Here is a 106,897-nt window from a genome sequence, read left to right as displayed (position 1 = left end):
AGTCATTCCACATTTTGGTATTGAGACTGCGCAAGAGGACGAGTATCAAAAATGCAACAGTGTCAGTCTTTGATCTGCCTTTGTGGGACTGGGAGATGAGGTTTCTGGCTGGTCACCACCTGCCAGGTGTTTGACTCAGTGACACCCCCACGGCACCTGCAGATGATTGACAGCTCTGCGGGTCGGAGTTCAACACAGGAATGACAGGGGTCAGGGGTCAGAGGGAGGGGGTCAAGGGGAGTAGGGACACATATTGGCACCTGAAAGGACCAACAGCAATACCTTTCTAGAGCTCCGCAGTTTTTAAAGCAAGAGAGGGGCTACATATTCGTAAATTTTTTTTCCTCTTTCTCTTTTTCTTTTCAGAGGTTTTGGTCCTGTCTTTGCGGAAAAAAAGTCCTTCTGAGGTATCAATACATAATGAAGAAACTTTTTAGTTTGTTTTCCATATGTTGTTTTTTTTTCTTTCCTTAAAAATGCATAAATGCAGTACAGAGACAAAAAAGTATCAAAATAGACCTAGCTAAGATAAATATACAAACAGGTGTTACCTAAACCACTGATCTAACTTTAGTTCTTTTCATTTTTTTCTTTTTTTTAAAGAGATAATACATTTTTTAAAAAAAATCAGCGTCCCAGACGTTTTATGAAGAACCGAAAACAAACAAACCTAAAAAACATTGGAAAAAACCCCAAACTATTAAACCAAGATACCTGCAGCACTTAATATGATAAATACATATACTTCTGCATTAGCAGTACAGTATAGGAATCAGAGCTGAAAGCTTTACAATAGCTAAACAGGTTCAGGAAAAGAAAAAGAAAAGAGAAAGAAATCCCAACAGAGAAAAATCAAAGGACAAAATGGGAAAGAATGCCCTGGAGAGATAAGCCAAGCATCAATATACAAGAATACATCATGTTATGCCAAGGTGGAGAAAGAACAGAAGTGTTACATGGTGACCTGTGAACAATCTACATCTTTATAAAACAGCTTTGTTTACAGGTGTACCTTAAAGCACAAGTCAGAGATCATCTATGTACTGTATGCAGCAGTTCCTCTTAGTTTGGATATTACTAGTAGTGATGTGTTAGTCCTCTCAGTGTCTCTGTGAGTGTTTTGGTGAAAGGGGGTGCTGCAGTGTTGTGGGTCTTTGGATATCTGGATGGTCAGAGCCTCCGTTTGCACTAACCCCTAGCCCTGTTTCTACACTTCTATTATACCCCTCTGTGTGTGCATGTGTGTGTCTATTTGTGTGTGTGGCACTAATATATTCAGCCCATCACTACATCTGACAGCCAGCTCCCTGCAACAACACGCAGCCATTAATGACCAGCTTCTCATTGGCCGAGAGCTGCGCCTGATGATGAATATGCACACGTACAGTCAAAGCACACAGTTGAGAGGCTGTTCACATAGCTCGATGCTAATCGGGTACAGGAGTATGGTCAGTTTGAAACAGCTGATAGAAAACTGTTCATAGATAATGAGCACTTTACAGCACAGAGTGCTTCAGATGTGGTTTAAGGAGAGGTAGTCATTTTTAAATCTATGGAAAGTGAAACGCCTCTATGTTTTATTTTGTTTTTTTGGGCTCAAGCAGATGTATTAGGGAGTCCAGATCACCAAATACTTTTTTTGTTGCCACTTTTAAAGTAAGCGTTAAAACAATTTTGGCTTTTTTTTTAAATCATCATTGAGGATGAATGGAGAAAACAATGTTTAAGAGATTTCAGTCTCCCGTTGGCTATGTGTTGAACTGTTTTGAAAAGGAGGTAGTGTTATTTTTGGTTTTTAATCTCACTTCAAGATTTCTGTCTGCCACTTTGTACTTTGTAATAAATCAGTCTCTAATGTGACAGGAAACAGTCCTGTGTGAATGCAAACTCGTCGGAAATGTGATTTTTTTTTTCGTTAAATAACAAAACCCATCTGAAGTGCAAGAGATAGTTTGACATAATAATAATAATAAAAAAAACAAAACATTAAAATAGGAACCAATCTTTAAAATTACTTAACGTCCCTTGGTTGTTTTCCTCTTACATTGGTATATTTTTGCTGTTTTCCATTGTTCCCTCTTTATTGTATAATCAATAGATATTTGGAATAACTCCTCCCTGCCCAAAGATATCACTTTTTTTTTAAAGCAGATTACAGTACACAACTTCTTCCTGTGAATGCTGAACATTTATGTGTAAAGAGCTTTCTCTTATGGATTTAAAACTTCAACAGTATCAATATAAAGTACCTATATAACAGCAGCTGTTTCAAAGATTTTTTTTCCATTTCACCTTTTGTTTTAAATCTCAGACAGAAAGGTAATTGTTGTGTTCAAATGCCTTGTGAGTGTTTATATTATTTTTTATTTTTAGGCCTGCTCACACTGTAGTCGGGCCACTCCCAGGATTGTGTTTGGAACACAGCTGAGCCTGAGTATGAGAGAGAGAGAGAGAGAGAGACGGGGCTTCATCTCTAAGTGCTTTTCTCTTTCTTCTGTGTTTCTGAGGAACTGTGCGAGGTTTGTTAATACTAGTTTTTGGCCTCATAAGTAATGTGGGTCATTCCTAACTGTCTCCAAATTGTAGTTTGCTTTACACACTTTGGTTTTTGGAATGGTCAGCACTGTAAGTCAGGTATAATTTTTCAACACAATAGTTATATGAATACAACAATAAGAATTCAAACTCCTGGTTTGTTGACTTTTGGACAGTTCTTAAAAAAATTAAATAAAAGAATTAAAAAAAAAACAAAGGGAAAAATGAACTACAGGGTTTTTGGTTTTCTACATATTTCTTTGGTTACCTGTAACAAAAATAAAAACGGGAATAGGCAGATAATAGATTCAAAATAAATGTTAAATTTGGTATGGCACTGTAGAGAACAGTAATGCTTTTCTGCTAATGGAAACAAAGAAATCTCACGTGCTATTCCTTTAACATAAACTCACACAGTGAATTGCAGCTAGCTTCTACACAGTAACTATTACAACCACAGAGCTTTGAATCGAAGCTGAGCAGAGTTGCCACATTTGGTGTCCCACAGAAAGAATCCCCCCTTATTTCTTTAACGATTTGGACACAGTTCCAGGCAGAACCTCTGTGGGATGAGGTATTCTCTGACTGCAATAATAATATATCTATATATAGTTTTAAAGCATCATGGATATTTCCCAACTAAATACACAACCAAAAACAAGTGAGTGAGAGATAATTAGAAGAAGAAAAAAAAAGATTCAGCTGTTAAATAATCTGTCTGGACAACGGCAACTTTAAGTGCTATCTCCCAATTTCTTGCCTGCTACGCTGGGGACAGAAAGGGAAAGGGGCGGGATTAAAGGATCAGGTAAATTGGGACAATACTGAGCTTTTTTTTGTGTTTTTTGTTTTTTGCCAATACTCATTTGGAATGGTGTGAACAACCAGAGTAAACTAAACAACTTACAATACAAAAAACATAAACAGCATCCATAGAAAAGGTACGTCAAAACGCCACCTTGGAAATATTGATCCTCAAAAATAAACAATGATAACAACAACAAATTAAAAAAAAAAGGAAATGACAAAAAGCTACCACACATTTTTTTTTCTTGTTATATTCCATAATCATGAACAGTTTCATTTTTTTTTTTAGTCACAATATTCTGGTAGACACTTTCTCCATCGTTTCTTACAGATTCCCCTCTTTTTTCTTCTCTTTCTCAAACGTGTTCCGTGCTCATCACTCCATCTGCAGATGGACGAGAGAAGAAGAACAGCACCAAACGGTCCTATTCCTGCAGTCTTCTGGGGGTGGGGATGTGGAATGGGAGAGGATGCAGGAGGGGCAGGGATGTGTGTTCTTTTTTTCCCCACATAGAATCAAAGAGTTTTAAAGAAGTCCCTCACTAAGTGTCTTGCTGCTGGCAGAAGTTTGGGCAGGGACCAGGGCCGGTCACACGCAGATGTGGATGCGGGTGCCTGCTCTGCAGAAGTGTTAAAGTACTGTTGGAGGTAATCTTTGTAAGTATTCTTCCTTCCTCCTCATCGAGAAGCCCAACAGTTTTAGTCTAATCGGATCAAAGGAAATGGAAAAAGCAAGTGACTGGACTAGGGCGAAGAAGGAGAGGTATACTGCACAGCCCCTGATGACCGCTCCCATCTATATACACATGATCCTCTGCGTGTGTGTGTGTGTGTACGTGTGTGTTCTTTCTAACACACACATCTAGGTGTCCTCTCAACTGACGTAGAGATAAAATGGCTAGCCAGGCAGCCCGAGACAACAGAGAGGAGTGTGTATGCAGGGTGGTAGGCCGAGGAGGAGAGAGTGTGTGTGCGCGCGCGTGTTTGTGTCTATGTCCACTCCTCTAGAGGTTCTCTACATAGAGGGCAATTTTTCCAGGGAGAATGACAAGACATGGTGTGACAAGTGAATGAGTGTGTGTGCGTGTTTGTGTGAGTGTGTATGCATTAAGTGGTGTCATACCTTTGAGCCAAGTGTTGAGAAAGCAACACATGGAGGTAAAGCAGTGCTCCACAGTCTTATTTTTGTGTCTGAAAGTAACGAAGGTCATCTAACCCTGTTGTTTTTTTTTGTTGTTTTTTTGAAGTTACTCAATGTCATCCTTAGTTGCTTGAATTTTCTTAAAAACAAAAGAACATTCTCTTATTTTTCTCTCTTATCTGTTTTCTCATAAGTGTACTGTTGGTAATTTTTTTCCTCTTCACACGGGCGAGAAGGGCTCGGGGATTGGTCTCAAAAAGTCCCGTCCCTCCGGCTTGTCTGAGATCTGTCCTACTCCAGCTCCTCTGTGGGAAGATCCTCCTCCAGGTCACGCTCATCGCTTGGCAATGGCAGGCTGTGTGTGACACCAGCCAGGAGCGATACTGACCGGCTGTCCTCCTCCACCACTTCAGTGGGCTCTTCCTTCACATGCACTGGGTGGCTGGAAGAGAGAGCGGAAGAACAAATCATCAGATGCTGTCTTTCAGACTTTTTAAGTTTTTGAAATGCTGAAAAGAAGAAAAAATAATCTTTAAATATGCCACAAGGATTTCCTGTTTCCAGAAGTCTTGCCATGGTTTACGATAGCTTCTGGTTGCATTTATACAATTTTATTTAATGAGCTGCAATATTCCTGATACAACAACTTGCACACATTAGCACTGGGAAATGGGATATTTTGTTGCTGCTGGCTGATGTATCCTGTAAAATGTAACCAGTAGATTAGTTACTTCTGTGATTGAGGTCTCGGGAAATTTGCTTAGGTTATAATAGAACTTAAACTCTTCAGTGACACCTGTTCATTTACTTAAAGTCTACTTTTTACTTAAACCCAGGGGACAAGGTTCTCTTTAATATTGCCACTTTAAAAAAATTTTTTTTTATAATTTTAAAATTTAGGCATCTACATAAAGCTCTCCCACACTAAACCAAAAATATATCTGTGTCGATACGCTTAGCATATGGACATAATATTATGGGCATCCTGTTTTTCCTGGCAGCACCTGTATGTTCTGCATGTGGGAGTTTACACGTGCGCCTTTATGTACCACATACCTGTACTGTTGAGGGCTGAGCGTGGGGCTGCAACTGCCATTGCTGTTGACCTGCTCCACAGTGGAGCTGACATCATCGTGGCCCACATGCAGCATGTTGAGGCTGTGCGCAGACTGAGGGGTCACCAGGGATGGGCTGTTCAGCAGGGACAGACTGCTTTCTGCCAGAGCCGCCTGGAAACAAGCGAGCCGTGTGGTCACTTTAAATATACAAGTTATCATGTTTGGAGAAAAAATATGTGGAGTTATAAAAGAAATGTGACAAATAGAAACATCTCTACTGATATATTTAATCTTTAATGATATTAGAGTGTTTTTATAAACCGAGCTGACATGGAGGTCTGCCTAAAATATGTAATTGGATGATAAGGAAGATTTTCCTTTCTGTACCTCTTAAAGCTCTTCTATACAGAGTGCCAGTGAGCACGACAAACCACTAGGGGGCACTTACATACAGTGCTTTCCATATCAAGGTCTGTGCTTTTACATTTAAGTCCCTGTCATAAGTGCGTGTGTGTGTTGACACAAAAGTCTCAGCAGTGTTGTTAAGAGAGACTGAGCTACAACCTCAATCTAAACACACACCGCGCAGCTTCCGCATCTGCAGGAGAGAGAATAGAACTAAAGAGAGCTGCCTCGGCCGCTATTCTAAATCCAGATGTTTGAAGACACAGGTTGGGGCCCTGCTTGGTATACTTACCCCACCTTCCCCTCTCACCAGAAGAAGGGGGGAAAAAAGACAAAAGGAATTCTCAGTGGCTCAGAGGTGAGTTTTCTAGGGCAGGCGATAATTTTATGCAGTAACCTTAATTGACAACTACTTGCTGCTATAAATCATCTCGGTCTCCAAAACTGCACATGCGCATATGTGTGTGTGTCTGTGTGTGTGTGCATTTTTGATTTGTACATCTGCACTAAAACAAGGAGAAGAGGTGGGTCCGGTGTGTGTTTGCATACTTGTGGCGCGCACGCGGTGATGAAGGTGGCGCGTGTGTGAAAAAGCGAGGTGGGAGGTGAGACTGTGTGTTAATGTGGGAGGAAGAAGAGGGGAGGTGGTGTGAACGTCGTTAGGGAATTGGCTAATTATAAGAGGGAATTGATATTAGTGTCCTTGATTATGACTGGCTACTAGGTGTGTGTGTGTGTGTGTGTGAGTGTGTGTGAAAGAGAGAGTGAAAGGTGGAGACAGAAAAAGAGATTGAGAGAAGTGGGGTGGTAGGGGGAAGGAGCCTTACCTGGTAGCTGGCATTTAGGGATCCAAAGCCGAGTCCTGAAATCATGTTTTTCACCAGAGTGGGACTTCTACAAATAAAGCGCGCGCACGCACGCACACACACACACACACACACACACACACACACACACACACACACACACACACACACACACACACACACACACACACACACACACACAAGCACAAACAAGGAGAAAAAGGAGGTTGAGGATCACAGATTGCATACACATGTGAGAAAGATGTCACATCACCAAAAGCGTTGCAACAAATTCCACAAATATGTTTGTTACTGAAATATCCACAGACTGTAAACAGACGCTAAAAGCATGCACATGAAAGTCTCTGATATCTGGTGTGCAGGTGTGTGTGCATAATTATCCCTGGATTCTCTGGTGGTTGGAAAGAACATCTGTTTACACGCGCTAACAAGGTTTTTTCCTGTCTTGCATCTCACACAGCTGCTTACTAATGGAGTCGACAAACAGGGAAAAACGCACACACACACACACAGTATGTACATTAATGGCCAGCAGCCCCTACTTTGTTTTTACTTGATTCCCGAGTTGGCCTCTCGGTAATAATAGTGGGTCCATTTAAGCAATCATAGTGCCAGCACCGATAAGCTCACACTCACATCAGCCTCAACCGTGCATCAAGAAAGCAAACGTGCGTGCGCATGTGACAGCGTGTTCACTTGACTCTGTGTATGTGTGTGGTGCTTACCCGGTCATCTTTGGTGGTCTCCTCTTTTGGTATTCAACTTCATCCACAGTCCACACGGCCCCCTTCACATTCTCAACACGAACAAAACACTTGTGCAGACTCAGGTTGTGGCGCACGGCATTCTGAGGAGACGAAGAGTGAAAAGAGGCAAAAAGAGTCACCGAGGATCAATCAGCTACTATTGCATTTTCATTGTTTAATATTTAACTTGACGCTGAGATTTCAGGTTTTATTTTGCTTTAACTTTCCTTGGACTCTCTTTGCAGAAACGATTATTCATTTTTTTTTAAATTTAGCATTAAAATTAGTCGGCCTCCTTTCTTGCCTCATAAATGTTCCAAAAGGGATGAAGAACCTCATTTTGCATTAATGCACAGGCTTATTGAAATAACTGTAAAACACTTTCTCAACTTATCCCGCAAAGTGATGAATTTAATAAGTACTACTACTGGTTTAGTAGTACTAATGTTTCCTGATGACTGCTGTTAATTTCATAAGATTTCATCCGTGGTCTTCGGTTTTACCTAAAGTGTAATGCAAAAGTTGTAACAGGAAGTGAAAAGCTTAACCACACTTTTCTACCCTTGCACTAAGTCTGTCACCCAGTTGGAGGCAAGAATACGAGCTTTCCATCAAAAGTTAATAAGTAATGCGACTTTAAGGATAGGAGCCGCAACTTCTTCAGCCATCGCTTTGCACCTCAATGTAGCTCCCTGTGCAGCGCTAACACAAGGCAGCGGTTCTCTAGTACTGTTATTTTATCACAGAATGCTTCTAATCAGTCATCATCAGCACACACACTCTCACAGAAACACACACATCCACAAGCTCTCAGACAGCCAAGCAGGCGGGCACACCGCTATCTTCGTCTCAACCCCCCAGGGACAGGCCTCCCTTTTCATCTGCTATTTGTAGTTTGTTCATGCCCAATTTCATTACCAATTTTAATTCGTCTATAATTAAATCCTGCATATTCTCTCTGACACGCTGTTCTAAGCCGAGAGGGAGGGACAGGCCAGGCATGCATCACTCCTTGCCGTAATTACACACGCAGATACACACATGCGCGCGCACACTCACACACATACAAACACACAGACACGTAATTACACAAGCCATAATCAGTGGAGGAACCCTTTCTCTCCCCCGCATCCCCTCAACCCCCGAGCCGTGATGCTAAGTTTTGTAAATGAGTCTGACCCCAATCTCTGCCCGCCACCCTGACAGCGCAAACACACACACAAGCACACAGACACACTCCAGACGCCAGTGCTATTGCAGTGCGATTTGCATTCGTCTCCGTGATGAAAGCCTAATTCTCCCAGTTAAAACATTAGCAGTCATTTACAGTGGGTCACAGCACATGTGCCACTCATCTCCACTCCCTTCGGCTGGGAGAAGTGTGTGCGTGTGTGTGTGTGTGTGTGTGTGTGTGTGGGGGGGGGGGGGGGGGGGGGGGGGTTGAAATTTTGGAAGAAAGATCCAATTGTGTACCTCACAAATGAGAGAAAATAAGCATTGAAGGTTCACAGATGTTAATCCGAGTCCTATTGCTATCATATTGCTAATATTTGAACACGTTGATGTTTCTGACTTGATGCATTCAGGGCCAGGCTACCTGCATGTGATGCTACATAAAGTAGATGTAGTGAACAAACAAGCAAGTGCCAGTACAGCCTCTAATTTGGCCCTGATTGCATTTCTTCAACATAAATTTCATTTTTTAAATTTAATAATAAAAGAAAAACACCTACAAAAAAAAAGATTATTACTATGAGAATCTACATTAAAAAATAACAGACCCCAGCCCATCGTGCAGCACCTTGAAAAAACACTTAGCACTCATTTCCTCTCTTCTCTCAATCATCTTTTTCTTTCTCTCTCCCATCTCTTCTTCATTTTCTGCCCCTCTCTTTCTCTGATCAATGACTTCCACTCCCTGACACCGCTGCTCTGCTCATGAAATATAACGGCTTATTAAAGGACATATATCTCTACGGCCCCATTTGACTCACTGGGCTGCTATATAAATACATAAGGCCATGCAGAGCTATATTTAAAGGTCTTCTAGGCCAGCGGCACAGGAAGCAGACGCCAGACATTAATAGTTAAAATTCATAAAAGTCAGATGAGGAGGTAAAGATATTCCTGGCTAGCCTGTGTTAACCATTTGCACAACTCTCCCTCTGTCTTCATCTCATTCTTCCCTCCTTGGTTTGGGCTATTAGAAGAAGCCCGTGGTCGTCCCCTTCTCACTCCTTCGCTCCTTTCCTCACATTCCCTCTTTCTGACACCCAAATTAGTGTGAGGTTTCAGTAAAAATGGGTCACCTACAATGGTGAGATCAGGCCAGGTGTGTGTCTGTGTGTGTGTATTAGAGAGAAGGATGAAGAGGGAGAAATGGGCAATATAGTGTGCGATCATGAGCAGTGTGTGTTAGCTCTGTATGTGTTTCTCTGTAATGAGGCTGCATAACAGCTAGAAGTGTCTTTGCTTGACTAAGTGGGGTCGACAATCCATGTGCCGCGTTGCAGGTGAGAAAATTGTTTAGTCCTAAGAAGGAGAGAGAGGGAGCGATAAAGAAAGAGGAATGGAAAGCGTGAAAGAAAGAGAGCAGAGGAAAACTGTCTCATAAAGGACAGAAACAGCCAATAACTGTCAAATCAGTCATATTGGTGGGTGCTGAGCAAAGTCAGCCTAAGAATCTGCGTATGCAGGGGTGTTCAGACCGTGACTGTTATTGTACTCGTATCACTACGTAAGTGTTCAGGTTAGGCCTTTAAACTGACACAGTTGACTGCAAAGTACAGTCATTTTTTTCAGTGTTTCAAATACATCTAATAAGTTTGCATCTTCTTGGGTTAGGGGCTTCAGCAGAGAGCACAGACGAAATTTACATGTGCAATAATCAGCTTTAAACCCAGCCCAGTTGTTGTTTTAGCCAAAATATTATGCTGAATTCCAGACTTTCATTTACTAGATATGGCCCAGCTTGTTTTGCTCTATCATCTAAACAGCTCTAAACTAGTTTGTTAATTGGCTCGTTTTACTTCTGCTCTCGTTTATTTTAGATTCACTGAATACCGTGTTGTACCAAAACCAGAGATTAGTATAACTGCAATACGGAGGGGATTCAAAAGCCATACAAATGGGAAAGTGCAAAGGCGCATGCGGTGTGCCTTTACCTTCCACGTGGCTGTGTTTCTCCTGAAATAGGCAAACTTCCGTGTAAACCAATTGTAAATCTCGTTGAGAGTCAACTGTCTGTCTGGGGACTCCAAAATGGCCTAAAAGAAAGGAGAAATGGAACAAAAAGGTTAGAGGAGGACACAGACGGAGAGATGCTGATAAGAATCATTAGAGAGACTCACATGACGTATAAGAGAGGCGTAGGTAAAGGGAGGCCTGACATCAGCATTCTTGTAGAACTCACAGTTCTGGGCGAGCTCTGAAAGACAGAAGACATTTCAAATGAGCTCATGTGAGCTTATGCAGAGTTTCTGAACTAATAAAACTAACACTATAATATTTTTCAGGTACATGAAATCACTGAGATGCGAGGAAATGCCCTCTTTTTTGGCTTTGGCAAAATAAAATGCAAAAATATATAAATGTAAAGCAGCAGTCAACACCTCAGGTCTTTCTGGAGTCCAGAAAGACTATGTTGCATCACTAACAAGTAATGGTATTCTCAGTAAAGTACTGTGAGCATCAGGCGATGGTGAAGATGGATATTTCAGTCTACCTGAGGCGATCGGGGTGCAGTACTTGTCGGAGTTGCGCCTGCGTATGGGCCCAACAGCGTGCGTGTGTGAGTGGGAGTGTGTGTGCAGGCTGGAGGAGCTGATGACTGAAGGCCCCTGGCGCAGTGGGGTGATGGGGGTGGCAGCTGAGGTGGGGGGGGGGGGAAGACCCTCTGGGTAGGCCTCGCTATCCCGCTTTAAGAGAGAGCCGCTGGAAGCCAGGTTCAGCTAGAAAACGATACACACAGAATGGGCAAATTGTTTCAAAGCACAAAAAAAGAGAAAAAGATCCTTTTCATGGTCCTTTCCATGAAGACTGTTATTTAGGTTGGGCTTATAAAACTTCATTGTCTAACTTTATTGTTTATGTACTTAGTGTGTTGAACTTTTTAGTTCTGGAACGTCAAATAGGTTTTCTATTTAATTAAGGCGGACCTTATGTTTACCTTAACCCTTTGTCATCTGTCAAGGTCTGGAGCTGGTTACAAAGAAAGATTATCTTTCTTTCTTTAAAATCATGGCAAGGAGGAGGTGAAAAGACGCCTCACCTCAGGCATTTCACCCAGAAAATTCATAATGTTTCAGCTCAGAAGCGGAATACTATTATTAAGTTCCAGAGGTGGGACCAAGTCATTGTTTTGCAAGTCTCAAGTAAGTCTCAAGTCTTTATCCTCAAGTCTCAAGTCAAGTCTCAAGTAATGTCAGGCAAGTCAGAGTCGAGTCTCAAGTCACTGGTGTAAAAGTCCGAGTCAAGTCACAAGTCTGAAACTTTGAATTTCAAGTCCTTTCGAGTCTTTAAAAAAAAAAAAAACGAAAAAATAATGTTGCAGTTATGCTAAATGTAAATATTAGACCATGTAATTTTTTAATCTGTGTTTTTCTCAACACATGACAAAATAGTGAACTTAGAAAATATACACAAATTGTGAAATTGCACCTCTTTAAAATGCAGCTCAATTAAACCTAGCTCCAAGAATAATTTTCACCGACAGTTCTGAGATAAGCTGCATGTTATTCTTGGATGCGGTTGTAGGACCGGCTTTAAAATCGCATGACAAAAATATCATACATATTAAAAAAAACTGAATCACCAACGTAGCCTGGACAACATTTGCTAGTTAGATGAAGTCAGCTATCTCATTGTAGCATATTTATATGCATATTTATAATTATACGGTTCTTGGAGTGAGTGCATACACTCGTGAAGTTTAGTAACTTACGGTCACTGCAACAAGCCCAGGTACAGTTTACCGACGGATGGGTGCAGGACCTTGAAATGCACCGTGTAGAATGAAAGACCATCGTACGTATCATAAGTTTACCGGTCTCACAAATCGTCGTCATAAATACACATTCGTTAACCGTTTATTAATAGGACCTTTGAGCTCAACGGTAATTAATTAGTAGTGGAAATAATTTCTGGTACCCATCACAGAAATGTAGCAGTGACAACAATATTGTATGCTGTAATCGTACTGGGCAATTAGTGATACAAAAAACCTGTTTTATCCTGTGAATAAAAGTATATGTTTTTGTCAATGTACCATAATAACAGAAGCGAAACGCAATATTGTGTCAGGACAATTCACTATTTATGCACAATAAATAAAGGAGCATAGCGCGACAATTTCTGTTCAGCGCCAGACTTGCTTGTAACCTATATCACCAATTATGTTAACTACAACAGCAGACTGACCTTTGTGTAAATGCTTGGAGCAGACTAACCTGTGAGCTGGAGGGTTCTGGGATGTTATATTTGATCTTTGAATGGCTGCAATCCAGGCCATCCGTCGCGTCTTTGTTACTTCGGAAACACATGGCTCGAACAATTTCTCTTCAACGATGTAATCCGATAACAACCGATCTCTTTACCCGTCGGCTTCCCGTGGCTGTCATGCGACCGGCTATTGCAGTTAATAATACAACAGCTTCTTGACATTTTTGTGTTTCTTTTTATCGCTGTGTGACTGATTTCAATTGAAAGCCTGCGTGCGCTAGTACCGCTTGCCACGAGTTCCCAGAATCCTTTGCGGTTCTACCCGTGAATGACGTCACATTTTCAATCTCTATATAATATGCATGTTAAATTTTATATTTGGGGTAAAATATCAAGTCTTTTCAAGTAAACCGGTTCAAGTCCAATTCAAGTCCCAAGTCATTGGTGTAAAAGTCCAAGTCAAGTCACAAGTCTTACAACATTTTTTCAAGTCAAGTCTAAAGTCATAAAATTAATGACTCGAGTCTGACTCGAGTCCAAGTCATGTGACTCGAGTCCACACCTCTGTTAAGTTCCCCTGCTATGCTGTACATAGAGGACAGAAATGCAAACACACACACCGGCAGGCCCACTTCCTTCCTGATGACTGAAAATTATACCAACCATTAATTTGACATTATTTAACCTATCATAATAGGCTGCTTTATTCAGGGGCCACTACTAATGTTAACTCATAAGAAAAGAAAGGCCTTCAACACTCCCTGTGAAAATGTGGTCCTATCATTTGTGCAGAACCGCACACACTCATACACACTTGAGCGCTTGAACACACATGTATACTTATACACACACTGCACTGGCTGCAATTAACCCTGAGCTTACAAAAACAAAACCACACGACAGCATGTTTTTAAGAAGGGAACACACACATGCGCTTTGCGGTGGCGAAGTCTTCACGGACCAATTCGGCCCAATTAGGCAGAGCCTTGCACAGATACACACTTGAACGCACACGCGCACACACACACACACACACACACACACACACACACACACACACACACACACACACACACACACAGAACCACTACATCCAGTCTCTCTGGGAGAGCTGTTGTAAGGCTGCTAGTTTAGGACTAATTAAAACCACTAAGTGTGTGTGCATGTGTGTGTTGTCTAGATGTATGCAAAATGTGTTGAATCGCCTCCTCTTTACTCTGCCCCCTCTCTGTACCATTTAAGCTGACTGGAGAGGGCGGGGCTGTTTAACAGGTACTTCATTAAAGCTGCAACCCTGCCCCATCACCACGGCAACAGTCGAACACTGTTAATTGAGGCCAAGCTTTGTTTCCATTCCTGATGCTCCTCCTCTGCCCCTCCTTCTCCAATCCCTGACCCTGAGGCTCTTCTCCAGTGGTGACAGAACACGCCTCTTCCTGATTTCCCATTAGATGAAAATGGCAGCTGATCCCCTTGCGATCAACACATCATCCAGGCAGGCGCACAAGTACGCGCGAGCACACGCGCACACACATTGCCACTCGGCTGCACCCATTTATATCCTCAAATTAAGACACTCTACCTCTAATTGACAATTAATTTCAACATCTTCATATTTTAATAAGACTCCTCGTCAATCTGAATAATGAAATATTCATTAGATACCTAATAACAACCTCGCCAACCAGTGTGGACACACACAGACGCACGCGCCATGTCAAATTTCTATCCTATGTTGTTGGCACACACTGACAATATTGTGAGAGGCTGTTTTAACTGCTCTCTCTCATAGACAGGCTGGGAAATCTTAATTCTCAAATGCAGGATTTGTTTAGAAAAATGAAAGGAAACTCTGACACAGTTTGAATGTGGGGATTTGTTGCAATCTCTAACTTTGCATGTGGAATTAAAACATTGTGAAAGCCTACTCTTCTGGGAAATTCGATGCACTGTATCATTGCAAGTTAAAGACAGAGAAAAGGAGAGTGAGGAAAGAGATGAAAAAAGTGTGGAAATGTGTAGCAAAGTATAAGGAAAATTAAAAAGTAGGCCTTTATGATTCATGAAAAACACATTAACTCTCATTGGTCAATAGGGGGCGTCGATACCAAACTGAACAGTAACAGAGGAAGGTTACTGTACCCAGAAGGGTAGAAATAAAGAAAGTGAGCTATTAAAAGAAGATTGTGGGTGAATAAGAAGGAAGAGCGTTAGGTTTGGGGTCACATGTCATGTGACTGGACTTTGGGTGTGTACTCACAGGTTGGTTAAAAGGCTTTGGCTCTGAGGGGCGCATATGCAGGTGGGTCATCATGGCCTGGAGTCGCTCGCTCTCTTTCGCCAGCTGAAAGACACGAGCGTGGACAGGATTACTTTGATATACATTTAATTTCACAACCCTTTCATTTATAGTGTGGTATTGGCACATCCTACAATTCCAAAACCGGTCAAGCACCACGAAGAACATGAGCGTGAGCCACCTCAGCACCAGGCACCCTCTCGGACGCTCACACGAGTCTGCAGACACAACTGTCCTCATTTGACTTTGATAACCGCTGTTTAAAGGGTGATGTTACAGTCTGAGCTGAATCCCGTGTGTGTGTGTTTGTGCTGGAGTAGCAGCGTACACAAGTGTCGCCTCTAGAAAAACAAAAAAACGGATCCACGCCAAGGCGAACGCGGCGATGTGTGTCCGAGTGCAAATATGAGAAATTTAAAACACGCTTCACGCATGTGTGTGTGCGCCGTGTGCGTGTTCGTGCACGCGAGGGGCAGAGCGGTGGGATGCCGATGAAGTGACATGTCGAAGGAGAGAGAGACGGCTGTCCTGATGTGATGTGACACCAGCTGCCTCTCTGTCACTTTGTGTTCCCTGGTGGTGGCTTCAGGGGCTGAGCTAAACGCTGTTTACCACTACTGCCAAACACAAAAGCTAACCCTAATTCTGGACCCCCCCCCCCCCCACCAGACACACACAAACACACACAGGGACGTGGCCGCTGTGTTCAGTAAACCGAATGTCCCAATGCGCGCCAAAAGACTCGTCTTTGTATTTGAACTTTGTTTGGAACTTTCTCACATTCGGCGCCGTTTAAGAACAGCATTTCACTTCTCGTTATTTTGCTTCTGCGGGACCATTCAGATGTTTCAAGAGGGTTTGCGTGCATGAACCACTCTGAGAACAAGAGACTCCTTGCAGCCTGGCCCTCCACTCTCTAGCTTCTGTCTCACTCTCTCTTTTCTTTTCCTTTTTCTTTTCTCTTCCCTCCCTCCTCCCCTCCTCTCAGCCTCACTCTCTCTTGCTGGTGACCAGAGAAGCTTTATAATTGGAGCAGCAATGGCAGCTTCCCTGCTGACTGCTCCTTTTAAATTACAAGCTCCACTGCTCTCCATAAACTCTGCCCTGCCTCAGACGAGTTGCGGCCATTGACAGGCTGAAACAGTCTTCATGACTTTGTTTGTGAGCAAACGAAAATGAGGTGTTCTTGCTCACCTGTATCTCCAGCTGCTGAACCACCTGCATCTGGACTCGGCACTGAGCAGTGCTGCGGTCATCTAGGGCATGCTCGTTGTTCAAGTGCCTAGAGGGGATGAGAGAGTATCAGTAATTTACTCATTTTCTGGGAAGTGATTTGATATCTGCTTGCAAATTAAAAAAAATTTTTTAAAGCGCCAAGATCAAAGAGCTGCTAGTCCCCACTCAATTAAGATTTTTAAGTCAATAGGATTATTGTTGAATCAGCTTGCAGGTCCTGGATGATGAAGTAACAAAACTCGGCTCTTTTACATTTATTTAAACTGAGATCTAAGCTGCTTCAGTGCTAGAAAAATAAATCACAATCTTGGAAGTTTATTTTGTCTACTGAAGGACGCGGCAGCTGTATTTTGTGTGTGTGTGTGTGTGTGTGTGTGTGTGTGTGTGTGTGTGTGTGTGTGTGTGTGTGTGTGTGTGTGTGTGTGTGCGTGTATACTTCATTGGTGCTTAGTGAACCATGATCCAAGACAACCACCTGGATATGAGCTCATGTGTTATTGCACAAAGCCTTATCTTAAGTCTTTCTGTTAAACTCCTCTCCACATATTAACGCTGGTGTGCATCTGTGTGGTGTGTGTATGTGTATGTGTATCGGAATGGTGGCGCTATTTGTTTCCTCAAATGTGGGAGGACCTGGGACCTTCTGATCTTTCCCAGATCACCCCTCCCTGTCTCCCTTCCACCTTCCCTTTCTCTCTCTCTCTCTCTCTCTGCACTGTCATCGCCAAGGTTATTCCCAGGTTGCTGCTGTCTGTGCATGAGATTGCGCGGTCATATATATGTCGTTGTGTGAGGGTAGTTAAGCCAGGCTGACTCATTAGATGTCCTGCTGTGTTAACTTTTAATGTTCATAAAGTCACTTGCTTGTTGTGAAAGTGCGGAAAAGTGCGGAAATGCACGTTTGCACGGCACGTACGGCATTGCGCGTCTAGCAGAAAGTAGAAAGTTGGGCAACATCAGGCGAAGACTAGAAATGAAAGAAAAACAATGATGTCATGGCGGGGCTAATCTAGGCAGATAGATGGCTCAACACAAGTGCACGATAATAATAACAAAAACATGATCTCACCCCTCTCACTCGCTCTCTCTCTCCCTGTCCGTCACTTATACTTTTGTCGACTCTCCCCTTCCCACTCCTCTTCCCCCGCAACTCCCCAAATGCCTATGATTCACACTCATTCCAACTGAATCTGCCCCCCAAACCCTCCCCTCTCTCTATAGCTGGGCCATAAACAGTAGCGGGTTTTTTTTTTCTTTCTCGATGTGTCCTGACAATGAGGCTCTGTTTACTCCTCTGAGTGCAGGCAGACAAGGCTTTAACCCACATTACACCCAGCTCCACCAGCCACAGCCAGAGTATTATACCAGAGGACAGGGAGGAGGAGGGAGGGAGGGAAGGTGGGCAGAGACAAGAGGAGAGAAGAAAGACTTGAAATAGTGAAGTGTCTCCTTCCTCTGTTCTTTTGCTCTACCCTTTTCCCTCCTGGGGCGATGACTAAGGCTCGCTGGAAGGGAGCGCACGGTTAGACTGATGGCACTGTGTGTCGCTGCCTCTATTTTTTCATCTTCCTCCCTCTCTCGCTCTCTCTCTTACATACACACACAAACACACTCTTTCACTCTCCTTCCATCTGCCCTGGGGCTACATGAAATGAGACACCAAACAACAGCTTTCCTCTCCAAACTTTCCCAGCCTGCCTGCTAGCTTTGATCTGACTGTCCGATGCCATCACAATCACTATTCACAGTTCTGTGATGGTGTGTGTGCGTGTGTGTGTGTACGAATACGTATTTCATCACCCAGGCTTATTAATATCTCCACTGTCCAAATAGCTAAGAGTTTCACATAGATAATGAGTGTGAGTTTGTTTAAGGCTTCATTAGAGGCTTGTGAAGCCTTCATTATCAGCCACGGTGCCATGGGGAAGTCCACAGTGCTACGTGTGACAGGAGGTGGTAGGAGAATGTCAAGGCCGAATACTGCATCAGCATCGCACAGTGTATCCAAACTGGTAAATAACAGAGGGAGGAGTGAAAGTTAAGTAGAAGGACGCAGAGCGAAAAGAAGTGAGAGAGGGGTTTCTTGCTCTCACAGAGACCAAAAATCATAAAAGCCTACCAAATTAAAGAATGGCTTACAGACCAATATTTTTAAAGCACATCAGTGATAATTCTACATAGCTAGACCAGTTGTCTGCCTCTACTCAAGCAACAATGTGATGTATAAAAATGCACGTGCAAACATGGAATTATGGAGATGGAGGATTCTGTTCTTCAAGGAAGACAAAGACTCAGAGAAAAACGAAGTGAATCTGTGTACCAACGTGTGTTTGTACATGTATGCATGCATGTGCCTGGGAGCTAATGTGATGTAACATATTGCAACAAATGAATTAGCCAGGAAACGCAGCAGTGATGTGTACGATTGACATGTACATTATTAGCATTATTAGCTTTTCTTTGTTTTGCCTCACCTTTAGTTCATACAGGTAATCTAAATCAGACATTGTGAGTTTTATTGGCTTAAATTTTAAAAAAATGGTTGTTTTGTACTGGTGGTAAAAAAAAAAAAAGAAGAAAGAACTTTTAATGTTTGAATCAAACCTGAACTTTGGTCGAGGATTGCAGAAATATTTAACGTTTACAGTTTTACAGTTTCATTGCCATTTGAAACTGTAAATAATGCCAACTAATTACTGAACAGACTTTGATTATCTTTAACTGTGTGATTTCTTTTTAACAGAGAATTTGAACGCATCTAGAAATATTACTATTATGACCTCTCCAAGGGAAATATATGCATGTCCCTATAACAAACTCTTTAACAACAACAACAACAACAATCTTTATTTATAGAGCACATTTAAAAGCCTTGGGCATACCAAAGTGCTTTACATAAAACAATAAAAAATAAAACAGTTCACACATAACAGCTGTAAAGGGGATGGAAATGGAAAATGGACAATAACAGAAGTGGGGTCAAAACAGAATCCTTTCCACTTTGACTTTTCTTCTACTTGCACTATTAAATATATACTAGGCATGTGATGTAAGTGGCAATCATAGTACAGCTCAGATTAACAGATATGTCAATCAAATGTAGTGTAGGGTTGTCTGATTTTACGCTGTGGGCCACAATTTGATCTTAAATTCGCCAGACTCCACTTTCTGTCAGTTTAAAGAAGTTAAAGTAAACATTTAATCCCTGAGATACCTTAATAAAAAATTTATACTTTTAAAAGTGTGTCTCGGAAAGAAATTTTATATTTTTCTATTGTACTCTTAGTGGAAAAACCCCCACCCCCGCCCCATATATTTCTTTAGTAGTTTTCTGTCATTTAATCTTTTGTCAGTCACGTATTTGCTTTGGTGTAGTTTGACTGGCCATGGGGGAGGTCATAATAAGTAAGAAAATCTTTAAAACTTATGAAGACACAGTTAAAATTCCAAATTTCCTGCCCTCCTTCACTTGTTCTAACGTCATTCATTGAGCCCAATTTGAGTCTTTGCTGAGCCAATTCTGGCCCCCAGGCCTTCTGTTTGAAACCCCCAGTGCAGTGCAAATATCTTTATTGATTTTTCTGAGTGCTTATTTTTTCAGTGGCTGGTGACTTACTTGATGAACTGTCCTATGTCCTCACACAGTGCTTCACAGCCAGGCCACTTACACTCTCCATGGCCATAGAGGGGATGGGAGCCAGTGTGCTCCTCATGACTGTGGAGAGAAAGACACACACAAACAGAGACAACAGTGACATTATATATTTGTTATCCTCATGAAACAGTAGATAAAGTCAAAGTAAGTGCTTAGAATATTAAGAAGAAAAGCATTAACATGTCACACTTTCACATACATACACATGCAAAAACAAAGAAAACAAAAACCGTGTAGCAGCAATAGCAGCAGCAGCAGCATCAATACAGCCATCTGAGTTTGGTTAGCAGTCATTAGTACAGTTCACGAAGCCAAGTGCAGAGACAGGAGGAACAGAACAGAGTGGGGTCAGTCACAGAAGCCAGGCAAACAGGGGAATTGGTCCAGCAACCTCACATTCTGGAGTCCATGACCTGTGTTTCTGTTCCTGGCGTGTGCTTTGCATGTGTGTGTTGGTTTTGGTGTATGTTCTAATGTTTCAGGAGCTGACACAGAGCCGGCACGGGACCAACCAGCCATGACTGATTGGTGGCGGTTGCCGTCATGTGCTGGTTGTTCTTTTGTGGTGAGCTTATGTGTGTGTTTTTTGAGTGCGTATCTCTTCATATTTATGACAGTGTGTGTATTTATATGTGTGTCTGATGATGAAAGACTAGGCCAGGTTTGGTTTGGACCCAGGGTAAAATAACTGTATCCGTGCATGTGTGTGTGGCAGGTCCAGTAGCAGATGTGGTTCAGACTTGGACCTCTGCCGGCGACTGCTGTCTCCACATATATTTACATGACTGTGTATGTGCGTGTTTGTATGAGTGTGTGCGTGTGCATGTGCGCGTGCGTGCGTGCGAGTGTGTACATATGTGTGTGCGTGGACTGGAATGGGGATTCTCCCAAATCAACATCATAAGGTTGTCTAACAAAAACCATTTGTCTTGCAGATGGAAACATGTCTCTCTCCCTCTCTTTGCTTTTCACCTCTTCCTGATCATATGTGGAGGCTGAGGTTGGAGTGTATGTTGTGTGTATGTGTGTTGGCTGTGGTTGAGTCAACTCAGAAGCAGCTCAGACAGCAGACATGACAAACTGCTGGCAACCGCATTCTCCTCCACATCAGCCATGCATTAGCTTAGCAGGCTAATGCTATCCCCTTTGTGATCTTCTAAGCCAACTCTGTCGGAGTACTTCCAGCACACTGTAGCTTCAGCATGACCATGTGTGATATATTTGATTAACTAATAGAACCTCTCTTAATTAACACTTGTCCAGCCACCCTTACCCCCCTCTGAAATGAAGTCAGGAGTCAGGATCAACAATGCCACTGGTACAAGCAGTAAATCAGTGCTGAAGGACACTTCAAACCACCCACCTCTAGTGTATCTTCTTGTCTTAGACTTGCCCACTTGTGACTGTGTGTGTACGTGCATGTGCTACTCACTGGCTGCTGGGGGGTTGGCTGCCTTTGGAGTAAAGAGGGATATGGTCATCTCCGCTGTCTGCCTTGGTGAAGGAGGATATCCACTCAAACAGTCTGGCTCTTAAAGACGGAGACAAGCCCATGAGCAGCCAACACAGCCATGGGACAACACAGCCCTTACACAGTGTGTGTTAGTGCATCCCCCAGCACATGCATCCCTGGAAATGATCACGCTCGACTGCGGAATTTATCTACTTGAGTAGAATTTATCTACTTCCTGCTACTACCCCTCTCCCGAATCCACTATCGTCTTGTCTTCTTTCCTAACTTTGTGTCCACACCATACTGACATGTGGCTGACACACCGCCTATCAAATGAGCTGAGCGAAGTTTACGCCACACTGATGTGTGATATGCTGAATGTGCATGTTTTATATCTGTTTTTTTCTGTGTGTCCAAAAGAAGGTTCAAATTTAAGAAAAAAATGACACAGTGAGAATGACTAAATAAGAGAGACCGGAAGAGAGTCACACAGAGAACAGACTGTGATAGCCACATTACCTGTGGCTATCATCAGGAAGTCATACTTGTTTCCACACATCACTATACCTGTCTCTCTTTGGGGTGTGGCTCTGTCCATTGGGCAGGCTGTGCAGTGGAAGGTGAGCACTGGCAGCTTTGGGGAAGGCTGAGGTAGAATTGGAGCTGTTGGTGCTCAAGTCAAGGCCCTCGGCCTGTTTCAGGGCCTCCTCGCTGCTCGGCACCCCCGACACATCCTTCCACAGTTGCTGTAGGTCTGACGGACACATCGCTGCAGGCAAGGACACAGATTTAACTTAGCAACTGGTCCCACTTAACCCGTCCATCAACTTCAAATGTTCATGCACAAATGTGATGATAGGATATTTAAGGTAAGCTGAATCTAATAAATGGAAGAAGAAATACGGTTAACTATAAACCAGATAATTGTACCGACGTGCAGACACACACAGAGAAGCAGCGATAGCTGAAACTAATCTTAAATGATAGCAGACATAAAACACACACGTGCTACTTTAACTGTCCCTGTGTTTAAGAGCGGTTTAGAGTGGAAAACAGAACATCTTAAAAACGGACCTTTTTATTGTCCCCCCAGAAAGCCAGTATTCTTAATTAAGTAGCTAAACTTTGTTGCAACTGCTACTGTCCAGCAGCTCCACTGCTCCCGTTGCCACCACTATTTGTGTGAAATGGGTGGGTGCACACTTTAAGCTTTCGAGTCATAGCTTTGTTATTTCTGCTCCAATTTCACAGCGAGAGAGACGCCTAAAACGCCACAGCCCACTCCGGTGGATCTTGTAGCATGCACACACGCGGATACACACACACACATCGACACAAACTCATACGGAGACTTTGCAGCAATCCAAATATTATGTCTGCTTTGTCTGCATTCTTCTGCGGTCCCGCCAAAACAAAAGTTCTCACTCTGGAAGAATGAGGTGCCGTGTGCGTCAATGTCTTTGTATGGGTACGCACATATATGTATTATTGGGACAGCTCCACACAAAAAGCATGGACGTGCTCACAGAGCGAAAGTGTGAGGTAGGTGAAGACCGCTATAGAAAGCGGCTCACAGCACAATCCAGTCACAAAATCGGAATTTGAGAGGAAAATGTAGGCGATTTCTTGGCAAAAGTCTGTGGTTTATTGATGAGCGACAAGGAAATAAAGGAAGGTTAAAAAAACAAACATGAAATGAGATGAAAACTGCTGTTGTAAGTTCCTCCAGCTAGAGCTTAAAGATGCAAAATATTTGAGGAGATCAGAGTGCTCTTGCTAAAAGTTTCTGCCAAACGTGCGCGCCCATATTTGGTCATGAGGGTTCATTTTTCTTTCACATTAATAACCGTGGACAAACACATGCTGGGGAGTTCTAAAATTAAACTGGGCGAATTCAAAATAAGTAACTGATTTGTCTGAAAGTTTCAAAAGCTGCTGAAACGGTTCCTTGCACACTGTTTGGTCTGTCTTATTGCAGTTAAAATTTATTTAGTGCTCTTTCTTCTTCTTCTTCTTTATTTCCTTTTTGGCATGAACTTATTAGGCTTTGTCATAAGGCAGTTATGAGAGGTCTACGCAGCACCTCCATCCTACTGCGGTCAGAGAAATAAACTGAAACCAAAGCAGGACCCCTAATGCCACCACCTTCACAATGAACACAACAGCCCTTTGAGGCGGGGCAATAGTGTGTGCATTTGTGTGTAAAGGTGCGAGTGTTTATGCTCGAGTGTTTGTGTGTTTGCGTGGCATGGCTGGTCAGAGGAATGCTTCTGGCTCACGCCTGGCTGAGCCGTCACAATGGACCAGCTCTTTCACACTGCAGGGAAATTCCAGTCTGATACGGAAGGAGAAAGAAAGAAAAAAGGAGATGCCAAAGCCAAATGTTTGAAACTGCCTGAAAAATTACACTTCTAACAGAAACGTAGCCCCTGTCTTTTTCATTTGCACCTAGTAAGTATCCATTGGCTTTTTCCACTCTGTGTAAACTGGCATATCTATTTGTCCTCACCTCACACAAACAAACACCCTGTCCTCTAGCACATAAAGCACACATGTATACACACGCTTTTTGAGCAATTTGTCCAGTATTAAATTGATTTGAATTTCACTTTTGATTAGTTAAACACAGTTTCTTTGTTGTATGTGAGTGTGTGCGTGTGAGACTGCATGTGACTGTGCATGAGAGAAAAAGAGAGATCAGGGATCAGACAGCCAGAGGGAAGGAAATCGGTCTGTTTGGTCAACTCAGTCAGCGCTTTAGCAATGTTACGGCCACTTTAGAGCCTCTAAAGCATTCTCCGTGAGTGAGATAGTGTGTATGTGTGTGTCGAGGGCTGCTGTGCTAAGAGCACGGAAAACAAATGGACACAGATACACACACAGGACACATATACTCAGGGCGGGCCAGTCACCAGTCAACATTTATCATTCTAAAACTCTGCTGACAAAATGAAGGGACTGTGGGAGAAGTTACACGTAAGAATACACAAAAAAACCCCACAATCCAGTGGGCACAGCAATAGCAAAACGATGATGTTCTTGTATCTGGCTAATCTCAAGTACACACACATGCGTGCAAACATTCGCCCAAGCACATGCACACATTTCTCTAAGCAGGAGGGCTTAGTGCCATATTTTACCTATTACCCAAATGAGTACTTTCCACAAACCCACCAATCACGTTTCCTTTTATCTTTTATAGGCTGATTAACTTAACGGGCTTCACAGGCAGCACTGGGTACAGGCCCGCCTGTGTGTACGCCCATGTGTGTGCACACGCTTGTTAAGATGTGTTTGTGTCACCGGAGTGCTACAGAGTTACAGTTCTTTTCATGAATGTGTGTGCATGTGCATATACCTTGCTGCAGAGTCTGCATGGCGGCGGTGGGCTGCAGTGGAACCAGGCCCTGTCTCTGGAGGTTGAGGATGTGCTGCTGCTGAAGCTGCTGCATCTGGATCAGCTGCTGCTGGAAGGCCAGCTGCTTACTGCCTAACTGCTGTAAGCCACAAGATAAAAGGCAGAGGGTAAAGCAGTTAGGAAACTCAGTGCTCAGTTTAACTAAGTTGGTGAAGAAGTTTATTCATTCTTATTTTATGCTGTCTCAATTTTTTTATGATCCATATGGAAAGAAGTCACGCCAGCCAAAATTGCCTTATACAATGTCATACTGTAAATGTACTGTGAGCTCTACTAGACAAAAATCTGCTTGTAACTATAATTTACAACAACAAAAAACAACAAATTTGTAAAGGTATCACTCTCAAAATGAATTTTTAAACTATGCTGAATGGCCAAAAAATGTAGTTAAATGAGTTCATTTGGTATACATATCCTATTCCAACATTCAGATAAGATAATAAGATATTTAAAATCACCACACAGAATAAATAAAAGCATGAAGCAAGTAACCCATAAGGGATCGCAAGCTGTGAAGGATGTAGAGAAGGGGTGAAATGTTTGAGGGGAGAGTGCAGGAGACTGCATGTCATTTAGCAATAATGTTAGTGTGTGTTATGGTGATAAATGTCCCCTTTCCTCCTCTCCCAGTTCGGTGCAGACCTATGTTGCAACCCCTGAGAGAGATGGACTTTATCTCCCACAGATAAGTAGTGGAGAAAAAATAAATAAATACAACTCCTCATTGTGTGAGAATGTATGTGTGTGAAAGTGTGTGTGAAAAAGAGTGGCAGTCTGGACCTCTTTGAACAGAAAAGAACTCACAGGAAGGGCAAACAGGTCATTTCCTTTCAGACTTGGTGTCTGGGGAGAAGTAGTGTGGTGGTGGTGTGTGGAGTCTGATGGGGGAGTATATGCATGTGTGTGTGCGTGTGGGCAGGGGAGCATAAGAGAGTAGTTACAATTACCCTTTACATTGATTACACTGATTTAAAAAAAGGAGGAAATACATCTTTCAATGAAACGGTTCAATGGAACTGTATCATATGATGTGCTGAACATCAGAGGCCCGGCTTGACAAACACCACTTGTAAGTGACGTTTAGACACAGATGGTGTCATATCTCACAAATGGCTGCTGTTCTCATGTGTTCAAATGTGTCACTTAGCATGAAAGGGAAATTATTTCATCTTTCAAATCCCTGTGTGCATGTTCAGCAAAATCCGCCACTGATTCCAATTAATTAATGTAAATACATAGTACTCCATTCTAAGGGAATAAATCTATGAAAAACAAAAAAATAACCAATCAAAAAACAAGTGGAGACCTGAGAAACGTATCGATGCTAATTGTGTCTGATTTTTGTGTGTGTGCGTTTATGTCTGTTTATTTGGTAACTACAGACACAAATATAAGTAGTTCAATTATTTGTGACCACAGCTTCCTACACCTTATTTTCTGCTACACCTTCCTCACATTATAATTGTATAGTTTGTTAAAGATGACACTCGATTGTTGTACTGTACTGCAACTGCAGTGTAACTGTGAAACTAAGCTTTCTCATACACAAGAGGTGTTGTAGTGCCGACAAAGCCTGTGCCATACTTTCATAGTCTGTTTCTTTGAAGCGGATTGCCAAGTTCTCATTAGTTGCAATAAATGGTTTATCAAAATCAGAGTGTCCTGACTGAACTGCCTCCTCCCTCTCTTTCGCTCTCTTTTGACCTCAGTGCCCCCCCTTCTCTACTTGTCTGTCCATTTTCTTTCTTCCAGTCCCTCCTCTGTCTCTCATTCTCTCCTGAGATATGGCTATGGTTTTTTTAAAACACACATTGTGTGTGCGTGTGTGTGCGCCTGCGTTCTGTTTACATTAGCTGTGGCTGAGTGGCCAAAGCTAGCGCAGTAACAGGCTGTCAATGTGATTTATGAGCACATCACACACTGTCTGAGCCTGCCAGTCACACCGACATGCACACACACGCACACACACACACACACACGAAAAAGGCCATTCAGTAGATGCACACTAGCACTGTGGATGGACACACACAAAGTACGCATGTCTAGTGATGGTCAGAGTCACTTCATTAAGCTGACTCCTGACCAGTCCCCAAATACTCCAGCCGGTGCAAAACACTAGCTTTACACATACGTATGTACACACTCTTTCAATGCATCATTTCCACCGTGAGGAAATTGAAAAGAGGATTGCAGAGAAGATGGAAAGGGGCAAAAAGTCAGTCAAATACACTAGTCCACAAACACTTCAGGCTTCCTTTCTCTATATATAGGCGGCTCAAATTTACAGCCTGGCTAGTTTTATATGTCCGGAAGAAATATGAACTGTTACGGCTACCTGGAAACTTCCAAACAATATGATACTCACAATGGAAAACAGTGACTGTCTCAATACTGTGCACTTATTTTACAGGACAATTGAGGGGAAAACACTTGGTGTTTTGGTTGTGAATGATGCCTTGTAGCACCTGAAATATACAGACTGCCGCAAGTGGCCTATAAGTCACATGAGTTGTATGAATCCCTGTAGGGAGGCATAGTCCCTCAGGTGTGTGTGTGCACGCGTGTGTTTGTGCTTTGAACCGTGACACATCAAGTCTTCCTCTCTCTCTCTGCGTGTCTGTGTCACTGTATGACCAGTGTTGGCACTTGTCTAGTTGTTACAGGACAACAAACCTGAAAACTGGGACAGCAGCAGAGCGGAGGGAGAAAGGGAAAGCGTTTCAGACACCATCGCAACATGCGACTCAACCACAACTGGTTTGCTTTTGTCACGGTCGAGTTGGTTGACCGTGGTTGGTATACCCGCTGGGAGAGGGGGAGAAATCTAGGATGTGTCTCCTCATGCGTTTATCAGAAAAGTCTCATGGGGTTCTTCTCCTTAAGTCTGCCTCCTGCATTGTCCTGGGCATCTTTGGAAGCTTTTTGGCTAATGATCATTCATACAGTACAGTCAAATACAAATAGGCACGCACGCACACCCATAGGTTATGACAGTAATCGTGTCTCATCGATTTCGATTCGCTTTGTTTTGCCGTGATGTGATCCCAGTTGATCCTCTGTTATCCTACTGTAACACAGCTGTGGTTAAACCCGGTACAGTGTGTGTGTTTGTGCAAATCTCTGTGTGTGAGACAGAGTGCGAGAGAAAGAGAGTGAAATGAAGGCAGACTCTTAGTGTTGGTGGGGTTAATTGACAATTAAAGTGTGGCAGACCCCTCCTACAGAGAGATTTCCTTTCAGTCTTAGAGCAGAAGGCATGCAAATGAATACTTTGGCAGGGTAGCAGTTGGTTTAGCACAGCACTCCTTTACTGCCTCAACATAGCATGCGGATGTGAAAAAAGAATGAAAACCCATATTTACTAATTCTTAAGAAAGACAAATATGTGCATGCATCCCTGAAGTTGACAACTGGATGAAAAGGAGAGTGAAAGAAAACAGGAAGGAGAGAGCTATATGTGTCCTGCAGTCTATACATCAGATCCTCCATGTGACTTTTTTTCTTCCCCTTATGGTTTTCTCCCATGTCACCCACTTTTACTGCTTTTAAGAGTACTTGTGTACTTTAGAGTGTACTTGAGCTGAGTGAGTGTGCGCTTGGTTAAGTTCACCTCTTTTGCTGCTTGCTTCCCGGCCTGCTGCTGCTGCTGCTGCTGCTGTTGCTGTTGCTGCTGCTGCTGCTGCTGCTGCTGAGTCAGAAGCTGGAGATGTAACTGCTCCTGCTGCTTCTTATAATACTCCTGTAACTGGAGACAGATGCAGAAAGGGAGGTGGGGTGGGTGGATGGGTGGGGAGAGAAATGTGAAGCAAGTCGGTCACAACACACTTTGTAAAAGCTTCAACAATGCTACAGGTTTCCAACAGTGAAATGACCCAATATCGCCAAAATGCACTAACGTGAATGGCAGTCGCAAGGAATGCAGTTGCTTTGATTCCTCTCCTTGCAGCGAAGGCCGCAGTTTATTGTTGTGGTGGTGTGTGGTTTATTGACAAACCACATGCAACAAGCAAACACAGGCCCGACAAAGCCCACTGAAGTACTGCACTGAGCTGTTAGTATGTGTCAAGCTGTGTAGCGAGGTAATTGTATATGTCAAAGCTAACCGCCGGTGCTGGATTATTCACAGGGTTCAAGTTCGGTTATAGAAAGATCCGACTGACTGACCGTGCAACCAGATACAAGAGCAATGGAACAGAAACACACCTGAATATTGTAAATATAATGCACTAGACATGCATTATACTGCAGTGCAGAAATAAATCAAAAGGTCTGAAATGGCAGTTGGCACACACTAAGACACACACACACACCAGCACTGCAAGACTGAACAGGACTGTTCTAAACCTGCAGAGAAAAAATGCACAAGCAGATATACTTTGATATACTTTGAGGCAGCACTTAGTCTATTTGGTGATGTGCTGTCATAAAACACCTGCTAGGTTCGTGTGAATACCTACACTGTTCTGCTAAGGGTTATGAGTCACCGAATCTTACATACCCTGTTTTTAGACTGCATGCAGATAGGAGGTATGGCCCTTAGGATACATGTGGTTATTTAAAATGTGTCCATCCATTGCTACTGAGGTTTCTACGAGTCTCCTTCATACTGCAGATTTAAGTGATTGCTCCCCTTTAATACCTTTAGATTTAGTGTGCTGCCTTTGATACAGTCACTCATAGTATCCTCTTACATCACTTACAGACTTTGGTAGGAAACAAAGGCTCGACTTTTAGCTTACCAGTCTCAAACCTCTACAACATAGCTTTTTCTTTCACTCTGGCTAACTTAAATGTCTTCAGTGGCCCCATTGAGTTATGGAGTCCCTCAAGGCTCCGTTCTTTGCCCCCTTCTCTTTTCCACAGGCATGCTGCCTCCTGGCAAGGTTACTCAAAGTCATAATGTGCTTTAGCATTTCTACAGCTAAATAGATTGATAAAAAAACAACCCACATGTCCTAGGAGCCTAGCAAACCTCACTACTTGATTCTCTGATATGAAATCCCATTTGTTCTGAAATTTCTTCAGATTTAATATTTTTTATTCTGTCTAGTCGTCCAAATGCCATCAGCTCTACTGGGGATAACCTCTGTAAAATAATATGAAATGGGCTGGGCTCGGACTCTTATTTGTAGTGCCAGCTTTATTAAAAAAAAGTTGTTTAGTCTAGGTTCTGTCAGCTTAAAATTATCTTTGTAAGTAGGTCATTTCTTAAATTGCTGGCATACAAAAAGGTTTACATGCTTGTACATATGCAAGCTGTTCTCAGCTTGATGAATGGAACTTTGCTGGGACATGAGCAAAACCTCCATTCAGCATTTGCACCAAAGAACAGCACTTCATGTTGGAGCCCCCACACCACTGAACCTTCTGTCGACTGAACTCAGATACAGTTAAGCTGTTTTTATGCATTAACTCTGGACAAATGTAGCACACAACGGGAGATAGTCTGTTTATCGCGTGCTCTTCTTGCTTGAAATCTTCCATTTGGTTTAGGTGAGCAGGGCGTACAGGAGGGACGACACAGGACTATTTCCTGCTCTGTTCGCACATTGGCACTATCAGACATCGCACTCACTTTGTAGCTGTCTGATCCGACTGCTTTGGACAGATCTGTTCTCAAACGCACCTCTGTTGGGAAAGGTTCAGATCCTCTTAAAGCTCCTCTTTTTGTGAAAGCCTTTAAAAAATGTTTGATAGCTTTTTGTTCATACTTTTTCATTTCTATTTGTTTGCTTTTACTCGTTTCACTGTCTATACTTCCCATGTACTCTGACTCTTTTGTTTCATTCTTTTTTGTAAAGTACTAAGCCCCCTCCCCCCCATACACATACAGAGGATCTGACCGGCCACAGCTTGTCTGTTTGTTTGAGTTTGTAATCATTAATTTACCCAGGAAGCTCCATTAAGATTATAATCTTGCTGAGAGTAGAGCAAGGCTGACAGGAAAACTCACACTGGCCACAGTGTGTGTGAGTCTTTGTTAGTCTGTGTGTGGGTTATCCTCCTGAGAACAGCTTGTACATGTGTCCGTCTGCAGTTTGTCTTTGTTTCATGGTGCATCAAATGTTCAAAGAGGCTTTTCAGCAGAGAATGACTTCACAGCACAGCAGTTGCTTCGGTCTCTCATCCGTCTGACCCTACAGTGAACAGACTACACACCACTGCCCATCCTCACCACACACACTATGAAATGTAATGCTCCTTTTGTGCAAAGCTGTTTTACATTTTCCAGTTTCAATCTTATCCCAGACGTAGCTTCATTTTAGCATAATTTACTGTGCTTGCTACCACGATGTTCCTTCTTGTCCTTAATTTATTTTAAATGCGGGGCTCATTCCTTCTTGCTGCTCTCTTTTTTTCTTTTCCATCTGTCTTTCTTCTCTTTTATCGCTCCTTAGGCGGACTTAATCTCTCTTTTCCGCGTCACTAGCCCTGATCGCCTCATAATCACACAGACAAATGCATATGCAAGCGCACGCACACACGCACGCACACACACACACACACACACACACACACACACACACACACACACACACACACACACACACACACTTAGCTGGAGAGTGGTGAGTTGAGGGAATAATTAAGTGATAATTAAGGTCTTTTTAATGATTTGATTCAGTGGCTCTGTACATTAAGTGTATGTGTAAGTGAGGCACTCACCTCTCCAGCCTATTACCATGACCTTGACTTTAGTGAACACACACTAAAGAAAAGCAGAACAACTGTAGCATAAGTAAAGTAAAGGTTGGAGGAAACTTAAAGGTTAAAACACACACACACACAAACACACATAAACATACACGCAAGACCCACAAGTCAGTGCCTGTGCAAACACACAACTGCTGTGTAGCAGTGGGCTGTAAAACTTACTTACACACTCTTACACAATGTACTATTGCCATGGGGATATGAAATTTAATGCTCCAGTGAGTGATATGTTGGTTGACTGTTCTGTGTGTGTGTGTGTGTGTGTGTGTGTGTGTGTGTGTGTGTGTGTGTGTGTGTGTGTGTGTGTGTAATAGTGCCTGATTTGCAGATATACACTAAGTGCGTAGTCCATACTGTGGTTAATTAAGTGGGAGAGCAATGTTAAACTCAGTGGTTTTATTATTGATGCTGTGAGTGAGTGTGCATTATCAACCCCCCGTCCCACCGCCTCCTTTTTCCTCGTTATAGAAAAGAAAAGAGGAAAAAAAGAGCTGGTGAAGAGGTTCTTAGCCATCTGCATGTCTGTTTATAGAAAGCCACCACATTTCACATTTCCATTATGATACATGTTGTCAGATCTTCCCGCTGCAATTTATACACGCCTAAAGCTACCACTTCTTATTAAATCTTCTGTCTGCTCTGGCTTTGCCCAAGCCGTGTTTTCTCGATATCCCCTACTAAGCAATTACTTCTGTGTCCCCGCACTGTTAGTGGTCATGTTTACAGCCTTTAAGAGCGTTTGCCTGTGCAGGTAGCAGGTCATGGGGGTTGGTGTGGCTAAGCATTTGACAAATGTGTTGCAGATGAAGAGTGTTTATTGGTTTGTGTGTCGACATGGCAACTCCTCTATCACCTGCCGGGCATCAACACACTTCTTAATCACCGTGATTCACAGGGCGATGCCAAAAAGCACGTGCGTGCGCGTGCATAGGTGTGTTCGTGTGTTCCCGCGGGCAGAAGCGTGCCCTGTCTCCTAACAACAATGCTAAAGAAGAGGCAGTTGAAATGACAATGTGTGTATGAGTGGAAATGTGGACGTGTGTTTATCTTCAAAGATCTCAGAGCGTTGAATGAGATACAATCACACCCATTGTGTGTCAGCGGCTACTAAAACAGACACATCCGAACATGTCAGGCTGGGACTGGGTCCAGATAAAGCGTGTGTGTGTGTGTGTGTGTGTTGTGTGTGTGTGAGAATCCGCGTCTTACCTGCTGTAGCATGAGAGCCTGCTGTTGCTGCAGCAAGGCCTGAAGCTGAGGAGGGGACAGGATCTGTTGCATCTGCTGTGGAGTGATCATCTGTGGACTCATCATAGCCATAGACACCGGGACCTAAAGACAGAACAGGGGAGCACATACATTATAAATTATTAACACACCTAGATATTGTCAAGCAAAAGTAGGATAAGTCAGCCACTTAAGCTAAGTTAAGCTTTGTGTCAAAAGGCAGAGCCAGCGCAGCAAGCTTTAAGCATGACTGTGCCTGCACCTGAATGCCCCATTGAAAGGAGGTTGTACAGTATGACGGTGCAGACGAGTAAGCTGGAGAGTTATCTTGTCTCTTGTTCTTTGCTTTCAGATACTGTTAAGAAATGCTGGCAACATTAGACAAAAATAGGCATGCTATAAAACATATTGTTGACAAGTTCCTACACAAAGCTGCCACTATTAAAAACTATTTCTGTGGCAAAATCCCAAGATAAAAGGACAGATATGCAATAGGCTTATAAAAAAATAAAAATAAAATCTTATCTGGTTTTATAAACACATGATTACGACTGCCTGCGATTCTCTTTTCCTCACAGTCAAGCCCGGCTAAGAAGAAAGGAAAAACAAAGTGGATATCTGATGAGATGAATATCTCACGAGATAGCGCTGCAGGCTGCTAAAGAAAGTGAAAGTGAGAGGGGGGGGGTTACAGGGAGAGCGGCATGGTGATTTTTTGTAGATGGCGTTGTGCAAGCAGCTCTTAATGCATATGCACTGTACACAGAGACGTGCAGATACTAATCTGATGACAACTGAAGACAAACTTACCACATAAACTCAGAAACTGAGACAAACATGCACATGCATAAATGCAGACACAACATCTGAAAAACCACTCTGGCAAAATCCTGCTGACAAAGCAATTTTGCATTTATTCACTGTGGCAACAACTACAGTTAATTAGCGCAGCTAATAGATGAGAAACTAAGAGATATTTACGGAGGTGGGAGGAGGGCTATATGGGGTGGGGGTGGGGGCGGTTGTGTTTGAGAACTCTTTTTCTCTGGTTATAGACTGAGTGATAACAACCTCTTCCTTCTCTCCACATAAATAATAAAGTTTGTATTGAGCTGTTTTAATATCTCTGCTCACATATTATGGCTATTTCACAGGAAAATGAAGTAATTGCCCATCTCCCGATTTTCACTTTTTGATATATAAATTATTAATCCATCTCTTGATCAACTGTATGCGTGTGCATGCATTTGTGTGCTAATGTGTGTGTCGTCCCCCCCTCCCCACCCTTAGGCTCTTTCCACTCACCACCTAAGTTCAGGTATGGAGGGTGGCAGCAGGTCAGCTGTTAGCGGTACATGAAATTTGTATAGAGTTGATTTGACCTTGTAAACAAGATTGGCCATAAAGAAAAAACAAACCAAAAAACAACACTTCCATGCCATCTGTCCTCTTGCTCTTTTTCTTCTACTCAGTGCTAACAGTGTCCCCAGACTTTGTCTATCCCTTTATGAAACCAGGCTTACCTAATTAAGGACACTTTGAACCACACACAATGATGAAAGGATGGAGGAGGGGTAGGAAGAGGGCAGGGCACAGGTGAATCTGGGTTACGGAAGTAGAAGAGGATTGAGTTGCGATATAAATGTGCTGTTGTGTAAGGGCGGGTGGGTGTGTGAGCTGAGAGGAAGGGAGGAGAAGAAGAAGAAGAAAAGACAGAGTCAGAAGGGGATGAGCAAGGAAAATGGTGGTGTTGTGGCAGTTGGTAAAGGAATAGGCAAAGGAGATGGGGGAGGTGGTGGAACAGCGAGCAAGATGGGGGCGGTGATGGGTGCCGCTTGGCGTCATGCCAGCTTGCCCCCGCCGCTGGGCCTTGTCATTCTAAGCTGCCAAATGAAAAGCTGTAATTAATTGCTCTTGTGCATCCCATTCTTCCTTCCTGACAACTCATACACTCTATTTTATACACACCGCCATCGACATTTTCAAGTCGCAGGCGTAATAATTACTGGAGATATAGCACCTTTCTGTGTGTTGGCTGACGTTCTGACGCCAGAGCCGAATGTGCGTTCCTGTGTACAAGTGCAGATATACTGTACTGTATGTGTGCGTGCGAATGTGGGTGAAGGTGTGTGTGAGTGTGTGTGTGTGTGCGAACGTGCATGCGTTTAAAGCTGAACGTGTGTGTGGCAGGCTGAATGCTGAGTAGTTAAGGTTTGACGCCATTAATTGCCCCTATAATCTAATATCACAAAGCGTGGTGATTATGGGGCATGCGTTGCCACCGCCATACGACACCGCCAGCCTGAGAGCGCCGCCACAAAACAAAAGCCTCGCCATTAGCGATTTGACGGGCCAGGACAAAAGCGCCTCACAATGCAGAATTATATTTTCATTCGGCTTTGTCTCTCCTGGTGAATGATTTCTCCCCTTTCATTGGACTGTGAATAGGGAGAGTCTGAAAAGCCAGGCGATTTGAAGTCAGCCATTTATTAAATGCATTTAATTTTTTTTCCCGTTGTCGTCCATTTTTTTTTCACGTTGCATGTTAATTTAAAAGAGAGAGATGCGCGGCAGATTAGTCGGCGAGAGGTGATTCTGAGGGGAAGTGAGCGGAGGGGCGAGAAGAGAAAGTGGAGGAGGACGGATACCATCCACAAAAGCAAGAAATGGAAGAAGATAGGGAGGAATGAAAAAAAGAAGTGGATTATAATGGGTGGAGATGAGAGATGTGTGTGAGGAAGGAACACGACCGGGGAGGTTTGCTTAAAGAGGAAAGTGCGGCCTCGAGCTTCAAGCAGCGACGACGCGTGTGCACGAACGTGCTCACGCGCACACATTTAAAAGTCTGACAGTGAACAATGCCACGATTTCAAAAATCTAAGCTGTCTCTCCTATCATTTCCATGTAAGAATCAGTCATTAGTAGACGCACATGCATGCACGCACGCACCAAGACGCACGCTGTCGAGAGGGCCAGCGGCTGACAGAGGTCAACCCTTGCCATGGATAGAGGGAGCCCGGGGAGATGGGGATCGAGCGAAGAGGAGAGAAACAGGAGACAGCCCTGTCGTTTACAGAGAGTGGAGGAGTAATTAGAGGGGTTGTTTGAAGAGGGAGTTTAACTGATTAACAAAGGAAGAGAGGGAGCAAGGGAGCGCCTGAAAGATGGGAAGGAGAACGGGGAGAAAGGCATAAAGTCCCAAAGGAGTGAAGAGAGAGAAATAGGGGAATGTAACTTGCATTTCAATGAGGCTCCATCCCTCTCTCCTCTCCTCCCTTGATGACTTTTCATTCTAACAAGGAGGAAAGCCTTTCACCGCTTTCCATGATGAAACCTTTAGAAGATGCGAAGGATGGCGATCTGATATTAAACCAGCGTGCAGCCAGAGGGAATAGGCTCTGTGCAGCTCGCTATTATGTTTACACAGAAGAATGCTAGGTAAACGAATGCATCGCCGCTAATTTGGAAGTGAACTTTGGACTTTAGACTTCACGTTCCCAGCTGAGACAGCTGACTGCAATAAATACGGTCAATGCACAGCCTCCTGAGCCATCATATATATTTCTAAAGTATGTTTACGCACCAGAATGATCATCTTTGAAATACACAAAAGCAGTCTTTCTGGGCCGTGACACAACTCCTTATTTTCAGAGAAACAAAAAGATCATGTTGACAATTTATAAAAGAATTACTGTGCCCTCAGCACAACACCCCCTCCTGGAGCTTCACAATGAGATAAAAGTACTTCTACAGTTCTCCACCTCATGCTGGCTCAAATATGTGAAGCCACAACATGTATCTAAGTGTGCGAGTGATGGCAGTGAGTGGCGAGAAGAAAGGAGGCTATAATCAGAATCTAAACAGGCTCTCGCTCTAAATGATGCAGCCCCTGCCTCTGGGTCTATGGGGACACACAGGAGAGAAGGATAATTGAAAAAATGACAAGGAGAGAGCAGGAGGAAAGGAGAGAGAGGCTGACACAGACCTCCTCTCCTCCTCCTCTTCACCCCGCCTGTTGGTGGGAGCAAACCCCAGTGCTGTTTATCCTTGTCACTGAGCATTACCACCTCACCCCGCAAAGTGTGTGTGTGTGTGTGTGTGTGTGTGTGTGTGTGTGTGTGTGTGTGTGTGTGTGTGTGACATGCACACACACAAACGCACTTATACACACACACCCACACAGATGCAGGTGCATATAGCTTCTGGAATCTGGTTTGTGTGACCGCAACCACACAAAACTTCATAAATAGCAAATAGAAATATGAGAAATATGAGTATGAGAGAGAATAGAACTCACTGAAGCAAATAAAAAAAGATAGCGAATCATTTCAGAAACCAAACTTTTTGTTTGAGGTTCCAACACTGTGCAGCCATTGTTACCAACTTGGTGAGTTTGTCAGCGGCCTTCGTGACTTTTAAGCACCTTTAAAAAGAAAGAAGTAGATCTCTATATAGTTTAGCTTGTCCCAAGCTGAAGGAAAATGTGACTTTGGTTGAGAAAGTTTCTCTTGAGAAAGTAAAAGTCATGCAGTTTCAGGTGATCCTGCAAAAACCCTCCATTGGTCCCCCTCTCTATTGTTCTCCCTCGTGTCACTCTCCCCGAGGCTTTGGCGTAGATCTCCCAAGACGCTCAGTCTGCATCAACACCTCAGGGGCCGGCGGCTGTCCTTGCGAGACGGGCTTCATGGACCCTATAGTCTGGGCCGAACTGTGTCACCCACCACCTTCATTTCAAGTATTTCCACTGTTAAAAGGTGACGTTTAAAAAGGTTCTATGAATGCAGAATGTTTCTAAAGTTAGCGAGTAATCAGGATTGAAAATGGATTTGTAGGGAACGCTCATCGTCCAGCTGTAATTGGCCGCATTCCATTTCTGTTCTTATACTCGTGCTGTTGTCCAACCAGCTTTAAAGATAGGCCTATGGACAGTTGTTTTTTTTCTGTTGATATTTATTTTTGTTTCATTCTGAGTTACTTGAAAAAGTGTTTTTCAATCATTATTCCATGGACACAGGTCGCAAAGAAGTTTGCAAATCACATGACAAAGCATTGTTGTCTTTTTTTTCTTCTTCTGGCACCGGTCAACTGCGTTTGGTTGTGTGTGTTTCAGCACCGTGCAGCGTCCTTACACGTAAAGGTTTTAACAGTGTGAGGCGAGCGCTCTCGTTTCTTGCTGGTTTAGGATTTGTTTATCCTCCAGCTATCATCTCTATTGCTCCCTCCATCTTTCAGCCCCTCCAGGTAAACAGCCTGTCTGTCCTCATCATGCCAAGGACTGAGAGGAGAGCTTGGGGTTGGTGGGGGAGTGGGTGTGTGGGGATTTGCAGGGGTAAGAGGGGAAAAGAGAGAAGCAGAAGAGAAAAGCATTTGAGTGAAGAGAGAAGGAGTGCCTACTGTGCTGAGAGTGTTGTTTGGAACTCGGGGCCAGGGCCTTCACTGAAAGTAAAAGGGCCCCATTGTGTGTGGTGAGTACCCCTCCTCCAGCTAATCTGCAGTGGGGCTAGGGGCCACATTATTCTGAAGGAAACTGATGAGCGAAGCCAGGTGAGGCTGGGGATGATATGGACATGCTCCGTATTTCAAACCTTTTTTTTTTTTGCTGAGTAACGCTTCTGTCGTTGTCTCGATGAACAATGAACATATTTGTTTAAGCGGCTTGTTAAGAAACAGTAAAATGACTTTAACTGGGGACAAAACGTTCTGGATTAAACTAAATAATAAATAGTGTTTTACATACTTGTAAAATGCTATAAAATATTTTAGTTCAAAAAGTGTGTGAATATAATTATTAAGAACGGGTCTTTTAGAGCAAAAAGGGAAGAATTGAAGGGATCTTGAAGCTGGTCCCGTGCTCGCTGGCCATGCACGCTTTGACTCTTATACTCATATACAAACAGTATGTACTGTATGTGGAGGCGTATAAAACATAGCTTTCTCTGACAGGGGCTCGACAAATGAAAAAGAGAGAAAAAAAAGAAAACTTGAGAGAGGACAGTGAAAGACCAGTAAGTTCAAGTGGATAACCCCCCCTTCCACCAAGCTCTCCTCCTCCGCTGCCTCCCTCCATCTAACGCCCCAGTGCTCCAGAATAAAAATGACAACACATTTCCAGAAACACACACACAAGACACACACACACACTCCGGGCCCTTCATTGGGAAGTGTGAGAGGCCGTTATCGACCATATTTCATTACTGATTTCACTCATGTTTCAAATCACAAAATAAGAGTTTCACACTTCAGTGGCCAGACCCAAACCTTTCCTTTCCATCCTTCTCGTCTGTCTGTCCACCCCTCTGACCAGAGCCAAGCCCAATCTACTGGCTGCTCAGCCTCCTCTCATACACCCTTCGCAAACTGTCAAGGATCCCATACTACCCCCCAAAACACACACACACGCTAAACTGCACACAAATACGTGCACACACAGCCACAATTCCCTCCACATCAAATAAGAGAAACTGCCAACTAAGCACTTTCATTGAGTGGACAAAAGAAGTGCTTTGGGAAAAACACTTTGAAAGGAAATAAAAGAGAATGAAAGAAGGAACTGCTTCAATTCTGCAGACTCTAGGGGGCAAAACACTCATCTTTCCAAGTACTTTTGTTGATTAGTTAAAAGACTTCGAACACCCCCCACCCCTCAATCCTTATGTTTAGTTTTCAACATTTCAACAATATATACGTGGTAGTTTAAAAAAGGCAAGTGGAGGAAATCACTTAGCAATACAAAGACAAACACGGCAGATATTAATATTTTAAAACGGATTAAAAAAAAAATAAAAATCCCGACGTGACGAGCGGCATGACTCAGTTTTCGCCTCGTGCGCCTCCTTCTCTTCCTCATCCCACTGCGCTGGTGTCAGACCTCTCCAGAGAGCAGAGAGCCAAGCTAATTAACATATCTCTAATGAGTCTTTTCGTTTTTTTCCTAATTAAACGAGCTCCTCAATAATACATGAAAACGGGACACCGCACTATTCAATTACATACGTATGGGCCAGAGCCAAGCACGTGCGTTAATCTGTATGTGTGCATGCCAAGTACCAGTTTGCTAAGTGTGCCAGGCGCGTGTCTGCCAAAACGGTGCATATGCTTCTGCCCGTGCCCACCCTGGAGTGCAAGTGTCTGCCAAGTGAGTCCATTGTAGAGAAGGTGTGGCAGGTCACGGACGCATCGTATCATGCTGGGTAATCCGCCAATTCCAACACCGTCTGCCAACTTTGCTCACCAATTCTCTCAGTAGCACTTCTGCTGCTCCCAATTAAGGTAACTGTGGTCAATTATGTCCAACGCCAACGACAAACACACATTTAAAGTGTGAAATGAACCAGCTGCCTTTGTGGCAAGATCATAAACACAACTTCCCCAATCTATTTGTCCAATTGTCAGACTGTAATCTAAAGAGCGACAATTCCCAGCCATCGTTATTAAGTATCACTTGTGTTCATTTCTTGAACCAGTTGTTAATACACTGCTATCTAATAAATAATCAATTGTTAAAATATTTTCTTCTTTTTAGTCACTGCCGCTGCAATTGTGTCGCACACAATCGATTTCTTCTTCAATTGCTTGTCTCGAGACTCGAGCTATTGTCGGGTTTTTCCTGAACGTGACGTGACAGTGACACACACACGTGTGAGCGCACAGACGCACACACACACACACACACACACAAAGTGCACTGATACCATCTCGCACATCCAGCCAAACACAGAAACCATCTCTGAGCAACCAATCAAAAGGCAGATACAATCTGAGAGTTTCTTTTGCTCTCTGCTCTGATCCTCCCCTCTATTATAAATAAAGAAAAGAATAGAAATATGATGGGGAAGGCGTGGGGGCATAGGATATGGTGGGTGGGTACGGGAGAGGGGGTGGGTGGCTTGTCAAGCGCAGACCGAGGCTTCTCCAGAGAAGTCAAGACACGAAAGGAAGTCTTCCCGCTCACCCTGTCTGCCTCTGCGGTTCTCCCTCGGAGAGAAGGGAAAAATCTAATTATCGAGCTCCTAAAGATCTCATTATTGTCTCAGGCTCATTTGCATGTGTGAGAGCGAGCCCAGCAGGAGCCAACCTGAGGACGGCCATTTTGTGCCTGATGTGGAGCCACCGTGCCACCGCACAGTCGCTTTCTGCCACCTTTACAAATGACCAGATTAAATGTCTACCTTCGCTCACGCCACCGTTCACGTCACCCTCTGTGGCCAATGTATGATTGCTTCAATTAAAGAAACCGAGCGCAGTCGCCGAGATTTAAAGGCGATCATAGAGCTGGAAATTACAGTAATTAAGAGATGTCTACCTGCCACCCTTACCAGCCTGATTTATTGTAAACAACTTCAGTGCTGAAGCGACACACAGGAACACACAGGAACAACAACCGGCGTATACTTTGTGCTGCTGTGTTTGTGTCTGGAAGGACTCAGGAGCAAACACACACACACGCAAATGTAAATCCAAGTGTATCTGTGTGTGTGTTGGCAGGATGTGTGGGGCGATGTGAGCTGACAGCTCAGACAACAGAGATGTAGCATTGATGCCCCGGAGAGTAGAGAGGTTAGGCAGGCCACACAGCAACAAACAAGACAAACAAGACAGAGATGGAGAGTCAGGAGAGGAGCAGGGCGGCACAGAGAGAGAGGAAGGAGCAGGCAGTGGAAGGTTACACTTCTTTCTTATAAGTGATGCGCATTTGAAGCAGGTCAAGTGAACGCGCGTTCGACCTGCACTTTATCCCATTCATGTGAAAATGAATGTCAACATTCTCGTCACTCTTCAATGGCTAACATCAGAATTACACTGCGTGTTAACTCCCAGTTTCACTTCCCCCTACATGCTTACGTTCTCTTACTCCCTCCCCACCCCCTCCTCCTATCTCTTTTAGTTCTCTTTTAAGATGAGCCAGGAAGTGAAGAGTTGTAATGTAGCATTTAATTAAATTTCTATCCTTTAAGTAAACTCCTGTTCGCCAAAGCAAAGTTGAGCCCAACACGGATTGACCGCCAGCCTGGATTAAAGCCACGGAGGTCATTCTGCAAGCCAGAGACCGAGCAACGAACAGTCGAAATAGTAGGAGAAACTAAGAGTTTCAAAACCCAGATATGGTATAAAACAGTATTTATTTTATTTGCTTATGTCATAAAACCTCATTTCTACACCTGCCAGGTTCTATCCAAAGTAAATAGCGACTCAGGTTTTGATTAAAGTGTAAGCTGTAAAATCCCATTTTTGGAATCTTTTTTTTTTTCTTTTTTTTGACATCTTGAGTAATAAGCAGTCATTAATTCAGTGGCATTTTTTGCACTTCTCAGAGGTCACTTGGCAATTAAACCGCGTGGCCGACAGTTCAAATTCTTTACTTTTGGGCTTTCTCTTGATGATGCTGTTTCTGATCAGCCACGGAAGATTCTGCTATTCACAGTAAAACACACAGCTCCGAACATCCCTGTGCTGCTGCTGAAAAGCTTTGACATTTAGATGTATTTTCTATATATTTAGGAGTTGAAATGAAAATGCTTTAACAGGAATGTTGCTGCATATATAGATGAAAATTGCAGATCTTTATGCAGAGTGTTATTACCTTGCTTTATAAATCAGTAAGCCCTATTTTCCCCCCCAAAAGTGCCTTACCGGGTTTAGACACCACACAGTAAATCTTACCTCATGCTCGTTTCTGACTCACATCTGTCTTTCTCTCTCTTCCCCTTTTCTGCGTTTCCCATATTGTGATGGTGCGGCCGTGTGTTTATAATGTGGCATGCTAATGAGAAGAGCAGTGCAATAACCGGACTGCTTGCTGCTCTAATAGACCCACGATCCCGCTTTATGGATATGCGACACAGCTACAAATCACGCTTTTGCATGTGGCCTGCATATTATAACCGAAAAGAATTACCAAGAGGAATGTCTTGTGTGATATCTATCAACATACACTGCTAGCTATAAAGCATGTGTTGTAACTCTGTGTGTGTATCTATATCCTCCTCAAGTGTCTTTTAGCAGGGATCCTGCACTCCAGCTAACCCCGCTCTCTCCACTTACTGCTGAATTCAACTCTGAAAAGAAAAAAGAAAAAACACCGACTCGCTACCCAATCACTACAAAGGCCTCATTCAATCACTCACTAACAATCACGCACACACACACACACTCACTGAAATCGAGGGAGAGATACACACAGATAGAGAGTGAAAAAGGGAAACAAAAGTATGCACCTATATCATTGACTGCAGGTGACGTGGCAGTTGGTGAAAACAAAGTTGCGGCTGGCAGAGGCTTAGTATCATGCAGATTGTGACAAAGCAGCAACTATGTGTGTGCTAGTGTGTGTGAGTGCGTGTGTGTGTGTGCTCTGACCTGCACTGGGCTCTGTTTGACCTCGTTGCTGCCAGGGGAGTTGAGTCCAGAGGCCTGCTGGAGGAGGAATTGTCTGGCTGCCTGGAGGGCCTGCAAGAGAGAATTGGAGATGATCAGATGTTTATCGTGCACGCACAGTCGTACAGTGCAGTATTTTCTGTGTTAAGCAACTCGAAAAAGTCACGCACTTTCAAAGTAATGCTTAACATTTACAAAAAAAAGAAAAGAAAAAAGCCCAATGTGTGCAGTTTCATATCACCATGCACCCATAGCGTCTGAGCGTGCACACTTTCAGTACCTGCTCTCTTCTCCAAATCTGATTTCCTCAATCTGAGGTATGCACCTGGCTGTCAGCCTGCTTGAGTTTTTATATCTGTTGGTGTGTCTGAGTTCTTTCTCAACTCATTCAAAACGTCCTCTTGACTTAAAAAAAAATCTCCGACCGTCTCCTCTGCCCATTCCCTTTTTTTCACCGATGCCCTTTCTTTCCCCCCCTCTGTTCACTTTCTTTCTCCTCCTCAGGGGAAAGTGTAAAAGTGTAGAGCGGGTTTTCCACATCCTGTGAGGCAGAAGTGTGTCAGCAACATCTTCATGTGTGTCTTTTGAATGGTGGGTGTTTTGTGTGTGTGTGTGTGTGTGTGTGTGTGTGTGTGTGTGTGTGTGTGTGTGTGTCAGAGTGATGTAAGGAACCGTTTGGCTTGGTATTCCCTGAAAAGCTGTGACTAACCCCCACCTAGCTCTTCACTCTCCCTTCTCTTCCCATTTCTATCGTGTCTGCCCTCCAGTGCTGTCCATCTAAACCAGTGTCACCATTGCTCACTAGCTGTTTCCATTCTTTCACTCTGCTTGAGTTTTACTGATTAATCTGGAATCTGCCTCAGCCATCTCTCCTGCCCTCTCAACATAAGGCACCTTTTCTCAATGTCTTTTATCGCCTTTAACTGTATTAATTATATTTGTTTCGTTTTGGGTTTTTTTTAATGTTTTTCTTTCCTTTGTTGTGTTTTTTGTCACAGTGCTAAAGAGCAAAACTCTCTATCACTGAGACAAATCAGTCCCTGAGGAAACAGGCATTTTTGTTGGAATGTTTGAACTACTCAGAAAACAAAACAAGAAAACACCCATCTCAAAACAGAGCCGCCTTGCACTTACCGTAAGCGCACAGACCCACACACACACACACACACATGCAACCACGCACAAGAGCTCATGACAGAGAGTTAGAGAGGGGAGACAGCAGGATGCACATTTGCTTCCTCTGACTCAAAGGGGAAAGGTTCCTTAGTAAATATTGATTTATGAAAGTCCCTATGTGTGTGTGTGTGTGTGTGTGTGTGTGTGTGTGTGTGTGCGCGCGCGCGCGCGTCACAAATTAACGGCCAGAATGAGGGATGTTCTTTACCCTGGAAGCTCTTACTCAACTGCAGCGCACAAGAAATCTAGTGCATCATTTCACAACACACAGTACAGTGAAATGTGCAGCACACGCTTACTTTACACTCGTGCTTATTTAATGAATTGTCGAATTAGAAGCTTGGGTGCATTAGGCAACGTTTAATTACAAAAGCAGAGAGGAGAGATTAAACCGAGGCTGAAAAGAAAGAGAAGTTCTCTGTGCAGTCAGAGTGATGAAAACCATCTGTATCGAGCACACTTGCTACTTTTGCTGAGACCGCAATTAAAACGCACACACGGACACGGCTGAGGACGTGCCTGTATACACACACACGCACGCACACACGAATTTTAACACTTTGACAAAAATCTTGGGAACCCCCCTCCCATTTACTGGTTTGACCTCAGCTTTTAAGCAGCACAGACACACACACTCATACACACACATAGACACACCAAAAAAAACACAACCGCCCAGTTTGTTGGCATGTGGTGTGAATTACTCCTTGAACACCCTGTCTGCCCAGGAGTGAGTATGTGTGTTTGTCTGTGTGGGTGTGTGTGTGTGTATGTGTGTGCATATGGCTGTATGTTGGCAGGAGCTGGGGAGGCATGTCTGGCAACAATAAGGGACAATTCCACCCAAATTACCACCCTGATTACCACTATATTAAAGAGCCATTTATGGCTTTCATAAACGCTACAACCAAGCAGAGGTGATGCCTGTCTCCACTCGTGTGCCTGCATCCATGCATGTGTGAGTGTCTGAGACACAAGAATTAAGTTAAAAATGCAGATATTTATATACATATAAATAATCTGCAAGTTCTGCTGGACAGCAAAGAGGAAAAAATTCCCAGCTAGCTACCATTAGGGCATCTGTATACACCATAAATACAAAAAATGTTTACCGACTAGAACAGATGGTAATACAAGGCGGCTTAGCGTCGGGTATTTTTTCATTATTGATATTTACAGAATCTATTCTATATCGTCAACATCCAACAAAACCTTTCAGCCTTCCCTAATGTCTAAAGCTGTCTGTTTTTAATTACAACAATCTTGGTAACATTTATTTAAACTTAAACCGTAACAAAAGATGACCGTAATACCATGCTGCTATTCCACTGAAACTCACCGAACAATATTATTAAATTGTTTCCTCTCCCTCGGGTACCTGAACTCACTAAAAGGCAGTCAATCATAAATTTCCTGTATTTTTCCTCATCTTGCTCGGTACAGCAACTAACCATAAGTTTGGAGAGGAGATTGCGTTACAAAGATTGCGGTTCAAGAGTGACAACACAAATCGAGATGTTGGGATTTAGAAAATAATGACCTTAGTAAGTTTAAAAAAAAAACCTCCTCCTCTTCTTGTGTATTGTCACTTGGAAGCTTGTCTTTAGTACTATTGGCACCATATGTAATTGTCACTCCTTGCTTCCACCACATGTATGGCTTATATTGTGAGGTTTTACTCACACTGTAATAATTCCCATTACCTTGTGGATGAATAAACGGAACCTTGAACTTTCAACTTTGAACAACACTAGAAAGAGGGCCGCAGGCTTAGTGCGCACGCACACAAATGCCACCAGCAACCGCAGCCAAAGCCTCTCAGGTCTACTTTGTCAAGAAGCACTTCTCTTCTCTGACCCTTCTCTTTCATTTCTACTCTTTATGCTCACTCCTTGCCTTTTTCTCTGTGTGACCTGGGCGAGCTGTAGCATTACAAAGCATGCCTCCTGCCCCCTTAACCCACCCACACACTTACACCAGCTCCTCTAAGACTCCCCCCGCTCCCCCTGTGGCATTCTTGGGGGCGCACTGCACCTTTAAAGAAAATATGAGGGAGGCCTAAGAGGGAGGCCCAACAACAGAGTCTTTGTGCTGCCGCTGAGCACTCACACACACACACAAACGCACACGCGCACGCACACACATATACACACATCAGTGGTGTCAGACAGGTTTTATTAGAGTGAGAGAGGGAGGGAGGGAGGGAGGAGGAGGAAGGGGAAGGAGGGGTGAGGAGGTCACTGCTCAGCTTGGAGGCTCGAGAGCACACTGAGTGCGCAAGTGTGTATGTCAGTTTGGTGTGTGAGTTCTTATGACTTGTCATCGCTCCCCTCTGTAAATCATCGCCTCTGACACAGCCTTTAATAACAGTGCATTTTTTAATTCAGCAGGGTCACACACACACACACACACACACGGCTACTTTCGCTCAGATTTCCAAAAAATGCCCAACAACTACACGTTTAATTGAAATCTGAAAACGACTAGAAGAAAGGAGACGAGAATGGTGATTTTTTTGCTGCAGGTATCTTTACTGCAGTATCTTTATGAACATGTGCACATCTGTATGTCTGAAAATAGCTTCTTCTTCACCTACAGCTGGGATGTCACGAATTAAATGTTAGATGCAAACTAGAAGGTCTCAACAAACATGTAGCAAATCCGAGCCTCCTAAAGTAGACCTGTGTGTGTCTGTATGTGCGCACCCGTGCCTGGCTCAGGTTGCTAAAGCAAACAGGTCTCTGTGTGTGTGATGAATCTGGCCTCTAATCCGCCCAGTGTGTTTGGGTGACAGAGAGAAAGAGAACGCAGGAATAAGCAAAGAAATCTAAACAGAGAGACACAGTGAAGGAAAAAGGGTGGGGGGGGCAGACGCAGGGGAGGGCGAGAGAGAAAGAGACAGGTGGGTACCATATGTTGGAGTAATCCGTCAGCACTGACTGAGGTCCATTGTTGACGGCCGAAACGAAACAAAATCGTCCCCCTTTTACCCTCTCCTCCCCGCATCCCCCCATAGATAAACAGCCCCCGGGGCAGACAGTGGGCTGTCCTTGGGGGAGAAGGAGGAGGAGGAGGAGGAGGAGGAGGCGAGGGAGTTAGGAAGGGCAAGGGGGAGGCAGGTGGTATCAGATTTCTTTGCTCTTAGACCAAGAAGAAGAGTGTACAAAGAAAAGGAGCACAAGTGAGCGCGAGGGAAAAGCTTATTGTTGCATTTAGTGACAAGGGAGCTAAACTAGGCTCTAGCAGCTGGTGATTCACATGTCTGTGCAGCGTCTGAGGCAGTAGATAACTTCAACACCAAACAAATATCCCCAGTCTGCCCCTACTAGCTCAACAGCCTGGGAATGGTGGCTCGTAATGCACCTCGTCTCCAGTGCTCTATCCGCTCCCTTCTCCGGGAAAGAGCAATAGATGGAGACACGGGCAGATAGATTCAGGGTGAAGATGCAGAAAAGAGCATGTCACACCCTGCTGCTTCTCTAAGGTCTGCATGCCTTCTGATTTTGGATCAGCAGGAGAGGCTGGGTTCAGAAAGAAGTGGACCCCCCCCCCCCCCAAACTCTTCCCCCTCTCTTGCTATCTCCTTTCTGGAGGGCTGTTATTGAAGCTGAAAGCCAAGCTAAAGCTGTGTGGATGCTGCCATCCTCCTGGGTCATCCAGTGATCCCTTGTATCCATGTGCGCTGCTTCTCCTCACTTTGGCACCAAAAACACCCTCAAACTCCACTAAAATCCCCCCTCGACTTTAATTTACTCCCTCTTTCTCTTTGGCTCGTTCTGTGCTACTCCACTAGTTTTCCTGGCTCTAATCTCTCTTATCTTTGATTCCTTCTCTTTCTCTTGCTACTCAGAGGGAATCATGATCAGAGAGAAGATGAAACAAGACTGAACAGATGTAATACAATCTACAAAGCATGTAAATTTGTTAAAAGGATGATGATACACAGTATAGTATCAGCTCACCTGCCTACAGAGATAGGCCCAGTATTTACACACACACACTGTACACAAAGTGAGATTCCTGAAGAGGTGACAGTTAGTGAGATTGCTCTATGACTTTGGGGCATATATGAGTGAGGGCTTGGTTACAGCCACAGTGAAATCTCATGTATCAAATGCATCACTGTCAGTCACCACATAAACCAGATTGCTTTCCCAGATCACTTTATTTCTCTCCGTCTACATCACCTGATCTGTCTCCCACCTTCACTCTACCTCGCCATATAATGCACACAAATATTTGCTTGGCACTCCTCCAAGTATTCTGTCTTTCTGAACCCCTGGCCTCTCATCTCTAGAAATCTGTTATCCATACCCTTCTTCACAACAGCAAATTCTGACAGCAGGTACGGGTTAGGCGCAGGCCTAAAATAGATCGTCTGGGTCTTCCAATGGAAGCAAAGTCTTGTGAATGCAGCTGTTGGGCTTAAGAGGGGACCCTCGCCTTCCGCCTTTGACTGACAGACAAAAAACGGCTATAGTGACGACTGAATGAACGGCATTCTCGTGTAAAGTATTTAAAAGTTGTTGTAACAGATATGTATTAACCATTTTGCACAGTTTTATATTGGTAAAGAGCTTTTATGGAACTGTCGTCATCAAGGCTGCAGTCAGGAAGTTTTTATTCCAACCAAACATTACAGCAGCTGATTTCACTGATGCTCATTTTTTCCAGCAGACATTAAATTTAATGGGAATTTTGCAGGATTTTGCAAGGACACAAATATAGGCTCCTTTGTAGCACAGAAAGGAGGAAAAACAGTCTGCTGAGCCACTGCGACGGCGGTGTCTACAGAAGGAATCATCGCGGAGAAAATAAAGGAGTTTTAGGTAGTGTTATTCACCATGCCAGTCATGACCTTATTGATTTAGCGTACATACAACAATGCGACAAAGGAAACAGGCAATGGCGAGTATATTTAAGACAGATCAGGGGTTTCCACGGGGTAAACATATATGCAGAAGGAATTTGCAGCTTGAACCAAAGCCTTCTAAAGCCTGTCAATTTCACGGTGGGTTACAAATAAACTACCCTCTGCCAAGCCTTCAACCCTTTCCTCCGACTCCTCATCGTGCACGCCTTCTCTTTTTCTGGTATTAATCAGGTCTTTCCGCCCTCCCCTTCACCAGCTTTCCTGTCATTTGTTTTCGCTCCCTCAAACGTGGATTTCAGACCAGTTGTCCACCAATTTAGCGGAGCTTAAGCAACACCGAATGCCTCAGTCTAAACTATCTGGGACACCTTCGGAACCACCGGCCAGCGGCAGGCCCGTTCAGCTATTTAATGTAATGTTTCCGCAATATAAAGGCACCGTTTGAGTGCTGAGGTTTTTAAAATGGCTGAAGCAAGCTTCTCTGGGCCCCAGACTGACCATTAAAGAGAGGAAAGACCGTATTCAAGAGCCAATGCTATAAAAACTCACAAACTCCAAAAGAACTTCAAAATACGTCGTAGTGTTTGAAAACCCTGGCTGATTTTAGATTTTTTTTTTTCACATACTATTTTTCACAGAAGGGACCTGTTCTAAACTCCGGGGACCCTGCCGACTTCCAGATGGTTCTCTTCAGTTCAAAACTGTTTTGTGAAACGAGAAAACCTCTCCCCTTCAACTATGTCCCGACACTCATCTAATGTTTCTATTGATTCACGGGGGTATACCCATGGTCATAAAAAAAAGAGCTGAACGAATACCCAGAACTGTTTTATATCATGACACAATTCATCATCATATACACACATCTTAAATCCAACACGAGAGCTTTTCGGCTATTTTCTGTTAAGTGAAGGGAAAAGGGCACGGAGAAATAGACAATTAAAGATAATGATGAGGTGAGGAGGGACAGAAAGAAAGAGGAACTCCCTTCCTAGGGAATATAAAAGCAGCTCCCTCTGTACTGTAGGCCTCAGCTCAGTCCAGGCGGCTAATTGATGGCAAATAGCTCTACAGCAGTTTCCTTATACACACACGCGCGTGCGCACACTCACACACAAATACACGTCATATATTATATACACATATGCAGTTTCTCTGCGGTTTTCAACACAGCTCGTTTGGCAGGAGAGGAAGGTCTCGCTCCAGACAGACCCAACCCATAGAGGAAAACACACACACACACACACACACACACACACACACACACACACACACACACACACACACACACACTTATAATATTTAGCACTCATCTCGTATAAGGTAGGACAGTTTAGTAGTCGGGTCATGCTCCTGGGAAGATAAGGCCACATAGGTGCAGGTCTTAGCTGGGTGACGTTTCAGCCATTTCTCCTGCCCAAACCATGATGAGGATAGCACTAGCCTGGCAACCAGGCCTCACATATGGAAACTGTTTAACTCTTATTATTAATAACCGAAAAAAAAAAAAACGTGGGGGGAAAAAAAAGCAAACTAATAACACATGCAAGACACTGCCAAGACCCAGCGCGCGAGACAGAGGAAAAACACATACATACATACACAAACAAAGACTGTCTGCCATGTGCACATGCATGCACAAACACGTACACACAAAGAGAAATGCGCACACTCAGAAGTCTATTGGTTAAACAGAAAAGCGCAGTCCTAGTCAGTGGCCTGTAAAAGCATTAGCCCGCCTGCCTGCTTCGATGGAAATAAAACTCTTTCATGTTTTTGGTTCAGAGGGTTTTTACACCTGGTTGTGGCTGTAGAGATCGAGATAGACACACCCTAACACCCACCCTTACCACACACACACACACACACACACACACACACACACACACACACACACACACACACACACACAGAGCGGAAGTGGGCAGTACAACAAAGGCTGGCTGCTGTACAATAAGTTTAACTAAACAAGCACAAAATCTTTAACTTCCCCAAATGAGGAGCAGGGTTGGGGTGTGCTATTAAAAAAGGGGAAATGGGGAACTATGTGTGCACGCTAGACTGTGTGATTTAGTAAGAGATGTAGTGAGGCACATTTTTAGGTTAAAATAATACAAAACCAGAAACCAGCCAGAAATAAAAGGAAATTTCAGCATGAAAAGTCTGCTCATGGCAGTTTTTATGGCTTTCTTTAGTCTTCATCATTCACAAAACATCTGCTTTAATCCATTTCCCTGCTTAACATATTACTTTTTACTAGATTACACAATTTTTATACTTTTCACTTGCAACACTTACAACTATGGCTATTTGTCATGTGTTTCAGTTATGGAAAACTTAACTAGCAAGACAACAAAGGCATTCTTTCTATCAGGTGAAAGGAGGGTGCCGTGCACGGTTCCAGAGCTCAAGAAGAAGGCAAAAAAAGAAAGGGAAAGAGAAGAGCTACATTCCTCTCGTCCTCCCTGTTGACTCTAATCTCTCCTTTAAAATGGCTCGCACAAAGGACCAGCACAGACTAGCTAATTAGCAACACTTTAGGCCTCTGCAGCTTTTGTGTGTGTAGTGTGTATATGTGTGTGTTCATTGTGTGCATCCTGGGCTCTCAACTGTTTCCAGGGTAACTGCTTGCCCGGCAGCCTTGCAAGCGTTGCACATTTTGTCTTTACTTTCCTGTTGTTCCCCTCTCAGTGTCCATCTAGTTCTGTAGATTTAAGTAGTAAGAAGTAACAGCACAGACCGGGCACTTGGACCGGGATAGGAAATGGTAAATGGCCTTTATTTGTATAGCGCTTTACTAGTCCCTAAGGACCCCAAAGCGCTTTACAAATGCAGTCATCCACCCATTCACACACATATTGGTGATGGCAAGCTACATTGTAGCCACAGCCACCCTGGGGCGCACTGACAGAGGCGAGGCTGCCGGACACTGGCGCCACCGGGCCCTCTGACCACCACCAGTAGGTAACGGGTGAAGTGTCTTGCCCAAGGACACAACGACCAAGACTGTCCAAGCCGGGGGCTCAAACCGGCAACCTTCCGATTACAAGGCGAACTCCCAACTCTTGACCCTTCATCGCCGCGATAGGAGGACCTTATAACACAAGAAGTTCTCCTAGAAGCAAGTCTCATCCTTAGGCACACATCTGGATAGATTATTTTTAGCTAACAAGACCAATCCTGCAACTAAAGACACAGGTTAAGAGTTAACATTTTAATGACTGCACGCATAGCATCAGCAGTCAAATTTGATCAAACTGGAGCAAAACATTTTGTGAATATGCACGACTAAAAGGGTTAAAAAGCTGCTTTCTTTACCAATTACCCTTCTACATATGCAGGCAAGAACTTTTATGATCGTGCAGATTTATTTGCGGCTCAATCCAGAGTGTGGGAGTATCAGTTTTTTGGGATCGTCCCACCAAAGTGCTTGTACAAAATGCCATGCTAAGCCAGGTTATGGATACAGTAACCCAAGAAAAACAATACACATTGCCACATTATTTCTATGATACTAAGTAGATTTGTCTGCCACCACACACGTGAAACATTCATGAACCTTAACTGTGCGCGGCCACCTGTGCAACAACATATTTAACTTACACGTTTCCTTGTTTGGGTAAATGAGTGGAGTGCATGGTTGCAGACTAAAGCTGTCCTGTCTTGGTGCCTTATTCCAGATGAACTCTGCAACAGAGCACCTGATCTCAAGTCAGTTAAAACCAATTATGTCTGGAGAAGCATCCCCAGACACACGCACACACAAGCTGTTACTAATAATAATGAGGTCTTTCAGCTTTGTTTTGTGACCTGTGACCTTATAACAGCCTTCAGTCACCATGGTGACAGGTTGAGGAGTGGAAGTCCTATTTCACTCAACTTTTTAACCTCCATAAACTGTGTCTGCTGCAGCCCATTCCTCGACGTGTCTTGTGTGCATGTGTGTGTTATTTACCTGACAACACCGCCAGGCCTACCCAGTGTGAGTGCTTTCAAACACTCCCATGGCAACCAAACCCAACCTAACCCCTACAGGTGCCCAGGTATGTGTGAGTATAACACTGTCTCCACAACAGAGACAGGACAAACACACACAAACACACATTTTTTTTGTGTGTTCGTGCTGTCTATTTTCATCTCTGGGTCCCTTGACCGGTTGGATCAATCAACCATGACTATGTCCATGCTAGCTCATCTGGTCTGCTGAACCATGTCTACTCTCCGTCTTTTGCTATAGTCCTGTAGCATACTTATGTGGAAGACCGTATTAAGGAGTTTACAGTTTTACAGTACTGCTCAAGTTGATGTGAAAACTGTGGTGAATATTTCTGCTATAATTTCAGAAATGTGCTAAACTATGGTGGATTTTTCCTCTTTAGCTAGAGAATGAGCATGTATTATGAGGAGGTCACGGGGGAGAAATGCAAAAGAACTGAGAGAACAAAAGTGCGAACAAAAAAACAAACTCCGCATTTCAATAGCTTGGCTGGAGAAAGCATTAAAAATTCTTTTATTGACACAAAAAAATACTATTAGAATTAGGTATGTGGGAAAAAAAGAGAAATTTGAGGAGGGGGGGTCAATTGAACACCTTTGAACACTAAAGCTATATTTTGGGTATTGATGCATATTTGTTCTTTAGGTAGATGTTTGTATGCTAATAAGCAAGCACCCAGAAGCTTTAAAGATTTGCAGTAGAGTGCTTCCGTATATCCGGATCTCAAAAGATAGTCAGGGTAGCCGATTATATTTGTTGTGTGTTCATGTCTTAAATCATCCTGATTATTAAGTATGAAGTACTGGTTAAGACAAAGATTGATTTTCTGAGATCCCAACGAGTAAAGAAAAAGTAAAGAAGTCAAATTCAAGGAAGACACAAAAAGGGTACTGCTATTCCTTTTAAGACTCCTAGAGGAAGTAGTTGCTCTATAGGTCTCTTTGTATCAATGCGGTAATAGCAGTGGGTGTTCTGTGATGGTAGGCAACCCTATTTGCCCCTCCTCTGTCTCAGCATGACCTCTGGTGACCTGTGAACCATACTGACCTCCCACATAAAGACGAAGGCCTGGGCAAGACCGAGGGAAAGCTTTTAGGAGGTGACAGCACTCAGGGAGAAGAGTGGGACTGATTTAGTGACCAGAACACATGACAGACAAACAGTTATGGGTTTATGCATGCATGCATGCAGACAGGCAAGAAAAATGCATTGGTATATAAACTGTTGTGCAGATGCACTAAAAAGGAGCTGAATTTGATTATTCCTAATAATCCAGAAACAGTAACTGAAATGCTCTTTTCCCATCTACCTTCTCTTTTCAAGTCACCCCTTCACCTCAATCTGCTCTGCACTCCTGACCTGAAATTGAACTCTGTTGAGTGCTGGAGGTCAAACAAGACACAACAGTCCCAGTGACCAACATTCACCTTCCATAATTCAGCAAAGCCTTTTCAGCCAAAGCTAGCGAATCCCATATGGCTCAAAACCTCCCCACCTCCATTCATACGGGCCATAATTACCGAGTCTAGCCAATCTAACAGGAAGCCATACGTTATATGAATCATCCAGCATCTCTCATCATCTGTTAACATGCTCACACACACAGCATTCTCATACATCTGTCTGCAAAGCACTCCCAGCATCAAACCCAAATGTTCCCTCTTGAACGTGCACACACACACAATGCACACACACACACACACACACACAAAACAGCTATCTTTCATCAGTGTTTGTGTATATCTGAGATCTGTATCGGTTCCCCCTGATCTCCAGTCATCACTGCGGCTCCTTAATTACACCCTTCATTAACTCACATCAGCTCTGTGCACGTGTGTAACTTCCTATATGTGTCTGTGTGAGCGTATACGAAAAAGCGAGCGTGACAAAGATCGCTAGTATCCGAGTGTGTGCGAGCGTGCACACGTGCGCAACACGAGGGAAGCACTGAGGAAAAAATAGAACATGACAAATGGGAGTGGGGATCGAAGCTCCAAACCAATTTCTAAAACTGCCTTTTTCTCAACCAATGTTCCTTTTAAACCCTTGGGGGATGGAGACCACTGCTACAGTCTGCTTCTCACTTTCTATTTGCGCGTAAGAGTGAGTTAAGCACAAGAGAGAGGGGAAAAACTCCTGTCTGGCTGGTTTAGGCAACTGATGAGTAGCCCTGCCAAGAGGAAATGGCACCTTTTTGTCACCATCTCACTCTCTTTCCTACTTTCTTCTCCTCTCTTCCTCTCATCACCAGAAGCGATTAATTGACAGCAATGGGAGGGGGGAGGGGGGGGGGGAGACAGAAATGGGTGAGAAGAGAGAGGGGGTGGCAGCAACGTACAGCATAGACTTAAAATCTGCCAAAAACAAGGAAAAAGGTGGTAGGAGAGACTTAAACGGAAGGAGAGAATAGGAGACACCTGGTTCTCGTCAGTGAACCCTCCACCCAGCCACACATACACACACACTTTGAGGTTTGTTAGGATTTATCCTGCTTACATTTCTCTTCTGCTATGCATCATTTCACGTCCACACCCGGCACCTCAACAAACTGCCATACACTCTCCACCGCACTCTCACTTTTCCACCTCGCTCTCCTCTCGCTCTGTAACTCGGCTCATTGTTTTCCCTCCTTGCCCTCCCTTCATCTCTCGCCACGATGATGGGGCAAAACTGGTCTTCACCCCCTTTTCACTTTCTTCCCTCTTTCCTGCTCTGTTCTTTCTGGGGAGGCAGACAGGCCACATTCCACAGGGAGGCCCAGGCGCCCTTTTCTGACACGTCTCAGCATTACACCCCTCCCTCATCCCTCTATTTCTTCTTTCCAGCCCACAAATGCCCCCCACCCCCACCCCCCTTCTCCGTCCCAGTGCTGCCTCTTCACCCGTCCTTTTACCTTCATTCCTGCTGACTGGTAGTCCCATCTTCCAATTTCTCTTCTCTGTTTATCCCTCATCATTTACTTTCCTATCTTTCTGATTTTCTCTACCTATGACAGACAAAAATAAAAAATAAAAAAATTAGACTCCAAAGACAGAGGCCAGTTTAGAGGTTTGATGGCTGGAGATGGCTGTGATTTCTCTCAGGTTCCCAAGAGGCCCAAGGAAAAGATGGCTTTGTGTTCTGACAACACTGAGCTGTCAGGATCCCAGTATGTCAGTGTGTATATCTTTTCTGCTCCAGTGCGCATTGGCAACGCTGGTCTACACCATAGCTTCAGGTGAGAGACTCAAGCGTGGAGATAAAAGGAGGATAGGGAGCAGGAGGTATGTCCATGAGATTTAGGTAGCGTCTTAAGTTAAAAAAAAATGTATGCATGTATATATATATATATATATATATGTATATATATATATATATATATATATATATATATATATATATATATATATATATATATATATATATATATATATACACCATTATTTTACAATCAAGTCTGAATATGAAAGGACGAAAATCAAAAGACCAGTACAGACTAAAAAGTTAGAAATCCTAAATTGAAATCTAAAGCTAAGACATTTTCCTTCTAGTTTTTAAAGACTGACTATGAAATAAATAAATCTAATAAAACTTAGTAAAGTCGTATGAAAATGTCTTAAAATAAGTATAATGTTCTCTTTTAACCTCCTAAGACCCAAACTCTTCCACGGCATGCATTTTTAATTTCTCTTTGATATTTGGGCATATTTGGGGCAGATGAATGTAAAAACAAAGAATTACCAGATTATTTTTTTTACCTTATTTTTGTTTTTAAGAAAAATAAGAGCCACATATGAGGATATTCATTTAAAATTTTGATAGAACAGTAGCAGTATAATGTCCTCGTAAGTGGATATCAGGCCCATGTAGAGCAAAATTGAGTATTTTGGTCTAAATGCCCCAAAATGTGATGTCTGCATATGTAGACGGCAGGTCCTAGGAGGTTAAATAACAAAATTCACTCTTAATAAAAGTTAGGATACAACAACAAAAATAACATCTTAACTCCTGCTGCATTTAAACTACATATAGTATATTTTAATATTTTCTAAGATCTTTCATTTAAACATGGATAAAATATTAATAATAACAAAGTTTAAAAAATAAAACAGATGAAAGATAAAAGATAAACTTAAAAAACTCAGCTCCTATCAAAGAAATAAACACTCCAAGGTGCTTTAATCTTATCCAGGGAGTGAGGCAACGAGAGCGGAGAGTTTGGGAGGTGTGTGAAGGGAAACAAAGGCTTGTGATATTTCGAAGGGCTGAAGGTGGCACACAAGCTTGTAAATGTACGCGTGAATCTTAAGTCAGTGAAAAGACACGGTACAGGTGATTCTAATAGCATTTTAAGCAGACACATGTTTAAGAGTCCTCAACATAATCGCATGTATGCAAAAACTACGCCTCACAATCCAAAATGCATTGCTGTGAAACACCCATAAATCAAGTAAAAAAGAACACAATGGTTCCAGACGAAAAAAACACAAACATGTATAGCACAGGAAGACCACACCTTTAACTCTTAACAAGTCAACTTCGCGAGAATCGAGTTAAACTAAAAAAAAAGAAGCTGTTCATGAAGAACTACCACAATGCAAATTTACAGTCACATATGTGGATGTAACATTTTTGTGAGGTGAGCGTTGGGATCTGGAGGAAAGGTTGTGCTTGTCTAGTACAGCAAAAGAGAGGAAGAGAAAAAGATGGAAAGAGAGAGGGAGCTATGTTTGTGGTTGGTAACCCGCTCGAGAGAGGAAATACCAGGGTTCACGCACACATACACACACCTATATACACACACACACAGGTGCAAAAACATAGAGAGCATAGACACGTCCAAGAGAATAAAGACCTGCTTTGTATGAGCTACAGGTTTGGTGTTTAAATGTGTGCATTTGTGCGTGGCAGTGTGTGTCTCTGTGTGTGTGTGTGTCCTCGGCTGAAGGTTGCTGAGGAAGCAGGGTGAGGATGCAGTCATGGGAAGGAGGAGGGAGGGCAGGACAGGAGTGAAGGGCTTCGAGTGTTCTTCATTCACCTAAGGCTCCATCATTATAATTAGGGGGGAATCATTTTAGCAGCAGGGAGGAAACCCTGATTTTTTTGCCCCCCCTGGGTTTCCTCACTAGAAAGAACCCAGAAACCCACACTGACCCTCTGTGACGGGCAAACATACAAAGCATGCATAAAAAAAATAAACAGGAGGACAAAAATGTGTTCTATCTATTAATCTACTCAATAAAGAAAACGCCTCAACATTTACTGAAAAACGTGAATCACTAAGTTTCCACCATTAGATCATTAGACGACAGCATGGCGGACATTTTTGTGTATTTACGGACAAATGACTAGTGTAGAGACCTTTATATGAAAAAAAAGTTGTGAAATTCTGTGTGTGTGTGTGTGTGTGTGTGTTTGTAAGTTTGTAGTACGTGTAAAGGTCCAGGGTCCTTCAGACAGTAATCAGTAGAGAGTTATGTGGATTCTGAGGGGAATGAGAAATAAAATTTTCATCCAAGAAGTTCCGGGAAAAGTTTGGAAATTCCATTTGACGCAGTGGCCAGTGTGTGTGTGTGTGTGTGTGTGTGTCTGTGTGTGAGAGAGAGAGAGAGAGCGAGAAAGACAGAAGAAGAATAGCATAACTCCAGACGTTATGGACACACATCCGAGTGCTATATGGAGTGTGTCATAAAAATAAGAATCTGAAATGTACACACACACAGAGCTTACCTACAATAGCTCATTCTTCCCTGTTTTCTTCTTCAGAATTGTGAGGACTGTGTAAATATCCATCACTGGGAATCTCACGAGTAGGAATTAATGCGGGGAACTGTGTCCCAGTGGAATTATTTGGCACATTACGAAGAGTGGCTAATTAAAGCAACGACCAGCCAACCTGTCAGAGCTTTTCACTGTTCGCACACACAAAGCTAACTATTACTGTGTGGCCACTCGAGTGCTGTCACATCTGTACGTTATGCAATGACCTCACGTGTACATGCTGCTCCATACGATGTGCCATATATACAATCACGAGTTGCACAAGGGTTGCAAAACAAGTCTCATGAGTACATATAGACAAATGGAAACAGTGCAAAAAGCATGCATTACACCCATAGGGAGACCCCACAAAGGCCTAAAAACAACATGCGCACACTTATATGCAACACTAAAGCACACACCTGTTGCTGTTGCAGGTGGAGTAAGTCAACTGGGCTGATCTCTCCATTGGTGTCTCCGTTGGACCCACCCTCTCTACCGCCCCCTCCATCCGACTGGCTACTGAGGCTGCTGACTCCGTTCTGGTTGGACGGCGTCGTACGAATGGTCTCAGAGGCTGATTCCACCATCATCACTGGCACCTGAGGACAGAAGGGCGTGTCACAGGTTGAACAAAACTGACCTGGGCAGTTTCAGCTCTTATCTGATAGAACGGATCAAGTTGGGAAACTAAAGTTATGCTGAAGGAGAGAGAGAGAGAACAGTGTGCGTATACGTGCATATACACTTTCCTTTCTAAAAAGGGCTCGCGGTCATGCACAAACCTGCCCAAGAGGCCACAAAGCAACACCTAAAGCAGACACTTTTTTTGTGTGCGTCTCCATGTAAATGTGTGTGTCTCTGAGCATACACAATGGATTAGGATCACATGTGCAGCAAATCTAAACTGACAAGTCTGTTAATACTCTGCTATATAGTTAAATAACACACACATTTCTCCAATAATCAGAGGTGGCATGTGTGCGCTGTGTGTGAGACATGAGCTGGTTGCTCTTTGAGAAAGATCTGTTTGATGCACCTTCAGAGGGCCTCTCTAATTAGAGCGTGTTCCTTCCACAAAACCCGACAAAACGAGCCGTTCCTGGATGTGTTGTTGTTTTTGAGAAACAACGCCTCGCAAACACACAGGCGCATTTGCCATCGTTAGGAGCTCGAGCGTGGGAGAGAGGAGACACAGAGACACACACTCTGCGTGCGCCGAACACACACAAGCTCAGCTAATACAAAACAAAACAAACCTTCACACAAGCACGCAGGCTGTGAACTCCTAATGACAAGCTCAATCTCGTCTTTCTGCCTCATCCAGTTTTAGAAATTAACACACACAGACACACACAAACATGCAAGTGCACACTTTAAAAGGGGAAAGTTCTCTTTGCTTTTACTTCAGCATTCCGGAGTGGGTACACAAAACGCCATCGAGGCATTCTACCTGCCGTCTGCGTCTGTGTGCGCGCGTGTAACGCATGTGTGTGTTGTTTCAGAGGCGTACAACCCATGCCTTCTGGGGAAACAATAAAAGCTATTTCATGGGAGAATCTAACTTTTCTTTTCCTCTGAGGCAAGAGTAGGTGAACATGAGTGTGTGTGTGTGCATATTTTTTTTCTCTCTGACAGCAGGTGAGGGTGAGAAATCGCTGGTGGCTTTGTTAATGGAATGCTGCCAAATGTTTGCTGGGGGACAGGGACCTTAGCATGTTTGTGTGCATGTAGGGGGAGGTTACAAGTGTGTGCAGGTGGATGGGCTTGTTAAATGGTCAGTTCTCTCAAATCATACTCCCCCCCCCAAAAAAACAAAACAAAACAGGTTTTCTCATTGATGAGGTCTCCAGCCCTGCTGATAGTCTGGTTCCACTTTTAAAGGTTTTGCAAAACCCGGATATAAATTTTCCGCTCTTTTGTGTCAGTTCCACTCTATATCACTTTTTTTTCTGGGGATAGAATCAAAAGTATTGGAGGCAAGCGTCTCAAGGCCTTAGAACGTGGAAATAAATCCATGCAAGCTATCAGTGCCACTTAAGCGCACCGGGCGAACGTGGATCATCGAGGAATTCTATGAGAAGGATTCAGAATGTCTTCGTTTATATGAAAACCTCTCTCCGGTTTCAGTCCCAGACGAGCTACTGTTTGGCCACTGTGGCGAGACCATTTTTTGCCATACATATTATTATTTTTTAAAATATTGCGAGCTAAACCTTTAAAAGTACAAGGTGCTTACTGACATATTTCACCAGTTCGAGACTCTTCCCTAACAAGCAGCGCCATTCGAGAGCCACAAATCACACTGCAGTATTTTTCCTCCCCATTAACTCTCCCCTGTCTCCCTCCTGGCACCCATCCGCCTGTGAAGTTAAGAGTGAGAAGTAGAGCGTTATTGTGACATTTAAAGCTAGTCACTTAATCTCCAACCTCACTCCTCTCCTCAGTGCGCTCTCTCGCTCTCTTTTTCATTGTCCCACCCCCACCCCAACCCTCATCTCCTCCCGCCTTCATCCAGACCCCTGCTAGGTCAAACTACTCCCTGAGGTAATATTATGAAGCAAGGCATAGTGCTGAGTGATCAACACATCTCGCCGCACAGTCCACTGACTTTGCACTGCGGTAGAAAACTCCTCACATCATCACACATTTCACTACGCATGAATCACCGGTCTGCTATCTATCCCACACTATATTGTGCCATGCCGTAATGTACTGTAGACCCATCTGCTTTTTACTCTTTCTCATTGACCTTATTAGCAATGAGGGGAAGAGAGATAAAGACAGACAGAGAGATGGAGCTTGCAGGTGGACAAGGACCTAATGGGAAAGTGGGAAGTGTTTAAAGCTGCAAGCACATGCCTTGTCTTTTATACACACACACACACACACAGGCCAGTGTGGTGGTATGCCCATCTAAAGGGTGTGTACTCTGTCATATCCTGTAATGGGTGTATATAAGTTGGTGTAATGGAGGTCGGGAAAAAGGCAGGGGCATAAATCTACCCTGAAGTCTTTGATTAGGGTTATGATACACACACACACAGACACACACGATTTTTACATTTAAGTGTTTCTGGCAGCGAAGAGGAGCTGCCCGTGCAAAGGCCTGCCTCAGCCCGCTACCCCGCTCTCAATCTGCGCCTCTTTCTTGCTCTCTCAATCTCGCTACATGCTCAGACCCTCTCTTGCTGAACCCCTGACCTGAGAGTGTGTGGGGAGAGACATTCCCACTACCCCGAGGGGACTGAGCAAGGGAGGGCGGAGTGCAGATCAGAGAGATAAAGAATGTGTTTGGAAGAGAGGGAAATAAAAGGCCTCTTTTGCCTTTTAATTGGGATGGAGAAGAGAAGGAGGGTAATGGGACTCAACATGTTTCTGATGACTCTGGCGTATACGTGAGTGTTTGTGTGTGTTTGTCTAAGAGGCTGACACCTACCTTTGTACTGTAATGGATTAGCTCACTGCGAACGCTTGGTGCATGTGTTTATGTGTGCGTCTGGTGAGATTGATGAGCCGAGAGGCGTTGGGACGAGTCTTGTTGCAACACGTACTGTAGCTTGTTCAGATGTTCCCAAAAACACAGCATTAATAATAATGATCAGAACAAAAAACTCTCACTCTGTTTCCTCCCATTGCTCTGGGTGTGTGAAGTTCAAACAAGCCGAGCCAAATGCCCAGTAAGCTGGCTCACCGCGGCTGACTCCCAGGCTTTGTCTGTGGTATTTGCTCTGTCAGATTCCTCCTGGTCACTGCTCATCAGGAACTTTGTAAAACCGGACCGGTTTCACTTTCTGCGAATGCATGTGTGTTTGTGCGAGAGGGGGGAGAGATTTGTGTACGGCGTGTATTTATGTGTGCATCTGTGTTTACAGCAGCTTAGTGAGATAATAAGTCTTTATCATGTTATGCCTCATGTGGGAATATTTCCTGCACTCCCAGAACGCCTGTTCTGTTTCCTCCGCCTTGCATCAGCTCACAGGAACGCTGCTTATTAGGCAAAGAACTGAGGGAATAAGAGTGGGAGGGAGAGTGAGTGGAGGAGGGAGGGGGTAAGGGGGAAAAAATGTCTGTACCAGTATCTACACTCCATCATCTATCTACTTTCATCTGACTCTTGAATTATCTCTCCTGCTCTCTTCATGCCGTCTTTCTCCCTCTGGTTATGCCTGGCAACTAGTGGCAGGTTCAACCCTGGAAAACATTAAAGTTTTCACCCTGAAATAGAACCCACATAGGTTATGTCTATGATCTCTGATAGTTCAATCAATATTTGTGAGCAAGTGAGACTGTCTTCTGAAGACAGTATCTGAGGAGCCACAGCTCTAACCCGTTTTGTAATCAGGAATCTCAATTCAGAGTTGACAAAGAGTGGCTCTGTGGATGCACAAAATATCTGGTTAACTGTTACAACTGCGAGGACTTTACTTCATTACAAATGACAGTCTCGGAGGAAGGAATGGGAATCGCAGTCGTTATTGTCACTCTGTCCATAGAACGTCCTATTTACTGTCACTGGGGAAAGCTAAAGGATTTGTCTCCTGAAAACATTACAAAGAGCCTAAGCTGCTCTACATTTGCGCTTTGACAAGGACAGGAACACTGTCATGCAAAGACAGATCATGATTTAGTAAACACTTACACGCCCATATTCTCACACTCTCACCCAACAAGCTGTCAGACTCCGGTGCTAAATAAACTGTGACACTATCCCCGAGGGAATCTGATTTAACCCCAAACGCCAGAACAAATCCAACTATCAGATCTGGCCACTTATGTCTTCATAAATCCATTTGTTGGTTAATGAGTGAGAAACACAACCCGAAACACTGAGTAAATTGTACTTATCTCCCACAATGACATACTCTGCTGTTGGGTGTAAAACAATAGAAAGAAATGAAAAGCAATAAGTAGATATATTTTCTTTAATAAATAAAGCAGTGACTATTGGAGGAGTTCTACAACATCTTGCTATCAAAGCACCTAACGCTTTACCTTTTTACACAAGCAAATGACTATTTAACCAATGAGGCTACCGTGTGCGTGTCAGCACATGCTTAGCAGACTTGTTAAGAACAGTCACTCTAAAGTCAGTTAAACTAATTACTGTCAACAGAGCATGCATTGTTGTGAAGCATATTCATAGTGCTAACTATATTTGCCTTATTTCACTGCTTATTAACAAAATGTTACCAGTTCTCTGTCAAGACACCGAATTGCTTTGTTGCATTCAGTTTAATCCAAAAATATTCACCTAGCCTCTGTGGATGTTTCAGAGATCTTAAGCTGTCTTCTCCTTCTATCCTTGAGAAGAAAGCGAAAGAAGAGAATGAGAGGAAGAGGAATAGGAGGGATATCTGTGTGGCATTTCTGAGCTGACGTGTATTAGTTTCAATAAAAAAAAAAAAGAATGAGGTCAAAGGTGAAGTGAGGAAATAACACACTACATTCACACACAGGCACAAAAGAAAAACAAAAAAACGTGTGTGCATAAACCAGACATATACCAGCCAGGTAGACTTCAGCAGAGAGCTAAAGCTAGCAGCTGCTAGCAGCACTGCTCCGGGCTACTTTGGCTGTCAGCCAGCGCTAACAGGTTGGCTAACAGTAAAAGGGCTAATGCTAGATGTCTGCGGCTGCCCTGGCCCTGCTCCAGTGCTAACAGGTGAACTCCATTATCCCAGACAGATAGTCAGTCAGATGTGGGCCAATATCTACTACCGGCTGGCTGGCTGACTGACTGGCTTCAAAGAGCATCATCAACCCAGAAAGAGGAGCTAGCAGCACTGGCCTGTACTCTGACCTCCACTGTGCTGTGCAGCTGGCTAATGAAGAAGCCGGTGCTTTTGTTAGGGAGTGGAGAGAAGAAGAGAGGGGGCTCAGAGTGCAAATGATAAGAAAATCCCTCACTATGAAAACACGAGGAGTTTTTCTATACTTCTGCAGGACTGTCTGCCATATGGTGTTTAGTTTGGGTAAGCATTTAATAGCACTTTTGCGTGTGCATGTGTCTCTGCACATGCATGTGCGCCTTTCTGTGTACTGTTGTAGAGTATGTATGCTAACTTGCAGTATGCTTTTTGCCTCTTCTATCTATTGTGCACGTCTATGTTTGCATGCTGTGTGAATTGTGTGTCTTCTTGCCCTCCTGCAGTTCTCAGAAGACAAAGTCCCTGTTTACAGAGCCCATAAAGATTAGCCTCCCTCGGTCAGGTGGGTTCTGGAGCCATAGGTAAACACACAGCACATTCCGCACCGATGAGATCGCTCCGTATGTGTGTATGACCGGGGCAAACATACACTCCTGCCTTCACCTCGACCCTTCTTTTAGAGTGCAGTAAGTGATTTACCAGCTTGGAGACTGCTGTCTGTTCACAATACTGGAAACAAAGATACACACATACATAAACGCACCACACACACAAATATTTGTAGAAAGCATGGGCTTCATGCACACCTCATTTATCTCAGCCTAAGATCACGGGTTGTACGGTACATTCCTAAAGAGGTAAAACTTGTGCACGTGCATGTTCATGTGCCCATTTGCCAGTTGAAAATCACCCCGTGATCATGAAGGTACAAAATCCCAGATTTTACCTTCATCTCTTCCCTCTGTCTTGAGAGGTAATGGAGGCTGAGGGTCAGGCTAATACGGTTCACACAAATATTACTCAGATTGTACTTAACATGGTGGAACAGAGGTGAAGAGGGCGGTGGAGGAATGCAGGGCAAGGAAAGGAGCTTTTTTGAAAAAGGCGATGTGCCTTTATTTGGATCTGAAACCAGCTAGAGCGCCGCGGAGCAATTAGCAGCTCTGTCCTACGAGAGCTCTTTATTAGAATGACCTTCACTGTGAAGGGGGAGGGAGGGGTGAGGGGTGCAGAGAGGGACAAAGAAAGAGAGAGGCAGAGAAATTTTTTTGAGGAATACGGATGAAGGGTGTCAGCTGGGACACAGTCACATGACATGAAGGTGAAACAGATGAGTAAACTGAGACGTAAGTACCCATATGGAAAAGATATATATAAATCTTATAAAGTTTGTATCTGTCTTGTGTGAAACTTGTATGAAAAGCATATAAGAGTGAAAACCCTTGAAAAAGCCATAAGATCCCTTGAAAAATTATATAATGAAACTTGTATGTTTTGGATACTTCCTAAAACAATATATGAAAGTAATGAGAAAGTGGCCACTTTCATGAGTAAATCACATATAAGTTTTTACTATTTCTTTTCCATATGGGTATGTTGAAATTTACATATTTGGGCCACAGAAGTGACACGCAAACAATATGCGATGTGGTCAGTGTGACCTAATATGCAACCCTTAATGTTAGAATTCAAATGCACACATTCTAACACAATTTCAGTCTTCAGTCGTTTCAAATTTGATAAGACAAATATGCCCGTACATTCGTGTGCATGTGTGTGTGTAAAAAGTGGAATTTCATTTGCTTACTATATAGAAAAACCTGACACCGATATCCTCCACTTTCACTGAATAAATTACCAAGTACCTAATTTCAATCAAATGGGACGTTTTATGTTTTATGGCGTGAAAAGGCAAAATTGTGGAGGAAACAGAAAGAGGAAGCGTGACGCGTACGTGTGTCGTAGTAGCCTTTAGGTGAGGCGAAATTTCATTTACAATCAAAAATTTGCATTGAAAGGAAGATAAAGTGAAAAGATTTAATATTAGCGTAAAATGGGGGAAGAGCAACCTACAATAATAAAGGGTTATGATGGATTATTCGAAGAAAAAAAATAGTGGTGTATAAAATATAAATAAATAAATATCAAAGTGGACATGATATAATTTTGTACATCGGCTTTCAAGTCGGGCACTTTGCATTTCCTAGTTAATTAATAGATTGGATCGGAACGAGTTTAATCAAATATAATTGAATAAGTCCACAGTAAAAACAGGCCAGACTTTAAAGGAGACATGCAGAGAAAATGATAGCATGTCCAGTTTTCAAATTAATTGGATTTTAGTACTTTTGAACTTGGTCCAAGCTGCTACAGACTAAATTAACTCACATTCTATCCAAAAGTGCTAAAACAAGATGATATCCCTGAGCATTCAGAGCACTCACACAACTTCTTGTGCCCCCCCTTTTTAGAAAATAAAAATAAAAACCAACAGTGCTGCAAACCAATGAAAGTCTGTAATGTATTGCATGTTATTGTTAGTTTTTCTGTTCTTCTCGCTCTTTTCTCCTCACTTTTGTCTTACAGGCCACAACTAAAATATTAATCATTTCTCAGGCAGTTCTCATTGTATTAAAAAATGTCTCCTTTATAATTTATCAGAGAAAGAAAAATCTTTGTTATAGTGACAAGCATGCTAATTAATAGAAGTAGAAGGAACACTGAGAGAAGTAATACTAATTTGGTACATGCTAATATTAATAGAATAATTTATGGCACAGTATAAATAAATTAATAGAGTAATTCGTTTGAAAAGGGGATGCCTTCAATTCAATTTAGGAGAAAAGAGTAAAAAAAAAGAAGTCTGCCTCTTGGACAAGGACATTAATAGCTGTGCTCTATCACCAGAACAGAAAAGGAAGAGACAAAACTAAACACGCACAGTTCACTTTTAAAACGCATCAATATTTCAGTCAGCTGATGAAAATTGGATGAGCAACACTTGTATTTGCTGCCTTGTTATTTTCATTTGCTGTTTAAGGACTTTTGGAGTTGTGCAGAATCTGCAAAAGGCATCTACATGCATTTAATTGCACCCCCCCCCCAATTTTTTTTCTTTAAATGAACTCTTCTCATTGGCTTTATGTAAACTAACAGCTGTGTGCCAGGCAGTGGGCAAGAGACGCAGGGAAATAGAGGGAGTAACAAAGACTGAGAGTGAGTGAAGTGGACTGGGTCATTACCATCCTTATTACTCCTCATTAAAATACACCCATCACAAAGACATTCTTCTGAGTGTGTGTGTGTGTTGCGCGTGCGGGCCTACGTGTGCGCCCGCACGCCGCCGTGACCGAGCATACACGCGTGCACGCTCGTTTCTGGCGCTCCTGATGTGCACGTGTGCGTTCGTATGCAAAAGTGACAAAAAAAGAACAATATAATTGGAGAAATGTACGCAGTAATAATAGGTATTCACAAAATGATAATTCATATTAAACAGGGTGCACAAAGTCAGCCTCATTTGCATGTTTTAGATTATATGCATTTCAAAAGTAATTTCCGCAGGGCATATGAATGACATTAATTCCCGGGCGGGTTCTGCTATAGACCTCAAACTATCAAACACTCAAACATTTAACAGATGAAAAAAAAGAGGGAGCTAGTGCCTTGGCAGGGGAGATTTCAAGGTTAAAGTGTTTGAATGTGAATTTTTAAACTTCTGTCTTGGTTTGTTTAAAGTTGCTCTAAAGCTAGACTAAGAATTCCATTAATTCGGAGACTTTGGGGGGTTTTTTTGCTACTCAGCTGTATGCGCGCATAAGTGTGTGTTGGGTGCGTGGGTATGTGTGTGTTTCCAGTAACAACCCGAGAAAGACACCTTCCCTCCTAATCCACCACCATTTCCTCAGCAATAAGCCAGAATTGGTCTGACTCACTTTGTGAGTCATGTGCTTTTTTTCACTCCAGAGGCAGAGTAGCACGATCCAACAGAGAGAAAGAAAGTCAGAGCTGCGATAGCCCACATCAACTGACCCCGACCGATTGGGGGGGGGGTGATGAAATGGATGAGGAGAAGGATGTGGCGAGGGAGGGGATAGGGACAATGGGAAGAGCAGGGAGCAGGACAGGGAGACAGAGGGTTCCCTCTCCTCATCTGCTCATGCCGAGAGGAAGACCCCGGGGCAGGAAACAGGCTGGATGAATGTGTGATTCCAGTGGAAAACTCTGGATGCCACGGACAGCATTCTTCTCTTATTAGGGAATCTGGTCTGCAGCCACATTATAGCGCTTGTCTCATTACTGCCTATGAGCATTTCTATCAGACACACTCACTGGGCGCGCACACACAGAAACACACACCATCAAGATGTTCCCCACCTGTTATTCTCACAATGTCTTGGCGAACACACAAAGTCATAACTCGGGAAGAGGGGAAAAGAGTAAAAGGAAGAAAAAAAATGAAAGCGTGTAGGAAAAAAAAAGAAAGCTAAAGGGCTCAGCATGTCTGTGTCTTGTTTGTGGTTTGTCTTCATCTGTAAACAGAGCTGCTGCTGTGAGTATGTTAGCATGTCATTATCTCATTAAGAATTGAGGGCTTCTGTGCGAAGGATTCTACTGTTTTGTTTGTGAGCGTTCAGCGACTGATGTTGTACAAACACAACAACCGCAAAACACACATATCCTACAGTGCAGACACACGGGGACGCGAGGAGACGGTGGCAAAGACTCGCATATAAAAACACACGTAAACACGGCTCCCGTCAATGTGTCTCAATCTGGAAATGTGCAGATTTTAAAGAAATAAAAAAGAGGGGCCAATTTGCGGTGCACTATGACTAGAAAGACTTCATAGAGTAAAGAGGAGGGGGTACATCTAGGGTCAATAAAAGTGGGCTAATTGGGGCCTGGGAAACATGTTTGTTTTTTTCACTTGTTCTCCCCCCCTTCTTCTTTCTTTCTTTTCCCTCCAGCCAGTCACGGCAGATCTGTTAATCTGAGAAGGACGAGTGGAGAAAGCAAAGAGGATTACATTCAATAAGACATTAAATGTTGCTCACACATGCACGTATGCGGACCGATTTAACATGCCATAAGGCAGCCGTAGGGTGTATGTATTGACCAAGATCTGTCTGTCTTAACCGATGACCAACGGGATGCAGGGCTCTCCGCTGGTCCACTCTGCTTCATCAATACTCCGCTGCTCAGTCTATTCAGCAGCAAAGAGCTTTCCTACGGCTGCAGTTCAACACAGGATCAATGTTATGAGCAATGCAGACAAACTGCTGCTAAACAGATCGGCCCCTGCCTCGAAAGGCCCGCCACAGGACCAGCTCCCCCTATGCTTAGATCGTTCCACTAATGGAGCTCTCCGCCGGGGCCCCCAAGGGCCCCTAACCACTAAACAGGCCCCCAGGGAATCATCCCCCCCTTCTCTCCCTCCTGTCATCTCCAAATCCCTCAATCATTTCTCCATCCGCATGGTTGTATTGACCTACACCTCTTTAATCAGGACCGCTTACTTGTCCTTCTGCAAAACTGTGTGTTCGCACTCAAATGTGGAGTCTATGTATTTCAACTGCTGAGAGGAAAAGTCAAGCATGACTGTTTCAGGAAGTGAAAAAGAAGGGGGAGGGAAAAATCCCTCTCTCTCTCACTCACTCTCCCCCTTGAATGTTTCTGGGATCCCTCGCTACATGACTCCCGACTAGTCATTCTCCTGCATTTGTCTTCTGTAATAACACTGAAAATAGCAAGAGATGAAAAAAAGAGCAATGGAAAGAACCTGCATATTTGTCATTTCCGATTGTTTACCTTTTTCACGGCAAATTGACTTTTACATCTCCTGTTACTGGAAGCTCTCTGGGCTCGACTGCCAGGGCTGTCTGGCTCTGGCCTCGGCTGCCAAGCCCGTCTCTGGGCTTTATGACCTGGCTCTAGGGAGGACTTTTAAGGCTTTCAACTCAAAAGTCATTCCAGTGATACAATACTGCTTTTGTCCTGACCACCTTTGTTGTTTTCTTTCTGTCTCTGCTGCCTCTCACTCTCTCTTTGGCTCCTTCACTTTTCATCTCTCATTCCCAAATCCTTTTTGTTTTTTCACCCGAGTGTTAGTCACAAAGGCTGGGGCCTGTATCTTGCCCGTTCCTGTTTGTTTGCAGAAAAAAGTGGACTTGTTGCATCATGACTGGTTGACTATCAAACAGAAAGGATGTGCTTTAGAAAACACACATTAAAGCCCTCCAGCTGACTTTTAAGGCTTGCTGTGGGGTGAGCCTGGTCGAAGCAGCTAGAGTTTCCCTGTGGTGGCTAGGCGGTGCGCTGTGGTTCGGATCTTCCTGGATTCTGGTAGGACTGAGGTTTGCCTGCAGGGACCTCCAAGTGAGCCAGGCAGCAGGCCTGAGCTAAACTGAGGCCAGAGCCAGGAATAGTCCTGAGAGCAGAGGACATGGCTAATGGTGTGTTTGTAAGGGCAAACCCAAACAAACAACCTGCAGTTTGAATTGAAGGACCGAGCAGGGCTCAGGCCAGATGCTGCGGAATAGGAGAAACACACACAAACAGATGCAAACGCACACAGAGGCGATGGCTGAAATAGACATGCGGCAAAAGAAGTGCACCATGTGCTTCCAGGCTGAAGTCATGGCATTAGCCTCGGCACTGCGCGCACGCACACACACACACACAGACCTCTGTGTGTGTTTTGTGTGTTACTCATGCAAACTGAGGTCCTACAATTTCTTTCCATATTCACACTAATGAGAGAAAGCGGCCAGAAGATCTCCTCTGTAATTACTCCCCAAGGAGCAAGGATTCAGCAATGACCATAGCGCATCAACAAATGCACACTCATACACTCACACACACACATCATCCAAATATACAGCATGCTGAAACATCTGAAACAGCATGTGGCTGGCATTTAAATATGTTCACCTGTTGGGTACAGGAGCATTTGTGAGACTGAGCGAGACAGAAACACCAGTAATACCATCGTATCATTAACGAAGGACATCTGCTAATTAGAACGCCGCCAAACAGGTAATTGTGTGTGAGGCTGCGTATGTGCATGTGTGCACGCCGTAAAGGGCATTTTGTAAACAAACGTTAACACCATTCACCTCGCAATTAGACCCTTATCACCGTCGCCTACGCAGAGTAGTTGAACTCGGTCCAATCTGTCGTGATGGCAAATCTGCATGGAGCCATAAAAAGGGTAGTCCTGCAGGAGATGAGGCTGCGTGCTGGAGCACGTGCTTATGCCAGGGAGAGAGAGGAGCAGAAGATGGGCTCTACATGAGGTCGGTTTTTTGATGAAATCATTCTTTTTCCTACTTTTTTGAGCCTTTAATTCAGCAGCTTTGAACAACTTTGATAGTTCAATAGTCAAAACACACTGTTTTACACCATAGTTAAAAACCTGCTCGCGCTCAGACAAAGAAGCAGAGGTATACAACAGAATCATTTTGTCTGTCTGAGAGTGAAGAGTTGAGAAAGGAGCCTTTGAGGCGCACACGCACACACGCTGCCTGCCCAGTGTTTGCGGTGGCGGAGCACAGCTGGTAACATCTGGATGTATTTTGTAAGTGTTTACATTTCCAAAATGCAGAAAAACTACACAGAAAGAGAGAAAGAAGAGAGATGGAATTCTGAAAAACACTACAGGTGCCAGAAGAGTAATAAAATAGGAGAGCAAGTCCCAAACGAAGATTGTTTAAAATCTATCACGCTGGAGTTAGCTCACTTACACACACACACACACACACACACACACACACACACACACACACACACACACACAACCGTTGGCCTGTTGTAGTTATTGCCATAATCTTAGTCCAACAATAACTGACATCTGGTGCACTAATTGGCAGACTGCAGCTTCTCCATCTGAGTTTTAACCCATCAGACTTCCCGTACTGCAGCAGCTCAAATGAAAACTGAGACTTGCACACCAGTTTCTCTATATGCACCGCGTCTCTGCTGCTCACCAGCTGACAACCAGTCTTACACACTCGCCGGCGCACACCACAAACCAGTTTTCTCCAACACACACACACGCGCGCACAACACAACAGCTGCATTTCCATTTTACTTCCCCTAAATGACGAAAACACAAAAACAGTTGGACTTCATTCAGTTTAATCAAACCTGACATCGAGAACAGCTCTGCGAGATGACGTCAACAATCAAGACAAACGCACACACACGCACAGAGAGAGAGAGAGAGAGAGAGAGAGAGCAAATAGGATGTAATTTCAGTGATTGGGTGTAATTTACCAGTGTAAGTTGAAACCAGAGAGGGCAACTAGAGTGATCCTTGGAGGATCAAAAACAAACCATACATACCGGGGTGGGACGCAATGCACACACACACACACACCCACACAAGCATACCCTCTAGGTATGCTCGTCTCGCAGTGACTCATGTTCTTTTGGATAGTAAAGGGCCCGGGGTGTGTGAGATGTTACAAAATGGCACTGTGCTCGGATTTGCAAGAAATTAGTATTTCAATCTGTCCCACGGAAAGCTGTCCTTGGGATCGTTGTAATCCGCTCAGGTATGCCACTTTCCCATGGCCCACCCTAACCTCCACACACACACACACACACACACACACACACACACACACACACACACACACACACACACACACACACACACACAGGGGAGATTATTAAAGCGACCTCGTGGCACATGGAGGTTTCTGATGGATTTAACATCAAGAATGATTGTTAACTTTTAGGACTAAAAAGACTTGGAGTGACTCCTGAGAAAAACTGAGCTCTTAGCCAGACACATGGATCACATGACAACTGGGCCGCAATAGCAGCGGCAGCAGGGACCCCTGGGAAAACGGCGCAGTGCCATCTCTCAGATCGCACAGACTCAGCAGCCAGGCAGTAATGACGCTGTGCAGATATATCATATTTAGGTATGAATATACCATTCATGTGCAAAAGGCTGAAGCGGATTTTGCTGTGAATATGAACATCACAGTCAAGTGGTTTTAAAAAAAAAAAAGAAGAAGAAGAAGATAATCACCGTGAAATAAATTAAACCTATTAAGAGGAACGTATGCTCAAGGTGACAGAAGAAATTAATTTGGCTCAACTATTGAGACCCATACCTCCACCCCACTATAGGATTTCAACCAAACTAATTATCACGCTCCACTTTCAGAAATAATAAGGAAAGTACTTAATAGGTTAGGATTCACCCCTGCATTCATATGTCCATTTAACATCCCTGCTTTCATGCCCACACACTCTTGCCTTAATGCAATTTCACATCCATGATTTAAAATAGGGGAAAGAATTATATTTCAAGTGGTGTCAGGATTATTAGAATATACAAGCAGTGATATTAAAATACTGTACGGCCTTCTGTGTGTGTGTGTGTGTGTGTGTGCTGAGCCTTTCTGAGTGGCTGAAGTGGAGGTAAAGATGTTAAATAATGTTTTTGTCACAGTTTAACACGACGGAGGAATTCTAATAAAACCACAGATCTCTGATTAGTCTTCTTTCGCTGTATATTAATTTTTACCCTCTCTGCTTAATGCTGGCTAGGAGTTAAATTTTTAAACAGAGCACAGATATGAAAAAGACCCCCAAGTGGGTGCTCCTGCGCCAGCAATAGAAGTCTGTTTATCTAGTCAGCCATTCGCTCCATTTATAACAACATCCAAATGCAACTATTGTTTCATTCCAGTCGTTAAAATTGAAATCTTTTTTTGTTGTTTTTTTGTTTTATCCTCCTACGTACACACCACAGAATTAGCATTTTAACACCCCCCCATGAAATAACTCAAAATGCACATTAAACCACTTTTGCTAATTAAGTTCAGCAAAAACTAACTAAATAAAACGATCAAGTCCTCATAGAAGGTTTTTATCAAAATTACACTTTTTTACATAACTTTAAATGAAATTAAACTTTAAATGAGGGTTTTAATCGAGCCCTCTTTTACCAAACCACTTCTGTTCTTTGCCGGCGTGATATGCCTCTGTGCCACTGCGTCTCTGTACCTTTTGTGCCACGTTAAAGCTAACAGGCTGCTAGTCAGTGAGGGCAAAGAAGTCTATATCCCGTTGAAGTCTGAGTGGATTACTGATCTATATGTCAGTTCAGTACAACACGAATCCACAGGCTACGCTACACGTGTACACAGAACCAGCATGACCTGTCCAAGTGGATCAGCTGAGCTTCTGTCAGAAACATCAAGGAAATAAACAAATAATTAAAGAATAAAAAGAGACAGAGAGAGAGAGTCTGTTATTTCTGCAGTTTTGTATTAAACTCTAATGGAGGTGGTGGAGAAAAGGGAAAGAGGAGTTCACATTATCTAAGAGAATTCCAATTAACACTCTCCCCCTCAGTAATTAGCTACTAAAATAGCGAGCGAACAAGCCCAACATCTCAACCCTGACGCCACCGCACTGCCTAATTAATTCCCAAATCAGGAGCATCTGATTCAGAAAATAATCTGATAGGGTAGATGACAGACAGGCCAGTCAGAATAAAACATGAGTAATAGTGTTCAAGAGTAAATTAAAAAAAAAAAAAAAAAAATAAAAAAAAAATATATATATATATATATATATATAGTTTTAAAAAGCTGCCAGCTCTCAGGCTTAACCGTTTTATTCCTTGTCATTTGAACTGCATTCACGTGCTACTTTTCTTTTAGGCCCGTTAAAGTGTCTTTATTTTAGAATAGAAAAAATGCTGTCAGACAAAAGCAAATACCATTACCTCAATGAGGGAAAAAAAGTGTTAAATTAGTGAGATAAAAGAAGAGCTGTAGGATAAAAGAAGCTGCTTACTGAGCAATCAAGGTTGAGCAGAACGAGTGAAGAAAAGCTGCGGCAGATATCTTTTAGCAGTCTGCCGCTCATTTGCTCCCTCACTGGTCAGTTCTTCCACTGTTTAACGCAAACAGATGGGGCCTTTTCTCACTCTTTTTCCAGAGCCCTGTCTTTTTAACGGTGGCTTCTTGGCCTTGGCAGTAACGTCAGCGCAGCGACTATTAAAACAGCATGTGGCCCAGACTGCTATACATGCACGGGCGCGAGGCCTCTGCACTTTTTTGGGGTGAACTTTTAACCTTTTTCAATTAGGTGAAATCTGGAGCATGGAGGTTAGGGTATGCCTAAAGGCTTATTACACACATAGTGCAGTGTCCACACATGCAACAGCTATGAGATAAAGCTTATCAGAGGTGGGTATCAGCGTGAGCGATATTAAGATATCATCTATCTGCAGCTGCTATCAGTTTAGTGCTGATGGATAACAAAGCAGCAATAAACGCAATCAGACAACAACTTATGTGGCCATAATGTGGGCTGCAAACCCGTCTCTAAAAGCACCAACCCTAATTCTTCTGTGTTTCAATATGCATAGCATATGGAGGCCTGTTTCAGTTAGACACACATGCTCTCTCTCTCTCACACACACACACACAGCTTGTGGAAAATGCTGCACCACTAAGAGTAACTTTTAATATGCCGAGATACCCATCAATTAGTGATTTCTGCAGCCGACAAATACCCTCACTCACGCACACACAAACTAAATCGCACACACGTAGACGTAGTGGCACATTATAAAAACATGCTGTCACATGCTGATCTGTATCTGGACAAGTCAAACTGCGATAAAGTCACTCCACAACTACAGCAATCGATGGAAGTAATTTATTTACCTCACTAGGCAATTTCTGCTCTGTCTTTGGATGGAGGGAGGAAGCGAGAGAGAGAGAGAGACAGAGGGAGATTTGGCAAGCCTATGTGAGTGGTGTGTAAATTAATCTAGCGGCAGTGAGATCCAGAGCCATGTATAAGTCCATAAAACAAGAGGAGGTTAAAGCAGCTCACATCACACACACACACACACATATACATCAGGCAAAGGTCCAACCCCAAAAACCACTTCTTCCAGAGAGAGACGAGATGTGAAACGTCATCTCTGTTCCATTAATGTGATGTGCTATCCCTAGATGCCACTAAAAAAAAGAGAAAGAAAGAAAGAAAAAGAGGGAAAAAGAACAGTTAAGAGTTTCTCTTCCTTTTTCTTTCTTTCTTGCTTTCTCTCCATTCAAAACCAACGCGCTCTGGAGAGAGGCCTGTCCATGGTCCTTGACTTTAACTCAGTGAAATAAAAGGCACTTAACTAAGCCTCAATGATCGATACAAACACTGCTGCTGCCTGGTTTTTCCACACACACACACGTACACACGCATGCGGACACACACTTATCCCACCTCCTCAGATGCTCATGCATATGCATGTCCATAGTGATTTATGCATCCTGGCGGGGATGCGAGCCTATCTGAGAGCAAGGCCAACACACAGGTCAGCTCATTTGTAAATCAGTTGCCTATTTATGGGTGTGTATGTGTTAGTGTTTCCGTGTATATCTGTGGATGTTTGTGCCTATAAATCTGCGAGTGTGTGTGTTATGGTAGAGGTCAGCTTTGGAAACAGGCTCATAATCACTGCAGCGCCTTCATTCATTATATTTATTGAATTCTTTCCAGCTTCTGCTCTTGGCGCGTGTAAATCATACAAGTTCAACACTACGGGTTGCCGTGCATTCACAGTGTGTGTGTGTGTGTGTGTGTGTGTGTGCACGCGCGTGTTTATATGGCTTCCAAGTCCTGTCCACTGAGTGCTGACTACTTCTACCAACCAGCGCTCTGACCCTGCACTTTTCAGAAGAAAGTCACCGAACTTTGTGACCCTGTGTGTATTGTTCCCAGGGAAGGTTGGAGAAAAGCCTTCAGAAGAAACACCTTCCATCAGAGTAGCTACCAGTTACTGGCATTGTCTCTAATGTCCTGGATGAGCTCTAGTTGTTCACCAATTTACATAATTTCCTTAGGGATTAAAGTATTCTGATGTCCTATGCACTGGATTATGGGTAAAAATTAAGATTATGAGACAATAATATCTAGGGATAAACATATGTAGCATAATCTGAGACTATAGCCCTGTCTGCACACAAAGTGAACAAAGTGTGCGTTTTTCTTTGTGGGACTCTTGTGGTGTTTCTCCACCCTCCTCCACCTCCTCTGAACAACAGATTTGGGCTTAGAGGGCAGCTGCTTGTCCCCCCTTCCCTAAAACCCCACTATGTTACTCCCCTTGAAACCCTTCCACACCGTCTCGATTCCCAACAAAAGCCCAGGAGGAAGCCTGTTGTTTTCAACTTGTTTTTGACACAACTATGAATGGAAAAGTTCAAACTGTTCACACACACACACATACACACACACACACACATACACACACACACACACAAAAAAAAAATCTGCATTGTATTTTGTCCAATATTTTCCTGTATCGTTACTCAGCACAAGTTTCCAGAGCCTTTAAAACACAACAATGCAAAGAATAAAAACAGCCACGTGGCCTGTTTGTTTATCCATCTGCGGAGCCGCTCCTTGCCCTTTCCTTTCTGCTTTTTGTACGTTGTCAACAACAGGCAACCATGTACCAGAAATAAACCCTGCATTAGACAAACTGGCAACAAGGGTTTGTAACAACACACACCGCAATATAAAAAGAGCCATTAGAAAATACATGACTATATATATTTAAAAGAGGTAAACATTGCAAGCTATTGCAACACAAACACAAAAAAATGACACCAGGGGAAATACTATCGAGACAAATCCACTCAAACACACTCAACCAGTGTCTTGTGGCACGTGTAAATGAGCTCACAGAGATGTTTCAGTGGAGCGAACGCTACTGTACGTGCGTGTCCAGTTACGTAAGACGGCAAGGCCTAACCTCTATGTTCGAGTGTGTCTGAGTGTTTGTTTGTGTGCGAGTAAGTATTTTTGTGTGTGGAGGGTGGTGGGGGGCTGTGTGTAACTGGAGCCAAACTGTAAGCCATATGCCGCTCTGCCTTTGGTCCCACCCCCTTACCAGTCATGCACAACAACACACAGACAAGCACGCACACACACACACACACACACACGCTTGCCCCCTCATAAACACACTTGCATGTACACACGTGGGCTTCTCTGCATGAAAAAAGAAAGGCCCTCCACTTCATTAGGAAAGTAAACACAAGTGCTGTCTGAAGTGGCTAATTAGAGACTAATTACTCCCTGCTCGTTACTAATGCAAATTAGATTATGCTGCTTAACTTCGTCGTGTCCACAACGCTGCTGTTAATTGAGGCCTTTTGAAATTAAATTACCCGCTAATTAGCATATCAAAACCATTAATTCTCAGCAAGGCGGGGGGAAAAAAACAACAACAAATGCCAAGTTTTGCTAATGAGTTTTGCTAATTGAATATGTACGCTCAATACAGGGGCTTGTGCCAGGAATACCTATTCAGCTGATCAGCACGCTCGTGCCTCTGTGTGTGTGTCTGGATGTGTGGGTGCGTAAGCAGCCAGACAGAAACACCATGCATCATAAGAGCAGCATATAATTAAAGGAACCATTCCATCTCTCCAAACGCTTTGTCAATATTTCCCTCTGAACGCATGACTCCACTGATGTTCAGCATGCAGGGAGCGAGGGATATAGCAGAGACGCAGAGAGAGGAGTACGAGAGGGGATGGATATTCATCTCATGAGAGGCAAAAGAGCCACTGAATGTGGAGTGTGTGTGTGTGCTGCAGTGGCATGTGAGCACGGTTTGCGTTTGTCCAAGCTGTAAGCCGTCTTTGAAGTAAAGAACTCTGTCTCTCTGATGCTCTCCCAAAGCCCCAGACCCCCTGCCAGCTCTATCTCTGTGCTTCCCCCCGGCCACCTCCCTTTCTTTAACTGGCCCCTCTTCACCTCTGCTACAGTACCTGTCCAATTAGGGAAACACACACACACATACATGTGCACACAAATGGATACACGCAAACACTTTATGGCCACTAGCAGGTGAACAGCGTAACCTTTCCTTCACTTGAAAAAGCTGCATCTGTTTTTTTCCCCTCTCTCTCCAAATTAAATAGATGATTTCAAACTTTGCGGATTAGGCATGGTGTGCATATTCATGGGCGCGCCTACCTGCCTGCCTATGAATAAGAGAGGCTACACACGGAGAAGCCAGGAGCTATTAGCTACTTTAATCTTCTGACGAAATAAAAGAATCCCACATCTAAAGATCCATCTCAGCTTTACATGTAAAACGAGCTGAAATAATGTCATTCTGAGCAACTCGCCTCTCCTTTTCCTAAATATCTATCCAATCAGGGCGCGTGAAAAGCCCCATTCAGGTTGGCCCTTATAAAAGTTTCATCTTATTACACTTTCCAACTCTCTTTTCATTATCCCTATAATGGCAGATGAAAAAAAATTGAATGGTAAAATTGAGAGGTAGCCATACAAAAAAATTAAATAACCATGATAATTAGATGTAAAGATATTATAATTCCTTTAACAGGATGCATAGAAACTGCTGCTCGACAATATTTGCCCTAATTGCTAGAATTATCATATTAACCAGTTACCATTTGGGTAAGTTGATTAAAAAATTGATTATTCGTCTATTTCTTTTAGGAGTTTCTTAATCAAAATCTAACATCCTTGAAAAATTAATTTGAAGCCGTTTCTTATCAGTTAATTAAATCGGGTTGGAAGTCATTTTTTCTGTGCGGCATGATTAGAACGGTTCTGTTCTCTTCTGTTCAGACACCATGACGTTAGAGGGGGAACTTTTCACTGTCTCATCAAACATTCACAACCACAAGAATAGGACTTCTTTGAAGGGCCCGTCGCCTTTTTTTCCCCCTACCAAACCTCTGCCTTTCTGATAAATTGTGCTATACCCAATAGATCTTTCTTTCTCGTTAACACATTCTCATTAACGGACAGAGAAAGCGAAAGGAAAAGGGGAGGGGAAGAGAAAAGGAGAGTGCCGGGGAGAGACAGAGGGGAGCGGGCGGGTGGGTGTGGATGCTGAAGGCGGGTGAGGGGGGGGGGGGGGGGGGGGGGGGGGATAGAGAAAAAAAAAGAGGTGAAAAAAACAGGGCAGAAAAATCTAAATCAATAGCAGAGATAAAGTCAAAGAGAGAAATGAATACACTGACAGATTTTTAGTGCACACTGATGAAAATTAAATAGTGTAAAGACAACAATGAAATGTTGCCTGGGTGACAGCCTTGAGGTGGCCTGAGCTGAGACTAAACAACTAAAGCAGGAGCTAAAACAACACCTGCTTTTCCTAAAGAAAAAAAGAAGAAAACCTCTATCCAACCATGCTCGCTTTAAGTCAATAAATTTGAGAAATCCAAGTGTCAGTTTTGACATTTTTGTAAGACAGATAAAAAAAAAGGAGAAAATGCTACAAAGTGAATGGTAGTAAAAAAAAATGATTTAGTGATACCTAGAACAGATTTCACTTCAGTTTTTTTTTTTTTTAATTCAGATGTGCAGCTTAAAAAATACACATCGGAGGTTGACGTCACTTCAGAAAACTAGTTTTCTATTTCCAGAAGAAGACTAATTATGAAGCTCTGCCCCTGGGAAAGAAAAGCCCCTCTTGAAGGAGAGAGCGAGAGAGGAGAGAGAGAGTCCATTCAGGGCTGGTATCGGTGGAATATAAGTTTGTCTCTCTCTACTTCAGAAAGCAGCAGAGCAGAACGGAACAGATACAGCGGGCTCCTCTCATCTGTCCATCCCAGACTCCTCGGGGAGGTATGGGAGGATTGGAGAAGGGTAGAGGGGTGGAGGGGGTGAGGGGTGGTCAAAAGGAGAATTAAAAGGAGAATCAGTGAGGATACGGAGCAGTGTGGTGAGTCTCTCTGATTGGATGATGAATTGAATGATTATTAGAGCCTGGCTAGTAAAGTTGCACGAAAAAAGAAAAAAAAAAACTCAGTTCATCAGCCAATCAGCCAATCAACCAGCTCCCTCATCAACCAATCAAACCCCCACCCAGGGGGGAAATGGTAGAGGTGTGGGTGTTCGTTTTTTTTTCTTCTTCTTTTTACCATCTGCCTCTCTGACCATATTTTTCTCTCTTTTTTCCCCTGTTACAACACATTACACTGTCTTTGGTACAGCTGCCCTCATCTTTCTCTGTGGGAGATGCAGAATTCTCAAAGCCACAATTACCGCACAGAACTATCAATTTCCCCTTCAATTAACCCTGTGGGAAGAGAGGGGACAAAGGAGCGGACGGAGAGGGAAGAGAAGGGGATGAGAAATTCAAATTTGGGATGAAGAGGACCTCCTCCCACTATGGTCCCCCTCAACACACACACACACACACACACACATACACCTCAACAACCCCTGATGGTGCAGTCACGTGATTGGGCTAAGAAACTAGAGATCTACGCCTCCTCGGGATGAACTTGACCCCGCGACTGGAGGTCAAACAAGTTACTAACAGCACAGGACCCCTATCCTCATTACCAGTAAATAGTCCCAGCCAGTGCTCTAACAAATCAGAGTGTATGTTAATAACCAGCGCCCAGTCCACAGCACAGATCTGTCAAGAAAATTAAATAAGACAAAAATAAGGGAAAAGATAGACGGAAGTCAGGCAGAGTAGGAAGAAAAAGAATATAAGGAAAGAGAGGGGAGGGTGAAAAGGAAAGAGGAAAAAATGGGGAGGGATTAGGAGGGGGCGTGAGTCAATGGTTGTGTTTCTTAGATCAGCGACTAAGGGCCTGTGCCCCATAACAACGGACAACTGTGATGGCATGCCCGCTCTCTGTGCTCTGCTCCCCTTTCCTTGTCTTTGCATTTTCGCGTCCCTTCCCACCTCCTCCTCCTCCTCCTCCACCTCCACCGTCTCTCTCTCTCTCGCTGAGCGAACCCCTGGGGGAGCTGCTCAAACCAAACCCAGCCTTCAGCAAAGTTTCGCAGGCAAACTTTTCACAAAGCCCCCAGAAGCCGTACGCCTGCCTGACACCACAAAGCATGCCAGGGTTTCATTGCCACTCACCCTCCCTCCTGTCCTCGTTTTTGTACTTTAGTCCTTCGTTCCTCCCTCAGTCCCCTCCCTCGTTTATGCTAACTACTTTCCGAGGCTAATGCGCTGTTCCTGACTGACCTTTAGACAATGGAAACCTGCAGCAGCAGAAGTTACCGATTAGGGCTACAGGTTGCATACGGCAGCACTGACCTTCAGCGGGAAAAATCGGCCTTGTGGCATCTGCTAATCTCACAACCCTACGGCTACTATTCAACCTCTTAATCTTGGACGAAAAAAAAATATTCTAGTGTTCACTCCAGTTCTTAATAAAAAAACACATCATTCTGGAAATAATAAAGGCAAAATACAAAGCAGAAATCTATTTTTTTCTCCTCTATGTTGTTTTTGTCAGAGAATCATTTCTAAGGTCTGTGTATCTTTACAGTGCGAGGGACAACCTTTTGTCCAGGGACAAGTAGGTGGGCTGACAAAACAATACAATATTTTTTAACAATCCCAAAACGGACTGAATAAAATTTTCAGATGTATTTCAACACACCGACATAATCCATTCAAAGAGTAGAAGCACAGTTGAATAAGTTTGCAGCTAAAAATGATGTGTGCCGTTTTTTTTTTAAATATAGAATAAAGTAATAGTTGCCTGCCTTTCTTGCATAAACTTCCATAAAATGTTTCTTTTAAAAAAATAGATGTAAAAAATAAAAGAAGAAAAGAAAGGCACGGGTTATTATAGCTGTTTTTCTGTAACGTTTTAAATTTGTTGTAAAAGCATTTTAGTCATTTTGAAAAATTCTCACTCACACGCTTGTCATTTCAGTAATCCGGAATAAATTATAGCTATTGAAAAGGGGCCCGAGCAGAGGTAGCAAATGTTGGAGTTAAACTGTGATGACATCTTGGATGTAATGAAGAGGCTGAGGGAACACAGAGCTGTGATAATTAGACACCGGGCTTGACAAGGAGAGGAGGAGAGTACCGGAGAGGGAGAGTGCGGATGGGGGGGGGGTTAAAAAAAAACAAAAAAAACCACATGAACAGGAGAAAGTGCAACACAATAAGAGGCAAGAAGGAGAGAAGACAGACAGCAAGTGATGAGTCCCTCACACTGAGCGACTATTGGAGCTCCAACAGGGAAAAGAACACTTTTCGACCAACCATGGACCCGAAGAGAAGGCAGCCCTAGCAAATGCAGGCACGCATGCTGAGTATACGCGAGTGCCCTTCTGAGTGAAGCAAACCTGATAGATTTGTATAACAGCCTGTTTAAAACACACACACACACACACACACACACACACACACACACACACACACACACAAAAGCAGAGCAGAAGAAATTGACTGTTTACTGCAATCTCTATATATTTTTTTAAAAAAGACCTGATTAAATGTTCTTCTTTTTTTTAATGAGAGACACACGTGTGTCTCATTAAAAGTCAACCGAAACTGTCTGTGAAGGCGGAAAAAGTGTCTGTGTTTAAACATTGTGTTGTCCCTTTGTAGATACAGCGAAACAGTGAGAATGTGACAGAAGTGTATTCGAATGATGTATTCTTCTTTTAATCCAAGAAAATATGATTTTAATTAATTTTTTAAAGCCTAAACTAAAGCTTCTCTCTGTTTTTCATTTTAAATCTGAAGTCGATGTACTGAGCTGGAAGAAGAAAAAAAACTACGGCACATGTAAATTCTTTTTTTTTTAAAGTGTAGGTGCATTTTGTTAAAACAAAAAGACCCAACTTCTTCCAACCAATATCACGTTTCCTGCTTTTCCACTTGTGTTTGCACCTTGTTGTTTTCTCATCGCTCTTTGCTGTCTTCCTCCCCCCCTCCAGACAGTTAACGCTGCTTCACAGGCCAGCGGCTCACAACGCAAACACACCCACCTACATGCTCTTCGTTCCCTCTCCTCAGGAACATGAGAGCGGGCTCTAATTCACAGGCTGGTAAAGCTGTGGTGGACAGCAGCCTTGATCTGGCAGGATTAGGCTACTTTTATTTCCCCGAGAGGGAAGGAGAGGTGGAGGGAGGTGAGTGTGCATGTGTGGGGTGTGCTCAAATCCTCCTACAAATGTCAGACAATGACCGGTGACCAGGAGCCACAGAGACACACACACACACACATGTGCACATACTCAAACTCACACATTCATAAACACTCCTGAGAAGGCCCAATGTGACACCCAGAAAAGAGACTCATCACTCTCCGTCTCATCAGTCTGAGGAAGACGAGATGTGGGGGCAAGAAGGGAGCAAAGGAGGAGAAGAAGGAGGAGGAGTGAGCCCGGGGATCGAAGGAGGGAGTAAAAGACAGAGGCAGCGAGGATGGGTGGGGGTGGCGGCGGTGGTGGGGGGATTACACAATTATTCAGATAACAGCTGGGAATAATCTAGTGGCAGATGTCTCTCGGTCAACAATGCCCACCACACACAGGCTTGCATGTGTATGCGCACTAACAGAGTTTCAATGCTCAGCAAGCAGCCAAAGGGTGGAAGAAAAAAAAAAAAAAAACGGCCGCTAGTGAAGCTCCAGAAGCTACTCAAGCACACAGCTCGCACAATCTGCCCGGAAAAGTTTTTTTGTTTTTTTCCTTAATTTTAAATCGGTCTTCAGTGCAGATGAAACAGCCTATAAAAATAACGAGAGGTAGCATCGTTATCGGTTAAACACGTTTTGAAAAAACATGTCGGAAAAGTAACGACCTGTTTGCTTTTCTTTCCCTCGGCGAGCTGTCTGAAAAACAAAGCCCGAAACTTGATGAATTCTGGGAGAGAGCCAGAGAAAGGGAGAGAGAACGGGGTGGAGGGTCACCCACTGACTGACAGTTAATTGCAGTTGGATGTGCACGCTTACATGCAGAGAAAATAAGGGTACGCACATGCGGACCACAACTGTGTCCTTTGCATCTATAAGCAATCCCCCATGTAGCGAACCTCTAGCAGTAGCTGTCATCCCCTCCTCTGCCTCTCACTATCTGAAAGCCCACCACAAAAGCCAGAGTCCGCACCCCACTGGGCAAAGCCTGCATAGTCTTCTTCACCTTCAGACCAAAGCAAAAAGTAAGCAGAGTGAAGCGAGAAGTTAAGAGAGAGAGTTGGCATTTGTTGGCCAAATCGTCGTTTTTTTTCCCCCCTATTTTACATTTTTAAAAATCTCTTTCAGAAGTTTTAAGGAAGTAAAATCAAATCTGTGCGTGAAGTTTAGAAAAGGGAAGGAAGGGGCGGCCCAGTCAAGTGGTGAGAGGCGCCGTCAATCCGTCAACCCAGGCAGCCTATTGTGATTTGGTTTAACACTGGTTAACAGCTCGTCCTGTCAGGGGATGGATCATCCCACGGCGCCTCACATGCTAATAGCTTAAGTAGGCAACCCATGTCCCCCGGAACTAATACCACAAATACTAATACCATAAAAGAGGAGTGCATGCCAGCGATCCAGCCTTACTTTCGCCTGGGTTAGCCAACATCCCGATACTTTACGGATTTGAAATATAATGAGACGCGTTTGAATGGTTATTACCTCCCTGGACCAGGATGGAAAACAACAGGGACAAGGGAAAACTGCTGTAGTGCTTATTTCCTGTCATCGTGTGTTAATCCACAGTCGTTATTGTTGAGGTAATTCAAAGAATCTGATGCAAATCACAAAAGCTAATAAAAAAAAGGTAAAATGCATCACACTAGCGCTAGATCTGAAAAAAAGAAATTATAATGTCGAAAGTAAGTAATAAGTAAAGATTTTAGGAGGGTTTTTTTGTAGGTAATACTTTATGGACTGCGTGCTACTCTGGTGTGAATCTTAGCGTTTCATCAGAGCGTTCACTCATCCGCTCGGCAGATTATACCGCCACAGCACCACGGACAAACAAGCACTCAAGTGCTGTTTAATGCGTCTCTACAGTCAGAGCATTTATGAAATGTGCAAAAATGTGTGTGCGCGCATCTATATGATCCTGAGTCTTGTGCTTCACAGCTGTCACCTACCCTTCACAGCCATCCTTTCAATACACATTAAAGCAGTGCTGCAGAAAGTTTAGTCACATTGTTGCTCTGAGTGAAGCTTTCCACTGCTCCGCTCCCTCGGTTACCCGCTCGATTGACGGCTGCCCTGTCAGTTTGTCGCAGTGCTTTAGAAAACACCAACAGCTCTCTGATGAAGTGCTTACAAAAGGTCATAGGGTGGAGGCGATGGAGAGGAGGGGAGCCGACTACTGAGAGAGCGAGGCAGGGGAAAAGGAAAAGGGAGACGGGATAGAGTGAAGGAAAATCTATAACACAAATACAGCTGTCAGAAGCAATGCAGAGTTAGCGGGGGATGCAACCACTGATTTTTTTTTTCTCTTTATGAAGATGCTCCGCATGAACACAATAGCGTTCTCTGAGGGCAATTTTTTTTCTGCTTACACTGACCATCTCAAGTGCTCCACCTGATCAGTGCCACTGACGCCACGATCTTCTGAGATCCTCCCTCTCTGTCTCTGAAATCAAACCTGATAGCGCCACAACTGCCTTACTTCGCGATCTGCTTTCAGTCCTTCGAGCTCCACAGCCACGGCCCTCTCCTTCAGCTCCAACTCTCTGCTTCACATGGCCTCAGGTGCCAAGCGCACTCTGGAGAGGCTGATCTAATGCTTCCTCAGCTATAATAACCCATGCCTATAACCCTCGCGCCGCTGTTTCCTTCACTTCGCAGAGGCTTTCTCTCATATTTTCTATCTCTCTCTCCACACCCCACCACCCTCACTCCCCGCCCATAGGAAACAGTCGCTTCCTCTCTGAGATTTCGGGTCACTCCTTCCCACATCAATCAGCTGTTAATGGGCTGGCGCTCTGTGGAGCTTTAGGAACATCTCCGGAGCCAGCCTGCATCCTAGTCATCCCAAACACAAATAGAAAAACGTATGAAACGTCTCATCATAAATGCACTGACATGTTAATGACCACAGGCTAAACCACCGTGTCAGACAAAATGATTACCTTATCATTCACCGCGGGGGAAAGAGCGCCTAAATTTTAGAGAGGAATCCGGCTCGGCTGTCACCACATAAGCAGTGACAGCTCTTTCAAAAGCCACAAAAGGCAAAGGAAAAAGCAAACAAACAACATCATCTCTCCTGCACAGCTGCTCAACTTGCTAAAGCATCTTCCTTCTTTTCTTTTTACTTTTCCTGAAACTTCACTGTACAACACCTCTTCTGACCTGTCAACACCCCCCCCCCAAAAAAAAAACAAAAAACAAACAAAACACACATCTTATCTTTGAAAAATGTTTTGGACTTATTGCGCGCGCACACACACACACACACACACAGATGTTCACGCTTTCATAGAAATTATTCAGCCCTTAACTTCTGCTAAATAACAGGTTCAATTAGAACCACATGTATAATCAGGCCTCAGTCTAAAGCAATGTGCCGGCAGTTTCACTGTGCACTCACCGACTTTAATTCACAACCAGAACATTAACCCACCATCTGAGCTGTCCATATACAATAACACATACACCTAACACACACATTTGTTCATAAAATTTCAAGAATTTTTTTTTAACAATGTAAAATAATTTATACTGCAATGCCAAATTGTTATTACACTTAATTTCTTTTTAAATCACAGAAAAATGTGAAAAGGGGGAAAAAACATTTCTATGAAAATCTCTGATACACCTAATTCAAATTGAAATTTTAACAAACATTTATAGAATTGCTATGATCAGCAGAATATCTCATATCCTTGTCTTTTCCGCGCTTAACACTAGGAAGGCCCAGAGCCCAGCCATTTGGCTTTTCTACCTTTAAAACCCGGAGAGCAGCCAAATGGCTGGTAGGCTTTTAGCTAAGCTTTAGCTTCAGGCAAGTGGAAGCTAAATTGGCTAGTCATTCATATGTAAATTGGGTTGTTACCTGGGAATTCTGGAGGGAGGGGAGTGGGGGTGTGTGGATGAGGGGGTGGGGGAGCTGCTAAAAGCGGTGAGCTTCCTTTTGTTTCATCTTGATGCATTCTCAATCATCCAGGGAAACAAATCTCCAAAAGTCACCAACTTGGAGTGTTTCAGTTTGCCATCTTAGGGAGAAATCAACACACATGGGTGTATGTCCTTTGTTGCTGAGATTTATTGATAAAAACAGTACAAAAAATCAACCATTTGTACACATTTTTACAAATAATTATAAAAAGTGAGTGAGTACATTTCAACATTTTCAGCAATCACTCACAATCCTGGCACTGCCATGGTATCTGTAGTCTGCATTTACCACATGTGTATCTGTTGCAGTGAACACATCGCACAGTGGCATGATTGTTCTTGCAATTGTGTTTGACCTGACACATGGCTCTTTTTCCAGGGCTCGGTGTGGAGGGTTGTGTCAAAGGCAACTGTTCTTTTCTTGCCTTCTTCGCAGCTACATGAGAGTGAGCTAACTCCCTTGCAAGCTCCACCAGGAAGTCCACCCGTCTTTCCTTCGTCCCGGAGCATGCTTGATACAGCACATGTGCATTCAGTGCTGCCATGTCAATCATGTTATAAAACACGGCAACTGGCCAGCGCCGTGTTCCTCTGCGGACAGTGTACTCCCGAACCATCTGGTCCATCTGGACCATCTGGGTTTTGTGCCTCGCCCCGCGCTGAAACACAAAAACGTGCTCCCCAGGATGGAAGCTGGCTCCAGCAGGTTTGTGAGGACCTCAGAGCTCAGCTTCAGGGCCTGCAGGGGGATGTCTGATCACAGCTACAGCTGCAGTTATTATATGATATAGCTGTTTACAACTAACATTTAAACTCTCCATTCCTTCAACCTCTGCTGCCACGCTGACGGCGTATGCGGCCAAACGGAAGAAGACAGTCTATATTCTTAGCAGCATGCACGGCGTGGTTCAGACTGATAACACTACCAAAAGGAAGCCAAACACTGTCACCCTTTACAACAAAACAAAGTGTGGCGTGGATGTGATGGACCAGATGGTTCGGGAGTACACTGTCCGCAGAGGAACACGGCGCTGGCCAGTTGCCGTGTTTTATAACATGATTGACATGGCAGCACTGAATGCACATGTGCTGTATCAAGCATGCTCCGGGACGAAGGAAAGACGGGTGGACTTCCTGGTGGAGCTTGCAAGGGAGTTAGCTCACTCTCATGTAGCTGCGAAGAAGGCAAGAAAAGAACAGTTGCCTTTGACACAACCCTCCACACCGAGCCCTGGAAAAAGAGCCATGTGTCAGGTCAAACACAATTGCAAGAACAATCATGCCACTGTGCGATGTGTTCACTGCAACAGATACACATGTGGTAAATGCAGACTACAGATACCATGGCAGTGCCAGGATTGTGAGTGATTGCTGAAAATGTTGAAATGTACTCACTCACTTTTTATAATTATTTGTAAAAATGTGTACAAATGGTTGATTTTTTGTACTGTTTTTATCAATAAATCTCAGCAACAAAGGACATACACCCATGTGTGTTGATTTCTCCCTAAGATGGCAAACTGAAACACTCCAAGTTGGTGACTTTTGGAGATTTGTTTCCCTGGATGATTGAGAATGCATCAAGATGAAACAAAAGGAAGCTCACCGCTTTTAGCAGCTCCCCCACCCCCTCATCCACACACCCCCACTCCCCTCCCTCCAGAATTCCCAGGTAACAACCCAATTTACATATGAATGACTAGCCAATTTAGCTTCCACTTGCCTGAAGCTAAAGCTTAGCTAAAAGCCTACCAGCCATTTGGCTGGTGGCGGGTTTTAAAGGTAGAAAGGTAGAAGCCTGGGACTGCCAGTGTTAAAGCCCGACGCATGTTCACCTCAAATACATGCAGCCCTGCAATAATGTCAGCTTCAGGACCGACACTTGAAATAAGCCCATCTAAAAACACGCTCTCTCTCCCAGCACGGGTTTTCTTCCTTTTTGGGCTTTTTTTTTTTTTGCTTTTCTCAAATAAAGGATATCGAAAATTTAACCATTTCAGCTTTTTTTAAGCAGGTAAAGCACTAAGTGCTGCAATAGAAGTAAATCTGTGAATATCTATCACAGGTCAAACCCTACATGTATAGCAGTGTCATATACGGGTGCTCTTCAACATCACTTTGGAGCCAAAAGCCCACTCAGACTTGTGGGTTTCGGATAGCAGGAGGGTTTTAATGAAGAGAGCACGAGAGATGAAGAGACGGACAGGCGAGCCATCAATGCTACCGACGCACAGGACATTTAAAACTTGAAATAATGTCCATTTTCACTCGAGCAGGACAGGTGAATTGAGAAAAAAGCACTCTCGTATACACACACTCCCGCACTCTGATATATACACTCTTTTCACACATACATTCCCATGCGCTCATGTTGGAGGTAAGGACTCTCTGAGCGAGTTTATGGACTAACACAATCATGTTGGTGGCTTTTAATCCTGCTGAAGGGGTTTTAAAGCGCACGAGATTCAAAGCCATTACTACCCGTCTCTAGACGGTCTCGCACATGACTCTTCCAGTCACACCCCGGCACACGATCACATACTTGGGACCAAGCTGAAAAATAAAATATCATCATTTAGGAAAGGTGTCAGAAAGCATAACAGAGACAACTGTGCGTCTGAAAGCGATTAAAAATCAGCAGTATGTGAGAAACAGGACATGGAAAAGACACAGCTGCTGGGAGGGAGGAGAGAAAAAAGAAGAAAAACACCACCAAAGATGGGAAAAAGTGTTGATGCAAGTCAGATGAAAAAAAGGTGGCAATGCCAAGCAAACACACAGACACAGGCAAACAATACCCGACAAAGAGCAGAGAGTCAATCTGCCTTTGACACCTCTGGCTTCCTGCACACGTACACTCTTTTTACAACAAGAAAAAACTAAATAACTACTTCTGCCTCTCAAACACTCTTTTGTTTCACTGTCTCTTATTGTGTTTTCATGAAAAGCCTGTCACTAATGTGATAGCCTATCAATGATAAGCATTACACGAAAATGATAACTTCACGCCGATTTTTTTTCAGGCTTTATGTGGTAGGCAAATGTTTTTTTTTAAAGGAGAAGAAGAAATAAAAACAATCCTGTACTCTATTCTTCAGCAGTGTTTCACACTTCTACTTGAGCTCCATGAGGCTTCTTCTTCATAAAGCAGTCACTTGAAACAGAAACTTAAAAACAGCTAAAACTGTGTAGTAACCTGGCATGGGTGCTGAGAAGTCATAGCTCCAACTCCAAAGATCATTCTTAAACTGAGTCAACACAGCTGCTGTGCTTTTACTGCAACAAAAAGAACTTAAGCAGCTGAAAGATCAGGCAGCTGTGAAATACCTAATTTAATAATATTAATAACCTTCACAAATATAAGATTTACATTTTCCATAATTTTAGGAAACATTTTACCATATTTGGCAAAATGGTTAAGCCTGTAAAAAAAAAAGGAAAAAAAAAATGTTTATCTGATAGTACTGAGTTACTGCCAGCTTGGTTTGGTCCAGTTATTCAGGATTTTAAAAAATATGCTTATAAAACATCTTATAAAACATGCAGTCAGCCTCTTCTACTACATTTACCAATCAACACACACAGTTTAAATTCCCTTCTAGGATAGATGGCTAAAATGAACAGCAACAGGGTTTGTATCTGCATGAAGGCCACTGTGCATTAACTATTCTAAGGTGCGTTTTCCACAGCTTGTGGCGTGATAGATGAAGATGAAATAATCTTTAAAAAAAAATGAAGGAAAGAAAATCGGTATACACTTTACAGCACGGGCTCGGAGCCACCACAAAATACCTGCTTTCCTGTCTGACACCAGAACTGTGACAAGGTCATAAAACGTGATTAAGAGCTTTTTCATTCCCGCTGGATCTTCTATTAAAGTGCAATTAAAAGTATGTCATCACGTCGCGGAAATGCCACCACAGAGGAGGGTGGGAGGGGGCACAACAGGAGAGAGCGAGCGAGATAGAGGGAGAGAGAGGGAGAGAAAGAGAGAGAGAGGACACAGTAAATAAAATTAATTATGCCAAATGCCCCGGCGCCCATCAATCACGGGGCAATAATGCCCGTGTCAGGGTGAGCACCCACACGGCCTGTACGCTTTTCTCTCGGTGACAGACAACTAACAGCAACGAATTGTCATTTCATTTCTCCCTCTTTTTTTTTCTTGATCTGAAGGTTTCAATCGAGAGTCTCTGTGTGCCCGGCCCGATATCTCATATTTGATAAAGGCAATTTTATTTCATGGAAATGGAAGAAAATCAAAAACCCTCAAAAGACAAAAAGATCAGCAACTTTGTTTCAACGGCCCAAAAGTTGCTTTTGTGTTGCACGCCGTGCACACAAGAAAATCCACATTAAACGTTTTTATCTCTGCAGAATACTTTTCTTATTTTTTAAAACAAGTCGTAGTTCGCGGAAGAAAAAAGAAATATTTTCCTTTGTGGTGCAGGCCTACTTTTAGTCGGTTTATGAGCGCGAGAAGAAGGGAAAAACATGTGTCACACAGAGGTTGTGTTCAATTTCTTAAAAAAGAAATTTCTATGTCAGTAGATTTATTATATTATAATCTAGAAAGTATATAACGTGCATTCTTTTTAATTAAATCACTTTAAATTACCGATTCTGAAAAAAAAAAACCCTTAAACGCGTCAGGGTTATAATGTACGTAAAATCACTGTCCATAATCCTGCTTATGTACATAAAGCGTTCAAAAGTTCACGTTGAAACTGGAACTGGAAGTTTTACAACGCAGGGAGAAGTTTTCCTCCACGTTCAGCTGGTAAAACGTCCCTCTCTAAAGAACAGAGCTGCTATTATTTAAGATATCATTTAGGATATTTAATTCAGCTCAAATAAGGAAACCACAACGGGCACCTCAAACCTCAGTGGTCAGAGAAAAGTCCTAAATCCTAAAGGCACTAACGTCCTCAGACCTTCTAAACGTGTCAATAAGAAAGTTGTTTGTTCTTTTGTTTCTTTTGTTCAGGGATTTTCTGTAAGTAAGAAGTTTAACTGCCTTTCTTTTTTTATTTTTAAACGTTAACGTTTAATTGTAGGAAACTAAAGTTCAATAATAAAAGACACTAAACCCAGCTGTGAGGTAGAGAGGTATGAAGCGATGGCAAAGCAAGTGGTTCTCACACGGCTGCCTGTGACCGTTCGTGTAAAATCGCCACCACATAAGCCACGTCCACGCGTATGATCAAATATAACGAGCGATATCAACAAGTTTATTCCCTACGTTTGAGTCCACTCCCGAAATCTTAGCTCGTCCTAAACCTGCGAGAAATAAACTTTTTTCCCTTTCTCTGGTCTCATAAGCGAAAACCTCGGACAATGACACATTACGCAAAAAATGGTATCCCTCCGAGTCATCCAAAGTAGGCTCTAGAGAATTTACAAACTACACCGTAATATCCAGTTAAATAAACGACGATTAAAAGGAGGCTGGATTTGAACTCTGTGGATATAGGTTGGCGTGAAACTAGTGATGAGGTAGAAAGAAACTTCGATTTTTCATTCTACCGAGAACACTGAAAGGACGAAAACAGCTGGTTTAAATATGTTTTCTTTTTTAGAACAGAAAGTATGAAAATAAAATAAAAAAAGTTTCACTCCAGGAAAAAGTCAGAGTTAGAATGAAACAGAAAAAGTACGGAGGAGGGGGAAAGAAAAAGAGAAAAACAAAAACCTCCCTAGTGTGGCCGCTGGATCGTACCTACTTTAATACTCTATCACATTATTAGGCAGACCTGGAGGAGTTTCACAACGTGCCATGAAAAGTTGAAGTGCGTCGCTTTAAAAGCGTCTAGCAGCGTGTGTGTCGGAGAGTTTCAATGGGAGCACAGAGTGAGGGGAAAGTGAGGAAGATAAGAAGAAGGGGGAAACGTGTAGATAATGCATCAACCTGTTCTCTTGGTTTCTGAAGAAGTCAACTTTCACGCCAGTGGTTGGACCATGTGGGCAGCCCCGCTTCTGCTCCTCAAACCCCGGCGCGTCCACTCTCTCGCGGCGACAAAAGGGGGGACACAAACCGAAGGGACGTAAAATTTAAAAAATATATATATAAAAATAAAAGTGGAAAGAAACAGAGAGCAGAGAGAGACAGAGAAATCTAGGATCTAAGACGGCAGGACCATTACTTTAAACGACCAAAAAAAAAAAAAAAAAAAAAACGTGCTCGTTAGTCCTTTCCTTTCCCCTTTTGTGTGCGTCCTCTCTCCTCGGAGTGGCCCCTCTAGAGTGAAGTCAGAACAATACTGCCGCTAAAACTCTGGCACTGAGCGCAAGTTGCCGCGGAGAAACAACGCAGCTTCTCGTTTCTGTTTGTTGTTTAGTTGCCTCCGCTTTTTTCTCCTCTCCCCCCAAGCCCCAGCTCTCTCCTCAGCAGGCTCACTCAGCGCGTATAACCTCTCCAACGGTCTTCACTTTTTTGCCATCCCGTCTGTTGCTTGCTCGTTCGCTGGAAATCAGGGTTGAATCACTGGAGCTGTATGTGTGTACGAGTGTGTGTACGAGTGCGGAGTGTGTGTTGCGGGAGGACAGTTTGCTGTGCTACCGTAATGCCTCTAAAGCAGGTGCGCGTTTTCGTCCTATCCATGCAAAGCCCCGGCGCATAATAAAACAGCAGCCAGTGAGAGGCATCTCTCCGTCGCTCCCCGGAGAAGTGTGCGCGCGTGTGTGGGCGTGCATGCGCACGGATGAGGGGAAGGCACTGATCTTTTGACCTCGCTTTTGCATCCTGGTTGAGTTGCGCTATTGTGGCGGCAGAGAGGAACAGATGTTATCCTGCGCAAAGTTTGAGCTCCCAAAAAAAACCAAAAAAAAAAAAAAAAACCCCACCAGTAACAAAGAACGATCGTTTAAAACAGGACAAAGTCTGCCATGAAATGATCGCTTTCTCTACGTGTCTGCATGTCAGAGTTACGAATGTATCTGTAAATAAAAAAGTAAATCGTAAAAAGAATAAATAAACCTTGCAAACTTAAAAAAAAAGGCAAAATTCTCCATATAGCTTCTTTATTGTCTTTTAGATGCTTGTTCCTCTTGACTTTTGTTAATGTAATTTCATTAAAAAAGAGGTTTTTATGCCAAATAATATCCTATATGGATTTATGTCAGAAAGATTTAAAGCCATCCTAAAAAATATAATAATAAAAAACGCTGTATTCCTAAAATAAAAACAGGTATAAAATCCGTTTTAGTAGGTTCACACTTGTTATGCACTTCCCTTCAGAATAGACAGTTATATTGTGATTAGATAAATTTTACTGTCTGCCTACCTCACTGTGTCCTTTATGTATTTTGGAAGCTTGACAACTCCTTTTTGCAGAGTTATTACCAGCTTCCCCCCCCCCCCCCCCCCCCCCCCTTGCCACCACATTCATTTACTAATTGACAGGATAATCAGTGTTGAGATTACTGTCTCTGATGAAATTTGGAAATTACATCATACCTGTCGCTGGAGAAAAAAAAAGTGGGGGAGGGAGGAGGAGAAAAAAACGAAGCTATAACTCAAAGAAAGATCAAGGAATAATTTTGCTTTGGCCATTAAATGGGACTCTGCCCTCCTGCCTTTCCTCTATCTATGCTTTTACCTTTGGAAAATGATGGCAGTCCATCACGACACCACCTAACAATCGGCCACCACTGCAGTAAATCACAACACATTCATTAACACAATCAATAGCACTAAAAATATGTGTGTCTCCACATGTGTGTGTGTCGGCGTGCAAATGTTTAGGTGTGTGTTTGTGTGTGTGAGTGTATATGAGCACCCATATATTCCTTTACTTACTCCTCTGAGCCTGACGGATTTTGCCAGGAACACTTTGTCATATGTCTGAAATAAATCTCCCGAGAATTGACGGGCGCTAATGTGAGCAACTGGATGGTGATGAGTGATGCTTTTCTAAGTGGATGTGATTAGGAAGGTGCACCTTTTTTCTTTTTTTTTTAAAAGTTGGATCTGGAAAAACCCACGCAAGGGATCTTAAAGAAAGTTTCTAACCCAATCCCAGCAGGGTGAACATGCTTAGTTAACATCAACCTGCATCCTGCATCTGAAAACTATGTGCGAAGCACAGCAGAGAGCAAAGAGGCTGAATCATTCTTGTGCTTGTTGTTGTGTAACTGCTGACATTTTGACTAAAGATTTCAATCACCCCCGCCTGCCTGCAGAATGATGAGTTGTGTGTTGTTGTCTGTTTTGGGGTTACAGCTGCATAAAATCGTAGGATTAAATATAAAACAGGGAAATGAGAGGACTCGGTGCTCTGCACTGCCTGAATAAAGTCAAGCCAGTCCAAGCTGACCTGGACATCTAAATTCGGTACCCTCATTCTTGTTCTTGGTGAAAGGAGGAAAACGATGTTTGGACCTCTAACCCATCTTCCATCCCATTTAGGAACCCTTCTCTCCCTGTTAATCAGGAGGAATAATTATCAAAGTGGACAGGTAATTAAATTAAAACATAAGTGGCTACATGAGCTGGGTTGGCTGTACTACAAGGTTTTCCCTGGCTTAATTAAAGAGAAATATGGGAGCGCTCACCCACAGTGTCACAGAGCTGGTAAAAATGAGGAAAAAAAAGCTCCTGCCTCCAACTTGAATAAGTCCTGATCCATTCAACACAGGATTTGGGATTTATAGAAAAGAGGAGGGGATTCTGGTCCTGGGTGTATACTGTAAGAGGAGGAGAGAGAAAAAAAGAGGAAAGACTGTGTTGTCGGTTTGCATCTAAAAGAAAAAGAAAACATCTGCGTGGTGGCGAGGACGAGTTAAAGGACTGCAGGATGTGTGGTAGACGCATTAGCAAAAAAAAAAAAACTGCAGGCTTTATTCAGCCATCTGGGAATAATGTCATAAAATAAAGCTACAATAAAATAAAACTTACTGCTGTTGATGTTTACAAACAACTCCTACAAAATCTCCCACAATGCCTTGAAAGTCGAACCCTGAGAGGGGCCTCACACAAACAGGCGTATACAAATAAACAGAGAGGGAACAGTGCGCAGAGCGCAAATTATCCAAACATTCGCAAACACGCTCATATGTGCATACACCCACTGTCCTACACATGTGAGTGTGCATGTTTACAAATAAAGACAAAGTGGGGAGGCAGCATGCACACACACACACACACACACACACACACACACACACACACACACACACACACACACACACACACACACACACACACACACACACACATGCCGCCTCTGTGGTTATGCAAAGACAACAGCAGACTGTTGCTCAAATGCACCAATGCTATCTCCCAGCTGGGAATGCAACAATAATAATTGACTTTACAGGGCATCTCTTCATCTGCTCTAGTACAGAAACTGTGGAGACAGGGTGATTGTGCCTATGTGACCTTGGTGCAGACAGTGGCATCTGTATAAATCTCTGAATATACACTGATTGCTGGGAGGATCACAACCAATCACCACCTGCTTTCTATTAGCCACTCATTAACTTGTTTACTGTCACAGCTGCTCAGCATCACACAACCTGACACACACACAGGCGCACACTTACTGAAGCAAACGGAAAGGGGAAAGACGTGCTAAGAAAATGTGTTTATCACCACTCTCTCCTTGTCTCGGCCCTTCGTTGGAAGGGAATAATTAGAGAGGCTCGGCCAAGGCAGTGGCGTACGTGTTAACAAGCTGCTTTAACACACACCCGCACACTTCTTCCAAAACGCAGAGATGGCCAGAGAGACTGAAACTCAAGGACTCACTTTACTTTAAAGCACTTGCGGCCGAGCAGTCGATTCAAGGAATGAGTTCCCGCCAAGCTGCTGTGGAAATCTGACAGGTACAAACTCACGCCGACAAAAAAACACAAGAAAAACTGAGGCTACGCAGAAAAGAGTTAAAGAATACGTTCGAGAAAGCCCATGCCCTCAACCAGCAAAAACATCATTTTCTTTGAAGCAAAGTTTTCAGCATAAAAAATACACACTTTAAGAAAAAGAATTGTGTTTCAAGAGTGAAGGATTAACTGTCCAAGGAGCTGCTGAATCAAAGCTGGAGAAGGATTTTAATTATCATTTATTTGAACTTTCTTAGGGAAAGTTAAAATCTTGGCATTTTGACTATTAAGCACAAGGATTCATTTTGATTATGACAGTTTATACATTTTCTTTTCTTAAACACATTTAAAGTTCAAGTTTAAAGCATAAGATTAGATGGCCCCACAGCCTGAAAATGTGCAGCAGTGTACGTCTACACTGTTTTACGTTTTAAAAGCATCTCTGTGTGGATATTTTCACACACGAGTAAGCATTCATATAGGCACGTATTCCTACCTCATCTTTAATACCAATATGGTGATGAAGCTTATTATGTGTTATGGTGCAAGTGTCACAGTGAAAATTTAAACACACACACATATGTGTATATATCTATATATCTATCTATCTATTAGGGGTGCAACGATATTCGTATCGATATTGAACTGTTCGATACAGTGCTTTCGGTTCGGTACGCATATGTATCGAACAGTACAACATTTGTAATTTATTTTATCAATTTTCCTTCTGACGATGCTGTCTGTGTTGAGCGCTCAGTGAATCTGCGTTCGACTACTCCGCCTAGGCTGCACTGTCGAGCGCAGATCCACTGAGCGCTCAACACAGACAGCATCGTCAGAAGGAAGAGCGCAGGGCAAGCTAGTGAGACAGAAGTTAAGCTCTCCTTGCAACATGGACCTCCCCCACCCTCATTCAGATCTGGCGTTTGGAATTATTTTGGTTTTCATGTGACGTATGACCCTGAAGGTAAGCGAGTCATGGACTAAAGTAAAACAGTATGTTGGATGTGCCACGCAATGCTCAATTACATTGGTGTGAACTAGTGTGTTAGCGCAGTTAGCTCGTTAACGTGTTGGCCGTCTAGCCCCATGCACGGAGCGATCGGCGGTAGCTCGTTAACGGAGATTTGCCGTGTTGTGGCGTTAAGGTCATTTCAACGAGATTAACCTGAAAGCACTAGTGGGAACACAACGAATATGACTGCACATTTACGCCGACATCATCCTAGTGCAAAGACAAGTGGAAGCAGACAAAAAAAGCAAGCATGCTACTAACTTTAGCCGAGTCATTTAGACAGCTGTTAGCACATGATTCTCCTTATGCTGCTGAGAATATAGCCCAGAAGAAGCGGATAGTATAGCTTTTATTTTGGAAAGAGCCATCTCTCTGTAATAAACTCTCTTTTCCAAAGATGAGTGATTCCTCAATCAGATACAGGGCTCGCAATATCGCTAGTCCAACGTCCTGGAGCTAGCGATTTTTTCAGTCGGGCTACCAAAATCTATCTCTGCCCTGCCCGTCGGGCTATTGTAGGAAAAATATATGTCAATGCTTTTGCATTCTTTCAGAAATGTAGCTGGGTAATTATGTCATTGGCATCGGTGAGCCACTGTCAATATGTGACATATTGAAGTCGCGTTTGAATTTGCGCTTGTTTTTTTGCTTTTACTTTGCAATCGTGCGAACTGTGTATAGAGAGCGACAGCAGTGATCTGTGAGTGATGATAATTTGTGCACCAATTCCTCTGACATCGTCTTATTAATCGTTAGCTTACTATGCAAACATGACAAGTGAAATCTCCCGCAGCTTACACATGTGAGAGGTTGATCGCGCAGAGAATCGCTGAGCTTATGTGAGTGAGTGTGTAAAAGCATTTCAGTTCTGCTGAGCCAAATAAGACAGGTCAGGGTGAAGAAGTGACAGCCAAAGAAAAGCTTACCACAAAACGGAGAAGTTATGACAAATCAGACTATAAGGCAAAAAGAAAGTGCAGCTTCATGGTTTCATGGACAAAAGAATTTCTGTGGCTGCAATATGATGAGCTAAATAACCAGGGCTGCACATAAGTGGTCCGCAGGTGCGCATTCGCTGTCAAAATAAAAAACACGCACAAGGGTTAGGGTTAAATTTAAAAACTGTACTTTTGAGTTAAAATATATATTTATAATTTTAATAAATGACAAATTAAAAAGGCATGAACATTTTTTTGTATCGAAAAAATATCGAACCGTGACACCAAAGTATCGAACCGAACCGTGAATTTTGTGTATCGTTGCACCCCTACATACTGTTTTACTTTAGTCCATGACCTTCAGGGTCATACGTCACATGAAAACCAAAATAATTCCAAACGCCAGATCTGAATGAGGGTGGGGGAGGTGCCCTGCGCTCTTCCTTCTGACTATGCTGTCTGTGTTGAGCGCTCAGTGGAATCTGCGCTGGACAGTGCAGCCTAGGCGGAGTAGTCGAACACAGATTCACTGAGCGCTCAACACAGACAGCATCGTCAGAAGGAAAATTGATAAAATAAATTACAAATGTTGTATTGTTCGATACATATGCGTACCGAACCGAAAGCACTGTATCGAACGGTTCAATATCGATACGAATATCGTTGCACCCCTAGTATATATATATATATATAGTCCTGTCTCCCTCCCATCACCCCACCTGCCCATTTCAGATGGCTGTCCCTCCCTGAACCTGGTTCTGCTGGAGCTTTCTTCCTGTTAAAAGGGAGTTTTTCCTTCCCACTGTTGCCAAGTGCTTGATCAAAGGGAATTGTTTTATTGTTGGGGTTTTCTCTGTATTAGATCTTTATCTTACAAAATAAAGCACCTTGAGGTGACTGCTGTTCTGATTTGGTCCTATGTAAATACATTTGAATTGAATTAAATAGAAGTGTTCTTGATACTGTTGTAAAACTTCTCTACTCTTCTCAACGCTTTTACATTTTTATAGCCCTTTACAGTTTTACCCCATTTCAGCTTAAAAGGAACTCCACTTCTTTTCCCCAATAAATCTGTATTACAGCTGGAGTTACTGGTTGCCCCTGGCAGCTAGATTCAAATGAGAATTGCACATTAATCAGCAATTAATAATGTAGCATTATATTTAATAGTACATTAGTCCCATTTTACTGTAATATAAGTGCCTTTACTTCGACACATTTCAAGTGCAGGGTGTGTATCTGTAATAGAGTACACTAACGGAGTATCATTCCCTTAGCCACACACAAGTTCTCAGTGACCACAGGTATGGATTTTGTATACATGCCACAGATCAACAACGCAAAATGTCACTTTTATGTGCCGAGCAATGCATTCAGACAACTTTATGGTAGATAGTGAATAACATAAATTTATAATCCTCACAGGTCAAAGCAATACCTTGATACTGACTGAAAGTAGAGGAAAATGTCAATCTAAACACAAGTCTTCAGTGTCAGGGTGTTCGACTGGGGCCTTCACGATGCTGCGTACAGAAGAAATGCCTAGCCGGACTGTGCCAGTCTTCATGTGTGTCTATTTAAGTGTAACTCAATATAAGACATTTAGTAAATACCCCTGAAATATTATCCCTTCATCTGCTCACGTGCTGGGTATACAAACACACTGTCAAAAAAGACGCACACAGACACACACACACACACACACAGACACGCATTTGCAGAGCCTTCCATTCCCTCCCTCGGTGCGATCTTGTATCAAAGCAAACAAATGACATGCTGTCTTCTCCTCTCTCTCCCCCCACTGTCTTTTTTGATGTGTGGTTGTGTAAAATGACACGCCGTATCTCTCTAGCTGACATTATCACTCGCCAGTGCGCTCACATCTTCCGGCCGCACGCCTTTCCCACAGGACTCCCTACAGCAGGGGTCTTTGTCTCTAAAAGCATCGCACGCACACACACACACACACACACACACACACACACACACACACACACACACACACACACACACACACACACACACACACACACACACACTCGGAAAGATGTGGAAGCCTCTATGATTTTTACCTCTGCATTGTGTGCTGTCAGCGACTGGTTTAAGAAATGAGAGCGAGAGAGAGAGAAAGAGGCTATAGAGAGATGGAGAGAAAGGATAGGATAGAACTGGCTTTCTTGGGCAACCTTTTTGATGTGCGCGTGTGTTTCTGAAGATGTGGTGTGTGGCTTTTCTATACTGTATTGAAGATTTAGCCCAGCGAGCTCTGCCACACTAGCGTGGCTGTCACTATTAAGCTGACAAATACAACAACCTCAAAACAACAAACTAGACCGGATAAGTTGAAAGGTGTCAGAAAGAAATGCTTGCTTTACAGGAATAAAACAGAAATGAATATTCGTCATCCATCATATATTAAAAGAAAATAAGGTGAAAGTCAAATCTGAATTTTGTGATTGAGAGCTGCACATTTTTATGCAAAACATCAGAATTTATCAGCATGTAAAGGGCACGAATCACCAAAGGGGGATAGAAATAATAAAAAAAAATGTAAAGAATGAAGTGAGAAAAGCTAATTATAAGCAACACCTAGCCAATGAAGCAAGCACATTCACACTCTGGCTGCAGAACTCCTTGCCCTTTGACCCACACTTCAAAGAACCGACAACTGAAACGCACAAAAAAAACACATTTAATTAAATCACTATGATGTTGTTGACATTGAAAATACATAGCCTTCATTTATTGCAAACAAGCCCACTCTCCCCTCACAATCATTCAAGAATGCATCGCAATTTTTTTTTGTCCCCTTGTGTCATTAAATGCTCTCTTTAATAAAGTTCACTCATTGGAGATGAATTGGATAAAAAAATAAATAATTAATAAAAATTAATGTCTTGTATTTTCTTTTTCTTTTTTCTTTTTTTTGCAACCTTGGATGTTTTATGCCATTGAATGCAACACGCCTTTTTAATATAAGTTTTGATCTCCAATTCAATGTATCTGGTTATTGACATTTGCTGGGTCTGTTTGTGTATATGTGCTGTGGTTGTGAAAGGCCCAATGATTTCTTTTGACCTACACATCTAAGTTCCCCAGACTATTCATCTGCCCGTCTTTAATTTCTCTTGGCAGCTTAATATTAGTAGTTTAGCTAACAACTGTTTATGAATATTACTCACTATATTATGCATACACACATATATAAACACACACACACACACACACACACACACAAACACACACACACACACACACACACACACACACACACACACACACACACACACACACACACACACACACACACACACACACATATATAAGGTAAAAATGTTCTTGCAAATTTCTGTAAAACAAGAACATCAAACAAATACATGCCACAATAATTTATTCATCCTATTTCTGCTTGTATATAAAGTGTAATATCCAAACAGTGCCTAAATTAATATTTGCAATTTGTGGTCTGGCTGCATCAGATAAGACGGTGGTGGTGAGTCTGAAATTGAAGACTGAACTTAATAATTTAAAAAGAATTTATGCATTTTTACTGTAGGTTTGTGTCACTGGTTAACAATGTCCAAATATTAGGTTTCTGTGAATATTAATAAAAATACAGAGCACATTTTGACTTTAATATTCATTCTCCTCTGGTTTACAAAAATTGCCTTTTTTATAGAAAAACAGTGAATGTTAATATTTCAAGAATAGGAACTGCCTTTAAGCATCGTGCAGGGTGCAGGAAATACACATTAGATCAGACCTTCATCATAACAGGTCACTCAATACGTGTGCGTATGTGTGTGCGTGCACTGCAGAGAGAAATAGAAAGACAGTGAAGGCCATCAGGGGTCGTCAAATTGCAACAGTGCTTTTTGTCCTGTCAAACGCTCACGTGAGCCAGTCTTCAGTGAATTTCAATAATCATCTTGAAGGACTTTTCTTCTTGGGCCACATTCTACTAAATGTATCTCTCTCCTTCTAATTCCCCTTCACAATACGTCTGGCTCAGGCTACTCATCATGTCATTGGTCCCTTTTCTATTCCCCTGTTTGATTCTGACAAATACATGGATTATCGGCCAGGGGGATTTTTAAATATATGGCTAATGTGAGCTTTCATGCCTGTGCTTTAATCTGCTGAGTATTTAAAACCAATCTTAAGGACGGGAGAAAACGCAGAGGTCAGGCTTTTTCTGCGCCCGGCCCCGAGAAAAGAGAGCGAGTGAGATTGAAAGAGGGGAGATGTCGCAGCGAAAATGGAAGCAAGGAAGGAAAGTAAGAGAAAGACCGTAATTTCCCCGCTATTTGAATTCTAACCAGGATTAACTGTGGAATCGCAGGTATCAGACCTCATCTGGCAGCGCAGCTAAAGAGTAGTCCCTCAAAGAAAGGAAAAGTTGGTCTCCTTACCGTGTGTGTGTGTAAGAATGACAGAAAAAGAGCAAAAGACTCTCGGGTGAGGGTGTTTCTCTGCTTTTTCACTTATCACGTGCCCACCTATCCCAAGGAAAATGGGGAAAAAAGTATATCTCTCACTTTCCATTTATTAGGGCAATGACACAGTACGGTGAAGGATGAAAGTTCCATCATGTGTCCGGCTGCTCGGCTGTCAGAATGTCGTCTACTCATTTACAATTCGCTCACTTTCAACTCCTTATTACTGTCTTTCTCCCACCTTTTCCTTTCATCTCCCTTCTTGTTTCTGTTCCTCTCCTGTCCAAAAGTACTTGTCTCCCATCCTCTCTCGTCTGGCTTCTCTTGCTTTTGTCACTTCCCGTGCGCGTGAAATACAGACAGGGCTTCGGCAGTGCAACGAGTCCAGTGTGCGTCTGTGTATCAGGCTAAAGGGCAGCATTGTCTCCACAGCTTTAAACTGCATCCAGCAACTTACAGAGCTTTTCTATTACTTTTTTTTTTTTAATGGCTGTAATGCGTGGGTTTTAACATAACGCTGTCATAAAGTGCAACAGACAAAGGGTCGAGATTCTGGAACACACAGAAACGACGCATATGTATGTAAGTTTGAGGACAGCTGGAGTTGGATAAAGATGTACGTATGAGATGAGGGAAGTTTTTATGGTACAGACTCTTGTGTCTCACCCAGGACAGTTAAGTAGGCCAAGGCTGATATCATCTGATACACTTGTTTGCTTGCCAAATGTACAATCACAGTCCTCCTCTGCTGAGGAAGCATTCAAACTGTTATTTGAGCATCAATGCAGCATGCAAATAACATTCACCACCCCTTTTCACATCAGATAAGATAACCCACAATGCCTCGTCTGGCAGTTCAGAGATGTTTTGCATCCTAAGGCTATGTCGCTGTTGCAAAAACATCAGAAATGAGCCTTCTCAGCAACTTCCCTTGGAAAAATAAGAAGAAAAAGTTAGTGAGTTTCAATGTACAGCACGTGTGCGTTTAAGTATGTGTTTAAGTTTGCCAGCATGTGTGTGTATAAAAGCAGAAAGAGGCTTAATGGTACGAGAGAGGGAGATGGAGCCTGGATTATGGAGGGGAGTGGAAGGGTGAGGTGGCCTTTTAATTTGGAAAGTTTGATGTGAATGACGCACATCTGGCTCCACAAGATGATGGATTCTTCTACACATGCAATATGGGAAAGTGATCCATCTCGCTTTTTTCCCTTCTCCATTGTCTTCCCCCTCTCTCTCCGATCCCGGTTCCTTACCTTCGCATAAAAGCAACTGCTTTTTCCAGTCGCCCATCACTCACGACGCTTCCTCCTCCCTCCCTCAGACTCCCTCTGTTTAGGCATCTACAGTCTTGTATATTTATAAGTTGATAGCAAACCCTGCACTACATCGTTCTATTTTACATCCTCCTTGTTTTGATAACAGCTGGAGAACATATCAAGCATCCATATTTTTACTTTGAAAATCTCCTTTTTGCACATTTTTACATGCATCTGTTTTTTTTTAGATTTGTTTTTGTTGCACAGCTAAATGCTTTTCTCTGATTCATTAGAGAACACTTAATACATGTAGCTTATTTTTACCTTTACTTTAAACTTTAAAAATACGATATATATTTTTTCAAATGTATTAAAATGTGCCTGTAAAGAGGGATCCATCAGCACCTGCAGTCTGTGTGTTTGTCAGTGAACACACTGAATCAGACGATAACTTTCTTTTTGTCATTTGCAAATGTCAATAAAGAAAACTGGTGAAGTAGTTGGACAGGGATGTGTTTTCATTGTCACAATGCCCGGTTTGTGTTCACTAGATGACTATCACTGTGACAACTCGTGCTCACATGTCACAGCGATAGTCATATAGTGACTATCGCTGTGACATGTGAGCACGAGTGTTATTACAGTAGTGTTACTACTGTTAGTTGCTCAGTATCATCTGAACAGACTATATTGTTTTTACAATTTATCAAAACTGATTTTAGGTAAAAATCTGGATGATTAAACAGTGTTTGTAATTTTGCTTCAGCGGGTGACTCCACATGTTTGGCCAAGT

At 43.1% G+C, this 106,897-nt stretch overlaps 1 protein-coding gene across 2 annotated transcripts; it reads right to left on the bottom strand.

Annotated features, from left to right (window-relative positions):
• Positions 1-3,587: 3,587 nt before the first annotated feature.
• On the bottom strand, positions 3,588-95,265 carry foxp4 (forkhead box P4). 2 transcript variants are annotated; one of them, XM_026168319.1, is made up of 18 exons: positions 94,546-95,265; positions 59,542-59,721; positions 43,317-43,406; positions 32,943-33,065; positions 28,630-28,764; positions 24,960-25,098; positions 22,169-22,370; positions 21,581-21,679; positions 20,110-20,208; positions 16,452-16,539; positions 15,219-15,302; positions 11,244-11,469; positions 10,870-10,946; positions 10,684-10,785; positions 7,499-7,620; positions 6,774-6,840; positions 5,540-5,712; positions 3,588-4,925 (listed from the first exon to the last, which is right to left on the bottom strand). In XM_026168319.1, the coding sequence occupies exons 2-18, from the start codon at positions 59,710-59,712 to the stop codon at positions 4,775-4,777; spliced, it is 2,148 nt and encodes a 715-aa protein (XP_026024104.1). In that variant the 5' UTR covers positions 59,713-59,721; positions 94,546-95,265; the 3' UTR covers positions 3,588-4,774. The 2 variants fall into 2 exon arrangements, with proteins under 2 accessions (XP_026024104.1, XP_026024105.1); XM_026168320.1 differs by lacking the exon at positions 21,581-21,679.
• Between the last annotated feature and the right edge of the window lie 11,632 nt (positions 95,266-106,897).

The sequence above is a fragment of the Astatotilapia calliptera genome, chromosome 5, assembly GCF_900246225.1.
Source record: "Astatotilapia calliptera chromosome 5, fAstCal1.2, whole genome shotgun sequence".
In the NCBI taxonomy this organism is placed as follows: Eukaryota; Metazoa; Chordata; class Actinopteri; order Cichliformes; family Cichlidae; genus Astatotilapia; species Astatotilapia calliptera.
The sequence above is the reverse complement of the archived record's forward strand: the minus strand, read 5'-3'. Positions and strand labels throughout refer to the sequence as shown.

What these genes read in the sequence shown, in the direction of transcription:
- foxp4 (XM_026168319.1), bottom strand. Translation starts at nt 59,712, where the DNA reads ATGATGGTGGAATCAGCCTCTGAGACCATTCGTACGACGCCGTCCAAC. An exon ending in GGAAGCAAGCAGCAAAAGAG is followed by an intron (nt 25,099 to 28,629) that starts GTGAACTTAACC and finishes TGTGGCTTACAG; the next exon opens with CAGTTAGGCAGTAAGCAGCT. An exon ending in CTCAGCCCTCAACAGTACAG is followed by an intron (nt 4,926 to 5,539) that starts GTATGTGGTACA and finishes TCTCTCTTCCAG; the next exon opens with CCACCCAGTGCATGTGAAGG.